We start from the raw sequence: 104,462 nt of genomic DNA, 5'->3' as shown, positions 1-104,462 counted from the left end.
GGGCTTTAAAATTGGCATTTGATCTATGTGGGATAACCTTGTTTTTTTACCGAACTACGTTTTAATCCCCTTATCAACCAATTGTAATGAAAACCTGCAGAATTGACTTTAGTTTACCAGCACTTCAGTTAAGCTAAATCTTTTTTTTGGCTCGCAGTTATCGATGTCCAAAGTAGAATTCCAAGATATTCTACAATAATATGTTTTAAATCTAGAATATCGAAACCCAATAGTTTATTTTTTGACTTTATTTGTTGGAGATTATTCAAAATACACCTTATTGTGACAAAACAATTAATCGCATGACGCCGCGCTAGATGAATACGTTTAAAGCAAGCACAATATTTGTTTCGCCACAACTTCAGAGTTTAATCTAAACTTGCCACTGACGAGTGTACAATTAAGCGCAACCTTCATAAAACAACCAACTTATAACGGTTCCAGTTACCCGAAATAAACGGCAAAATTGGATTCCGAATTTTACTGTAAACTCCCTACTCGCAATATAATCTGTCTTTGCGCTGCCGTGTTTTTTCAAGATGCATAAACAATCATAAATCCGCATACACATATTTGGCCGCTCGATCGAACAGTTTCACAGCCCTGTACTAATCCATTGAACAATGAACATATACATTATTCATATTTGTATAACTAGTAATAGAGCACTGGGTACTTGCTAAATAGCTTTACTATTATTATCCATTATATACACTTACTGAAACTAGACCTTTTAAATTAATTTTCTTTTTTAGATTACTGTTATGAATTTATTTTTTAAGAAATTTGATTATGTTTAAGGGAATGGAATGGCTGGAAAAATGTGAAGTTGCTTTTTCGAAAGACAACCTCTTTATTTATGGTTTTCATGGAAATAAATTTGTGGCTTGGAGCAGTTATTCTGGTACTGTGTTTTATTTTAGATTATTCTTAGTTTTAAAATTTCAAAATTTCAAAAATTGCGCATAAATCAAAAGAAAGAAAAGAGTAAAAAAAAAGAGTTTTAGATATTTTTCTGTTCTTAGGTTGTAGCGTCTTTTAACAAAGCAACTTCTGTATTTGGAAATTGTGAATCTGTTCTATCATTCAATGTTAGAAGTTTTTTTACAGGAAACGAATTATTTTCGGTCCTTTGTGGAGGTTGCCACCGCTCATGGGATTTCTCCCCTCAACTTTCCAAGTTTGTTTATTTGAAGGAAAGTCAACTACATATCGTTGAGGTGATTATGAAAAATTACGACATATTTGAAGGTCAATTTTATAGTAATTAAGAATTAAGCCTTGTGCAACACTGACCCTTGGTAAAAGTTTCTTCATTTTATAGGTTTCAAAACAAAACACTGATTTTTTCAGGTTTAAACTTTAAGATATTTTAAACTTTCTGGTTGGGAATAAATCTTGTGTATTATCTTCTTTGTTACGTTTCTGGTTAAAAATATTTTTGTTTTTGTTTATTTTTTGCCCAAATGTGAATACCAAGTAAAAAATATAATATTAATTTTTTAATTAAAAAAATGATCTGGTTATTCCATTTTCATAATAATTAACCGTATTTAAATAAAATATATATAATATTTAAATGTAAAACTTCTATGTTTAGGTTCCGGAAAAAATTCTTCAGGATCCAATCGTTGAACTCGGTTACCATAGAAATCACATCAATTGCGCGCGCATACTCGATCGTTACGTGACAGAAGGTGGTATTGTGACGATTGTTGCGACAGCGAGCGAAGACACAAAAGTAATTATTTCAGCGATTGTCCAATCGAAAAAACGCTCAGAGGTGAAATTTCTCACAATACAAAGTCTTTGTAATTTTATTAGTAAACAGTTTTTTATATGTTATTTTCACAGAGAAAAGTCCTTCACGTGATTGACGACCATTGTTCCAGTGTTCGATCCTTGTGTGTCGTCACAAAGGCGGACAGTGACGTCAGCAAAGAGGTGATTGTGATGTCAGCTGGAGGCAGAGCTACGTTAAATGTGTATCTGCTCAAGATTTACAAAGACATAAAGGTTTTTATGCTTCAATGTCACAACTTTCTGTTATTTAGTTTAGGTATGGCAGCACTAAGTTTGGATATAGTTGTAAATATAGCAAAAATACTTACTTATGACTTTCTTTTTCTTTTTTTAACCATTTTTATTCGCTATTTAGGAATAAATCAGGTGTATTTGTAAACAATGTATTTATTTGAAAAAGTTTTTGTACTCACAAATAGTCAAAAAAGTTTTTTTTTTAGAAGGAAAAGCGTCACCACAATTGCGTGAGTAAATAATATTGAAACTGTTTTCCTGATCTAGAACAGGGGTTCTCAACCGTCACCATAGTTGCACGATTTCTTGATCTAGATTTTAGAACTTTGACATACATCATGGTAGTATCGGTACTCGTCCGATACTAGGTGGTATCGGTGGCCATCCATTACCAACTAATTTTGGAATTTTAGCTATGATTTGGGATTTAAAAAAATATGTGATATTAAAATCATAAATAAATGGCAACTACGAGACATCCCTACTTCTAATTCTGGTATAACCAAAGATTAATTGATTATCCCTTTACTTGTAAGGAATGCTAAAGTCAGAGAGTGGAAAATGTCGATAATGTAAAGCGTGAAAACAAACCACGACTCTATATTTTACAGATTGTCACCGAACTGTCGACAATGGCTGATTATGGCGGAACAATGGCGATGGATGCGATGAGGTTTATGGACGTCACAGCTTGGCGATCAGGGGGTGAGTTTGAGGGGAAATAAATTTTTAGAGTCCTAACTCGAATTTTATTATGCTTGATTATGATATAAATCTTTGATAAAAAAAACTAAATTTTGGAAAAATACCCCTTAAAAAAAATATTTGTTTTGACCGAAATAGCTAAAAATTGTTTTTTTTAACGAAACGCTAATTTAAAACTTTTTTTAGAAGAAGAGAGTACACTGTTACTGCTAATTTATATTATCAAAAATTTTCAGCAGACAACGACCTATCATTAATTTATTTTGCAGACGGTGTTAGTCACGAGGTGGCGGTAGCGTGCTCAAATGGAGAGATCCAGAAATTTCTGCTCAAGAATAACTCCTTAACGCTGACAGGTTTGTCATAATTATCAAAACACTTAATCTGCGGTAAACTTTAGGATTTATAGGCACAAGGGTTACGTAACACGAAGGGCGTCCAACTGTTCAATAATTGTTAAATGTTTGCAATACTTGTACCTCGTCTAGTTGTTTGTGGTTTGTGTTTTTTCGTTTAAGTAAGAAAAATTCGACGAGATCTAATGAAAAGTTTTTGTATTTTACCTCACATTTACCTTTCAAGACATTTTAAAAACAAACCATGGATGGTTCCCGCGAGCACGCTACTTTAACGCGATTTTAAGTAGTCCACTATAAAAACAAAAAATCGCCAAAAGATACCAAACAAATGTGCTTTGATTTTTACCTTAAAGGAGCCAAAACCCGATGCCAAGTTGTGGTATCGGTACTCGTCCGATAATATTGGATCGGAGCCGATACCTATACCAAGTGCGGGTGTTGTTACATGTCCAATACTAAGATCGTTAAGCTTGTAATATTATAAACATATTTTGTAATAACTTGCTATGATTTGCGTCCAACGCAATGGCATCTACCTGAAATTGTAGCTTTCTCTGATAACTATGTATGTTCAGTTAACAATACCTAAGATCCTCACCTAAATGTCCGATGACTACTTTGTATGCAAAGCCTATAATTTTTTATCACTACTATATTATGTTAGATATGTTTTTGTTTGCTGACTTTTATTAAAAACAGAAAAAAATGTCATTTTTTGTTTGTGTTTTTTAATTTATCTTCACACATAACACGCATAAAAAACACTGTGTGTGTAGGTACAAACAATTATAAATTAATTTGCAGATAAATCAGAAGCCATACGTCATTGTTTTCTTGTGACGTCATCACTACAACTTCTTTTTCGAACGAAAACAAACCAATCCGGTGTAAACGCCATTAGTTACTGTGACGTAGCTATGGATGACGTCACTTACAGTTGCGTAGCAACGGCTGGCGACGACAATTCGATTCGTTTGATGACGTTTCAAACGGATTATGACGTAGGCGCAAGAGAAGTTTCGAACTGTGTAGTCGAGGATTGTCACTCGGCCCAAGTCACCGGTTTGCACTGCACTGCCACGGATCAAGGAATCGCGCTTATTTCCACATCGATTGACCAACGCGCCACAAAATGGAGCTTCAACCTGTGTGAAAATAGCGGGAGGATTTTAAAGTTTGAGAATCAAGGAACAAAATTCCTTCACGTTTCTGACGTGTCCGGTATGCACGTCATAGACGATTGTTGCGTCATAAGCGGGCGTGGTATCGCGATGTTCGATTGTTCTGATTGGTGACGCAATAAACACATTTTACTAGGTTCCAATTTTACGATTTTTTCTACAAAAGGTTGACTGCGACCACGGTTTTAAAATGTTTTCCTAGCACAGTTAATAATTTCTCACGCCACACAGTTTGGAAATCACTGGAATAACGCGAAGATTTGCAATTTCAAAAATGTGTTGGCAGTTATAATCAAATATGGAAATAACGGGGTTAATTGTTTCATTGGTAAACACATTTTAATTAATGACAGAGAATGAATCATTTTCCCCAGTAACACTTTGACCATTTTTTTTAATACCGATTTCAATGTGCCGGAATACTTAAACAAATGGGAAAACTTTCGATTCGGCAAATATGGGTGAATCCTTGCGAAACCAGACTTGGACGATTAAATTTATTTTAGCTTTTTAAATTTCATTAGGATTAAAATTAGAGCATTTTAGTTTTTCCAAACTAGATCATTTTGAGTTGTCTCAAATAAGGTTAGAATTAAATCATTTTGATTTTTCTTAAATTAGAGCACCGGTAGAATTCGGATTAGCGCATTCTTAAAAAAACGAATTTTAACTAGAATTGCATTTAATTATTCACAAACAATTTTTTTTAAACCGCAAATTATTGTAATTAGAAATTTAATATTGAATATGTGTGTGCTAATTGTTATGCCTTTTAGCTTAACATATGCTTTCCAGTCTGTAAAAATTAAATACAAGTCGTTCCAAACGAAGAGTTATAATTCAAATTCTTTGTTTTGACTAATAGACTAAAAATGCCGATGGACAAAGTAGTTTGAATTAGAAAACTAGAATTATCTAGTTGTCCAAGTCTGCTGTAAACTACTGGTTAATGACAATGTATGAACTATGCAAGCAGTTGTGAATCACAATCCACACCGTGAATCAACTACACTCAACGATGTTAACGAGTTGGCTGGTGAGGTAATACAAAGGTTCGACTCTTTATCTAACTTGCATTACAGAAAGTGTATTCACAGATTTGAACTGCTATTTCCTGGTGAGGTTTCGTTAACGCTGAAAACAACTGAAAATGTTTGCTTCCCTCATTTTTCTGGTTTTGATGACGCATTTCGGGATGCGAGTTCAAACTATAGAAAGTAAGTTGACTTTAAACAGTTGATTAAAGCACAAATGTGGTCGGGTGTGCTTATTGCTTGTGTTAGTAAAAATACAATGCTTTACAAAAGTGTAGATTAGAAAAATAAGTCTTGTTATGAGCTTTTTCAAATCTACACACATAATTATTCATAAAGAACGTTACTGAAAAGCATGTAGCCTTTAAAGTGTTATTTAGCCTACGCAAAATTGTCGTTAGGCAATGAACGTCATTCCTTATAAACACCGCGGAATCTTGATCAACAGCGTGCAATTTTGTTGTTTTAGCAGCGCAATGTTTTTCAATTTACTCTGAAGAGTACGAAGAATTGAAATCGCTCACTTGGGCTGTTGGTGTTCCGAATGTCTTAATCAGAATTACGTCTAACTGGCCTTACAATGGTATCCACTTTACACGACTTTATTTAAGAAACCACAAGAAAACCTCTGGCCAAACCACAGCCTTGCAAGCAAGAGTTTACGATTCTGGTCGTGTTATGAACTACAACTCAACTCTTACTAATGTTACTGTAATCTACAAAACCCAACGATGCTCAATTTGACAGTGACTTCTCATACCTGATCTTGCTAATGGTCGTACCATCAGGCTTAATATGTTTTGCTGCTGCGACAGCGAAACACCATCCCCTATACAACTCAAACGTAATTTAAACGTTTAGGAATACTAATTTGTTTTTACAGCGATATACAGGGATAGCGTTTATCTCATATGCATGTTTGTTTATACATAATGACCTGTCGAATATTAAAAACATTTAACAAATTAAACTCAACAAATTATTGCTTGAACAACTTAATAACCTCTTAAAAGTCCAGGCTTTATCATGTCAAATATTTCTCGTAACTAAAAAAAAACTTTAACAAATTATCGCTTGAACAACTTTATATCTGTAATAGCCCTTTCCAAAGCACCCGATATATTATTATCACCATGCTTAATCGTTGGTCAGTAGAAGACTACTTTAGCAGGGATGATTACAGAGATCATCACTATGGTCATTTCTTGACCTTGTTCTTATATCCATTTATTTGCAAGCTTCGCGCAAGTTTCATTGGGCTCCCTGGTATTTTTGCGTTCTGAGAGAATCTCCATTGAAAACATTGCGTCTTTTAAACAGGACTCGGGACTCGAGGTCGGTTAGTTTTGCTGGAGTCGGACTCGGGACTCGAGTAAGACCTTATAAAACTACCCGAGTCCCGAGTCTGACATCGCATACGCAGTAGCAAAATTTTAAACTGATATGGCCACCAACTGTAAATTGTAAAAGTAGAATAGCATATGGTGGAATATTTTCTAAGCATGTATTGTGGGTGGATGAATTATACGACACCCCTATAAGTGGATTTCTGAATATCCACGTTATTTTAGTTTTTTCTGAATATCCACGTTATTTTGCAACAATAGAGGGGCCTCCGTTCCACACAAGCCAGCACTTCCTTGTTCGAGTCAGCGCAAGAATTCCACAAGCGCCAAGTACTTCGTTATATGGCTCAACGTCTGCAGTCCCTCGCCCAAAAGCCAACACTTCGGTGCCGCTATCATCGCTGCTTATTGTCACTATCCTGCTCGGATTATCGCTTGTTGTTCGATTTTTGGTGATACAATTTTTTTAATGAGTTATTTTTTTTAGTGTGGATAAATATCTTTCATAACTTCGGAACATAACACCGTATCGCTTCTAACTAATAAGGTGTCATGATTGTGATTGTACAGCAGCTATTCCAGGGACAAGCAATACAAATCATTTCTGTGACGTAATGCCAACATTAGCATAATCGATGACGTCACAGATTTCTGGAGACTCAGTGAATTATGAATTAGGCAACAAGTAGCGATCCAATAACAAGAACTCCAGCCGTAAGATCGTCTAGAACAAGTTATGTAGCTTACATCTTTAATGAGTTCTGCTCTGGTTTTCGACACACTATGATACGAAATCGTTGGTCAAAAATCAGCTTTAGAAGGGCTAGATCAGGTATTGAGGCCCATCACTTATTCTCCTTTTCAGCAGTCTTTATTTAAAACAATTGTTTCGGCTGTCATCAAAACGTGTAGAACTCGCAGTATTTGATGTAGGCCTAATCTTGTATTTTATATAATCGAGTCTAATGTCGCATTTCAACGTCCATCGAAAACCTGTACACCCATCATCGTCAAGCATAATGTGTGTTTTTGCGGACCGTTTTAAGGAAATATATCAGCCCAAAGGTGTCGTACCACGTCATGATACGGCATGTAAACCTCTGACTCAGCACAACTGACGTATACGTCCGTGACTCATCATTTATTATATTCAGCGGCTATAACAACAGACATAAGACGAAATAGGAACAACATTTTCGTCAGAATAAAACACAGTTTGGAAAAAGACTAAAATAGGACTAATACCTAATGGTCGTAAAAACGTTTAAATTAAAATAAATCCTAAATCCGTCGGGATAAGATGTAAATGGGCAGAATCAGGCCTAAACAACACTTTACCTAACCCCAAACCCCACCCCTAAGTATTTTACTAACTCCCCTAATAATTTCAACCCTAACCCATTTTCTAACCCACTAATTACCCTACCATTATCCCCAATACAGGACCAAATATCCGGTGCCAAAACAGCGGCGCCCTATAGGCGTTATTTGGGCCATTTAGGCCTTATTCGGGTACGACTTTTATCTTGTTGTGTACTGGGTATTACTGCGTATTTAGCTTTATTATGTCATTGGTTTTATAAATTTTTCTGCTTTAGGTATTGTTGCATTTTAAGTCTTATTGTGTTTTCCCAAATAAAAATACCTTGTAGTAAAAAACAATTGGAGCTTCACTGTGTTATTTATTTCCGGGTGATTTCCGTTGTTAACACCGTTATTAAAATCGTCGGCGGTATTAGTGAATAGTGGTGGATTGATTGTATAATAAAGTATTTATTGAAATTATGGTGTAGAAGTGATTAAACTTATAAAAAAACAATGGTCTTGTGAAAAAAGGGCGCGAGTTCCTACAACTTCTATTTTATAGTAACGAAACGAGTTGTCAAAATTGTTAGTAAAAGGGAAAAAATAATTTGGGAGAATAAACATAATAATATTATTTAACCCACCCAATCGGCAGCCTTTAAAAACTAACTCAGGTCTACGCCCGCTGGTTTAATTTTCCAACCCGCGGCATGTTTTCCAAATGATCGTAACTAGGGATGTCCGATAATATCAGATCGGAGCCGATACCCGATGCCAAGTGTTAACTAAATAACTAAAATGTAAAAAAAACTAAACAACCGAATACTTGCTTACTTACTTAAACTTACCCACCACCACCACAAACATTAGGTTGAAACATTACCTCTTATACTTACTCCACTTAACGTCCCCCCACAAACAAAAGATGCAAGAATTTAACTTCTGCAGCGCGATACCTATCGCTGTGCGGTCTGTGTCCTGGCATTTTTTTCCCCGGGTTAAAGTGGGTTTTTTTTGGCCTGTATAAAACTAAAATTACTACTACTGACACTTACCTGTTATTACCTACACCCAAACAAAAAGGGTTAAATGTTGACCTTCTGCCGATGCGCAGTTACAACTCGGGCCCTACCTCCAAGTGGCGGCACCATCTATCTCCCTTTGGGAATGGTTGTCCGGAGGAGGGCCTGAACCATTACTGACACTTCAGACATTCCCGGCCTCCTTTGTGGCCAATGGGAAGAAGATAAAGCCACTACCCCTTTACCTTTTATTTTACTCTTTCTTTGCTTTCTTTTAGTTAGCAAAAAAAAACTCCTGATTCCAATTTTAAGTTGCGTGCGTTAACTCATTAGCCAACCACAATACTTCTGGTGATTAGAATTGTATTAGCTAATAAGCGAACAACCAGTTCAAACTATAGTTCGGCGACACTATACTTACAAATATGAAAGCTGTAAACAGTACAGTCGATAACTGAGAGGTTAGTTTTACAAGCGGATAGCGGCGGTCTTAAATAGCTACAGACAATCCAACTGCTGACCGTTGAGATAATGGCAGAACAGGCCATTTAGCATTTAACACTTGGGTGTGAGTTGGCGATGCTTCGCATAGAAGAATTCTCTCACATAAGCAAATACATCATAAAACTTACAGTAAACACAAAAGCTCTTAGTCGGTGATTATTCGTGCACTCTACACCACCACAAACGAAAGGTGAAAGGATTTACCTTCTGCAAAATCGTGGAACGTTCCTTATAAAACATACCTTCTGCCATGCGCAGTTTTAACCCTGGTCTGGAACCTTGGCGTCAGGTCCGGCCTCTTCTTGGCTAATGCGATGAATTTAGCCGAAATGCTTATAATTACTTTTTCTTTATGTATGATAAGTTAAGCATTGGTGGATAAACAGTTAAAAAAACTTAATTTATATTTTACGTTCTTAAGTTAGTTAAAAAAATTAAAAAAACTAATTTCGTTTTGCAACAAACTGGGGGGAAACTGTATGTTGAGATTTGTTTGTAAATATCTTGGCCTGAATTTGTCAGATCGTTTACTTCAAATCAAATTATGAGTTACCAAACTCACTGAAAAAAATAAAACAGTATTTAATTAATTATTGCTATACTTACTACCAACAAACGAAAGTTTTATCACACAGTTTATTAACTTAATTTAAATTTTAGCACTTGCATTAGAACCAGCTAATATACACCCGACTTGTGGCTTTTGGGCGCAGCAAATTGCTCCCGCTAAGAGCTTCACTGGATGGGTTTGTTTTGGCAACTCGGTTAAGTGCTCAATGACACATGTTGCTTAATTGCTTGCTTCAAGTTTTGGCGGTGAATTAAACTATGTGAGCTACATGTAGGAAATCTGATATTGTCAGATGTGATGAAATTCTGTATGAAATTATCATATATTAAATATTGTGGAGAAAAAAATCCCCGTGGGGATTTTTTTTTCAAAAATTCCAAAAATTAAAAAAAAAATCGAACAAACTTTAAAGTCGATTTTTGGCTTTATTTTAACTGTTAGGGGGCTGAAACTTCACCATGTTGTTACTACGCCCAAGGCGCATCTACACACCAAGTTTCACCCAAATCGGAGAAGGTCGATTTTTAAAAATTGCCCAAAATCGCGTTTTTTCGAATATTTTTTATGAAAAATGTCTATTTTCTCGCTAATTATAAATAATTTGACTATATAAGTGTCACCATTGGATTTATATTGTCCTAACGCATCTTCTGTGAAAATTTCAGTCGAATCGGAGCAGGTCGAAAAAAATTCGAAAAAAATCGCTGGTATATATGAGCGTCGAAATTGGCCAATTTTGCCGATTTAGCCCTGTGTTATAAGATAGGGAATAGCGATAATGTGAAATGCGCTATAACGAAACAGTACAAGCGTTATATCAAACCGACAAATCTCGTTCTTATAACTATTTGTAGGATGTGATAAGCTTTATGTACTCAACCTGTTATTTAGAAGTCAGTTTTAGGATATTGTTTTTTTTTTGAAATCCAACTGCAGATGAACTGATATGCACATAAGAACTATTGTAACCTCCAATCTTCAGAATCCACAAACGCTACTGTTTTTGAGAAAATGACTTCACAATGAATAAATAACAATTTGCGGTTTCTCCAAGTGCGTTTGGACAAACTGCCAATATTTCGGCTCGCAATATTTTCGACTCGCTTTTGTCATAACTATTAAAACATTTATCTTTTGTAAGTTTTTTTTATTAATAATTTAGGCTTATTTTTTTTCGAAGATCGCTTTTTTAGTAGAGTTTTTTGTTGAGTTGTTAGCAGGCGCGGTGTATGTATAGTGGACACGTATACCAAGAAAATGAAAGAAGTGGATTGCTGGTGTTTATTAACAACAGTTTCATGTGATTTCTTTACTCGTTCAGGTGTAATCAACCTTTTTTCACAACAATAAACCTGCAGCAATCAACCAACCTTAATCACACATAACTTCCGAGTAGTCTTCTTCCAATCGCCTACCGAAGGACAAGCCAAGCTCAAGTTGTTTAACTTCCCAGATGGGCCGTGCTTGCTCCCGTAAGTTGAAGGCAAGTAAACCTCAAAGATTACTCGGCACATCTGAAAGGCAACATCACTTAACGGCATAAATTTCCTTTAGGTAATTATCGATTAAACTTTCGTTTGTGGTTTGCGATTGAGAAGCCTAATTAAATAGAAAAAGAAACCAAGCTTTGAAATTTAAAAGTTCTCGTTTTCGCAAATTTGTTTAGGTTTTTGTTTCATGGCAGGAGCCACAATCACTTTTTGAAGCAAATGATGTCACTTAACTAAATAGTCTTAAGATCGTATTATTTTTAGTAATTTTAAACGGTAATTTAGAAGCCTTCAATGTTATGAGAATTATAAAATTTTTTTCTTATCTTCACTTTATTTTTTTGAGAAAAAAATACGATTTAAGTAACATTAAGCCTACCACAATGTGAAGCAAGACCGTACTTTCACCCTGCCGCGTTTTTTTGTTGTTTTTTTACATTATAGTATGTTACTTTTTCGGGTATCAAGTAATCTGCGTTTAAATTTTAGTTTGTTGGTTGTTTCTTAAAAAATATTATTATTATAATTAGGCTATTATTTTTTGACAACTAAATTGATTAAAATAGAAAGTAGGTAAGGGCTGTGGCTCGATCTTTCCCATTAGCCAACAAAGATGCCGGAAATTGTAATGGTCTGGGCCCAGTCGTGTGATAACCCTTGTCCCTGTCATAAAAAAATAAAAATACAATAAAATAAGTGAAAAGTAATTCCATTGACTAAAAAGCAGGTCGGGAAAGATATGGTAAAAAAAAGCTGCTCCTCGGCACAAGGTCAACATTTTCGCCTTTGGTTTGTGGTGTAGGTAATAAGGCAATAAATAGTAGTCTCAGTAAGATAATAGTTTTAGCATTTATACTGGCCCCCCCAAAAAACGGACACAAACCCCACAGTGATCCGGTTAAATACCACGATTAGGTAAGTATCACCATTCCCCAAAAGGAGTTTTTTTTTTTTTTTGCTAACTAAAAGAAAGCAAATAAAGTAAAAGTAAAGAAAAAGGTAAAGGGGTAGTGGCTTCTTCTTCCCATTGGCCAAAGAGGGGTCAGGGAATGCCTGAAGTGTCAGTAATGGGTTTCGGACTGGCCTCCCAGGACAAGCATTCCCAAAAGGTTGTTTCAATGGCAAAATGAAGATGGTATTTTATTTGTAATTTTAAAGCAAAAAAGGCAATAATAATATATTAAAAAAGTTGTTCAGACATGCCTTCAAATGGTGTTGCATCCATAGGAAGACTGGGTTTACTATAAGTCATCAAACTCATAAACTCTTGTCATCATAAACTTATCTGAAGTCTGAATAAACAGACAACAGGTATGGATCACCCAAACTTCGAGGTAGGACCGCAGTTGTAAATTACGCAAGGGAGAAGGTAAACTTTTAACTTTTGTTTGTGGTGGTAGTATAGGTAGGGATTATAATATAGGGAAAATTTGGAGTTATTTAATTTTTTTTCGATTGTTGCCACGCCATGAGTGCTCCAGGGAAGACGTTTATTGGGGGTGGCGAAAAAAAAACACCAAAGAGAGTAAACAAAACATTTTACGGCTATACAATGTTGAGAGATAAAGGTCGATAGTACAAATGTTGCGGTCATCGTCGTCTGGGGTTCTTAGGAAGATGTTGAGGTGTGTCGGTTACTGGTCGAGTCTGAGTCGGCATGTGATTGGTCCGTCATTGTTTCGTTTCTGTTCAGGGCAAGTAATGGATGTTGGATACTTACTAGTTATCCTGCCCTCAAAAAACAGGCTTCTCTAAAAAAAAATACAGCATTCTATTTTTTGTTTTGCTAACTAAAGGAAGGCAAAGAAAGTAAAAGTAAAGAAAAAGGCAAAGGGGTAGTGGCTTCTTCTACCCATTGGCCAAAAAGGAGGCCGGGAATGTCTGACATGTAAGTAATGGTTCAGGCCCTCCACAGGACAACCATTCCCAAAGGGATATGGTGCCGCCACAGGCAGGTAGGGCCCGAGTAATAACTGCGCATCGGCAGAAGGTCAACTTTTCTCCTTTTTGTTTTGGTGTAGGTGAAGTGTAATATAAGTATAGTGTCAGTATTGGTAAAAATTTTAATATTTTACTGGCCAAAACAGTCCAGGGCTCTTTAGAATAAAAATTTAGAATTCGAATAAAATTGTTCCAAACACATTTAACACCTCAAGATTATACTTTCATTTGTTGGTGCGTTCGCTACGCTTAATAACATTGAGAGCTTTTTTTTTTTTTTTTTTTTTTTTATGCATTACTATTACAAATAATACGCCACCAGGGAAAAAAAATTAAGAAATTTTAACTGAATAAAAAAAAATTTTCTTAGTAAAATTCCAATTAACCATTTATCAATCTTCAGTAACTCGAATATAACTCAAATTAATCAAAAACAACTCCAAATTTGTTGACCAAGATCGCCCTGGAAACCCCAAGAACTGTGAATATTCGTTGAAGCCTTCCATCAACCGGACCTAGCCCACCTTCGTAAAGGTGGAATCGCATATGGTGAATATTTTCCAACCATGACAGTTCTGATGACCGAGAATCGGAAAACTAATTTTTGTTTTGAAATAATTTTGTACACTTATAGTTAGGGAACAAACATTTTTTTTTTGTTTGTTTAAGAGCGAAGACGTATTTTTTCCGAATATATATATATAATATATATGTAAGAAAAATGTTGGTGTGCTTTATAACTTTTGCAGTATTTTGTAATAACAGCTTGTTCTGTCTTCTATTATCTTACAAATGAAGCTAAGCAATGGATATGTTTTTTTATTTACTGCAGTATCCCTTTGTTAGTTGTACAAAAAATACCGACTGTAGCTTGAAGTTCAGCAATGGCAGCTCGTGATAAACAATATAGTTCTGCGAATGCGCATGTTGGATTCGGGAGTCGGGTAGTTTTACGTGGTCTTACTCGAGTCCCGAGTCGGACTCGGACTCTACAGCAATGACAGAGAACACGTTAATATTTTGCACGAAGCACAAAAACAAACGATTTTCCTGTTTAACTTCTAAGTTTGAGAGGTGTAGCGCACGATGCAATAGCAATACTGCAAAAGAAACACACAATCAAACCTATAAAAAGTAACAATATCTAAAGCATTAAGACGAACGAAATAACAAAGTCCAATATGCCGTAATATCCACATATCCACGACAGAATAAAAACATAACTGTCTGAATAAGACATAAACCCGCCTAAGTGGCCAAAATAATGCCTAAAACTCTAGGTAGAGACTATGAAACGATGGGGGGAGGAGAAATCGGCCATTTTTGTGTCGACGTTTGGTGCTTCCTAGTTTGACCACAATTCGACTGGTTTAGGACTTATTCCGATTTAGACGTTATTACGACTATTAGGTATTAGTCCTATTTTGGTCTTATTCTGAACTGTGTTGTATTCCGACGTTGATGTTGTTCTTATTTCGGTTATAGGCTGGAGTCCATCGCAAAGACGTTACAGATCTACGCTAAGCATGCACCTGGCTAGTCAATTTGGTAGAATGTATTTTTCTTATGGCGACTTGACCCCTGCATGGGTCTGTATGATATACCACAAAGCAACTGCTTACTTGAATGATGTCGTCCTAAAATAGTCAAGTGTGAATAATGCGCACCGTGAATCATTCCAATCAACGATGTTAATGAGTTGGTTTATAGTAAGGTGACAGTAGGACTTTGCAAACATTTTAATGTGGATTACAGAAGGTAATTTTACAGGTTCATTCGAACTGCTTTTTCCTGGTAAGGTTTTGTTAACACTGAAAACAACAGGAAAATGTTCGCAAGCTTTATGCTTCTCATTTTGGTTGTGAAATGTTCTTTGCAAGTTCAAAGTATAGAAAGTAAGTTTGTTTTCATAGTTTAATCAGTGACAAGAGGGTTCTGATTTGTTTTCTGCCTAACTGAAATATATGACGTAAAATGCAAACTTTTTCCTTGCGTTCTAATAACTATGTTTTGGTGGTTGGTAATAAAAAAAATTCTGGAATGACGTCACAAAATTACGTCAGAGCGTGACGGCAAAAATACCTAACCTTAAATACATCTGTTGTTCTTAAGCCAGCTAGTACTTAAAAAAGCAACTTTTTGACGCATTTGCTAATACACAAGCATTTTACGCATTGCTGCTACAAATAATACGCCACCAGGGTTAACCTTTAACAAACCATACTAAAGGTAAAAGCATATATAAAAACGTTTACCTTTCCAACAATTTGGAATCTAACTTTCTTCGTTTAAATTATAGTTGGTCTTTATCCTCTTTGTAGTATTAGTTTTTAATCGGCCCAGCTCGATAAACTTTTGGCTTGAGTAAATAGAACTTATAAGTTTGAATACTCGAGATGCAATACAGAATCAGGCTTCTGTTGAAAATAATATATATTTCCAATTTAACGGCATTTTCTGGTCGTGAATATCAATACAAATATAGTAAAATCAGCTTATTACAAATAGCAAGCGAATCCCTTGAGTCCCAGGTATTACAAAAATTGCTTGCAATTAAAAACCTCGATAAACCACGAGAGTTTTGGTTGTTTTTTGTGTGTCACGAGCAGTGATTTAATGTTCAAACGCCCACAAATAGTTCCTAGTGAGGACAACCTCTGTAATGTTTTCACGAATCAAAGCGTGGGCTGCAGTGTTGAAATAACTCTGTGCATCATTCCATACAAACATTTGTTTGTCAGTACTCTTCATTGGTATACTTGTCTAATAAATATCTGAAAAATGCTTCTGTGCATTTTATTTTTTATTGTGATTGCACAGTTTGGAGCGCAAGTACAAGCCATTAAAAGTAAGTTTTTATTATTAACAAACCAAAATCGTTTATTCGACAAAAAGCGAAGTAGCAGCGTATACAAAATTGATTACATTTGTCAAAAATGGCCGACTATAAGTTCTGTGTAATGAGTTTATATTTAAAAAATAATAGATATATTCGAAGTAATACCCCTTTCATATTTACGGTACTTCGCCTTTACTTTGTATTTTTCCCTAGAAACATCTGAAAACGTATTTTATTTTTATCTTAGGCATAATTATCGTTTGGTATCTTAAACTTATTATGTTACAAATTTAACTTTTCAACTTTTGATCGCTTTCTACAGCTTCGTGTTTCTCCATTTATTCTGAAGACAACAAGGATTTGCAATCTCTCACTTGGGCTGTTGGTGTTCCAAATATCACGGTTGTGATCACATCGAACTCGTCTTATGTTCGTTTTCATGATATGAATCTTTATTTTAAAAAAGCTGGCAAAACCACACGATTTGCCTCCGCGTACGTCAGATCTTTTACTATCATTCGTATGAACAACGCAACCCTCGCTAATGTTTCTAACAATATTTCAAACAAAACGACATTCAACTTAACCGTGACCTTCCTCAGACCTGATCTTATTGATGGACATAACATCAGCGCTTTTCTGATGTGCTGTTGCAATAGCGAAACCCAATCACCAATACAACTTAAACGTAAGTCGGGCATGATATCAAAACTAGCTTAAAGGTTCCTTTTATTTTTTGTATACAAAAAAAATATATATTTTTACATGCAAATAGCGCTTACACTAAATGTTGTGTCAAACGTGTTTTTTAACACTATTTTTAAGCATGTAACCGGTTGCAAAATTAAATTAGTAACATCTAGCTAGCACGTAAGGTCGTAAGTAGTAGTCGATTTTAATATGGCGTTTAAACTGCTTAAAAACTCGACCAACATGTTCAATTCGCATTCCTTGAAACAGATTGTCCAAAACCCGCTGATATTGTTCATTCTGATGTGATGTTAAACACAAAATTCCGATACAATGACCAGGCATCTGTTCAGTGTAACACTGTGTTTGTTGATACTGTTAATGGAAGTGTTATTGGAAGGAATTTTAACCTCACATGTGGAGCTAGAGCAGAGTGGATTGGACAACGACCACAATGCTGGAATGGTGAGTTTTGGTGGAACCGTTACTACTTTGTTGTTATTTTAACGCAGTGGTTCATAACCTGTCGGTAATTATCCCTAAAAGTGGTAGTTTAGCAACATAGATGAACTATTTTTCAACACTGAACAGCAAAACGTAGTATAAAGAATTTACAAGCTTTTAATGTTTTCTTAAATGCAAAGTTTTCATGATAATAGTTAATTTTACATTTAAACGGCCTAGATATGTTCTTTTACCCTACTCTCAACTAGCGTTTAATGTTTCCAGGTCCGTTTCTCGATTTAACAAAAGGCAATCTCGTCCAAACAATTAAGCAGGGAGCGAAAGTACTTATGTTTTGTGACGTCATCAATCAAACACTGGAAAAGGTCGCAATTCTAGGGAGTGAAACAGTTTATTATAATGGCACAAAGGTAAGAAACAAAGCTTGCATGAAATAGAAAATACCATTGTTTAATATACTGTTACGTCACATAGATGGCGTGGGCTTATGTTGATTTCTCGAACGCGGATAACAACCGGAATGTGACGTGTTATCAAAGCTCTGTTACGTCACAGCAAAGTTATCAGAGATCCGTGAAACTTAATATCCTTTGTAAGTTTCTAACTCAATTAAAAATAAATCAAACGCAATTTTTTTGAATAAAAAAAAACAGATATGAGTAAAATCATTACTGTTATACTTTCTATGCCAATAGATCCTCCAATTCTTGATGGGCTATATCAGCGCTCTATATCACTACATAAGGACGTTCATGTTGAGATTGGATTTGAATCAAATCCGCCAGTTTCTGGTTTAAATTCCGTAACGGTCACCAAACATGGTAAGAATTGAAATTACCAAAGCTGTTGGTTACCGCATAATTGTGAATCTAAACTGTATTTTAAACTTTTTCAAGGTAAAAATGTAGTTAATTTTTACAAGAAGAACGAAGACAATTTGAACAAAGTTGTGCTCCACTTTATAAATGTAAGTGAAGTTTGGGATAAAATATTAATGTGTGTGTATTTTTTGGGTTTGTCTTGTTTTTTTTCTTTCCAATTTTGTGCATGGATCATGGTTTGCTTTTAGAATATCTTCATCCCAAATTACCAATTAATGCTCGGTGTAAATGAATAAAAAAGAATGTTTTATTTTTAAGGCGTCTCTGTCAGATCTCGGCGAATATAGCGTCAGAATATATTCGGGATATCCGTTTCGCACAAGCCAGCACTTCCTTGTTCGAGTCAGCGCAAGAATTCCACAAGCGCCAAGTACTACGTTATATAGCTCAACGTCTGCAGTCCCTCCCCCACAAGCCAACACTTCAGTGCCTCTATCATCGCTGCTTGTTGTCACTATCCTGCTCGTAATATCACTTGTTGTTCTGATCATTGTATCTATCAAGTATTTCCGGGTTGTACGCTCTAAAGGAAAACCAAGTAAGTTTGGCCAACTTATTTATGTTCCCTGTACTGAAAGTAACGTTTACCAGTTGTACAACTTCTTGGATCAAATTCACTTATATTTTTTTTACTACTCTTTTAGTCGTATATATGCCACTCTAACGTAAAAGCATGTTTAATTTGTTGTTGTAGAAGGTAATTGTAACAATGTTGTTACAGAATTCGATGAACCTTCAGTTCATTTCAATAAAGACCTTCCCGGTAAAGTTGAAAATGTTGGGTAAGTTCTAAAATTCCTAATTATTCAACATGTGTTGAACTGTATTTGGCGAAAACTTCACTGACTTAAATTTGTTACCAAATGTTTACTTACTGCTGTCATGTGGTAATTGGACTAAAGTCACACTGAGGGCGAGTAAACCAAAGTATTTTCATGATGTTACATCAATAATTGCGTCCTTGGTAACTTTGATTTGACATTTTCACTCTTGGCCGTTTCAGTAAAATGTTTGAAAAGTTTAGATCAAGTCTTCTTAACTAAAGTGTTGGGCGTTTAAAGCGTTGAATGTGGAGCTCAGTGAATATACAGTTTATTAAATAAATGATTATCTATTTTACGGTTCTATTTCTCCCACGCATGTGCCATCGTCTTGTGCTTCTGACGTGTTGCATTCAAACAGTGTTGTAAGCAATTAATTTGAAAAATTCAAGTCAACTATGAGCAATAAGAAAAGATAACATAAACGCAATAAAGAGCGAGTAAATTATTTTATGTGCAAAAATAAGACAAATAACCCAGTTTTCAAAACTTAAAAAAAATGCTCATCAAAGCATTCAAACGAAGTGATTTGTCGGAAAGTCAAGTCATTTGAAAACAGTGACTTCAGTGCACTTGAGTCATTGCAACACTGCATTCAACTGTAGAACATTCAACCGAATTGACAGGAACTTAAAAATACTATATACTTTCAAATATGAATCTTTGGTAGAACTAGTTTTCGAGCCCTGGTTTGGAGTTCGACAAAAAAAACCATAATTTTTGTGTTTTAGAAACTACGAAGTTCCAATTGCTGGCAACCCTTACCTTCCCAACCCAAGCCAAAGACCCAGACCACAGGGAAGTAATTACCAGAACATGACGTCAGCTGGATCTTCACAACAAGAAGAGAGCGCCTACGATTGCATCTGACTCAGCACAACTACGTATGCGACCATGATTCAGCACTAATCCTGTGGACAAAAATCTAAAACAATTTAAGCAAAAAACTATGTTCAACTCTTTATCCGTGCTTTTTTAGGCATGTTAGATTTTCTTCTATTGTTTTCTATTTAGCGTTTTTCAAATGTCTTTGCATTTTATGTCCTGTTTATTTGTCACCCCCTCGTTAGAGAGCGCAGATACCACGCAAACGGAAACGATGCTGAAGTTGCATGGAACATAATTTGCGAGTCTATACGTCGGTCTGCAAACGATGTTTGCCTTTTACTTTTGAGCTTGCAAATATTCAGAAGCCGATAATAATTTTAACTGGAGTTATTTTTTGGGTGAAATTGCATTGAAAACAACACAACCTCTTAACGCGACCTGGGAATATGTTATACTTGGTTTTAGCCTTACCTTTATAATGTATTCACTATACATTATCTACAAGTTATGCTGTTATATTTTTTATACGTTATACGCCCTTTTTTACTTTTTATTAATATCCGTGTTTTCCTCAGGGAGTCGAACTAGAACCGAACCGGAACTTTATGAACCGGTTTTGGGTCAATTTTTTCCGAACCGTAACCGAATCTCAACCGTTTTTTTAACGAGCCGAACCGAAAAATGAACCGACTAATGTGAAAGAACATGAACCTTAACCGAACCCGAACCTGTTAACAAAAGCGGTTTACTCCAGCATGACGTCACAACTTGTATTTTAAAGACTCAAGTTATGCCATATGTAAAATTTAATGAACAAATTTGAATATTGATTAAAAAACGTTGATTTTTTATATTTTTTAGATATTTCAATAATGAGTTGCTGTTTTTTTAATGCGTCACGGAACTTAGATTAAATGACTTACTATTAAAAGATTATTCCCTACATTTATCGACCCACATTTTGCGATTTAACGCAAATTATATTGTATCTGAACCGGAACTTTATGAACCGGTTTTAAAATTACGATGGTCGAACCGGAGCTGAACCGGTTTCCGAAAAAATCCTTGAAACCGAACCGAACCTGAACCGGAAAAGTCAAACGGTTCGACTCCCTGGTTTTCTTTGACTAAATTAATGTATTTGTACCATTTTGTATAAAGTTTTACGGTAAAACACGTACGTATATTAGCAATTTCCGGTGGTTGACATTTTGGACAAGAGTATCGCGAACTCACCCCATACCAAATGACGTCATTACAAAACTCAAACAAGCAAAATGTGAAATCGTAACGTTTAGAGCTTTTTTTTCATTTTTTTAGGTCGAATTTGCTTCAGCGTCAAGAAATTTAGTCACTTTAAATGTAGCCTACCATGTTTTGATATCGAGGTAGAATCGCTGTTTTGGATTGCAAATCATGCTTGAAATTACCACATTATATTGGTAACGGATCGTAACCGATACCGCCCTAGTATCGGAAGACTACCGATACTAACACTTGGTATCGGGTATCGGTTCTCATCCGATATTATCGGACATCTATATTGCGTTCTATGATCGATTCAATTTTATCTTCCTTATGATAGTTTTTTTGGGATCGCCTTATAAAAACTGTAATATTTTTTTCACTGGTATTGTGCACAAAGGTTGCACACTACACGCATATTCGCCTAAGCCAGTGGTTGTCAACCTTTTCTTCTTTTGTGGCCCATTTTCGTTGCAAAAAAGGCCCAATAAACTTTTATGAAAGAAAAAACTGTAAATAGGTTTGGAACAAAACACAGCAGAACATATTTCAAACAGATTATTTATTCCACCGTACATTAGTGAGATACTTGCGGCTGAACAATAAATTTGCATTCCTTTTTTATTTCTCCCAAAGCCATTATTCCCGTAGAACTAAAGATAGTGACACAAATGACCTAAATCTAACTTTTTTAAATTGGTCTGTGGCCAACTTAAAATGTTTTTATGGCCCACCAGTGAGCCATGGCCAACTGGTTAAGAACCGCTGGCCTAAGCTTTTTACTTTGTGAAACGTATTCGTTTGCTCTTAATTATCAATTCGCCTATGCTGCATAATTTGACACAAAACAATGTAAGCTACTGTCTATTTCAATCAATGTTTTACAATCGTCTGTTAGGTGTGTTGTTCCTGTACTTTTCTCACTAAATTAACACACATAGGTTAGACAGCTGGGCGAACTTGGTGCGCCGAAGATAATTTTTCGCAATATCTCAGAAAGTTATGACGATACAGAGTTGAAATTTCTACACAATCCTTGTATTGCCTACACCTTTCCAGCAACCACACTTTTGCCAAAAAATATTGGAAAAAAAATGCATAAATATTAAAACAGCGACATTAACGCAGAACGGTTGAGCCAACAAGTTCAACTTTTAACGATATAAACTAGGAAGCACCATCTTCTAAATGGGCCATAAATCATGTTTAAATTCATTCGGACTGGGTGTTTACTGTTTCTTTGAAAATTCATAACTGTCCAATTTCAAAGAATTGGCCTTCGTAATTAATGTGCGCAAAAAGCAATTAAAAATGACGCTACAAAGTTGAAATTTTTACACAATCCTTGTATTGTTTACACCTTTCCAGCAAACACCCTTTTGGCGAGAAATATTGAAAAAAAAATAATATTCAAAAATATAAATATTAATATTCAGCAATATTAACCCTTAACTGTTGAGCCAACAAGTTCAAATTATAACGATATAAACTAGGAAACATATTTGTACTATTTTTGTTTCGTACCACGTCACTTTCTTGTATTCCTCTTATTTCCAAGCCAGGTTGCTACCATGACGCGTAATCTTTTCTCGACAAAGCTAACTTCCTCCTCCCACACAAAGAGCTGCGGCGAATGCGATCGCGAATGGGCCGCAGTTCCCAGACTAGGACTGTGTTTGAACCTTCGGAAAATGACTTCGACCGTTTTGTTCTGACAGGAAATTCTCGATAAATTTAACGCACGTGAGCAAGCACTATCATAAATAACAAGTGTGTTTTGGTTAGTTGCCGTGTTCGACGCTGTTACCCAATGATTGTCGTGGACCTGGTTAATTTGTACAAATGTACTTTTTGGTGTATGTAGGCTACTGGAGAATTATCGGAGGAAAAAGTCAAGCAACTTTGAAAACCAGATACGTGCGGAAATTGTTTAGATAATACGCACATTGCCGCGTCCATATGTAAGTCAGACAACCATTTACCTTTTATGTTATTTCTGCAAAATTTGCTTTATTTAACATGAAGCTAAGCTTGAGCTTGAAGTAAATTTAGTTGCACAACAGCGCCGCGCTAAACAATTTTTGGGGATTTTACAAGAGCAAGTTTGTAACGTATTGAGTTTCCTTTCCAAGGTTCTTTTTGATTCTTTGCAGCTACGGAGCTGGCTTAAAGGGACCTCCATATATTTTCCAATACTCGTATCTAGGATTGCAACTCGCGATCGCTTTCCCCATTTTTCTTCTGGGTCTGACGACTCAGTATTGGTTCTTTTGCGCTTTTCGCCTACTTTGCCTTCACACAGTCGCATAGGATCGCTTGGTTGTTGGCATTTAGCAGGAAAACCGAACCAGGTAAAGGGGGGACTCCTTTTTTCGACGTTACATTTTGATGCTGATGGTATCTGTCATAAATGGTTATAAGGTAAAACCTTCACTTTCGTTATTAAGGTCTAACAACATTAATCATACGTTTCATCAAAGTTTTGACTTTTAACCGCTCCCATAACTGCGCAATATAAATAACCATTCATTTGATAGATGTATCTCGTCATACCAAACAAGTTGTGACTTAGGAACTCCAAAATGAAAATATTTGGCTCATTTCCTGGCTGACGCAGCTAGAATGGCAGCGTTAATTTTTGATATATATTGCTGCCTTCGCGGTTCGAATGTTGAGGGTAGATGCCACAACAGAACACCTGTAGCAACAAAATGCACAGATAAACTACAAATATTGATTTTTTGACATAAACATTAACATAAATGTAATAGGATTGTTTTAGCTCTTGCTTATTCACCTTAGCATTGGAATATATTTTCGGGTCATTACAATAAGGTGACCAATCTGGTGGTTGATTGTTGTAGCACGATTTTCGGGGTCGGTCTTCATTTGGCTTAGTTTATTTAGAGTGTCATGTTTTCCAAAAGCCAGTACAACCACATCGGCACACGTAAAAGGTTGGTAGTTTTGAAGCTCCAGCAACCATGTTTGATTGTGACGCCTGGTATGCTGACAGCAGCAAAGTCCAGTGGAAAATTGTGGGAAGACTTGACTACCGAAGGACAAACAAGATCTATTTCATCGTTGTCCGAAACAAAGAGTACATACCCAGATTTCTGGGCTGGTGGTATGAACCACTTGACCTGTTTGTTTGAGATGCCCATGGGATATCTTAAGCAAGACTTTCTGGACCCACATGGCCTTGCTCTTCCAAGCTAAAAAATCAAAAAGATCAAAGTATAACAAATAAACCAGGTCTTACCCTGGTAATACGGCCCAATGAATTCATAGTTCCGTAGCGAATTTTCAAAAGTATCAAAACTTCATATGTTTAAGCAAGATTAATGCAGATTTGTTCGACAAGGATAAGTTGTTCACAACGATCCATCTCAAAGAGATTCTATCGAGTCTTGGTTTTCTATAGAATATATACATATACACAGTTTGCATGATAACGCTGGAGCCGGGATGATAAGACTTCAAATGCCATACTGAACGAAAGCCTAAGGGGCAAGTAAACTAACTTGAGGAAAGATAAAAACATATGTGCAAGTAAACAAACTTGACCTAAATAAACAAACTGCAGAAAGTTTTCCAAACACCTGGTTCATAATTTTACCTTTAGCAGTTATGAATTTTCGAAGAATCAGTAAATTTTTCGAAGAATCAGTAAATTGAACTTGTTAGCTCAACAGTTAAGGGATAATATTGTTGAATATTAATATACTGTACATATTTTTAAATATTATTTTTTTTCAATATTTTTTGCTTAAAGTGTGTTTGCTGGAAAGGTGTATAATGTATTGTCAACTTCTCATTCCCATTAAACACAAAACATTTTCAGGTTATCTTCAAATCGTTTAAAGCTAGCACTCGTCTTAATCTTATGCAGCTAATCAGATTAATCTTTTAAATTAAAAAAGATGTCTAAACTATGTGTGTTATGACAACAAAATATGTTACACCATTTTTAAATAGGTAAAGGTTTAAATTTAGTTGAACAATCAAACTCCCAAGAAACTAAAGGATTCTGTAATTAGCAGAAATGCTAGTGAAGATACCTCTGCTAACCTCAAAGCATATGTGTGTGTATCTTTCATTTTTATTTAGCTTTAATTACTCGTTAAGCCCCAACCAAACTAGAATACAAAAAACTAACATACATTTGGGTTGTGTTAATCTTATATAACAGGCACTCCGAGGCAAAATATGAAAAATTGATCTTAAATTTAGAAAAAATAGAACAGAAAAAAGGGAGCTATATGTGAATGTGAGGAAAATATTATTATAAACCTGTAAAAATAAAAAAAATATAGAAAAAACAATGGATAAGTAGCATATTTTAAGTAATGGAACTAACATTTCTATTAACAAACCCACACGATTGAGAAACATTCTAAAAACTCTTCATTTCACCACTTTTTAACCACATCAAACCAGGAATAATAGAATACTAAAACAACACATAAAAAAATAAAATAAAAAAACACAATCAACAAATGGTACGCATTTACAACAAAGCAGCAGTTCAGCTAGTTTCACTAATGCAAAAATTAAAAATGGAAATACATGCAAAACTAAAGTAGGATATACATACCTTAATTACCCAATTTTCAAAAACATCTAGCATTATGTCAACACAAATTCCAAAATCATCCACAAATTCCAGAGTACACATTCAAACAGATTCACCAGTAAAATCATTCTACCTTTTATACAAACATTGAATAGAAAATAAAACAACACACACAATCACTGCATATATTACAAGCCAGCAGACCTTATAACATACCAGATCCAATACATTAAAATGTGTCAAGATCACCTATTTTAAACTAGCTTTATATATAAGTATATATATATACTAAATTCAGAATTCCCTGATTGCCTTAAAGAAGCCCAAATACACAGTTAGAAAATCTCTAAACCTCTGACTGCAAGTGAAGGAATCAGTGCCAAAAAATGAAAAAGACCCATGAAAATGATGGCAGAATGCTGGTGTCTTGGCGATTATGCAGAAGAATTAGCCAGAAAACTGAAGGAATCTGTGCCAAAAAATGTTATTTAAAGCAATAAAAAATAAAAACTTTTTTTTAAATACTCAATTTCGATCATAGAATTGTTGTGTGTTTGCAGTTTTACTTTGATTTGACAATTACTCTTATATTGAGTTAAAAAAGCAATCACAATATTAAATAGACAGGATGCCATTCGCATGGGCATATCGAGGATGTACCAGGCCATGCTTCTTCACCTATAGCATAAACCAGGGGTCGGCAACCGCTGGCACAAGATGATTTTTCAGGGCACGCCAAATGATTTAACGCGCATGTTATATCACCTTAAGTGCAACCATTACATCACTACCACATCATTAAGGTTATTATGACATTACTAAAACTAGTGCTAACTAAATGGTTGCACACATTTCCAATTCGTGTCACAAATTAGCGTCTAAACTGTATTTAACATTATTTTATTGTGGGCGTTAAACTTGTATACTGCCTAAAAGTGGTAAGTTTTTACAGCGTTAAATCAGGGCATTCTATATTAAAAGTAGGCATGTATGTTTTTGTTTGATAGAGAAACCTAGCTAAAAGCGAAACTGATAGGTTACACTTCTAGGTATCGGCTTAAAAGCGTTGAAGTATATTCCAAAATAGCAGGCGCAGTCATGTGTTTGTTACAGTCAATATAGTCATTATTTTTCAGCAGGGTTAAAGTATCTTTACAGAATAAAACCTATGAATTAGGTTTAATGGCATCTCCAAAGATACACAAATTAGATGTTATATCATTCGTAAATTAGATGTTAGATCACTGCAGGGCTGCAGACTCAAGTAAGACGAGGTAAAACTACCAGAGTGTGCGCATGCGCAGTACCAAATTTCGAACTGATAACTGTAAATTGTTAATGTGGAATAGCATATGGTGGCATATTTTCCATGATCCCATTGAGTGGATTACTGAATATTCATTTTATTTTAGTTACATAAATCGGTGAAATACAGACTGTCGAGACGAACTAATATGGCACATTGGAAACTGCATGATCTAAAATTGCACATTTGAAAACACAATAAAATTGCACATTTGGGCCGGAGTCAGACTATGGTTGTTTTTAACTGACTCCGGAGGTCGCCAGTGCAAAACCAAACATAAAAAAATGTTTAAAAAATGTATGTTTGGCATGTGAGTTGTTGAAATTTTTTCATTATTCATAAATTGGCACACTACATCCGAACAGTTGCCAACACCTGGCCTAAACTATTTTTTTGGCTGTTTTAAATACAGTCTGTAAACGCAAAAAAAAAATTTTCTATGCATAAACTTTGGCCTAGTTTTGTTATGCTTGTGTCTCTGTGTAAAGCAAATTTATTCAGCCCAAGGAACCATGCATACTATGGCATGTTGCACTTTCCAACGAACAATTTCTAAAATTGGATTGAAAATATCGTTATTTCTAGCAATATAAATTGAAAATATTTCCCAATTTAACCAAAGAATTTTTTTGCGCTTTTTAATCTGCATTTCTGATGCATGTTTGCAGACAAGTTCTTCAAAACAGCATATCGATTTTGTGCCATCAACACAACTATTAGTTTTTTTTTTCCTATCAATTGTTTTGTCGCTTAAACATGACAATGTTAATGCATTTGGTAATATATATCAGTAACATCTGTAATAAGATTTTCAAAACTATATCCAAGCAAAAACATGGACACTCCAGTCCAATTCACATTTTACAATTGAACTGTAGGTAAATCTACTACAACATAAAGATTGATGAAACTGTTGTTTTTGCCACCCATTGTGATAAAAAACAATTGAAAAAGATAATACAATATGAACCAACTCCAACTGACAATTAGTTTCAAGCAAACAAACTATTCAGAAAATACTCAAAAACACACTTCATATTGAATGAAGGAAATATGGGCTCAATGGGTCAAGTCAATAAAACATAAATCATAAAAAAATTAATTAAGCTAAATATATTGGGTTATTATAGACAACAAACTTTCATGGATTGCATAAAAACACACAAAAATCATCTATTTTACTTAGACAACTATGAGCTATATGCCTACATCCAGTGGTGGGATTCAGCCGGTTCGCATCGGTTCGATAAAACCGTCTCGCGAAATTTTATAAGATCAGCGAACCGGTTAGCTTTACTGGTTACTGTCAATGGATTTTTACATCTTATTCCATACATTGATTTTTGAGATCAAAGTAGTGGCTCACATGTTTTTTTTCAAAATGTGCAATGGTCAAGGTCGCACATAACAGTCATACATTGTATAAATTTTTATAATAGAAGTAATTTTCCTTTTGTGATTGCTTGTCTGAAAATTTAATTGCTGCGTCATAAGTACAAGACATGAGACGACTGCTGCTTTTTAGAGTGGCTGTAAGCAGTGATAGAATTCAGCCGGTTCGCAACATTCGCTGGAACCTTGGTTTGGCAGGCTGCATCCTGTTCTTGTAACTACTTTTATTTCCCGGAAAATATGACTTTTTGTAACAGAACCGGCTTAAATATATGACTTTTGTGGTGGAACCAGCAGACAAAAAATTTGAATCCCACCACTATCTACATCTATTATAGTATAATTCACATCCACATTCATTATTGAGTAATTGCTTGGGGAAAGTAAAAAAAAAGTAAAGCGAATTAGGATGATGAGATCTTATTAAATACGGATATTTAAATAATAAGCAGCACCACTCTAAACACTAGAATGCTACCCCTATACAATAAATGGATCTTGAATAAAGTTTTGGCAATTCAATCCAAATAAAGGCAATTTATTTTGCAATTGGCACATTTTGCAATTTTAAGTAACAACTTTCAATAGTTTAATTGACAAAAAGGATAATTTTGATGCTTTATGGAACGCCACATGCTAGTAATTATTTTTTATGCCAGGTCTGTCAAAAAGTATTACCAAAAAAACAGAATCTTACTATAAAAACATGCTTTCTGTTCATGCATATTGTTTTGATTAAAAACTCAACGGTGTGCATCACAATATTTTAACAATGCTACACCGGCCACAAACAATCAAGGGCCTGGGTTTAAACCACCCTGTTCTAGAAAACAAGTTAGAAAAATCAACTACAAGCAAAAAAAATCACATTTAGTAAATGACAAGCCATAATAATTTAGTTTGGGTAAACAGAAGCCATGTGAAATCGCTGTGAAATAAAGTGTTCAGCTACAAGATGTCACTGAAATGTGCAAAAATCGTCACGCCACAGTTTTCGATATAGTCCTTCATATACCACTGTACTACTTTAAGAAATGGCATTATTCAAGCTTCGCAAATGTATGCATAAAATGTAGAACGTTTATGCTATTTTTTGCATTAATTTTATTACAAGCCCTGCAGCCAATTTTAAGCTGCATAACAAATTAAAAAGAATATTTTTAGGGTTAAAGATTTACCGGTTTTGATTTTAAAATGGAGTTTTGTATGTTTTTTATAATAAATTATTTCTTCCTAAAATAAATTCTCATGAAACCTACTTCACTAGATAAGAGTTTGTTTACAACTAACCTAAGCCAGTACCAGCCAAATTTAAAAGGTGTGGTTTGAACTAAAATTAAAAACAAAAAATGCAACGGCCAATGACAAACCCTTATAACTTACCAACAATTGTTTCCCAGGCAGCATCTACTTGATTGGTAATCAACCGCAGCAAAACGTAATCCACCAGATTAAAAGTACATAGTTAAAACTACGACGATATTATTATTATTGGACATGTACCTTAAAATTGTTGTCGTTAAAAGTCTTGTTTTGAACAAAGCTTATCCCTTTTCCCGCCTCTCACTTTTTCAACGTTTTACAAATTCGAAATTACGTCATGGAAAATCACGTGTTGCGTGATAAATCTTCACATTTTTAAGATCTTAAAGAGCAACATTTGATGAGTTTTCTAGTCGGGTTGGTTACGAAATAAACTATTGTTAAGTATATTATTGCACTAATGTTTACGCACAAGATTTAATTATCGTTGATTAGCTATCCATTTACAACACTCCTTTTTAAGTTTATGAACAGTGTTTTATTGGCCTACGTAAAAAGTGTAAAGAACCGTATTATTGAAATACAAATTAACAGAATTTTCAAACAGGAATCCCAATCATCTCTTTTAAATTTGAAACGGCTTTTTGTTAGCGTTTTATGTTTAAAAGCCTTTGTGTGTAAAACGTTTTAAAATGTTTGAGTTCGGAACGTTTAAACCGTTGGACTTGTCCGGTTTATGTTCGGTTCGGGTTCAAGGATTTTTTCCGGAATCCGGTTCAGTTCCGGTTTCGGTTTCCAGCAATTTAAAAGTTCCGGTTCAGCTCCGGTTCGACTAAATTTAATATTAAAAATTTAAGTTATAAAGTTCCGGTTCTGATGTAATATGAGATGATATTGTGGTCAATAAATGTACAGTTGTGTGACGTAAACAAGCAGATCGTTATTGAAACATCTAAAAAATAAAAAATAAATGTTTTGTTTAACAGTATTCGTTTTTTTCATGAAATTTCGAACATGGCAAAACTTGACTCTGTAAAATAGAGGTTGTGACGTCATGCTAGAGTGAACTGCTTTTGCTGACAGGTTCGGGTTCAGTTAAGGTTCAGGTTCTTTCAAAATATTCGGTTCAGTTCCGGTTCGGTTCTTTGAAATCTTACAAAAAACGGTTGACTCGGACTAAGAATTCTTGAGTTGTTATTTGTGAAAGTTGCTTTTTTGCCTTCCTATATCTTTAATACTAACACAGTTATAATTCAAAACTCGGTAAATCATAATAATGTTGCAAATTGGTTTCTTGTGTGTCATGCGTTTCTTCGCAATGACTTAACGCTTAAAACTTTAAACGTTCACAAATAGTTGCTAGGGAGGACAACCTCTAGTGTTTTTGCGATTCAAAGCGTGGACTGCAGTGTTGAAATATCGCTGTGCCAGGCATTATTCCATACACACTTTGGTTTGGAGTAGGACTCTTGTTATACTTGGTAACAGACTTGTCTGATGAATATATCAAAATGAATTTGTGCTTTATACTTCTGATTGCGAGTGTTCAATTCGTGGCACAAGTACAAACTATAAAAAGTAAGTTTAGTTTATATTTATAGCAAACTAAAACCTATGCTAATTAGGTTGCTTTTTGTGTGAAATTACAAATAGACAAATAGCAAACAGCCAGGCTGACCGACAAATTACATTTTGATAAAAATGAGGACTATAGCAAACTTATATGTAGTGATATTGGGAAGACAAAATATTGTATATATTTAAATTTTCCCCTATTTTACATATATAGCAGTACTTCGTGTTTAGTCTTTGTATTTCGCCCCATAAATCTAAAAATGTTTTGGGGCTTGGAAATTGTTGGTTAGGAAGTTGATGATTTTACGCAAGTATGTTGTTTGGCATCTTCACCAGGGGGGAGAATCGGTTTAAAGCAGGGGTTCTTAAACTGAGGTCCATGGATCCCTTGGTGATCCGCGAACTAGTTTTAGGGAGTCCATGAAGGCCAAATTGAAATATTAGTGTATATTTAAAAAGTAACCATTTTTTCAAAGAAAGCAGTTTAATTAAAAACCAAACGGTTTTGCACTGACTGTATTAAAACTTCATTTCACTTTCACAGTTTTAGAACGAAATCAAGAGATTTATGAAGTTTATTTGTAATGTGACGTCAATTTGTGACGTCATTTTTTCAAATTTTTTGCCTTTCGTGGTCCACGCAAAGCCAAAAAAAAATTTAGGGGTCCGCGGTAGAAAAAGTTTAAGAACCCCTGGTTTAAAACAACATGAAATTTCAACTGCGCCAATGCGCGATGCACAAATAAGCTTACTAGTTACCTCGAGCGGTCGTAGAGTTTATGCTCAAACTCTAGCCAAATAAACGGCTTCTTTCGAAACCCGAGACCACGCAGCCCTTACATTAAACCCTAAGATTTGTAACCTGGGCGAACTTGGCGCGCTGGATTGGTTTTGGGCAATATCTCCGAAAGTTGTGACGATACAGAATTGAACTTTTTACACAATCCTTACTTTCCAGCAATCACACTTTTAGCGAAAAATATTATTATTTATTTTTAAGAATATTAATATTCAGGTATATTAACACCTATAATTGTTGAGCTTTCTCGCTGATTTTTTTACGGTATAAACTACAATAAGGCATACTCTTGAAAAAAATGGCATGAAAACACCTGCTTTTGGTGAACAAGCATCTAAGATATCTGTTAAAATCACCGAAAGTTGGAGGAGATGCAGTCCTAATATATGTGTATAAATGAGATATTAGTAATTTTATATGTTTTTTTACTACTTTTCAAACGGTTGGCGTCGTTACGTCACTGTTTGCGGTTTAGGTCCATTTTTAAACAGGCACAATTTTCTATTTAAGTGTAATGTTCTTCTTTCTGTCTTTTTATCACAGCCCTATGTTTTTCGATTTATTCTGAAGACAACGAGGATTTGAAATCTCTCACTTGGGCTGTTGGTGTTCAAATATCACGGTTGTGATCGCATCAAAATTATTTTCAAGTGTCACGTTTTACAGTCGTATTTACGATGTACGACTTTACTTAAAAAAACATGAAAAATCTAATTTTATAGTAGATGCGTTCTATAACGGTCCGATAGACAACTACAACACAACCTTGTCTAATGTTTCTGTAAATCTGCTAAACGAAACGATTTTTAACTTCACTGTGACATTTCCCAGGCCAGATCTGATTGACGGATATTTCATCAACATTTATATAAGTTGCTGTTGTGAAAGCGAAACATCATCTCCCATACAGCTTAAACGTGAGTTGGTGGATTTAAAAAAAATAACTAAGTAATTTAACTTTAACTAGCATTTTTCTGTAACTATTTTACCGAATAGGCTACATATATAACTATAATTAATAGGCAGATATTCAATTGTATTTTAAAGATACAACTCATGTTTGCATTTTAAAAATTGCAACTTGTTTTATGAGTAGGTTATATATAGTCGACAAACTTGTGTGATTCTTATCAGAAAACGCTAATTTATTGCGAATTAAGTTCAGTCTGTTTAACAAAACTCACATTTTATACATTTAAATTAATGTTCCTATATAAGATAACAGCAAACCAGGTGGATTATAATTTGCTTCTAAACTATAACAACACTAAACAGATTGCCCACAGCCTGAAGATATTGTTCAATCTGATGCGAAGTTAAACACAAAATTCCGATTTAATGATCAGGCATCTGTCCAGTGCAACACTGTGTATATTGATGATGTGGATGGGAGTGTTATAAAAATAAATTCCACTCGTGAAATCATCACATGTGGAGCTAGAGCAAAGTGGATTAGACAACGAAAATGCTGGAATGGTGAGATATTTGTAATAGTTGTAGTCATGGTGTTCTAAAAAGGCATTGATTTTTAACATGAAGCTATTAACCACTAACTTGGCAACTATGGGGGTTCAGCTTCGACAATGATGTGATCTATTGCATTTCAATGCTGAATAGCAGGAAGTAGTCTAATCCTTTAGTGTTTATTTATGTGCGAATTTTTAGGTCATTCCTATCGTGTTTGCTCATTAATTGACTACAAGTCACAAAAATACAATTCGTAAAAGAAGGCAAGTTGTTAATTTATTTTTACAATCAATAATGATTCCAGGTTCGTTTCTCGATTTAACAAAAGGCAATTCCGTCCAAACTTTTAACCAGGGAGTGAAGGTTCTTGTGTATTGTGACGCCATCAATCAGACAATGACAAAGGTCGCAATTCTAGGGAGTGAAAAAGTCTATTATAATAGCACAAAGGTAAGAATAAAAGTGTGTTGAAATTGAACAGTCAATTGTTTAATATACTGTTACGTCACATAGATGGCGTGGGCTTATGTTGACTTCTAGAACGCGGATAACAATCAAAATGTTACGTGTTATCAAAGCTCTGTTACGTCACAGCAAAATTATCAAAGATCCGTGAAACTTAATATCGTTTGTAAGTTGACATCGACGTTTAAAATACGAACGCTATTTTATTGTTTAAATATAAATTGCAAACTTCTTTAAATTAAAATCATTACTGTTATACTTTCTTTGCCGTTAGACCCCCCAATTCTTGATGGACTATATCAGCGCTCTATAACATTAGATAAGGACGTTCATGTTGAGATTGGGTTTGAATCAAATCCGCCAGTTTCTGGTTTAAACGCCGTTACCATTACCAAACATGGTAAGAGTTGAAATTACCAAAACTGTTGGTTACAGCATAATTGTGAATTTAAACTGTATTTTAACTTTTTCAAGGTAAAAACTTTGTAAATTTTTACAAGAAGTACGAGGACAATTTGAACAAAGTTGTGATCCACTTTATAAACGTAAGTAAAGTTTGAGATAAAATATTAATGAGTTTGTATTTTTTGTGTTTGTCATGACTTTATGCTTAACTTTTTGTGCATTCATCATAATCTGTTTTCAGCATGTCTTCATGTCAAATTACGACATACAGTTCGGTTTTTGACAAAAGGATGTTTTGTTTTTTCAGGCGTCTCTTGCAGACCTGGGCGAATACAACGTCACAATAGAGTCGGGACCTCCATTCTATAAAAATCAGCACTTCCTTGTTCGAGTAAGCGCAATAACTCCACAAGCCAACACTTTAGGGCCTCTATCATCGCTGCTTCTTGTCACTATCCTGCTCATGATATCGCTTATTGTTCTGATCATTGGAGTTATGAAGCATTTTCAGGTTCTGTGCTTCAAAGACAAACCAAGTGAGTTACAACATTTTATTTATTCATGCTAGGGAGACATTTTATTTTCTTCGTGCTACAACTGAAAAAAGTATACGAATGGCACACATACAGACAGTTTTTTTTAAGGTTTGGTTTGGGTGACCGCTAGGTAGTTTTAAGAGACCGCAAGTGTTTCATTTAAATCTTAAAAAATAGCCATATTTGCTTAAACGAATTAATTATTATTTTTTGGGAAACCGCTGGAGAAATTTGGGGGACTGTTTCGGTCAGTACTATTCAACCAAGTATACGCTATGTGTATAACCTACCTAAGTGTAAACCATGTAAAAGCTAGGGCAATGATTTTCAACCTGGGTGCCGCGGCGCCCTGGTCTGCCATTTCTAATGCTCAAGGGTGCCGATAGGTATTTGAGAATTTTTAAGAATCCGATTTTTGCTCAATTGGTAAGCTCCTTGATACAACTATTTGTGTACGATTAGAGACCATTATTTCAAATTACCCTTCCCTATCTGTTTTAAGTTGATAGTATTGTTCCAGTTCCATTTATTGTGACATTTCAGTTAAGTAGGCTACTCAACAAAAATTCCAGTCGGGGTGCCGAAAATCTCTTTATTATTTTGAGTGGTGCCGTATAGAGAAGGTGAGAATATAAAATTTGTGTTCGCTGCACGCACTTTGTCAAGTTGTTCGCAATCTGCGCTCAACCAAAATTATTTTCGAAATCTTAAGCTGCGCTTGCCGCAAAAATTGAGTAATATAAGCCATTTATTCCAACAAAAAAACCCACAATACAAACACCTAGAGAGCTAGTTTAAACATAAAAGTAAGGACAGCAGCTTACTTTTAAAAATGAAACATCCATGAGTAAACTGCTTGCTATTTAATTAACTAAAAAGAATGCGGCACGGTGCGGCAACATTTTTAGATTTATTTTCGCGCCGAATTTTGACTATACCGAATTTTGACTATTTTTGACTATATTGCGCGGAATTTTGACTATACCGCTCAATCGGTCCCAAACGCTGCGCGGTTGACATCTCTAGTGCCGTAAGCCATAAAAGGTTGAGAATCACTGAGCTAGGGTATATAACTGACGAATGGTATACGAAGGGTATACAGATTAGACAAGTATACATGGAACAAATGTTGCAATTTTTTTTATTCGGACTATTTTATGTGGCCATATAACAGACCCAACAAATCACTTGCAACAAACTTTGAAAGATACACACACTCACACATTTGTGTTCAACAACTGTGAATCAGTCTGCGATGGCTCATCAATCTATTAGTAGTGTTTACTTTTTGTTTATTGGCATAAAAGGCTACACTATACACGGAACTGTAATGTAGTTTGATGGAGGTGGATTGCAAAGCCAAACAAGATCGAGTAAACCGACATCATCTTGTTTAGGAACGTTTTTTATGTTTTACCTGAATATTTTGGGAACATAACTTTTCGCCTCAAAGTTTAAGCTAAATTTCAAGTTGGATTTTTTAATTTACTTGTTTTTAACGGGGCGATAAGGTGTCACTATACAAAGAAGAATTATACTGATTCTCGACAAGATTTCGCACAACCTTGCTTGATAAAAATCTACTTTAACCAGATGAAGCACGGTTGTGCAAAAGTCTGTCGACAATTCAATACAATTTGTCTTGATATAGTGCCACCTAAATACCCTATGCTTAGAATTAGACAAAAAATAGATTGTTTTTAGCAGAAACCGGTGTTGAACCTTCAGTTCGTTTTAACAAAGACCTCCCCAGTCAAGTTGAGAATGTTGGGTAAGTTCTTCTTATCACAAACAAGTATAAATACAAAATGAGTTCAAAATGTAAGCCTAATATTTAGGGTCGGTTACATTTGCTTGCCGAACTATTTTTCGAGATGTTACAGCAATTTATAAAAATAATTATAATACTTATAAGCAAACTTATTGCCGGTGGTTAAATTAACTATTGTGTATTTCAACAGGGGGACATGACCTCCGTACTACCTATAACCAGTGGTGGGATTCAGTCGGTTCGCACCAGTTCTATAGAACCATCCCACGAAATTTTATAAGATCAGCGAATCGGTTAGCAGCATTGCTGGTTACTGTTAATGGATTTTTGCATCTTTATCTGATACACGGATTTTTGAAATCGAAGTAGCTCACGTGTTTTTTTCTTCAAAATGTGCATTGGACAAGTTCTCACATAACAGTCATCCGTTGTGATATTTTTTATAATTGTAGTAATTTTCTTTTTGTGTTTTTTTTCTGAAAATTGAATTTCTGCGTCATAAGTACAACTAGTCATGAGAACACGACTGCTGCTTTTTAGTGTGGCTGTTGTCAGTATTAGGATTCAGCCGGTTCGCAGTTCGCAACATTCACTGGAAAATTTGAATCCCACTTCTGCCTATAACTCCACTAAATCGAAACTAAACAAACTGCCATTAAATTTCAAAGTGCATATTGTTAGGTCGCCTATAGATTTATTGTACATTCGTAAAACGTAGCATAGCTCGCTTTCAAAAAACAAATTACAGATGCCGACTGCGTCGTCAGGGCCATTCGGGGTGAAGGAATTATAGAATAACGATTTTAAACAGATGTTTGTTTTAAACACGCTAAACAAACACGTTCAATAGATTCTCGCTCTATAAACACTATTTTCCGTGAATATAAGAAGTGTTTTCTAAGTTCGTAGAAGAGCTATTTAACTGTCATCTGCCAAGAACATTATTCTAAATATTCAAAACTTCCTTTTATCCTATATTCAGTATTCTAAATGTTATTCAAAACCTCTTTCATCCTATATTTTAAAACTCTTGTTCTTGCAAAGCGTAGAAACTACGAAGTACCAACGGCCGGCAACACTTAGCAGCCCAACCCTAGACAAGGCTTCTAACCACAAGAAAGTCATTAAGAACCAATGTCTTTATTGACATCGACTAGAAAATATCCATAGCAGTAAAGGGTTTTCTTCTGACTCAGCACTAATGTCGTGTACAACCATGACTCAACATTTATTCTGTCATGACTAAGGCGAATATTTTTTGAGCAAAAAAATAGGAAATTTTGACCTGAAAATAATTTATTTTGAGGAAATTTTGACCTGTTAGAAATACATTGATTTAAATAACCTAGGCGTCGTTAATCACGCGTTTTTTATACTGTATATTGCTCTAATAAAGATATAACAAGGTTAACTGACTTTGAACTTATATCAAAACTAATATTTTTGATAAAATGAAAGATAAATTTCAAAATAACCGAACGACCAATTTCAAAAAGCTGACTTTAGTTTGTTTTAATTTTGTAAGCGATTTATGTGCAATTTTAGTCGTGTTTTAAAACATATTGATGAAAAGTTTGACTGACTTTTCTCAGTGGTGAATAGTTTTAAGAAAGTGTCAAGTCTAGAACAGTCTTTCGGTAAATCTAACACCGGCCATTAGCTCACCCACATAAAAGTGCACAGTAACCTAATTTTATAAAGGTTTTCGGTTATTGTCTTTAAGATCGACTTGGTAAAAAGGTAGTATTTTTATTGATATTGTGAATATTGCATTGCTACTTGCATATTCGCTTAATTATCTCGATTTGCCTTATGACACAGAGTTAGTCAATGTTTAATGATCCACTGTTGATACAATTAGGGGAGATGTGGGACTGTAACGCAAAATTTGGTCCGGGGCCAAAACTGGTCCGGCCTTCAAAATCGCTTATTTAAATGCCAACCCTAACCCTAAACCTAACGCCAAAATCGATCCGACCGTAAGAAGCCTGGAAAAAGTCTAAATGGTTAAAGTAAACTATGCTTAATCGATCCAGCCGGACCAATTTTGCCGTGACAGGACCAGTGGATCATAGGGACCAGAGACTCGAGAGCTTTTTCCCCCTTTACATTTAAAATATATATTTGAAATTTTGGCTGTGTTATCAAAATGTAACATCATCTTTGTGTACAGTTTTCGAACAAGACGGAAATCTGTGTAAGATTTAAAACAATAAAACAATTTTTAAGGCAAGAAAGTAGAAATTTCACATCTAATAGAATTTGTATTTTGCACTACAGCAATTAAGTGATCATAAGTTTAATGATGAAAATAACGGCCCAAATAGACGTAAAAAGCGACATGCTTTATTTGTTATATATCAAGTAACACCTCTTAAACCCTAAACTTTAACAAAATAAACGAACTGTGTAGTGTTCTCCAGTTTACTTTAATGACGTCACGTTGTGACGTAACTTTGTAACGTCATCTCTAATATCAAAATTCATGCCCTCCCGAACTTAAATCCTGTATCCGCGTCTGACACATACAGTATATACTTAATTTCTTGCATTTGATCTATAAACAGAATTTTAGCTGAACAGAATCATAACGTCATAACTCATCTAAATAAATATTATTAAACGTGAAAAGTATTAAAATATATCGTTTCAATACCCATAACGTATAGAGGCCGATTGGGAGGGGTGCCATTAATATCTTAATATTTTCTTACTTAGCGGATCAATTCTGCTTTCCTGAAATAACATAGGGCTCAAAAAGTATTTCTTTTACAGAAAGAAAAACGGTACGATTAAAGACACAACACCCAAACCGGTACTCATGTAAAAAACTTACTGTACACAAGTTATCAGATGATTAATTAATTGTTATCATTAAGGCTCATTAGGTTTAATGGCTATAATTTTTACCTTGAAATATTACGCGGACCCTAGCTTCTCACGTAACCTTGGTGTCCGTGGTCCCAGTTGGAAAAACACTGGTATATATTACTAAAGGGATTTTAAAAACATAATTATACATACGTGTGGGCATTATTTGTTATCAAGTTCTAAAAAAATCGTTGTTTTGGACAACGATAAAGGTACATACTAATAGAATATCAGGAACCTTAAAAAGACTTACTAAATTAAGTCTATCCATTACTGATTATTTTCTAGGCAAGGCAGGCTAGGAAAACCTATCTTGGTTTCTGCGTAGATATCACTTTTTTCTCGCAAAGTGAATAAGACCTATTAAGGCAGTCTTATCAAAGCTTATCATTTCCTTGTAAATTCAGCAAATCTTAATTAGTTTGTTTTGCTCTATGTTGTAATGACTTAAGGCCACGTTTTTTTTCGTTTTACTTCATTTAAGTGCACTTAAGTTACTGTTTAATAAATGACTTGACTTGAGTATAACGGGCAAATAACTTAAATGGACCTACATTACTTGAACAAATGACTTGACTTGAACTTAAGAAACATTGCTCGGAATGAAAGTGTTAATCAATTTTGTAAGTTTACCAAAAATTTTTGATGCAAAATGTTTGACTTGGATTTGACTTGCCTTGGAAATGACTCAGACTTGAACTTTACTTTGGTTATTATTTGTTGAAGTTGTTTTTTGCTTTTGGATATCTTTAGAATGCTGACACAAATTCGGTAAAACATCACAGAGTGTTGGAATTTGTTTTTGAGTGTCAACAGTTGCTTTGCGGTGACTGGACGTTCAAACGTCAATCTAATTGCTATTGAGGCGGTCTGCCTCTCTAATATATTCAGTTATTCACCATTCAAAGCGTAGGTTGCAGTGTTGAAATATCGCTATGCCATGCATCATTCCATACAGATTTTTGTTTGGAGTTCATGTTATAATGGTCTAATAAATCTTAAATATGCTTTCGTGCCTAATACTTTTGATTGTGATTGCCCAGTATGTGGCGCAAGTGCAAACGATAACAAGTAAGTTTTTATTTGTAACAAACTAAAATCGATGTAAATTGGAAAACGTTTTGTTTGACATTTTTATGAACAAATAGCAAATGGGTAGATGCTTACAGATGGTAAAGTGGCTAAATAGAGCTAACTGTTCTGCGGCAAATTGATAATAAAACGCTCGGGCTATATTCGAAGTATCACTCATTTTATATCTAGGGTGCTTGCGTATTTAGGTTTTTATTTTAGTGCTTCTAGTTTTATGCAATGTTATTTTAATCAGAGTCAAAACATACGTTGCCTGTGAAACAGAGTTGTGTAAGGAGTTATTTATTTCACAACAAAATGTTGTTTAGTACCTTAAACGTTGTGATTCGTAAACTGCAATATAAAAGACAATATCAAATGTACAACTTTCTCCTTTTATTTTCAGCTTCGTGTTTCTCGATTTATTCTGAAGACAACAAGGAATTAGAATCTCTCACTTGGGCTGTTGGTGTTCCCAATATCACGGTTGTGATCACGTCAAACCCGTCTTCCAATTATATCCACATAACACAACTTTATTTAAAAAACTATGGCAAAACCACAAGCCTTGCAAGATTATACAATTTCGGTTATGTTAGAAACTACAACGCAACCCTTACTAATGTTTCTATAAATGTGCTAAATTCAACGATGTACAACATCACTGTGACTTTTCTCAGACCTGATCTTATTAACGGTCATAACATCAGCGCCTATATGAGTTGCTGCTGCGAGAGCGAAACACCATTCCCTATACAACTTAAACGTAAGCTGTTAAATTTATTTTGTTTTGTTTCGTGTATGAACTAAAAGTGTTAAAAAAGACTTCTATAAAAAATAGGTGTCAGATACGGTTATAGGTTAAATTAATAGTAAACCTCAATTCACAAAAAACAAGATGTTTTTCCTTACGTGAAATGTGAATATTATAATTATGCCTTAAAGATCTCATACGATTTACAACTGCAGCCGGCAAATGGCAAAAATGGAGGGGGGTGTAAAATTATATTTGTTGAAATCAGTTACGGTAAAAATTTTACACAACAAACATTAAAACCAAGCAAATTGTTTTTCTCGTAAAGTTTATATAAACGATAATTAAAAAAAATTTATTTAATTAAAATCATCAAGTCATTTAAAAGCAGTAACCCGATCAGGTACAACTTTGTTTAGAGTCATAACGAATCCGTTATACGTATTTTTTTTTAAATTAACATATCCGCGTACTAATAATAAAAATTGTCTCACATATTGAAATATCTCGGACTTGAAAATATTTTTATTTCGTTTTAACAGATTGTCCGAAACCTGAGAATATTGTTGATGTAAAAACCAAGCAACTGTTCCGATACAACGACCAGGTTTTAGTTCAGTGCAGCACTGTGTTTGTTGATAATGTGAATGGGAGTGTTATCAAAAGGAACTCTACGCGTGAAATCATCACATGTGGAGCTAGAGCAAAGTGGATTAAAGAACGACCACAATGCTGGAATGGTGAGTTTGGAAATACACAGCCTTTCTAGCGTTTTTTTGTAGCCTACATAAAAGTCCAGTGCTTCTGAAGTTTTCTTTACATCGCGTAGAAACTTTTTTTTCACAAAAAAGTGGAGAAAACCCAATTAACACAGAGAGTAAATGAAAATTTAAAGTAACGCGAAACCGGTACATGTTACAACTACGAACCAACGTATATTTTAAAATAACAATTAGGCTACGTACACTAATGCATGATCCAAAAATTCGAATTTTTTTTTGCCTAAACAAATTAGTTATAGTTAAGCAAACAGCCTATCTAAGTCACCTTTGTGACTAACTGGTCAAGATGCGCCAGAACTTGTTTAAAACACGAAGGTTTTTAATTATTTTTAGTGTAGTAAAATTATTTATGCAAGCTAACTTTACAAATATGATACGCCTTGTTAATGACTATGCTGCTAGTTTTGAGCTATATTAAGGCTTTTTAAATGAGTGGCACACGATTGCGCCATTATACACATCAGCGCGTGGTATGACGTCACAAACAACAATCTGTGAAGCTAAGAAATGGCAGCAAATAACTGTAATTGTTACGCCCTGTTCATTTCGTTCCAGGTTCGTTCCTCGATTTAACAAAAGGCAATCTTGTCCAAACTTTCACACATGGAGTAAAAGTACTTATGTTTTGTGACGTCATCAATCCAACAATGACTAAGGTCGCAATTTTAGGGAGTGAAGAAATTTATTATAATGGCACCAAGGTGAGGAAATAATCAACCTCTGATTTGAAAAAGAACCACCCTTGTTTTTCGAAAAATGCCATTAACTGTTACGTCACACAGATGGCGTGGGCTTATGTTTACTTCTCGAATGCGGATAACAATCGGAATGTGACGTGTTATCAAAGCTCTGTTACGTCACAACAGAGTTATCAAAGATCCGTGAAACTCAACATACTTCGTAAGTTTGGTTTATAGTATGATAAATTGAGCAAAGGTAAGATAAATGAAAAAACGTCAAAAAAAAAGAAACAACAAACGAAATCTTACGGTGATGACATCAGCAAAGGGTGCCACTTTAGTAAAAGAAACATATAAACTAAACTAACAATAAATTTCACTTCATACAGATCCGCCAATAGTCGAAGCAGTTTACATGCGTTATGTGGAATTACAACACGACGAGTACGTGGTTATCGACTTTAAATCGAATCCACCAATTCCTGTCAATGAGGCTGTCACAGCCACAAAACATGGTAAGCGTTAAAGTTACAACTGCGGATATGAGATGTCTGATACATCACATTTTATTCCAATAGCAATACTCAAAGTTTTTGGACAAAACTATCTCGATTCCAGCCTTAATAAATTGTCATTTTTATACTCAAACAAGCAAACTATACTATGTTGAGTTACGTCCAAGTGATAACCGACTATATTTTAATAAATCTACACTTTAAAGTTAAATCACTCCGTTGGATGTCAAATCATGGCGGAACATTTTACTTTAATTTGACTTCGATAAGGCACCGACACTGCCCTAGATTTGTGACTGGTAGCGATACTAACACTTGGCATCTTGTATTGGCTCCGATCCGATATTATCGGAGATCCACACTGGATAAACCCTGTTGACATTTTAAACCTTTGCATGAAGGAAAACATGTTGGAAACATCTACAAGAAGTATGAGGACAATCTCAACAAAGTTGTTCTTCACTTTATAAACGTAAGTAAAGTTTTACATAAAAGATTAAGCTGTATTTTTGTTGAATAATACTTGAAAATTTTATCATGCTTTGTTATTAACGGACTTGTCAAAACCTAAATCAATTAAAAAATTTAGATCATTTAAAAAAGTAATAAGTGTTGTATACTTTACACAAATTCGTTTCTGGCCACAAAAGACAGATAGGCTGTTAGTTTCCCACCCCTGTAATATAAGAGAAAAAATCTTGTTTCAGGCTTCATACTCAGACCTGGGCGAGTATAATGTCACAATAGAGTCAGGACCTCCGTTCTATACAAGCCAGCACTTTCTTGTGCGAGTCAGCGCAAGAACTACAAAGCCACAAGCGCCAAGTACTTGGTTATATAGCTCAACATCGGCAGTCCCTCCCCCACAAGCCAACACTTCAGTGCCTCTATCATCGCTGCTTATTGTCACTATCCTGCTCATAATATCGCTTGTCGTTCTAATCATCGGAGCTTTGAAGCATTTTCGTGTTTTATGCTTCAAAGGAAAACCAAGTAAGTATGGGCCAATATTTCAAGTATTTTTTATTGAAAATATGGGTACAAAGTAATAGTTATCAAATTGGGTTACAGTCAGGGTGGATCCTGGATTTTTTCCAAGATGAGGATAAAAAATGTTGAGGATGACGTCACAAAATTACACACAAACGTGACGTCACAACTAACGTCAATACGTCAAAGCGTGACGTGTTTTTTATATTAGAAGTACGATTATATTACAAGTACGAAAAACACCTGTGTGTAGCGTGAAATGCCTTTTTACAGTTTAAGTTGACCAAACTTTCAATTTAAAGTGGTCAGAGCCTTCGGGCTAAACAATGCAACATGGACAAAGACATAAAGAGACACGTAACTTAGATTCAAGCCAAGCATGAACAATTTTTTGTACTTACGTGTTTAATAAAGTTGTTTTTGCATTCGATTAAATAAAACAGGCAATAAAAGCTGTTTATGAAGAAGTATGATCATTTGCCCACCTGCATCCGCCCTTACTGGTTTAGTCGCACATTTGCCACGCCTACGTAGAAAACTCTTGAGTTTGTTGTTGTATTATTTCTGTTATTTGTTTACTTAAAGTAGCGGTTGACAGTTGTCAAAGCAATAATCTCTTAGATTAAATTTATTTATATTTTTTACATCTCCTAGTTTAGTGATATATAAGCCACTCCAACGTAAAAACAATTTTAATTCGAATTAAGGAACTAATGATGCCACTTGGCGAAATATGTTCCTTTTAAACCAAACGTCTGATCCTGTTTTTTTAACTATGAGTTTTACTTGTCAAAAACAAATAATTTAGTTTGTTGTTGTAAAAAGTATTTGTAACAATGTTTTTACTAGAATCAAATTTACTTTATTTTCACTAGCTTACTCTGTTGGTCGTATGCATGTCACGCCAACGCAAAAACATGTTTAGTTTGTTGTTGTAGAAAGTAATTGTAACAATGTTGTTACAGAATCCAATGAACCTTCAGTTCGTTTTAACAAAGACATTCCCGGTAAAGTTGAAAATGTTGGGTAAGTTCTAAAACTCCTAATTATTCAACATGTGTTTAATTGTTTCTGATAAAATGTCATTACTTTTGACCATACAGGATTTTTGTTCACGGATTAAGTCCATAGTTAAAACAATTAGTTATATGTGGTCAATCATAAAACCAGATAGCCCATCTTACTACGCAACTTTATATCATTTACAAATTCCCAGTTAAAAAAAAAAAAAAAAAAATGTTAACTCTATTACGTGACTATTTCTTAAAGAAAAGAATACTTTTTTACTTTAGAAACTACGAAGTTCCAATTGCTGGCAACCCTTATCTTCCCAACCCAAGCCAAAGACCCAGACCACAGGGAAGTAATTACCAGAACATGATGTCAGCTGGATCTTCACAACAAGAGGAAAGCGCCTACGATTGCATCTGACTCAGCACAACTCACGCATACGATCATGATTCAACACTCGTCATATTCAATCATTCTAAATCATTTATAAAAATACTGCTTCAAAAACTTGTATTTACGTTTTTTGGATGATTAGGGTTGCGTTTCGGTGTTTACGTTTAGTGCATTCACTTTTTTCATAAACAGTGACGAACTAACATTTTAGCACTAGTAATTTCGGTCTCAACATTGATACCATCGACGAAACACTAAATTGGCTTAAAAGGCCTTATCACTTGAACAAGTAAAAAAAAACAACAGAAGTTGTGGTTTGTTTAAAGCCGACATTGCACAGGACTATTCGTTTAAAAGTTCACAATACGTTTTATACCACGCTGAAAGGTTTTTCCCGTATATTTTCCTAATTTTGTTGTTGAATATTTTGCTGGTCGGTTTTTGCTTGTTTAAAATTCCTTGTATTGTTATTTTTTTTTATTGACCTATTTCTACTATTTGACAATGACTCTGCATAACTAAAGTATAATTTTTAAAACCTTAAGCTTAAAACAAGTAACCAAAAAAGAGTCTATTGCTGTTTTTTTAACAAACTTTTTACACCATTTTAAAGTTTTTCCCTGTATTTTCTATATTTTCTTGTTGATTCCTAAGAAATTTTGCTTCTATTATTAATTTTACTTCTTATTGATTGTTATAAGAGTTTTGCTTGTCTTATGATAGAAACTTTTTACTTGTATATTTTTTCGCTGCTGTATAAGCCTACTGATTTAACTAAGGCACAGACCTAATTATTTGGCAATGACCCGGCATAACAGACGTACACACAACCAGGGCTGCGGAGTCGGACTCGGGACTCGAGGAGTCGGTTTGTTTTGCTGGAGTCGGACTCGGGACTCGAGTAAGACCTCGTAAAACTACCCGAGTCCCAAGTCCGACATGCGCAGGCGCAGTACCAAATTTTAAAACTGATATGGCCGCCAACGGGAAAATGTAAAGGTTGATAGCATATGGCGGAATATTTCCCAACCAAGTATTGTGAGTGAATAAATTATTTGACACCCCTATAAGTGGATTGCTGAATATCCACGTTATTTTAGTTACGCAAATAGGCCGAATACAGGCTGCAGAGTCCGGGCCGGATTCGGGACTTGACAAAATCGCACATTTGACCGGAGTCGGACTCGGGACTCGGGTTTATTTTTTTGACCGGAGGCGGACTCGGGTTATTTTTAACCGACTCCGCAGCCCTGCACACAAGTAGCGCTCAATAACACTAAAACCTTTACACCAGCAACTTTGCTTAACGCTGACACTCCTTAAGAAACAAAATGAGAGACTATTGTTGTTTTTCAACAAATTTTTTATACCAGTATAGTCGGCAAACCAAATGTGGGCCGCAGAGCCATTTTAGTGGGCCGCGAGTTACTTTTGAATAGCTTTGTTTTATCATGTAGTTGTGGACCGCGTGATAGCCGTACATTTATTAAACTTTATTTTAAAAGTTGTTGTGGCATAGAATTATTAAATTGGCTCAGCTTGGAAAGGCTCACGTGCCAAATGTGACCCTGAGAGTGTCTGTTGAACTATTTTTGGCAACTTAACTTTATGTAAACGAAAACTTTTTCGCGCTTTGGGCGTCAATTCTTTTATAGTATAAATACGTTTTATTGTAAGTTTTACTTCATGGCATGGCAGTGTTTTGGGCATCAAGGCGCCGTCTAATACTTCATTTTAAAATAAAATCGCCTGGATCCGCCACTGTTTACGTTGTGGTTTTTAATAGTGGGCCTTCAATAATCATGAAAAGAGTACTTTGGGCCTCGACAAAAAAGTTTGCCGACCACTGTTTTATAGTATAAAACGAAAAGTTAGAATTAGTGGTGGCCGCACGTAAATATCAGGCGGGCCGCAGGTTGGACATCCCTGTTTTATACCATTTTGAGAACTCTATCCAATAACCCAAAATCTTTATTATTGAAACTTTTTACTTGTGTGCTTTTCAATGCTGTGTAGGAGGCCAACTGATTTAATCAAAGCACAGACCTAATTCCAAGTTTGGCAATAATTTATCATAACTGGCGTATATTGCCATGATTTAGGCCCGCTTGGACTCTTTTATGCACACAAAGAAAGAAGGTCAATAGTTGTTTTTTTTTCATTCACAGCCGAGATTTTCACATTATTTGACTCCACAACCCGATTTTTTTCTTTACATAAATTTTCCCTCTTTTTTCTTATTCTTGGTGATTTTTATTGAGAAATTTTGTTTGTCTTTTATTACTTGATTCCTATAATTTTAGTTTGCTTGGCTACTATGCCTAGGCCTTTTTAGATTACCGTTGTAAAGATTTTAATTTTGTTTATTGGTTTATTTGTTTGCTTCCTCATAAATTAATTTCATTTTGGCTCTCAAAATTTGATCTAAAAAAATGCTAATTTTACGTTGTAAAACAAAAATAGATTCTACTTATTCCATACAAGTTTATCGCCATGTTTTAATTCCGATATAGTCGTAAATGTTATTGTTTCTGAGAATATTCCCTAAGAATTGAAAATAAATCAGTTAGGCCTAATTTAAACGTTTTTTTAGTTTCATTCTAATGGATTCCAGAAGTTTACGCCTGAGGCTAAAGCCAATTTAAGCAATTTTATTGTGAAATTTACACTACTTTTTTTGCGAAAACCGGTTAGAACCGCCTTAAACTGGTTCAACCCGGAATTTTGAGCAAAAAGTCCTTGCCCTTTTTTTCAATCAAGAATTTCAACGGACAATTCGGAGCAGCAACTGTTTCTCTTAAACACTTCGGCGTTTTTCAAGCCGGTACGCTAAGTAATGTAAGAGAAGCCGTAAAATAATATTGTGGTGTCTTCACTCTCCACAACGCATTTTGAAAGACTTTCAAAACGATCAGGAAACACTGCATTATAGCAAAAATATAAGTCCGGTAGCATTGATTTTTTTCTAAGTGTATTTTAACGATAAGAAAATAAAGTACCACACATTTCGTAAACATTACAAAACACAAAAAGTGCAATTACAAGACATTTTTCACAAACGTGTCAGAACAAGAAAATATATTTGTTCACAAAACAAGTAAATTCGGAGGAGATTAATCTTGTTTTTTGTGGACCAATAGTAGTTGCATTTTAAGAAGCGGTGAGTCTGTAATAGACTTGAGTGGTGTAAGAACTGCATCATTTGGTAGTTGGTCTTCCGATTCCACCCAAACAACAGGAGAATCATTGCAATGGAGGAGGTCTACTATGCTATTACCGCGAATGTGAACCTGGACCTATAATATAAAAGTTTTATATAATTACAGGTGTAAAAAAGTTAAGACTCTAATAGATTAAAATATGTTCAAAAATAAATGATCTCAAATTTTTGCCACTGAAATAACATACTATGAAATGTTGTTGGATGCAATTTTAAACTTGATTTTGGTGAAATTCTGAATTAGAGATTTATCTAAAGCTCACTACACGTTTGTTTTAGATTAGATATTTATATTTTCTTCGTCAAATAAAAACTTTATATTAAGCCCGCAATTGTTAAATACCTAGGCCCACGGTCATCAGGGCCCTTTATGAAAAAACGAAATACAAACGAAGTATGGGAAATCCCTAAACACACAACCAGTGCAATTTTGACAGCTAAAGGTTTTGGAAAATATTATAGGACCGATAGCAGTGTAATGTGTGAATCAGAAACAGCCTCTTGTAGATCAACATATATTATTCAGTCAAAAGATCATCACTTTCACACAAACAATAGGTTTAAGTAGAAATGTCCCAATAGATTTTTGTTGATGCGGATACCCCATATTCACCTTTTTTAATAGAAGTATGGCCTGTTTAATCTTATATAATGATAACTGAAGTGCCAAATTCATTCAAGCTGCTGACTGATACTGCATCTGGTATTGGATCCAATTATATCAGACATTTAAGTGACAGGCGCCAAGTATACCCGCCAAGAATACGTAGTTCTGTTAAAGAATAGCAATAGAAATTCCAGCCAAAATTATAAAAATGTTTGGTGATAAATTACCTCAAAAGTGCAAGTTTCAGGCAGTTGGCCTAACAAGGCTTCACAAGTGTGGATTTTCAAGATGGTAGACCGTAAATGTTCCTCTAATTGCATCAGAAAATGATCAGGGGCACTAAAACAAAATTTCTTGATTAATCAAACTAAAAACCGTAATAGTTAAAAAAAACAGCCTTAAATAAGATCAAAATATACCAACAGAAGACTTTATTATTAAAAACAAAAACTAAAAATAAAGATGTATCAAAACATTTGAGGAAAGAGAAGTTAATAACCTTTTACCTTTTATTTTTGCTGAAATAGTTGACTTCGAACATGAACTGTTCAACAGTTTCACCGTGGTTTTGCACAACTAATACAACTTTAGGGACCACATCCTACAAAATAAAAGTATTTCTATTAAAAGGGCTATAAAAGTATTTCTATTAAAAGGGCTATCTTTATGTAATCCAAACCCATAGGCAGGTTTTTGCTGGTCGATCACTGTTCCGTTGACGCGTTTATAAACAAAAAACTCATTTTCCTGGTTTTAATCAGGTTTTTAAACTGAGTTTTATTGGCTTATTACCATAACAAACACTTTTCATATTACAAGTTGTTAAACTTAATTTTTCGAGGTGTAAAATGTATTTATGCTTAACCGGCCTGAATCAAGCCGAACAGGTCAAACATAAACTGGTGTATAATTTTCCATACAATTGAACACTAGCAAGATTAGTAACGAATCAAGCTGCTGCCTGAAATTTGTATGGGTAAGAAAATTGATTACAAAATAGAATATTACTGTAATTATTTAGATGAGCCAAAACATTTGCAAAGTTCTTTAACCAGGAATAAGGGTTTTTGGGCCGGGTTGTCACACAATTTTATGCAGGTTATTAAAAGACATTAAGATTTTTCACGAAAAGACCATTTATGGGTTTTTGAAGACTTAAATCACTCTTAAATCTTATTTTAATAATTTCACTTTATTTTGTAACTGTTTTAATATTAATTATAAAATCCAACAATCAAAAACTGTTTCTGCATCGGAGATAACTATTTGATAATTATTTAAAACCTAAATAACTGCTGATAGAAACTTCATCACTTACTTTTAAAACCATTGGTTTGATAGATTCAGCCACATTCCTTATATAGTCGTTAACACCAGGGTGGCAAGACATGTAAACGAGTGCTCCGTATTTCTTGCGCTGTACGAAAATTCCTCTGGGATACAAACATCGCGCGTAGAGGATTTGGTGAATTGCAACTTGCAGAAATTCAGCAAATAAATCACTAGAAACTGAAAAAAAAATGTTACGTTCCACTGCAAGTTACAACAACTATCCTCCGGTGTTAAGAATATTCCTAATAATGAATTGTAAATCAAAAACATAAATTGGTTAATCAAGTCTGACTTTAAGGACCGGTGAACCTTCAAAAATCAAATTCAACCCAAAATGTAATTACGACAGAAGTATGTAACTTAAATGCGAAGAATAGAAATTTCCATTTAATGATCAATTCGCTGCTGTCTTTTTGATATCATACAAGTGTTGTAAGAAAGTTTTTCACATACAACTGGTTTTAAAGTTTAAGACTTGGAACGAGTTGGTGAAGCATACTTTCAAACAGTTGGGCACAACACAATTGCAGCATCGTGACGTACAAAGTTTCAAACTTTTAACATCTTGCATTTTGCAATTAAGATATAACATTGTTATATATTTGGAGGACCGGCATGAAAGTTTATGTGGACCGGTGGTTGAGAACCACTGAATTAAACCTCTATATGAAGAATAGTGTGTTATAACTTACTTTCTCGCTTAGTACTTTCAGGCAACTCCTGATTAGGGTCAGTTACAGTAGCAGTAGAAGGAGCAGCTGCTGAAGTACTTGGTCCCGATTCATCAATATCATCAAAGTCAAACTCGTTCAACAAAATGTCCTCCTCGTCCATTCACTAAAAAGCAACATTTGTAAAAGTTAGAGATCGACCGATATCACTTTTTTGAACCAATGCCAGTTTTTTACAATTTTGTCTAGAGATAGATCAGTTTATCGAATAATCTAGGCATCGTTGCATTAACTGAAAAAAAAACTTAAATTAGAACATCAATTTTAAATGTGAAAATATCAAAATAAATTTTTACAATTTGCCCTCTATAACATGTTAATATTGTATACAATGTGTTCTGCACTAACTAGGCATCGTTGGTTTAACTTAACTAAGCAAAATATTAGAAAAAAACATTAAAAATGTTAAAATAAAGCTTGCAATAGTTCAATTAAAGTGGTGGTCTGTACAAGCCCAAAAAGGCATGAAAGGTCTCTTAAAAGAAGGAAGTAATACAAAACATTAACAATACAATAGTTCTCTTAACATTTGTCAGAAAAAGAGCAGCACTTCAATTCAGTCAGTGACATATTAATCCACAACCTCCTAAATTACAGCAAAATTGACCAACACAGAGAATCAGTGCTTATATAATCAACTACTGCATCAAAAACATTGAGAATTTTACAATTACTTTTTTGCATTTGCTACTAAAAATTATTCCAAATTATTAATATATATGTTTTTAAGCCTCTCATATTTGATATTTTTCATACCTTTTATAAATCTGTGAACCATCAAAATGAAAAGTTTTTTTTCAGTTCAATTTCAAGTCCAGCAGCAGTTTTACACAAATTCTTGTTTCAGCATTTCTAATATCTAGAAACAAAATTAAATTTACTAAAAACATAATTAGGGATCAGCGGCGCAGAATTTTGTTGAATTAAAGTGTGAATCAGAAACAGCCTCTTGCAATTCATCAAGTTATGTTCAGTTTGAAGATAATCATTTTCACACAAACAAAAATAGAACCACAAAAACAATCAATATTTATAATTAAGCTTCAAATTCTGACAGAAAAGCCTTTAGTTTCACCATAATTTTTAACATCTACAACTAAGAGAGTAGTAGTCCTTAATATTTTAAATTTATATTTTTTTGCTAATTAAATAAAAAGATATGTAACATAGTCTTAAAAAAATAAATGTTTCGTTGACCTTTGCAAAGAAGTTTGTTTCCAAGTTCCAAATTGAATGTTTAACACTAAAAGAAAAACATTGTTTTAAAAAATTAACCTGTTCATGTGCTATATAAATAACAGGCAATTGATAAAAATTCTTACCTGAAGTTCAACCATTGCAATCCACCTACACCAAACTAACTAAAAGCTAAAAACAAACTTTGAATAGCTTTGATATTCTGACTTGTGTACCAAAACGCCTCAAAATTATAAACTGCCATCTGATCGAAATGCATTAAATTTTGCCAAAACAGAAACCACAAGAGTTTCTTGTGACATAGATTTATTTGAACAAAGCAAAGAGCCAATGGCTTATTCTTTGTCCTTGGATCTCGATCCACGAAGACGTCCAGTTCTGCGAGCGGCGATGAGACCAACCTTTCGACCAGGGGAAGCATCGCGGCGTACCGTCGATGGAGAACCGATATGTTGATGGTTACCACCACCAAAGGGATGCTCAACGGGCTGAATAATAGTTTGAGTTATAGGAAATGTCTTGTATTTGTACAAGGTGTTTAGCACAACAGAATTTAGTGATGTGTATATATTTTCAGGGGAGAAAAATACGTTTTTCTAATTCTTGTTGGCACTTGTGACATAATTATAACATATTAATAAAGTCATTTATGCTTTCAGTTTATTTAAAACTAGGGAAAAACTGTGTTTTAATTTAGCTAATATAAGTATTTTTAGTTCATTTTTTTTTAGTGTTACCAGAAGTAGAAATGAATAGGAATAAAATCAAATTATAATGTTTTTAATTGTGTGAATCAGAAACAGCCTCTTGTAGATCAACATATATTATTCAGTCAAAAGATCATCACTTTCACACAAAGTACAATGATAAAATTCTACTAAAACAGCAGCATAAAGAGAAGAACAACTTACGTTCATAGCCACACCACGGACTTTAGGCCAGCAGTTTCTCTTGGCCTTGTACTTGTGATAAGCAGCTCCAGCTTTCAGCAGAGGCTTGTCAATACGTCCACCTCCGGCTACAACACCTGCATTGAAATGTGTTTTATGTATTATTGTTAATATAGTGTCTCAATTAGTAAAATATATAAAATATTGTTAGCTGTCACTTTTTAGATGATATTCAGTTAATATATCATTGTTTTCCAACCAAAACGGATTTGTTTTTTACATACAACTAACAGCAATAATTTTACCATATGTAACAAATATTGCATATTATATTCACCGTGACTACCTATTTAATTATGCAACTCTTATTCTAATATTAATTTTGAAAGCTCAAAATAGTAAACCGAACATTGTGCTAAGGAAAATTAAGGAAAATCACAAACTTGGGAGGTCCTAAAATCAGAATTGGGACTTTTTCAGGAGTGGTAATTAGGGATGTTCAAAGTAGAATCCCAAGGTATTCTAGAATAATAGGTTTCGAATCTAGAATAACGAATCCAGAATAGCGAATCCTAGTATATTTTTATTAAATTATCTAACCTTGGTTTTGTTTGGGGAAGGGATTAATCTTAATCTACCCCACAGAGCCTATAATCACAGCAATAAATCGCCCAAACGATTTGCTAACATGTGTACATTATAATAAAAAAATCTCCCATATGTTTAACATTCTTAACAACTGTCATTTGAAGCAGTTCTGTAAACTGTATTATATCAACTGTCCAGGTTGTTGCCAAAACTTATATTTTTGCCAATAGTGAGTACAATGAAACACTGCACACAGAAGTCTTAAGCAATTCGGTCCTGTTTTTTAAAGCATTGTTGGGTTTTAGTGCTTCTTTTTTGACTAACATGATCTGTTATGCAGTCAAATAATGTACTGCAAAGAATACAAAGTTACTATTGACATAACGAATTCTTGACAATTACGCTGTGCATAACTGCATAACCTCGCTGGATGTTGGCCTAAAGTTGACCTCAAGTAACCCTATAGCGCATTTTGTAGACGGCCAGCACGTTCGTAATATTACTTTTGCAACTTAACGCATTTAGGGCAATTGCGAACTCCACACCAGACATTACACGTTAGTCGCTCGCCCGATAATGCTTGAGTGACACTTAATTATTAGACGAACGTTATCCGAAAAAACGCTGACACTGCACTACCAGGTTACATTTAAAGCAAGCACTATAAATTGGTCGCCGCAGCGACAGGCCAACTTACCCATTAGGCGCAACAATCGGCGGTAAAACATTAAATTATATGGTTCCAATTACCCGAAATAAACGGCAGAATTGGATTCGAATCCAAGGATTCGATATTCTACTTTGAGCATCCCTAGTGGTAATATTGTCTTGCTTTCGTTAAAACAAGTTTAAATCAGAACAAAAACATTAAAGTTTGTAATAAATTAAAACTGCATTTGGTGAATAGTTAAAAACTAAATGTAACTTGCTCAAAGTCATTAAGCTGTCCTTGCCACTTTGTTTCCATTGAAACATGGTCTTGTTTCAACAGCCGTAGGAGGCAGGTTATTTTCTTCCACAAAATGCGAACAACACAACTATAGAAGAGCAGTGTCGCTGTCTAATGTGGTTACCACAGTTGTTTTACAATCACAACAACACCTAGTTTATTAAGTGACAAGGAAATATTTTTTGTAGCTCGATAAAGTAGTACTGACTAACAATTTTAGCATACCCAGAAATCATTCCTTTTAAAATGCACTCTGTTATACTTTTACAAACTTTTTAACTTTTTCAGCCAATCTGTGTAGTATTTTAACAACATTAGTTCTCAAAAAAAAGGTGTTAAAATTTATGCTGAGCATTAAGATCCGTCTAAAGGCCATTCAATTAGCAGACAAAAAAAACCTAACACTTTCTAGAAAATTTTACAAAATAGGTATGCACTACTGTAATAAAGCAAATATTCAAAGACCTACTTAAAAACACAACAAATCTGTCAGCCTAGAAAGGATCAACGTACCTACTATGGCCCTGTTCGCCGATGGCATGAGCTTCTTTGCTCCAGATGGCAGCTTAACCCTGGTCTTCTTGGTGTCTGGGTTGTGCGCAATGATGGTGGCGTAGTTACCAGAGGTCTTTGCAAGCTTGCCCCGGTCCCCGGTCTTCTCTTCAAGACCACATACTACTGTGCCTTCGGGCATGCTTCCAACAGGCAACACATTGCCAATGGTCAGCTGAGCTGAAAAAAATTAATTACAGGTTTGCACATGGCAGAAAATTACTAATATTAGTTGAAAAACAAGGTAATAAGATCAAAAATGTACAACAAATCATCAAATATAGCTGACATCATTGCTAAGCTTTTGGTCAGCTTAAAAAAAGGAAAACTATGGTTTAAATTAGGTTTGCATATAAACTACATAAATTTATTTAAGACCAAATAATATACTAAGGAAATTACTATGAAAATACTAATTTTAAGCAACAGGGCTAAATTGTGCATTGTAATTTTAACAGAAAGTAATAAGCAATGATTGAAAACATTTGCGAATAAAAACCTAATAATGCTTACTTTTTAAAACAATTTCTGGGATAAGCTTAAATTTATTCGTTTTACCTTTCTTTCCACAGTAGATGGACTGACCAGTGAAGTTTCCCTCGACAGCAACAAAGGTTTCCAGTCGTCGTCTATATTTGTACGGATCTTGGAACTGGACCTTGATGAGTGGAGCGCCACGACCGGGATCGTGGATGATGTCCTACAGGGAACATAGAAACATTATGACACATGTTGAGCCCAAAATGAAGCCCAAATAACTCAGTTTTTCAGAAATATAAAACCATTGGGAGCATAGGTGGTTATCAGTAACATTAGTCGCAAGTGTCAGGCCAAAAAGATTGTGGACTGCTTTTTCATGTTAATAGCTTGTCTTAGATTATAGAATATGTAACAGGACTTATTCAATAATGTGGTAAATACAAGTGTTTTTAACAAATTCAGTATGAACATGGTTTTAAAACGGACAACTTAAGACATGTATGACAGAATTTCAATTTACACAAAAGCTTTTCAAACAGTTAATTTAAGAACACTTATAAATTGTACAAGACTACTAATCATTGCGTTTAAAACAGCTGAAAATGCTTTGATTTGTTGTGTGTGTATCATTGTCAGTAGCACCATACATGCACTTATGTCTTGGGTTATCCAGAAGTGCATGAATGATACTACAAACAAGCAACATGACATCTAATACAATATAGACGACTAGGCCACTGATACTGTATATTGAAGCTTGTGTGACAGATAACTGGAGCACGATATGCACTTATAAACTAAAACATACAAGTGCAAGAGCATGCTCGAGAAATAAGTCATAGGCAGGCAAACAACATTCTACTACTTATTTGGAATTATTTCAGATGTTGATATTGTTAAAAAACATCTACATGTTTGACCAGAATAATGTGAAATCATAGGCAATGAATGGATTGTTTTAAAATTGCTTTTAAAGCTGTCCTTGCCACTTTGTTTCCATTGAAACATGGTCTTGTTCCAACAGCCGTAGGAGGCAGGTTATCTTATTCCACAAAATACGAACAACACAACTATAGAAGAGCCATGTCGCTGTTGAGAGTATGTGGGTAAAATTTTTGACTTTTTCTGATATATATCAAATGTACAGCTATAATGCCAAAGCACCTCACCTTAACGTATGAAAAACTTTGTTGGGCACATTAAAATTTTGGCAGGCAGTTTGTATGTTACAAAATCCATCTTTCCGCATTTGGATTATTTCAGAGCAACAGTAACCAAAATAAGTATTTTGCACTAAAATCGAATACGCGAGTGGTAAAGTTCTACAAATGACATTTACTAAAAGATCTTTAAACTGTTTGAAGGGGAACACTTCTTCCAAATATTTTGCCTTTTGTTTAAATTTGGGCCAGATCCCTAAAAAATTCTATATACTTAGACAGATTCTTTAAAATGTTATACTGAACACATTTAAACATTCTATGGACTTATTTTAAACTTTTAGACACTGAAAGTTAAGAATATCTCTTCTATTCACCTTGATTATTCCCTTGATGTATCCATGACGTTCAGCGAAGTCAACGGAACGAAGTTTTGCGGCACCCTTACGATGCTTGGTGTGAGCTTTGAAGATTCCTCCCGGACCCTTACGTTGGCAACGAATAACGCGCCCCATTTTTCACTGTAAGTAACAAAAAAAGCTAAATGAAAATTTATACAGATTGAACAAAGGAATTGGACTTTGCCAAATTTTAAGAATTGTGTGGAAAAAATGTTTACATTAAAATACAAGTTGTTAAGTAGTTGCTACTATCTATATCAATAAATTGATAGACTTTAGCAGAACATTACAGCGTTCGGCGCTGGTCTTAAATCTTACCACATTCATTTTAACAATAACGAAACGAGATGTCGAAACAACGAATTTAACGCATTGTTGCATAAATATAATAATAATACTTGACCCAACAAAACGCTAACTCTCACCCTAAACCAAATATTTTTAGCAATTATAAACTTCCGGACAAAAACGTGGTAGGATTTTAGACCAGCGCCCAGCCTTCTTTTCTATATAATTGTTGTGTTTTTGACACGAAGATACTTGTACAAACGCCCACTTCAATTTCACCACAGTGACAACTTTTTCATACATTACAAACTCCAGAAATTAAACACAACGTAAATGTATTACCGAACAATTAAAATACAAGCACAAACCAACTAAATATCATTTGATTTTATTAGCACATCATTTTAACGACACGTGACAAAAACAATGCGACTTCCTTTGTTCCAAACTAAAACTGCACTTCAGACCAAATAAACAACAACTAAACCATTGACAATAAATCTCGACATTGAATAATAACTAAAAACTTGTACTTTATCCACAAAACATTCAGTGCAAAGGAGATTATCTTCGATTAAAAAGGCGAATTAAAACTCGGTCAACCTACCGTTGGATCCTCACACGAAAAGAGCTCAACGTCCATAAATGTGCGAGTTGTTCGCCGCTAACCTCGCGCCCATAGTTCGTTTTATTTATTTAGGGGTAATGTGGAATTGCTAAAGTAGGTAAATAACGCTGATTTTTTTAATTTTATAGTTTTTCGGAGACTTTAAGGTGAAAAAAGTTTGTAGTTTAAATGTTAAATTAATTCAAAGGCCTATTTAAACCTTAATATATACTTTTTCTGGAAACCGATTAATTTAAACTGCTATAGCTAATCTTATTCGATTTATTATTTATGCCATATAAAGCAAGAAAATGAGCACTGCAGCGCCGAGATAACATTTTTAAACATTTTTAGCTCAACGAAATAACGAAAATAACGTAATTTCCCCCCAAATGTCACAATAGAATGTTTCAACCTCAGATCCATGATGGATTCACTTTTCGCGGTAAATGTCAATCTGTACGCTTTTCCGACAAGGTTTTGTCCTTTAGCATTTTTCATCAATAAATATGACGTGTAAGCGTAGTAACCAAAAAATGCTACTTTATCAAACGGCAATATTTTATTTTTATTTTTTAGTCGGAACAAATTTTTGGCAATGTAGATGAGTTAAATAGCCTGAAAAAGCCAATAGTACAGTTGTAATCTTGAAATTTGCATCAGGGCTATGGAGTCGGTTAAAAATAACCCTAGAGTTTGACTCCGGCCAAATGTGCGGTTTCGTCGAGGCTTGAGTCCGGCCCTGGCTCTACAGCCTGCATTCCACCAATTAACGTAACTAAATACGCAGAATATTCAGCAATCCACTCATTGGGTGTCATATAATTCATTCACTCGCAATGCATGGTCGGAAAATATCACCATTTGCTATTCCAACTTTACAATTTCCAGTTGGCAGCGAGTCCGACTCCGCAGCCGTGATTGGCATATCTGTTAAAATAATCGATTTTATCAACAACAAAAAATGGAATTCCGGGGTCTCTGTGGGCGCCAGGTAAAAGTGGGAATCGGCCCGAGTCCGTTCCCCTCCGTTGTGTATGGCGGACTCACTCTGACCCGAGTTATTCGTGTTACAAGTCGACAGAAGTTCTAGTTGAGATAAAGTCTTCCGCACCGCCCCCAGTGGTCAGTATCTCGTCACACTGGCGTACGAGTTCCAGTGATTGTTCAAGCGGTCGTAGGTTCGAATCCCGAGAAAAGACTGTGTACATTGTCACCCAAACTACATGTATTACCGTAATGTTTGGATACTTTTCTAGCGTAGCCTGATATAAAAAAAATATTCTACGCGTTTTAAATTTTCAGTAAAATCTCGGTTGAACCGGGCCATTTGGTGTATATCTCGTTTTTTCGCGCCTCGTTATTTAAAACGTGGCTCATTATTTGTTTGTTGTTTTCTATCTTTTATTGTCTGTCTGGTATATAAATATATATTTTTTCGCCTTTAGTTGCAATTATATTTGCCATGAAGATTTCCCGAATAGGTGGTCGAAACGTTGGTACTTTAATAACATTTTGCCGGAAGAACAATTGTAGGCTACTATTGAAAATCTCGGTTGTTCGCATTTAGCGCGAAATATCAATAACCAAAGTATTTGCTTAATTCTGTCAATCAACTGCCTAAAAAGTGACACCTATAGATAAGTTGGTTGTTCGTGACAACAGCGTGAAAAGATTCGTGCAGCAAGAAAGCAACGGGCTCGAGCGGTTAGCTTGACTTTTTTGCCAAGTTAAAAAACATTCGCCCGACTAAAAACTTTTAAAGTTGAATTGGAGCATGATGTTTTGTGGAGATCTTTTATCAATATGATTTGGGCAAATAGCCTACATGTACAGGGTCATTGACTTCAATAGCTAGAGATCGCTCCGCTTTGAACGAAAATCAGCAGCAGGCTCTTAAACTCTTTATACTTAAATTATAAAACATGAAATCATTCAACGTAATAGTTTTAAGAGCTTTCTAATAATAGTTTAAAGGCCTTGATAATGACAGTTTTAAGACCGTGCGTTTCTCAAGCCATTACATATTTAGAACTTTTATGGCCGGCAATATGTGTTTCTCGCGGGGAGGGAAAGACTCTGTTGTGGAAACACATACCAGGCCATTGGCTTTATGTGGTTTAATTGTCGCGTTAATATTCTGGTTGCTGCCCAAGAAGGTATATTTTATTACAGGACTCTGCTAGATCAAAGGACAGATACAGACATGTAGATTCAAAGTCCAAATGAACAGGACAACTTGGCTTTTATAACTTTTTAATGTCAATTTTATTGAAAATCAAACAACGCAGTCAGCCCAGAACAAACGCAGGCATCTGTCATGACGTGGTTTTATTACTACTTGAAAACGCCAAAACTTGCAGCAGTTGACTGTGGAAATTGTATATTTCAGAAAATGGTGAAACATTGGCCGCAATTTATGAAACATTTGGCCGCAATTCAAAACTTGACATAAACTTCGCCTTTAACAGGCATTGTTGACAGCAGTTAGAATTTTTTACCATTTTTATTTATATATCGTTATAACAAAATGCATTGTCGATTTATAATTTAAATGCGTCGTTTTGTTTTAAACCTTTTATTATTCGCAATGTCTACTCTATATCGTTTATTTTGTCTTCATATTTTCAGATTGATAAAAGATACACACACATACATATGTATCTTAACAACTGTGATCTCTACAATTGCTTTTCGGAGTACTGTTTTTCCAGGTTATTCACAAAACCAGTGTTCCATTTAACGAGTGGCATTGCAACTGTTTAAATGCAGATTTCGAAGAAAACGACGTATATGATGGGTGTGCGATTTTGTGAATGCCATTCAGTTGTGGGCAAGGCGTGACTCCCAGAGCAGTGTGAAAGGAACTGTTCAGACTGGCTGAATGCAAGCCGCATTTAAAACACGTGTTTAAACCGCAGCTATGTGCCAACCTACATGGGCGTTCAAAAATCAATCGGCCTTATTTTTCTACCTTTTAACTGAATACCATAACACAGGATAGAAATAAGGCACCGTTATTGTCATTCGACTGATTCCGCTACACTATTTTCTGTTCTATAATATTGCCACATGAAGTTTAAAGCTTCTTTATACCTTATTCGTTTTATTTTTATGCAAATCAACAAACTTTTGGCTTTAAAATATCTAAAATAAAAGAACTTCCAGTACGTTTTGCTTTTAATGGTTACATAAAAACTGTTAGGCAAAAAATCCATTGGTGGTTTCCAAAATACCCACCCACTTGACTACCTGGTACAATACAGATAAAAGCCATGAATTGAAAACCTTTTACGAGTATTGCAAATAAACATAACTTTTTTATGGAGCTATAATATTTTACAGCTTTTGGATTTCTCCCGTGCAAACAAAAAGCTATTGTCTGGTAACTCCTATATTAAACTTAAGTACTTAGACTTTAAACAGTTTGACGTTATTTTCCAACTGGTTCGATCTTTGCTGATTTCTTAAAGATAGAAAATGTTTATTCATCATTGACAAAATTTATAGCCTTTGTTAAATTTTTGAAAGAATAGAGGTTAGACTTTCTACAGGAAACTAAATTTTCAAGTTACTTCGAAAAAATGAAACCTGAACACGCATATGTGTTTACAACTGAAATCTAGCCCTTCTGAAGCTGCGTTTTGACCAACGATTACGGCTTACTTATCATTAGTATACCGATAGCCATAGTCTGCAATGGCTTTATCGCGATTTGTATACTATAAAAAAAACTTGAAAAATGCCTATACTGAATCATGCTGGTTTTTCAGTATCCCCAAGACACACACAATTGGATATACACCGACATAATAGCAATGTATTTCGGTTTTGGCGAAAGAATATGCTGAAATAAGCGAACCACACGAAAGCTGATATACCAAGAGCAATAAAAGTACCAGGACTTTAGGCAAAAGCAAGTTTGAAGACGAAAGAGCAAAGGCGAATCCAGTTCAACGGATCAAGAAAATCGGCAAAGTCAAGTTTTTCGCAATTGCCATTTTCCTACAATATATTAACAAAAGTAAAACTTGCGAGTTAGTAAACTTTTTTCTACGGTCAAAACAGTAATGTTTTGTAGAAATTGGGCCAACACAAATCTACTTTTATTACTTCCCGCATAATTGTGTGAGTAAAATTTAAACGTGGCGTTTTTATGGCGTTTATATTGGGTAACACTGTGTAAAGGCCGTGTGACAAAATACACTACATTAAAATTTTAGAAATTTAGTAAAGAAAAGTAAAATTAAAGCATAAATACCAAGATATTAAAACTATAATTAAAAAAGTTGACTTATGATCATAAAAAATCATTTTTAACGGCGACATACATCAAGACTTCGTGATACATTTTCTAGATTCGCCAGTGCGCGCAAAAATGACGTGACGACATCACATTAAAAATAGGGGGCGCGGGATGAAACTGTAGCGTATTATGACGTCACAAACACGGAAAAACGACAGCGAGCGCGAAACAATAGGGTTCGGTACCTTGAAAGGCAAACGACAAAAAATCTCAACTGCTCTAAAAAAAACGACAAAATAACATTTTTTGGAAGACACCGACTCGAAAGGGCACCTCTGTGAAAAAAATGCTACACAATATACCGAAGAAAATTAGTTTTGCAATTTAAGACTTTTGGTTTGGCAGACTTGCGATATTTTCAAATGCTGAATTTAATATATAGCTGTAGAAAAAAACAATCAAGCATTGCAAAACGAAAAATCGGAAACTGTTTGAAACCTTTGGCTAAATTTTGACAGCTGTACTACTATTGAAAGTTCGTACAATTTGAGGAGAAGCGTTGCGAAAAAATGATGACAAAGGACGATTTACATATCTACAAAACGCTCAGCGGGCTTTGGCAAAATTCTGCTTCAAAAGGAGCGCCAAAACCCTCAATACAAGGCCAAAACTTCGCTGCGGCAGAATACTAAACGCCAAGATGCATGATAGACAGGTTGGAAAAGTTCGACATTAACGCATATTTAAGTCTGTGTTCCCCCAAGACTTTTTATACAATTGTTTTTTGGTTTTACTGAGTTTTTAACGTTTTAAAGACCTGAAATTGGATCGCTTGACGTTTTTGAATATAATTCGAAAAAAACAGTATGAAACAATGCACGGTAAATAAAACAAAAAAACAGTTGAAAAACTGGTTTTACAAAAGCACTTTGCCAACGTATAACTTAAGCTGCACATAAGATAATGAATTCAAAACTATTCAAAGAGTTTTAGAGAAACATCGGTTTTTTCAATGACTTTTCAAAACGCAAATCAATTCAGGAAATCCAAAGACTTTCAAAAAATAAAATATTTTGTTGCAACCATGCAGTTATATAACGTAGCCAACCTGTGTTCGAATTGAAATGCAGTCGATATTTTGATGGGCGCCGCAAATGCTTCACAGTACACAGACAGACAAAAAGCAACAAGAAAGAAAAAGAAAGATTCGCTTTTGAATGAAGATGGAAAAATATGTACACGTGTGTTTTTGCAACACTTGAAGCAATTTGCGCGCACCAAAAAGCGTTGTTTTTGTATCTAAGTCTGTATGGTGCGGAATACAAGTCAATTTAAAATCACGTCCGCAGTTACAAGTATAGGAATAATGATTACGCGTAGGCGTGTAATTATCATTTCCCGGGTAGATAATAACATGACATTACGACTAATTTCGTCAAGGGCCTAGGCGGTTCTTAATTTAAAGGTAAGGTATTTATAAATGTTGTACCACATTAAGCCTAGCGCCTTATTACGCTTGGTAAAATCACGAAATAAAAGCTAAAATGTTTAACAGTTGGCATAAAAAAACGAAGACAGGACGTTGTATATATAGCACGTGGTTTGATAAAATCAATACTGTGATAAAATACGAATTCTTTACTGGATTTTACACCTTTTTAAAGTCACATCTTTACGGGCAACAATGATAAAATATTTCCACCTTTGTTTAACAAGAGAAACACAAGTAATATTACTTTGCATGGCACACTAGAAATCAGTAAAATGCTAACATTGATATTAACCTTTGCTTGCAATGCATTTTAAATGGGCTATTGAATGTACCACAAATTTGCTAATAAAATATTTTACATGGTTGCCGGTTGCCGCACACCTTTATAAAAAAATCCAAAAACTTTAAAGACCTAAAATTAGATTGCTTAACGATTTTCGAATATTATTTAAAAGCAATACAGTATAAATGCCATGATCAACACCATTAAAAAACATTTTTTTAAACACTTTTAAAACACATACCTTAAGCTGGACATAAAACAGAAGACTTTTTGAAAGAAAAAAAAGTTTTTTAAAGACTTTTGAAGATTCACAAAATTTGTAGCAACTAGCAACCCTGTATTATCTCTTGCCAGCAAAGATTTTTTTGTTGTTTTCGCACATGAAATGAAATTAACATAATCTTAGCAAGGCTTTTTCTTTTTCTTAACTAAAAATAACAAAAGAAACAAATAAAGGAAAAAGTGACACTTCAGTTTAGGCTTTTTACAACTGTAGTTCCAAGAAATAAAAACAATTCCAGAACTTTTTTGGAACTAACGATTTTATCAAATGATTTGAAACTTTTTGTGAAACAACAAAAAAATGATTCGACAAAGTAAAGCAACTAAGAAAAGTCACAATTGCATTAAAAATTGACAACCCATGACAACTTTTACAAATTGCTTTTAATCGAAAGTTGTAAAAGATAGGGTTCACATTTTGTGTTCCTCCTATCTAATAGAAGGGTACATAAAAATTCATGTTGCAAACCTGATAAGGTCAAAACCCTGTTAAAATGCCCTTTATCACTGCTTGGTTAACACTTATCTAAGTGAGTTTCTTACTGGTTAACAAAACATAATTTTACTGTACATATAACAACTAAATTACATATGGTTGAACATTGTGAAGATAGATCTAGAAGAAACATTAATCCATAACCAGTTGTTTTTGCATTGTAAGAATATTAGTAAAGTGGTAATTTTAACAGTTTTAGGTAAACAAATCTATTTTTTAGTTTGCAACATTCACACAAAGTTCCTTTTATCAGGAAGGGCACAAACTTCTTCTACAACTAAATTTTAATGTCGCCATGGTTTAAAACCAAAAACGTAAAGGGTGACAATTACTTTCGCACACTGTGACGAACGGCGTGACAAACCCAGTCAACTTTTGTGGTCCACTGCTTGTTCTGGGCAGCCGCAAGACATCCGAGGAAATACTGGACTGCTTCAGCCTTCGTTTTCTCCAACGCCAGCGACGTACGGACGTACTCGATATCGTCAAAGCACGTCAGCTCCGGAATTCCGGCTCCCAGCATCATCGAAAGAAGGTTGATGATAACGTAGGCTTTTGATCGTAGCGATAGGTAAGCTCGGCAACATAGGTTCTCAAAGTTTTTGTAGTCGTCAGTTTTTGCGATGTCCGAGGTGGCGCCGCGACAGATTATGCGCATAAAGTCGCCGGGCAGGACGAACGGAACACGGTTCCGACAGATGCCGTACTTCTTCTTTTTGTGGTTGAGAAAGTGGCCAAAGTCGATGTGGAACATCTGGCCGTTTTTCTTGATCATTATGTTGTCGTTGTGGCGGTCGGCGATTCCGAGAACCATGGTAGCGACGCAATAACCAGCACAGGACCTCGTGAAATTGTACACAGCTTTCTGATACTGTTTCTCCCCTTGATTGTTGTCCTTTAGCCACTGGTGAAGTGTGCTTGATTTCAGCTGAAGCGACCCCACAACTCCACCTTTTTTCTGCACACTCATTATGGTTTCGGCTGGTCTAACAATCTCGATCATTCCAACGTTTTGACCCATTGAAATGCACATGTAAGGCGTTATGCACATATCAAGGTTGTCGTTTTGCCAGATATCATCCATAACTCGGAGAATTTGTAAGGTTAGCATGTCTTGCCTAAGATCATCGCCATTTTTGAAGAGGATTCCGTGAATCAACGGCGGCTGGTCGCACAGAGCACCGGTGCTTTTCCACTGAAGAATAATCGGTCGTTTGGCGGAAGACTTCACCTCGCACATGTCTACACAGAGGATCTCCAACTCACAAGCAGGGTTAAGTGGGTTTAGATTATTTTGTAGCAATTCTTCATAGTCTGGTTTTACAAGGTGATCGCGCAGTGTTTTATGTGATATGGCGTCATCTTTTTGAAGTGACGCATTCACATTGACAAGTTTCTCAACAATTTCCGCTTGTCTGACCAGTTTCTCCAGATAAGGCCCACAGGATCGGCAGTAGGCTTCTAGGAAAAGCCCAAAACGCAGAGAAACCTGTACATTGTGCATTTCAGACTTTAGATGCCAAAAGAGATAGTGGCCTATTCGCATGTTGCTCAAAGATTTTGTTAAAAGAAATCTGAACAATGAACTATCAAGGTAAGTTTCAAACTTTAAAGCAGTAACTAACTGGAGAAGGTATTTCAACAGGCCATCATCAGTTAAACCAACTTCAAGGCATTTTGTGGCAAAATGTCGAACCACTGGATCTGGGTAATTGCTGTCTAAAAGCTCCAACGCAACCTCGGGAGAAATATGCTTCCACTTTCGAACCAGGGCGTACATATCTTTCACTGCTTCTTTATCGCCCCACTGAACCGATTGCAGCAGTTTGGGCAATGAGTCAGGGATAGTTGCACAAAGTCCACGATTCTTCCAGAGCATTTTTTTCTCCTCATCCACAAGTGGATAAAGGGGGTCACGATTTACAAGGGGCATTATCAGTTGAAGTACTGTCTCTTGGCTTGCGCTGTGATCACCGTTTAATGGCATTGGTGGAACCAGATTCCTCGACAATTCGTGGCCGTATTGTAGCTCAGTGTAGTCTCCCATATTGTTGTCCACCACATCTTCAGTGAACTTTACAACTGCGCCAAACGAGTCGTATTCCAGTTTCAAACAAGGCATGTCCTTGCACAAATTTGATCCGCTGATTCCTATCGGGTGGAGAAAGCCATCCATGTGACAAGGAGGGTGCCATAAACCGACAGATGATTTTCCTTGCACCAAATGTCCTTCGTAATTGTACAAGGGTATGTTGACCCACGATAGGGGCCAATGTTCTTCTGTGTTTTTCTTGCGCCTTACTCCGCAAACGGACAAGCACATCTTTGCACCTCGTGGTATGTCGCTTACAAGGATGTCAAACTCTAGCCACTGGTTCCACTTTGGAGCTTCAGAACTATCAAGCACATCTGTTTTTTGAGGCAGACAAAGCGGAGTTGTCCCGTGGTAAATGTTAACGAAAACGTAAAGGTTGTCGCCGACATTGAGATAGCTCCCTGAGCTAATTAAGACCCGGAACTTGTTTCTGACTGCGTAGGTTGGAAGTACACTTTGGCTTCTTGCTTCATGCTTATACTGTGGCGTTTTTGGCTGCATATATCCTTGGCCTTGAGGAATCGTTTGGGTTACATCTTCAGTATTTTCAAGCACGAGGTCTGGTAATTCGTCACGGTTAATGCACTGGCGGACGTACTTGTACTGACTGATCGGATAATCCCCGACCAAGTACTCATTGAGCCCGTATATTTTAAGTACATACATATGCTGCATTTCTGAGGAAGACATGTTTTGCTGTTTCATAAGCGGACGCGATTTCTTTCGCAGCACTTCAGAAATAATGCTGCTCGGCTTTGCAAGGTACGGCACACAAACCGATTTGTGCGTTTGAAACGAATTTTTCTGCGTAATCCAAACTCGAATGACAACAGAATTCTTGCCGAGTAGATTTTCAAAAGTGTGGAAGGGTAAATTGGGCGATGACTCTAATTTTGGTGGGTAAAAACAGCTGATTAGTTTTTGCGCATTTGTCCATGCATTCCGACGGTCAACCGCTATTTTGCAAATTGCGCCGATATTTCGACGAAAATCTCCGACTTCGGAATCTTTGGCTTTATCAAGGTCGCTCACTGACATTCCGATGGCTTGCGTAATCGAGCGTTTGAGGATTTTTTCTTCGCGGTTTCCTTCTGCCTCGACCAGTTTAATCACAGGTTGGAAAAGATGGATGTCGCAGATTCGCCGCTGTTCGTCGTAGAACTCTTCACGCTTTGCGTCCTTCGTAATCCCGACAAAAATGTACGACGTTTGATCGGATAGCAGCTGGAAAAGCGGTTGTTCTCTCGCCAACTCCCAAACTTGGCTTTTCAAATCCAACAAGCCACATTCCCGGTTTGTATCAACCGAAATATAAATCCCAGTCGGCATCAGAATGTCCACCGTGACCTTGCTCGGCATTAGCGGAAAACCCCATAGTTCACCTGAGGTTGATGAATGACCACTTGATGGCGACATGGTGTAGTATTTATTCTCCAAAGAGGGTAAAGCCAAATACTAGTTGCATTGCGTCAAGCACGTATTCAGTTAATTAAAATATGGAGGTAAATGTCATTGTACCAAAATGCTGCAACAGAAAAAATACAATTTAGTAATTCAATATATTTTCATTAAGGTAAATGAGGCTAATTTTTTAGCTTTAACCTACTCAACAATTGCCTCCACTTAAGCACCTAAACTAGGCAATACAAGCGCACAATTTGTTAGTAAAACAGTGCACTGTGCTTGGTATTTGCAAAAGCATTGGCTGCTAAATATAATATAAAATTTGAAATGATATTTTACTGTAAAATATGGTAAGTGTTTTTTTTTCAGTTAACACCAATCCTGGAAAAATCAAATATGACCCCTAATTTCCTTTATGTTACACAAGCCAGGTGGGGGTACTTCTGACCTTCAGTGTACCCCATTAACTCTAATTTTATTTTTGTTGGCCGGGCACCAGCGAGAATGCATCAGATCTGACATACTTCTCATACAGGGTGATGTCTATACTTTGCAAATTTAAAATTAAATTTAGATGAAGGTCTTATCAACCAATGTCCAATTTTTTAAGATTGCATACAAATATATAAATTTGCACATAAATTTGTTTACAAAATTACCGTACCTTCCAAGAAATAAGAAAACCATATTCTAAAACTGCAATCTGGATTATGACTTTAAATTTGTACAAAAAAAAGCGCTAAATTCATTGCAGAATGCAATATGCCTTGGACGTATCTTCATACATTCAGTGCGTGAGAGTTTGCAATTTACAGTGCCAATTCAATTGCGTTTATGCGTTTGCAAGGTTAAATTAAAATACCTGTTTAGCACAATTACCGTAGCAAAACGCTAACATAGAATCGTTCACGTTGTTCTAAATTTTCCAATTTGTTGTGAGTTTCACATTTTTTGTGGCTGCCCTTTATCGCGTATCTTCACACCGATTAATGGCAATTTTATTCCAACAGGTAACCAAAAAAACGAATGCGTGAAATGTAAGTCATTACAAGAAATAGACCATAAAGTTAAAAATTATAAGAAACGGGTTTATTTTAAAATGTTTTTTTATGTTTACAGAAAAGAAATACTGTAGATTGCCTATGTTTTCTCGGTTTGTACGACAAAAGCAATGAAAAAATTTTATCTGGTAAGCATAAATTTAATCGTGTAAAACTTTGCAAAAAAATCAACTAAGCAAGGACTTGGCTGCAATTCCAAGTTTGCTGCAATTCGTTTTGTTGCACAACGGGGTATTTCCCACAAAGCAACTGTTTGTTCAGCAGCATGACTTGCTTTAAAAATTTGCTGAGCTGTTCGTTAATATTTCACAAGGTACAGTCACTTTTGTAGTTCTATTACCCAAAGTTTAACCTGTACACCCCAAAAACTAGGAAGCCTCATTCGAAAACATGTTAAAAAGTGTCAAAGCAGTCCTGTTTGACTTTGGTGGTGTCATTGTACCCCAGCCACAGAAATCCATCGCTCTGTATGCGAAAAATCTTAAGCTTCCAGACCGTTTTTTACCAGAACTTTTTCTCAGCGGAGTTCCTAATAATGCCTTTTGCAAACTTGAAACCGGTATCTACACTTTTCCTGAGTTCTGCCAAAAGTTTGACAAGGAGGCGTCTGAAAAAGCTGAAAAGGAAAATATAAAACTGCCAAAGGAATTCAGTACACGGGATTTGTTTAAAACATTTTCAGGCAACAAATCATTGAATGGATCAAAGTTCGCAGATTCTGTCAATATTGGTATGATAGCTGCCTCTTTGAAACTAAGAAAAAATGGCATTCTTACATGTGTTTTAACTAATAACTGGCTACCTGACAATGAAGACAAGTCTGCAGTTAGTAAGTTTATGCAGCTTCTAAGATTCTACTTTGATGATGTTATTGAATCGTCAAAACTTCGAATCAGAAAGCCTGAGAGTGAGATTTACACTTACACTTGCAAAAGGTTGGGTGTAAAACCATCAGAAACCATATTTCTCGACGACATAGGCCTGAATTTAAAAGCAGCAGAAGATCTTGGTATTACAGGCATTAAAGTAACCGATGAAACATCAGCACTGACTAAACTCCAAGAACTAACAGGACTGGACATGACCTACAGCAAAGAAGACCCCCTCTACCCACCTGCATGCAACCCTGACAAAGTACCACACTGCTTTGCCCAAATCAACACTTCAGTAAAAATGCATTACATTGATGTTGGCCAAGGGCCTGCTATTGTTTTATTGCACGGCTTTCCTGATACTTGGTATGGTTGGAGACATCAGATACCTGCTCTTGCTTGCGCAGGTTATAGAGTCATTGTCCCAGACCAAAGAGGTTATGGCGACACAAGCTGTCCATATCCGGTTGATGATTACACACACCAAAAATTATGCGGCGATATAATTGATCTCTTAAACACAATTGGCATTCCAATGGCAACTGTTGTTGGCCATGATTGGGGTGGCTCTCTAGCCTGGAATTTGGCTCTCATGTTTCCACACAGATTTAGAGCTGTAGTCGGAGTCAACACTCCGTTTTTCAAGATTAATCCAAAGCAGAATCCAATGGTGAGCATGCAAAAAAATCCGGGTGTGTTTGACTACCAGCTTTACTTTCAAGAGCCTGGGGTTGCAGAAAGGGAATTTGAGCAGGACATCAAAAAAGCCATCAACATTATGATGCAAGGTGTGCCTAAAAAGGGATCAAGTGGTAAAAAGAACTCGACTTCTACAAGTAATGTAAGAGAGAGAGGAGGTTTATTTGTTGGAGCTCCTGATAACATTCAGCGGAGTGCACTTTTAAGCGAAAATGACCTAGACTACTATGTCCAACAGTTCAAGAAATCAGGCTTCAGGGGTGGACTAAACTGGTACAGAAACTACGAAAATAACTGGAACTGGTTAAGACCTGTTCATGCCAGAAAAATCTCAATTCCATCGCTGATGGTTACAGCTTCACACGACATGGTGCTCAAGCCAGAATATTCTCATGGCATGGAAAATTTGATTGACAACCTGCAAAGGCTCCACATTGAGAGATGCAGTCACTGGACCAATCAAGAGAAACCTGACCTTCTTAACCAAGGACTGATTAAGTTTTTCGATGAAGTTCACAAAGAAAAACCAAATGTGCCAAGTTCAAAATTGTAACTCTGCCACCTAATTTGTGATTTTATGTTTTCTATTAATTTGTACAGGTGCTCCATATTTAGTGCTAACTTATTTTTTATGTCGGAACTATTTCTAAAGTTATTTTTGATTAAATGTGAATTTTAAAAGTATCTTTTATATTTCTATTTTATAAATAGTTTCATTCCTGCACTTGATTTGATGAAAAGAAGACCTTAATAACTATATTCTAAACATTTTGTGTTGTTTTAATTACTTGTTCTGTTTTAGTTTTAGGCCTTAACATGAATATATTTGTAATTTGATTAATTTCTTGCAATTTTAATAAACTATGCAATCTATATATTTTTTATTTTATAAAAGATGCCATACATTAGGTCATAACAGTAAACTGTTCTTGTAGGGGTTATTTCAAACTAGTTAACTTTTATCCAGGCCTTTCATAAGGAGAGATTTAGAAAACATAGATGCTTATACAGAGTAGCAAATGAAAGATTGATGCTAATTCCAGTTTTTCATGGCTAAAAAGTCTACATCTTGGCAAATTATAACCATTACTTGTATACCAATTGAAATACCTCTTCACATGTTATTACACTTCAGAAAACTCTACTTCTACGTGTGCGTCCTGCTGTGGTAGTCAGCAGTGTAACCAACTTATCTTTTTTTGCGCTAATAGCCGTTCGACGCAAGAGCGATAAAAACACCCAACTATTTCAATGTTATATTTTATGGCATGTTTGTGCTGCTGTCGTGGAAGTTTGCTCAGTTTTAATTTTTGTGACATCGGATAAATGGTGTGCAATTATAATCCCCTGTTGCAATAGCTAAATCTTTTTTTCTGGTAGGCCGCCTACCAGGCCTACCCGCTTTATATCCTGTCTCTCAGCTATCAGACAGGCAAACTTTATCGACCTCCTATTAGCCCTATCTAGACCTTCTTTTTGACCATCAATCTAAATTCTAGAAGGTCGTTATTTGGTGTCAGCTCTTTCGTATTGTTCTTTTCAAGTTTATTCTATCACAGAAAAAAGCACTGAATAATTACTGAAGAAATACCTTATAATTTTAACATTGAAAATACACATAAGCAATACCTTTCCCCGGGCCAAATGTGACGCCAAAGTGTAAGCACGGGATTTAACGGAAATGCAACTTATTCGTATGTTGTGTTGAGCAATTAGACTATTTACCTTGACAGATTTCCGGATCAATTCTCATCACGGAATGAAAGTTGGACAATGATAATGGTTTTAGGAAAGTATAGTATACACGAGAACTGTCATGTCAGTCCTTACTGCAAGGCGATTAAGCCCTGAATAAAGCAGCAATGAATAATAATAACTTCTATTTGCAGAGACTGTAGGACAGGTGTTTAGTAAAACGAGCAACCACGAAAATGTTAAGTTCATTTGAAGAGGAAAATGAAATTACGAAAAAATTGTTTTTAATCTCCTAATAGGGGATTTTTTTGTGACTTTAATTTCATAAACGTTTGTTGGAAATGATTAATTACAATTGAAAATGAATATTGGTTTTGTTTACACTTTACTGCATTGATATGCAAAAACACATTGGTTAACCCGCAGTGCAATTTGTATTTGAATAAAAACTTTAAATACTTTTGATAACGACCTTTTAAGTTACACGACTTTAGCAATTTGAGCGCTGGACAACATTTTGTGTAACAATCCCTTTCAAATTGTTGTGTGTTGCATAGAATGTAGATATGTCGGGGTTAAGTAACATGTTTAGGTTGCTTTCATTAAAAACTGCAAGTAGACCAATTATTGCCTGCCAAAAAAGTTTGTCAACTTTCGGAAACGTTACCACTCCAAGAGATAATAACCATGTAACTCTTCCTGGAAATTACATCGCGGGTTTACCTTTTGTCCCAAATGAACGAAAAGTCAACAAGTTTAACAATTCCTTGTTATCGGAAATTGACAATAAATGCCTGGACTTTATCAGACCAGAGTATATATTTCCCTTCAACCCAAGTTTACCATTAATTGAAGAAGATTTGGATAGGCTTGAAATAGGGGATCGTCCTGTATCCAGTGATAACAGTATAGAAGCTCATAAGCACGACATTATTTGGAGGAAACGTCGAATGAGCAGACACAAGTAAGGAATTGCTGATTGTGTTTTTGATAGTCCAGTTATAAGATCAAACAAAGTTGTAAAAATTACTTGTCCAATACGAAGGAATATTTTAAATTGCAAACAGCAAAAACGTAGCATATAGCCCAACAAGCAAAATTTTAACAATAAATATTAAAATCAATGACTGTATGATAGTCAATGGAAAAGTTGGTCTAATTCTCCGTTCTGGAAAGTATGACAAATCTCGGCGAGATCTTTAATAGCGAACCCACACTGGGTGCATATTCATTTTAGGAATACAGGCCTGGTCTGTTAAAAAAGATTGCGGGTGCACTTGAACCCAGACACCAGTCTGGAAAGTATGTCAGATATCGCAGATGAACAGTCGAAAAAAAATGGGGGGACCGGGTACAACTAAGGTCAAAAGTGCATTCCGCTATTATAACATATGGGATAACTGGGTGCATATTCATTTTCTAGAGGTGCAGGTCTAGTGGAACTTTTATGTTTACTATTTCATAGATGTAACATTATCAGTGGTGCATCCTTATCAGTGATCAAAGTTAAGCAGACAAGAAAATCATAGAAAACGTGCAATAGTGTTAGTCAAACATATGCTTTAATGCAGTTTCGAGTAACTTCCCTTTCTTCATAGGCGGCGGGCCGGATCCAACAGTCACTTTCATATACAATCTTAAAGACTAGTATTTTAACTGTCTAACCGTAGACTCACTTTAAATCTTTTCACATTTAAACATTTTTCAAATACAAAATAGTCATATTCATGGTACATTGTTTACCCGTTGCAGACGCACTGACTTGAAATTATTTTTTAAGTTAATTTGTCTTGTTAAAATGTGAAGTGACATTTTCATGTAATATTAAATAAAACATGCAAAACAGGGATTATAGGCCGGATCATAATCTGCTCTGTTTTAGCTATTTGAATACGGCTTTTAAGAACTTTTTCTATATTGTAAATCTTTTAAATACAAGCATAACACCAAAAGTTTAAAGGCTCATTTCAAATTATAAGCTTTTGTAAAACTTAGACGAAATATGATTTGAGGGGGAGGGAATGGTTCCCTGTGAATGATGCAACAACGAGCCAAGGTAAAAACTCTTAAAATAGAAAAAAAGACACATTCACCTTAAAAGTCCATAAAAAACAGGTAATATATTACACCAATTAATCATTCTGCAAACTTTGAGAACTCCCTAAAAACGCTCTGTGGACCCCCAGTTAAAAAACCCTCTACTAATAGGTTTATAAATTCCTCTATAATTCATGAACTAATTTTGTTGATATACTTAATCAGATTTTTTAACGAATTACATTTGTGCAAAATTCTAATGCTAAAAGTCTTTACTAGGTTAATGAGGTGGAGAAAGCGCCAACCAAAGTTGTACCAGTATATTCTAAAGCTAAGGGCAACTCGCAGGAAGAATATGCTCAAAAGAGACTTGACCAGGTGTGAAGCAATTGTATTACAGCTTGTCATAAGTATTTTATTATAGATTTATACATAAAAGTTGTTTTCTAGTTGAACTTTATCAATAGAATTTACAATCAGAGCCGTAAAATAAATAAATAGAGTAAAAATGCTATTCACTGTATTTTGTTGCTTCATGTTGGACATACCTTTATAAAATTATACAAAAAAGTTGTTTTTTGATGTAAGATTTGCATACACCTGTTTGCATAAAGTGTATTTTTTTGCTTTCTCTGCACTTTACTAATAGTTTTAGGGACAATGTATCATTTCAAGGATATATTTTCATTTACAGTCCAAGCATGCATTTACCCACTTGTGTAAAAAATTAAATGTGAATATTTTCTATTAGTGCGTGGAGGCAGTTTGGATTAAATGAAGAGCCTCCAAAACTTACAACCAAGGAGAAACAGGAGTTGGTGAAAAGTTGGCAAGAACAAGGTTTATGGGACGAGTCAGTCAGTGAAGAAGAATACAGAAACTTTGATCGAATCATGAGAATAAGAAAGAAAACTGATCAAATTTAAAGTTACAAACTGTTGAACTTTTCAAGAGTGCTTTGAAAAAGTGTTTTCTTGTAAGAAAAAAACTGACCAAATTTAAAGTTACTTGTAAAACAGCCCGTTTAACTTTGAAAGAAAGTGTGTATGTCCTCTTTGTGAGCTCAAATGCTAAAAAAGACTGGTCTGAAAATGTGGTTTCTTGTTAAAAAATAAAAAGTCTTGAAATTATTTTACGTTGTCGTTTTTTTTTCATGCTTTAAGAGGTGGTCACCAAAGTACAGAATATACTCGACAAAATTGCATCATTAAGGGAGGCATTCATGTAACTGTGATACATAAAGTCTTTGTATGATAAAATGCTAAAAATGCATTGTAGGAAAATGTGCTAAATCTGAATGAATAGTTATGCAGATTTGATCAAATAAGGCAACATTTAAACGCCCTCGTATTAGCATAATGCAAATATTTTTGGGGATTAAAAAGCACTCTGATATAGAATTTTGTATTGAAGTAACACAACGCAAAATATTTCAAATTCTTCTTGCTACAAGATAAAGCACATTCAAAATTACATGAAATAATAGAATACCATTTAGGACAGATTCAATATTTGTATAGATAAAATACAGATGTGAAAATCAATGTTATATAATTGTGGTAACTTGAAATAATAAATAGTGATACATATATTCACTGAGAAAACGGAAGTCTAAACTCAAACAAAAAACAAGAAAGAGCTGATTTTACCTGCAGCAGCCATTTATATATAAAACATATTCAACTGCATAGGCATAAATATAAAATCAACACAGCATTTTTAAAAGTAATAATTAACTTGGAATCAAAACTTTTTCCTATCACTTGTATTGCACATCAAACTCATAATGAGGGCTTCCAAAACTGTAGGTCATGGAATAACTTATAGGTGTCACCAGTAAGGCTACATCAATTTTACACCAAGTGCTGTTTTTAAAACTTTTCATCGTTTTAATGTGTCATGGCAACACTAAAACCCTAAGATGCAAAATTACTTTGCATGCCAAAGTAGACAGTAATGAATTTTGTATTTAACATCGTTAAACCTAAAAGGTCGCTAAAAGGATTCAATTAATTTAAAAGTTGCCAAAGACTAAAAAGTTAGTGAGAAGCCCAATTATATCTGAAGGAACAAACAAATTGGGGACAGTGGCTTACAACATGCATTAATATTTAGACAAGATGAGATAACTGTCAAAACCATTTTTTTGAGTAGGAAATCAAAGGAGGTTGAAACTTGAGCCTTTACAGAATCACTTGCTTACACAACAACGAAACACCACAAAATTGTTTACCATAACAAGTTTTCTTTGAAAGCATTTCAATTATAAATTAGAGAAGAAGTCACCAAACTTTTTATAAGGGACAAGAAAAATGATTGACAATTGTGGGATGGAAAATTTAAAACAAAAGGAAAAAATAAATTTTATTAAAAATTTGTACTAAGCTTTAAGAAATATTCATTGGTTTAAAATTTTAGTTTAGCAATTTAACAAAAACTTTGGTTATTAAAAGTATTAATACTCATATTTTAGGATCAGCTGGTAAAAATCTCCCGGTCGAAATAGTTAAACTGGTGGGCAGGATTTGGCCCTTGGGCCGTAGATTTGTGAACACTGATTTGAGCCTTTTAAAATTTCAATAGACATTGTAATAGTTTTATATATTAAGGAATGTGTAAATACAGATCTTTCAGCTTTTTGTGAAACAAGAACATAACTTTTGGAGCATAATGGTTGGAGGTTGCAGTAAGATGTTGAAAATGAAGAGTTATTCGAAACATACAAAATGATACCTGCTTCTGTATGGGCTTTGTTAGAACAGAACTGGAACTATTATCTTATGTCATCATTTGTATGAACATGCTGACATATCAGAATAGGTTTATATTTAAAGATAGGTACATACAAATAAACTTTTTTTTGAGGCAATTTCTAAGCTGGACCAAATGGCTATGAGTTCAAATCTCACCTTAACAGCAACCTGACAGCATTGTCAATAAGAATAACTGTTTTTCGAATAGAATAATCTGCCTGAATACGAATTGTAAAAAAACGAAGGATTCTGGTTTAACATCAAGTGGCATTAAGATACTAATGAATGGTCTCACAGAAGTAAACTTGATGACAATTTTCAATTTTATAAGTCCAGTACTTAGTTTCAACTTATATGTTGAAAGTTGAGTTTCACATCGGCAGTAAATGTTCGTCGTCAACTTCCTCGTCGAGTTGATCGTCGGCGATTCCGTGATACGGTCGGCTCTCAGTGTATGCAGAGTCACGACTTCGGCACATAAAATTGCAGCCATCCTGTGACAAGATTTAGCTATTTATTCCAGAAAAAATTGTTTTAAATTATAGACATACAAATGGAATACAACAGTAAGCAAAATATTCAATATTTTGCAATTTTATTCCAATATTTTATATATATTTTAGAAAAAACAAAATAAAATAGTTATTATAATATGCTTAAATATATGTTATGATCGTTGCAAATAAGGCATTTAGCCTGTATGATATACAAAAGATATGTTACTTTCTTTGTACTAGGGTACGATGAGGTTAAAGGATAAAGGAAAAGTAGATATAAAAAAAGAAATCAAATATTGCATTGTGTTGTTGTTCAATTTAATCATTTTTGTAACTCGCATTAATGGTTATTTTGAAAAAAATCTTTTCTTCTCTGCAAATATTTGGATATATATAAAGCAGTGCTTTTCAACCCGTGGGATGGTACGCACTTGTGCGGATGAAAAAAATTGTAAAGCGGATGACTAACGATGTGCGGATAAAAATGGTGCATTATTATCTTTTATTATGTGTAATACAGTTATCACATAAGCTGGTGCGTCCACTTATGCGTTACAGGTACAGTAATATAATCTTATAATATAATGGTTCATTGCGGCGTAACCTATCTATTTTTTATTGGTCAAGGCGTTGGTACAAGGTTTTGATACATAAACCCTTCCATTGTTATTTCACAAATAAAACCAAAGGTTGCAAACTTAATGTGCTTGTTTGCGGATGGAAATTTTCCGAAACTAAAAAAGTGCGGATGAAAATTTTAAAGGTTAAAATGCATTGATATAAGGCATTAAAAAGATGGAATTATTAAAATTACAGTCTTGCTTTATGTAGATTCCCTAATTGAAAAATTTATAACTTCTGGCACACAAATTTAACAATGACGAGTGACGGTCTTACAACTTCGGTTATTTGTAATTACTTACAGCTTGGAGGCTTCCACAGGATTTCCAAAAGCCGATGTTTGGTATTTGATCAAATCCTTTTGAACCATAGACGCACCGTTTATAGATCGCTCCAAACAGAAGATACGCGGCAGTCAAACTAAAGAATCTAAATCAAACAGGAAATCAATTTAATAAAACAGACATGAGAAAAAATATGTTATTTGAACAAAATACAAAACAATCATTGCAAATCAATATAAATAAGAAGTCCTTTTGGACCAATTTTCAATTTTGAGATGGGTATGTGTCAAACTTTTGGCTCCATTTCCAATGGTTACCGAGGTTGCTAAGCCTTTTACTTAATTATCATTTAATTTACGAACAGTTTATAACTATATTAGCATTAGTTTTGACAGGTTTTGTACCAATCTTAAAAATCGTAACACATACTGAACCTTCGTTTTACAGTTTATGTTTAGTCACAGAACTTGCAATGTTCACTCACACAATAAGAAAAACAGATCCCATGCTGAGGCCCTGTTTACTACAAACAGCGTTACTTGATAACTCCATCATATAAAAACATGCTGCTTCCGACTCCATATTGTTCTCTTCATAAAGAACTCTAAAATCTCCCTGAATAATAGGAATTTAGATGAAATTACAGACAAATAAAGAATAACTAATAAAAATGACACTTTAATTTTTATATTTGCTCTTAACTTGCAAAAATCCTAAAATGAATTACATATTAAGTTGGTCTTTCAATTTTTAAAGGCAGTCACTCGATTTAACATAAGAAAAGTTGTAAATCTTTAAGATGCTACTCCACTTAGAATAAATCAGACATTGGCAATTGTTTTAAAACCTAATTACTCATAAGTTTTTACCTAAAACAAAGCTAAGTTAAATAAATAGAAAACATTGCAAATTTGAATAAAATATGTTTATATGCCCAAGGGCTCATATCAAAATAAAAATTTAAAGTTAATAAACCAATAATGTTAATTGAACATTTAACAATTAACACACAAAAAATGCACATATTTTAGGTAATTAGTTTTTCCTCAGTATGCAAAACAACACTTGATCCAAATTCAATCCAACACCAAAACTAACCTTAAGAGCCCATGGGTCGCACACAATCATAATGTGAGCCTGACGATTAGTTGTAGTTGACGATTGGCAGTGGTGGTTATATTTATCTCCGTCCATGTACGTCAGCATGACCCAGTCAGTACCCCCTTTGATAGCTGTGCTGTTGATTAGGCCAACTGCTTTAGGAGTTTGGTCTGTGGTGTCTGTTGTTGTAAGATCCTGTTGAATGACCCCTGCACCTTTACTGCCAGGTAAAGGCTCGCAAATGCTAATCGTGTACTTGTACTTATCCTGGTCCGCATCCTTGAATGTATGCGTGAATCTGTGAAAATGACAATCATATTGTTGACTGTTTTTGTATGTGATTGGTGTCTTGGGCCTCATTTAAAACTTATTCATAGATTCAGATTCAATTTAGTTTTATGCATCTTTGTCAACATTGAAAATCAAAATAACATAAAGAATAACACACGGACAGCGAAAGGACTATTCGGTCATCAAGTCAACTGCCCATCAAAAATAAATAAATTTCGTGGCAATATTAAAAGTAACAGTAATTGGAAACAAAAAGTGTGTAGATAAAAAACATGTAAATTTGACGGTTTAAAATAAATTTTAGAAGAAGGAAGGGGGGGGGGGATTTTTTTTGTGAAAATCGCATTAATAAAATACTTTAAAGGTTCAACACTATTTTTATGATTACCATTTTTTATTGTTAAAAAAACAAACTTAAAAAATCAAAGTTTACTTATTAATGACTTAAATATCAGAATATTTAGTTACCTCACAACTTATATTTATATTAATTAAAGCATTTATTAAACCTAGTTTTTTAACTTACACAGATCCTTTTAAAGGCTCCAACTTCTTCAAAAGGTCAGCGGACTGTTGGCTGGTCGGTCCTTTTATCCCGCAATCGCAAAGCACAAGTGTAAAGAAGTGCAGAAATGTGTAGGCAATCACAGTTGGTAATTTTGACATAGTTTATTTTCGTTTACATAGGTTTTGCAAATTCTACTCGTGTCAAATTCATGCAAATACGACTTGAAAATCACGAGATATGTCTAACCAGTTAACAGTTTTTGTGAAATAACGGCCGCCATGTTTTGTCTTAATTTTTTCTCATGACTAATTACGTCATGATTTTTGTGTCGTCATTCATGTTATGTTGACAAAACGACTAATACAGCGTAAATTTCGTAGTGAGGATTATAAGCCTGAAAAGGCTAATAAATAAAGACTATTGCGGTACTTCAACTGACTTTTAAGAACAAATGCTACGAAAACTTAAAGAATTGTCAAAAATGCGTTGGTATTGGCATTGTAATTTGTAATAGTGTTTATTTGTCTGTAAATGAAAAACATATATTCTCAAATACGAAATAAATTTTGATTTGGCGCTGGTCTAGAATCCTACCACAACGCACATTGTTTGGGTTAGGGTGCAGGTTAGCGTTTTGGGTTAAGGTGGGTCAAGTATTATTATTAAACAAAGAATATAATAATACTTGACCCACCCACACCCAAACACTAACCGGCACCCTAACTCAAATATTGTGCGTTGATTTTATAATTGTGGTAGGATTCTAGACCAGCGCCTTCGATTTTTATCAGAAATAACTACAGAACTAGTATTTATGGTAAGTAGTGAGGTATAATCGTAATGTCCTACTTTTAAGGTCCTGTCTTCAAAAAGAATTAATATTGGTTGTTTTTTAAAATTTAAGCTTTTAAATTTTTTTATATCTTTGTGGCTAAACAAGAATAATGGGATGCGACGGAGGTACAATCCCCAAACGGCATGAACTCGTTCGAACCAAAAAGAAGCCTGAGGAAAAAGACAAGGACAGTGCTTTGGCTTTTAAATGGCAATATTGTAACTTGTCAAATCAAAAGCTTAAAGACCCGATAGTTGCCTGTGAATTGGGAAAGTAAGTGGTCAATCAATGCACAGCTTTGGGTGCTGGTCAAGAATCCAGTTTTTTGACACCATAAAATTAATTTGACAACATACACCGTGGTCATTCTACTTTAAGTACAAACATGTGTTTGTGACTACAAATACAATTTTTGCGAAGATTGAAAGGGTTACAATTTTTAATTAATAATACCAATGTGAAAAAATTATAAATCTCTTTCTACTTTATTTAGCACAGGTCTAGAATCCTGACAATTTTTGTTACAGATGCCAAACGAGTTGTGAAAACTAAAGAAATGTAGGAGAATAAATATAATAACTTGACTCAACCAAACCCAAATGCTAACACTCACCTCAACCCAAATAATGTAAGCAATACAAATCCATGGTCGAAATTGTGGTGAGATTTTAGACCAGCGCCTAGTTTTTGTGTAAACTGTAATGTTTGTTTCGATTTTCAGACAATAAATAAATCATTGTTATTCGCAGATTGTACAACAAAGATGCTGTGATTGAATTATTGCTGGACAAGAAAGCTGCCAAACCAGACAAAATAAAGCACATTAATAGTAAGTTAACAGCACTAAAACAAGCTTGGCAAACAGAAAAAAACAATGCTTGATTTCTTCTGTAGGCTTGAAAGATATTCACACGCTTGTACTGTCAAAGAACCCATCCTGGAATGGATCTGCAGAAAAAGGTGACGGCTACATTGACACGCACAACTCTAAGTTTATTTGTCCTGTCGCTGGAATACTGATGAATGGAAAATACAAGTAAGTCAACGTAAATGTTGAGAACTTGTAGCCATTGGATGCTTTTGAAAACATTAAAAAACTTTTATGTTTACTTTGTTGCAGTGTTGTAAACAAGTCATAAGTCCACGTCTAGTAATTTGTAAAAAACAAAAGTCTAATTCAAGTCGCTTTGAATAAATAACTGTCCCAGGAAAGTCATAATTAGAGCAAGTCAATTTCAAGTTAAGTCCTTGTCATAAAAATTAAACAGCAACTATCAAAATTGCAAAATTAGTCCGATTAAGAGCAATGCCCTCTACTAAAAACGAGGGAAAAGCTTCCAACAACTTTTATTAAACTATTAAATTGGTAAACTAGTCTGATTATGAGCAGTAAGTTAACTAAAAAATAACACAAACTGCTACATATAGCAAGCAAGTTATTTTATATTCAAAAGTCATTGTCCAAAAGATAAGTCATTTGAAAAGCAGTTACTTTTGACTTAAGTCAATACAACACTGCTTTGTTGTAAACTTGTTTGTGTTATAACAGGTGTTTAATATTTGTTTTTTGCATCTTTTTGCAATCAAATAGTGAAAAGCTAATGCTGATGCTGCTCAGTTTAAAAAATTGGCGCAAAAATTAAAAAAAAAAAATTCATACCACAAGTTAACTAGAAAAATTAAAATAAAATAATGTTTTTCTTTTAGATTTTGTTTCCTTTATTCTTGCAACTGTGTGTTGAGCGAGCGAGCCTTGAAAGAAGTTCGTGGAAACTTGTGTCCATCTTGTTCAAAACCTTACGCCAAAGAAACCGACATTATAACTTTGAATGGAACTGATGTAAGTGTTTAAATCTTGCATTAATAATATTTGTCAGATAAAACAACGAGCTGTTTATTGATCTAGAAATAGTATTCATCATAAAATAAAAAAATTTATCTTCATGCTCCACCAAATAATACACAACAACCAATTAAAAAGTATATCCTAGAAATATTTGTTGCACAAAGTTAGCCATATCATAACAACAGAAGAAGCTATAATATTAGACACATTTAAAAAAAAAACCTATAATGTTAACTGTGCAAGCCTATAACTTAATATTAATTGGTACAGACAAAAGTTTTATTCTAAAAGATTTTGAGAAAAAATAGCTTTGCTAAATAAAAATATTCGGCTTAAAGTTATCACCCATGTATATTCAATTTTATTGGTTTTAAAACAATTTATATGCTACTATCGTATGATATTTGTTTGATGAATTTCGATTTGTATTCCAGGATGAAGTTGAAGTTTTGCAGTCGAACATGGAGCAGCGTAAAGCCGCCGCAAAAGCAGCAAAGAAAATAAAAAGAGAAAAAAAGAAAAATACTCCTGAGGAAAATGGCACAGTAAGATTAAGTTTTGCTTTATTAAAATTGGTTAGATTGATCAAAGGAAAAGAATTATACAAGTGCAACGCCTTGTTTTTAAGCCCAAGTTGTTAACTTTGTAAGATCAAAGCCAAACTTTGTTTACTTCAACTTAATTTTATATTTATTTCAATTGAAATATTAAATAAAACATTTTAAATCAGTGTTTATCAACCTTTTTTTTAGTGACGACCCGATAGTTAAAGTGTTAGTACAACAGAATATTTAGCGACCCAATTCTCTTAACTGAACTTTTTTGAAGGGAACAAAGCATAAGAAATTAGCATAAATCAGTGCAAGTTTAATTAATATGAGACATGTCTTTTTATTACTCCCACAATATCCTCAAAAATTTTGGAAAAATCATTTTCAGAATCAATCTCAATAAATCTTACCATATAAAAAAAACTACTGCAGTCAGCAACCTAACAATATCAAACGGCAACACAAATTTCGTCCCATAGGTCGAGAAACACTGTCACAGGCTTGTCTTACTTAGGAGCATTAATCTTTGTTCAGACAAGGTTGGTTAGTGAAGAAATAATTGTGAAACTAAAAATCAATTTTGTTTAAAATTCACAATTTCTGTGAATATTTTCAGGTTGCAAAAACAACAAAAGCAAACGGCGACACTGCCCACTCTTCGTCGACCTCTGGTGGCAAAAACATCAACAAGCCGAAGAACTTGTCGACATGCGGTGTCGTGCAGGGGGTAAAGCACAAGCTGGACGGGGAGAAAATATTCCAAACGGAAACTTTCAAGTCCCTGTTTACATCACACCCTTCGGCCAAACGAGGAAAGGACAAAAACGGTCACTGGACTACTTACAACCCCTATCACTACGCAGGCTGATGATGTGTTTTGTTCTTGGTTTGTTTTTACCTTTTATTAGAGATACTAAACAGTATTTAAAGAACTTTAATGCTGTATAGGAAGGCATGGCATTTTTTAGTGTTCAAAAATTGTTAGATTTGCTCTGTCACTAAATTTAAAAATTCAAGCATTTCGAAGCTAATATTTTTTCGCACTTCTGCTTTCAGTGATCCTTGAATAAACATGTTTTTGTCTGCAACTGTTGATCGTGTATATATTTGGTGGTCCCACAACACAAATGTGCAAAACTATATTTCGCAAGTATAATAAACTAACTATTTGAAATTGTCTTTATTTGGGGGGATTTTTACCTGTTTTAAGTTACGGCATTATTCTGACGTCTATTGTATTTGTTTTTATTGTATGGTAGGCTATGTCAAAACGCTTGTTTTTGTGAAAATCAAAACAATTTTTGGTATATGTTGTATCTTTTCGTCTTTTGAAAAATAAATGTATAAATTTAGTTCTTTATTGTTCATTTCCAAAACTAGATTCGAACCTGAAGATGGTTTATATTTTGACCATCGTGGTTTGCGTATAAGAGCATTATTAGTTTTAATTTATCGTTTAGCTGCTAAAGTCCAATTGTTCTAAGAATTGGTGAAGATTACACGTTTTTAGAATCGAGATTGATTAGAAAAGAGTATGATTAACTTTGTAAGACAAGGGGGTTCACGGTCTACTGATTGTGCAGCAGAGGGGTAGCTAGGGGGGTGCGGTGGGGTACATATGTCCCCGGGCACAAAAATTGGGCTGATTCTTCTTTAAATACAATGTTGTATTACAATTTGAATCGTTTTTCGTATAAAGTAAAGCATATTATGTTATTGTAGTAGAAAATGTGATTAAACATGGGAGAGGGGGCGCCAATTTTATAGTTTGCCCCCTGGCGCAAAATACCCTGGCTACGCCTCTGTTGTGCAGTTAGCTCACTACAATATAACAAAAATATTGTTTTGCATATATAGCTACCGCTATATGTTGGTATAGAGTCCGTATACCTTTTTGGCTAACTTACATATTTACTGCCTAATAGTTCTCTAATTCCGTAGAAGCGTGTGATGACATCGGAGGAGTTTTTCTGATAGCATAGTAACGTACCCGATGCCTGATACTAGGGATGTCCGACCCTTACATATAAGGTTTGTTTCGATACTCGATATTTTGAACAGAAAATGCCGCGATCCTAGTAAAATTGTCAAGAAATTGGGATTAAAAACTGTTATAGCGATTAATAGAGCTCGACATATAGAATATTCAAAACGTATTTTATTAGACTCCTCCTAACTAGGGTTTAGGCGTATGACGAAAAAAATCAAGAAATAAAAGAAAATTGCCACAATCTAAGTATTTTTGTCAAGCAAGAATATATAAATCTTTGCATTTTAAAGTACAAATTGTCTTAAAGGAATGTAACCCATTAACCATGACTTATGTAAGTTTGTGGGGTTACAAATCGAGGTTTATTTTGTAACCTCTGTATTAATGAAATATGTTTGGTGGTTGGTCTTGTTTTAGGGGGTTCCCGGATTCAAAAGAAAAATTTGTTTTGTTTAGTAACGTGACGTCATCAAGAAAACAAGAAAGAAAACAAGTTGCAACAAAGTAAGTTTAGTGATTCTAGTTAACTTTGTGCGGGGTTGGCATTTTTTTAAGAGGTAATAGGTTTACTATTCATGCCATTTAAGAATATTTCAGATTTTTTAGTCTGAAAAGTATGCGTTTTTATAGTATGCATTATGCTAAAATGCTGAATTTTGGCTGAATGTGCCAATCACGTAGATAATAGGACTGTTATCTTACCCAAAATCCAATAAATAGAAACAGAAATGATTACTTAATAGATTTTATAAATTGACAGATAGCTTCTTTATTTAAAAGCCATTGACTTAACTTACTTGCCAATTTTACCCTTTTTTTGTTTAAATTTTAATATGTAATGTTTTGAATATGTTGGTAGTCTGGATTCTTTGCCAGGTGTACACTCAAGATTTCTTTTAAGAATTTTGTGCTCACTGGAATAAGTAAATTTCACACCTAACTTTTTACGAAAGTTGTGCAGAATTTAATATCTCATGTATGTATAAAACCTGAAAGCACACCTAAAAATTTAGCAAATGCACTTAAAAGATCCTGGTAAAAAGTGCCATGAAATACAGATTGGGTGTATGATATACCATGAAACTTTGTACAAAATTATATAAATGGATAGATGTTTTTATTAGTTTATATCTATATTTTTACAGAAAGGTCTATGTTTTGATGTCGTCCCTGATTCTAGTCATTAATGGCACTTAAAAATGAGAAGTTTGAATGTTTTTTGAAGCGAATCTTGGATGAAGAGGTGCTTATTAATAATTTATTGTGATACAATGCTGTAACTATGATTGAAACTATCTATGCTGTTCTACATTGAATTATTAATGAATACCAGTCTAGATTCTCTTGTTCAGTCGAAATTTGCCATTCAAATAATGTTTGGAAGAAATACATACTGTGCAACAATATGCTAATTCAAAAAATTTTTTTAATGTATTTATGTCTAATCAATACAAATTAGGAAATTTTCTTAACGTATTTATTCATTTTTAGCATTTGACATAACTTGTGAATATCTCAATGAGTTAAATGATTTATTCCATCATAATCAAAATTACAATTTTTTTTAAGACATTTGACTTCACCTGTGTGAATATTGGTAGTTACTAGGAATGCCTCATACTTGACATTTTATTCCGATACTTATGCCTGATGTTTTGGACAAAAAGTATTGCGATTCAATTCGACAGTGAATGGAGTTACTACTCTGCAAATATATATTCATAAGATTGCATATTTTAATATTCAGATATAATCATAATCTGGTTATATTTCAGATTATTAGGCCCAAATTACTTTAACGTAGAAAGAAGTTTGGTTACCTAAATAAGTTTTGATAAATGTACCTTTTGAGGTAGAATCGCTGTGGCCTGTGATGGATCGCAAATTATGGCTGAAACTGCTATACCACTCTAGTACTAAGGGAGTACCAATAATACAACTTAGGATAGAGTTTGGGCTTGAATACAATAAGTTATTATCAGACACCCTTTTTTCGTGATAACAATTTAAATATTTATTGTTTACTAATTTGCAGACCTTTCTTGAGGTGAAAGCATACGACCAGTGTGTGGTTTTGTCAAAGACTGAAAGCCACACTTTTCGATTTGTGTTTTTGACCAACCGTGCCTTATGCCTGACCGACAACCCCCCAAAGTCGGTCATTCTTTCAATTCCACTCTCTGATTTGTGCGAAGTTAAACAGGTAAAATAAAACATTATTTTAGAGACATAGGGTTTCAAAGAAAAGTAATTCAGCTTTAAACCTGGTTTTGGCCAATGCTTTAGTAATAGTGTAAGATTGTTTTGATTTTATTCTTGACTTAAAAATGAATGTGCTGTAAAAAACAACTAAAGCATAGTTTTCAAATAGATGTAGCTGTTTTAATTGCTCTTTTTCAGTATCTATTTTCACAATTACAGCAAATCTGGTATTTATAGTTTGGCTATTCACTTTAAGAACAGCCTAATTAGATAAATTAATTATTTTTGTTTCAATTTTGGGTGTTCAGCTTTTATTTCTGCATACATAAAATACTAATTTTAGCAATCTTATAGAACATGTATCTTTTCAATGGAAGTTGTAAAGACAGGTTGACTAGATGAACATACTCTTGTTCATTATTTACTAAAATAATCTAACTCTTTCATCTGCTACAATGTTTTCAGGTACACGATGTAGCCAACTTTCTTCAGCGAGATTTACAAGAAATCGCCCAGCACCTTCACATTAAAGTTTTAATCCGAAACCAAAGTGTTAGTTTGCCAGCCGCTCAGAACAGTACGTCCTTACCTTCGCTGGCCTCAATTTCAACCGCAGAAATTCTAGAAAGAAACAACACAAATCCAGAAGCGAAAACTTCCCTCTTGAGACGCGTTACGAGCCCTTTCAGCAAAAAAGTGCCATCAAAAGAATCTTTGAGCCCAAAACCGAATCGCAGTCAGTCGGCAAATGGATTTTACAACGCCAATTCAAGCAACAACAACAATGTTATCTACAAGTCCGCCACAAATTTAAATGCAAGACAAACTTCATTGGAATTGGGGGATGATGGGGTGTTATCAGATGCAGGTGGGAAAAACATAAAAAATGTGTAAAATCTTAGCGTTAACTGTTTCATGTTTCTGTAACATTCAGGGTAATAGAATAATGTGGTAAACAAATACCCATGCCAGTGTAACATGACACTGGTTTTATTGTTCCAACTAGTTTCATTTTTAAGGCACACTCATAAAATTGAATAAAGTCCCATGAATGGTAGATAGTCATACTTGCAATTTACAAACAATAAAGTTTAGTAATTTTTTCAGTGTCAATGACTTTGAATCCAAGTTAAGTCATTTGTCCAAAAGATTTAAGTCAAATCAAGTCATTTTGACTAAAAGACTTTAATCAAGTCAGTTGAAAACAGTGACTAAAGTCATTAAACACTATTGTTTTTTTCTTGTTTCATTATGCTGAAATTAAATTTAACATTATAATTTATTTTAACCAAGGATTTTTGGTCAAAAAAAATTTGAAGATTATTAAACAATATACAGAAGCATTTATTTTTGGTTTTTCTACTCAATCTAGATTCTAGCTGTGGCTTCACAGATACAAGTAGATCTCCACGCTCACCATCGGGTACAAAAGAACTCAAGAAAGTTGACGTTTTGGAACCTTTTGTGGAAACAGATGGCCTTGAAATGGAAGACCTGCATCTTTACGTCCTCAACCAGGATACAATTATCTTTCCTATGCTGAAATCAATATGGAGAGAATATTTGCTTGTAAGTTTTGTTTACAATTACAAGCTGAGTGTTTGTTTGTTAACCCTGGTTACACAAAATTGATAATCCATCAATTAGAGTTTTTATTTAAGCCAATCCTGATTTATTATTACCCAGTACTGTCTTATATTGATTTTTTGTACACCTGGTTTATGGTAATAGTTTAATTTAATTTAACATAAAATACAAATAATGTTCAGTTTATTTACCTATTTAATCATACAACTCTTTTATATTACCATTGCATTAAACCAAACACTATGGTAAATCAGCCAGCCATGAAAATAAAACTTTTGCAAGTTTAAAAGTAGCAAATTTGTTTTTAAGGAAATCTATATAATAATTTGTGAGTAAAAGTCGGTCAAAATGTACTGATACTGATATATCGGTAGGAGTGAAATATCGGTCAATGTTTTTGGTAAATTGATTACCAGCCGAAATAACATGCATTAACACCTCATTTTGTTGAAAATAAACAAATCGTATACTATCTTTAAAGCTGTCATTTCTGCATTCTTAATGCCAAGAAGTTAGGTTGCGTTGATGAGCTACTTAAATATTGTTAGCTAGATTTATTTCTTCAGCTCGACCAAGGTAATGTAAAATGTTAAAAAATAACTGCTGCAAGTCCATTGATTTTTCTAAAATTGTAAAATACATGTACATTTTGGACTCTTTTTCTTCTACAGAATGAAACTTTATATATCGAACAGAAGCAAATTACGAAACAAGCCAACAAGTCGATTCTTGTTTTGTTCGGTGATTTAAAGGTCGATATACTACACTGTGCCAAAAGCAAAGTGGATATTGAGCTCATTTTCAAGTATGTTTGATTTTTAATGGATTAGGCAAAAATAATGTAAATTATTATCAACTGATTAGCAGGCTAGATTTTTCTTCATGAAAATACCCTTTGTTTAAAAAATGCTGTAAAAAATTACCAATCTGAAAAAATGAGGCCATTACATTGGTAACAATTTTGAGTGATGTATGTTAAGAAATAATGATAATGCTAAAAAATAAAATATAATTAATTATAACCAATAACCCGGTTCGGTGTAAAAAAATTCCTTTTTTTTTGTAGGTATTTCCACGAGCTAAAAACAGTTGCAATAAGCAACAAAATAGTCCAAAAACTTTTCTGGCAGGATGGCCAACTTTTTGTCGCATGCGTGGATTTTTTTAAGTGTTTTCTGACGCCAAGTGTTCCAGTAAATGGAAATCAACATGCTGACCAAGTGGAGTAAGTTGTTGCTCTCATGACCAAGTAAAAATAAAATCGGCAAATAAATCATCTGTTTTCTATTGATGGCAATTGCCTGTGATAAAGGTTAAGTTAAAATGTAAAAAGTTGGCAGAAAATTTAAATTGTTTTTTCTACATTTTTGTTGTCTATTCATACTTTTGCAACATGGACAAAATGTTGAAAACAACTTTTTGTCAATATGACGAATTATGTTATATATAAAATAAATGACAAAGAGTGTTAATGTTAACCTAGCCCAATAAAATATTTAAACAAAAATTTCATGAATTTAATTTATGTTAAAAAATGAATAAAGACTTATTCGAAACGTTCAAAATTCTACCTATTTCTGTATGGGCTTTGACATTCTTACTACAAATAACTACAACCTCCAACCATTATGCTCCAGAATTTAATTTAAGTTTTTTAATTTTCACAAACCTTTACTTAATTACAAAATTGCAATTTAGACGAAACCATTGTTTTTAAGTAAACTTTCTTCTGGTAAACCTGTTTTTATTTACAGGTGTGCTATTCTCATCGCTGAAACTTTGTCCCTTCTTCTACAACAAAGTGAATCACTAAAAACTTGCCGGAAAATCTTGCAAACAAAAAAGTAATTATTTGGATGTTTATAGAAAAATCCTTTGCCTAACAGTTTGCTTTTTTAGTTACGCATTCTATGCGAGTTTTCTTGAAAGTTTGCTGACATTTCCTGTCAATGGAAATAAAGTTGCATCAAATGCTGAACTAAAAGCTCTAGCGATGGAATACTTTAGAGCGGCTATTGCGGTTTTATACCATTTAATTGTCATTGCAGAACAAGTAAGTTTTAGTATTTTAAATCAATTTTTTTACATCCCAACTGGGATTATAAATGTTTTTTTTTTAAGCTAAGGCAAATATGTTAAAATTAATTTTTAAAATAGCCCCTCTGGCAATTTCTAGGATTTTTTTTAATGTAATGCCTGGTCAAGACAGTTTATTTAATATATTAATATTATTAAAAATTATATTTAGTTGTTCATATTTGACTTCCATAAATGAGTTATTATTTTTTATTTATTTCAAGGCTACTTGGAATAGCGGGAATGTAAGCAAACAAGGACTAACTTCATTTATTTTACATTCTTGCATCGACGCAAGTCCCAATTTGGTGAGTGGATACATCTGTTAAGAAAAATCCAGGATACAATTTTGACACTTATAGTTTTAAAGAAAGAGTGTTTTTTTTAATATACTTAGGATAGACTTTGGAACTAATGAGCTAATTTTATTGACCCTAAATTTTTTTTTCAATTTGTAAATTAAATTTTTTTAATCATTAAGCCGTGAAACGAAATATATCTTTTAGTTTTTCACACCGCTGAACATAGTGGACTATGGCGAATATAAACTTTTCAAAGCATGTGTGACTGCAATATACCATTTAGTTTCAACTTATTACCTAAACTCTGTAAAAAGATTCTGCCTAAACAACTGAAATAATTTTACTCACCAACAAAACCAAGCTTTCACAAGCTTGCAAACATTAAAAAAATTAAAATTTTCAGGAAACAATTTTGGACCATCGGGTACAATAGACCATCTCTGTAAAAATGTTGTTATTTTTGAAATAAGTTCAGTAATTTTGTAAAATATGTTAATAAACAATTACCTTGCCTATACAATAAAAATAAAACATTTTTTAACTATTAAACCAAACTTTTACAGCACTAAAAACATGTAAATTTTCAGGAAACAATTTTGGATCATCTTGTCGCTGAGTGTGTTTCGCTGTGGTCGAGCGGTGGTTCTGCTTCACCAAATTCTTCCTTGATATCTTCTCCATCAAAAACCACCACTTCGACTTTTTCTAGCGGATTAGATCCGTCCTGGGGGTGTTTTGACCCTGTGACCTGCGTTCGCGTCTACAGAACTTTTGTCGTCTTGTTCAAAGTTGTCAGCAATTCGAAAAGAGCAAAAGCAAGGGCACAGAGTCACTATAGAGAAGAATTCAAGTAAGGGCTGACCTGGAATTCTTTAAATATTCAGTTGGAGCCATGTTAAGTAATCATAACAGTTACCAGGGCTGTAGAGTCGGTTAAAAATAACCACGGGCAAAATGTTCAGCAATCCTCTCATAAGACTGTCATATAAATTATCCACTCACAATTCATGGTTAGAAAATGTTTAACAACTCTCTATTTCACCTTTACAACTTACACTTGGTAAAATTCTTTTTGACAATCACATACTTTTTTTGAGTTAACATTTTTTTACAGAAAAATGGCATGACTCAAGTTGTTTCTGTTTAATTGACTTTTTCTAAACTCTTCCAGGTATTACATTCGTTGGGAAAGCATCGAAGACAAGATTCCAGACATCTACCCCTCTTATGCCACCACAAGAAATGTTGTTCGCTCCGTTGTTGCATTAATGACAGGAAATGAAAAAGGTTGGCGATAGACTTTTGTCACAAGTTCCCTCCAAAATGCAACCTTGGTATTTTTTTATATTTTTGTTCTGTGTTTTTAAGGTTTGAAACTGTATTTTAAAAACTACCAAAAGGTGTACAACCATTTTTATTTCATAAAACGCTTTTTTACAATTTTGATCAAAATTTATATGTGAACGATTTTACATTGTTTGAAGCCCATTTCTTTGCAATATAATTTACCTTTACCACCTTGAAGCTAAAATGCGAGCTGTAACTCAAAACCTGTAGCATATTCACCGTTGTAGAAATTAGAAATCAGAAGTACATAAAACACGGTCACAGGGGGTTTAACATTACATTTAAAGTTAATTAGTATTTATAAATTAATTGATAAGTAATTGGTTGGAGCCAGTTAAAAATTATGGGTTCGTAAGCTTGATAATCTTTTAAATGGGTTCTGTGACTAAAAAAGGTTTGGTAACCACTGCTTAGTAAATCCCACTGAAGCCCAAATGACTTGCGACTTTCAAACGTCAACAACGACAATAGCACCATTGTTACGTGAGCCTTTGTTTTAGCTTGCACTGTAATGTGACGCCCGATTATCTTTCCCACGCTTAATCGAAGCCTTATAATTCCCACAGCACTAAGTTGTTTTTATTTTTGTGCCACTTTCAATTTCTTCATTGCTTTTTTAAACTGACTTTTTTATTTGTCGTAATGACTTTAGCTGTAGTGACTTTATTTCGCAATAGTTTGATTTGATTTTTGCAACTGTACACAGACATTTTTTGTTTATGTGTTTTAATTTAACTGTGAAATTTTTAGCGAGGTAATTTAAAACTTTTACATTCCAGTATTGATGTACGTTCTCTAATTTTTGAAACATGAAGCCCTGGTGTTTCTTATCAGATCATTTTTACATTTATTGCCTCAAAGCAAAATAACTTCATTTTTTTCTAAAATAGCACCTTGTAACTATGTATTCCAAATATCTTCTTACTTGTAATTTTTTGCTTGACTTTCATTGAACAACTATAATTCACTATGTTTAAGTTTCCTTGCATTTTTAATGTAAATAAACAAATCTTTATGGCAACGATGAACTGGGCGTTGAAAAAAAATTAAAATGGAGCATTTGCTATTTTGCCAAAACGGTAAAAACAAAATGCAAAAAGCTACAAGATAAGAAGAAAGTCATAAAGCGTTTAAATTGATTCTTACTGCAACTTTTTACCTTTAAAACAGGAAGCAATATTCTATGGCATTGTGCTGAACTAGCAATAAATGCTTGCGAATCGAAACTGCAATGCTAAGGACTTCATTGTTTTAGAAGAAGGTAAGCCGTTATCTGGTCGTTTAGCCGCCTACGTACATAATGTCCAATTAGGTTTTATTTGGCCGCTATAGGCTTTGTCGACATGAGGTCAAGACGTCAAGTTTAGTCCATATAGAAAGTAGGTAGCATCTTTAACGTTAAGTCTTTAGTTATGCCTTTATTCGCACTGCCAGTATATACTGCTTAACTGCTAAGGCTACTGTTTCTGTTGTACGTTTAAATGACTTTCGGCAAACGATTAGATCGAACCTGTGCAAGCAAGGCAATCATGCAAAGCGTGAAAATAAACCATCTTTTGCAACAACTTGTGGTTGTTTGGTGGGGCAAAGATTAAAAAGGCGATGATTAGGTGACAATACCCCTTTAATGTAAAGGGTTTGAAAATACTTTTAACTAATTCGGATGAATGAGAACATTAATGTCTGTGATCTTTTAGTCACTTTCAGTCGTAGAGCGACGGTCTCAGTTCGACCGAGGTCGCGAGCTTTTTGTTAGACTGACTGATTTCGATAAAGCTTCTATAATTTTCTCAAGCTTTAGGCCGCTAGGTTTTTTCGAATGACATGCTATTTAGGCCACAGACTACGGGATTCCGTAGCACATTAGGCCTTCTACGGCATTCAAAGTAATTGAATGTAAAGCTTTTATAATTTTGTTAAGCATTTAAGCCGCTAGGCGTACTCGAATGACAATGCTTCTTAGGCTGGAATCGAACCACAGACCTTGGGATTCCGTAGCACATTAGGCCTTATACGGCATTCAAAGTAATTGAATGTAAAGCTTTTATAATTTTGTTAAGCATTTAAGCCGCTGGGCGTATTCGAATGACATGCTACTTGGGCTGGAATCGAACCGCAGACCTCGGGATTTCGTAGCACAAAGCCTTATACGGCATTAAAAGCATTTGAAGTTCAGTTAGCGTCAAGATTTGAAAGTATGACAGTTTGGACGCCACCCGGGCCTAGCATCGCTGGTTCCGTTTGCACGCATACGTCAGACGAAAAGCCGCCCACGTCATCGCTACCGTTCGAAATGACGTCATCGTCGACCTGACAAAAACAGGTGTTTATGTGTCCCTGATAGAAACACGTCACAGCATGACCTGGCAAAAACGTCTGGAACTTTCCTGCGGGATTATTGGTTTGTGGAAGAAACATTAGAAACATTTTAGAAAGCTTCTATCCTAACGTCTTTGTTTATATATTCAAGTTAATTTACTTTGCTTTTCTAGTATTTTAATACTTTATGTAAATTATGCAATTCTTTACCACGTCCAGCAAAGCTAATTAAGTTGTTTTGTTATATTTACACATGTGCTTTAAATATAGTCCATCCATCAGAGTGCTTGACTGTTTGTTTTAGTCCCGCAAGAGTTTAATGCCAAAACTACAACCTAACATTGTAATGCATGAAATTCTGTTTTAAACATCAGTTTATAGGTACTGCTATTGGTAGTTATATATTCAGGAATGAAACCGGATTAGTAGATGGCAAGCCTACTTTGATATGAAATACTTACCGACGAAGGACGACCGTTGTAACTAATTCCTTCAATACTAGAAGTTTTGCCATCCTTAGTCGCTTTGCCTTTTCGCCTTTCGGTTAGTTCTAAAAAGCAAAAAAATATTCTTTATTTTTTTTCTACGAATTTTCGTTGAAACTTTAAACCATTTTCTATGAGGAGCAATTTGAAATTATATAGCTCTTTAAAAATATTTTATTTGATACTTTTAATTAAAAAAAAACATTCTCAGAAATACTAACTGCCATAGCAAAATTGTTATATAACGACACTATAGACAGGTTTTAAAATTTGAGGTAGTGTTAAGGTTTGTTAATGTGTAACTAGCTGCAACTTTTTAATTTAAAAGATAGTAGGGCTGCGGCGTCGTTAAAAACAACTAGAGTCCGACTACCGAATCCCTAGTCTAGTGTCAACTCTGCAGTTTGTATTTCATCCATTTACGTGACTAATAAGGTGGGTATATAGCAATCCAAGCATAGGGGTGTGATATAATTAATCCCCCCACAGTACATAGTTAAAAAATATTCAACCATATGCTATTCCACATTTACAGCACAGTTTGTGGACTGCGCATGCACACGACGAACTCGGGACTTGTGGTGTAATCTTACGTAGTCTTACTCGAGTCCCAAATCCGAGTCAGCAAAACAAACCGACTCAGTCGAGTCCCGAGCCCGACTCCGACTCCGACTCCGTAGCTCTGTCTTAAAGTTAAGGCGTGTACAGTAAGTTGTAAGCACGCGATAACGCTACTTACGTCCAATTAGCGCTGGCTGTTTGACTTTTTTCTTGATGCTTTTTACTTGCTTGGTCATCACAGTAGCGACGAGGTTGACGATTGTAGCGAACCAAGCAAGTCCAGCCACAACCCACACCAACACCAGGATGGTGGTCAGGAATCCACCGCTAGTTCCTGGGTCTGTAAAAAGTACTTGCTATCATCATGTTTGTAATTATATTGGTTAACAGGATTTATAGATGTTTGATCAGTGTTGAAAGTAAGCCGGTACGCCGCATCGGTAAAAAAATGTTTTTTTATCACCAGGCCAAGCCCCTTTTCACCAGGCCATCCAGCTATTGCCTTGAATGCTTTTTCAACTAATATTTCAGTTGGATATTTGTGCATTTTATCTAAGGACAACCTCAGGTTTTTTTAAGTTTACTTGTTTCAGACGTGTCGTTGTTGTAACTGTATGCCAGTGGTCGGCAAACTGTGGGCCGCAGAGCCATTTTTAGTGGGCTGCGTGATAGCCGTACATTCATTGCACTTTATTTTAAAAGTTGGTGTGGCATAAAATTTTTAAATTTGCCCAGCTTGGAAAGGTCCACGTGCTAAATGTGACCCTGAGAGTGCCTGTCGAACTATTTTTTTTGCCAACTTTAACTATATGGAAACCCAAAATTTTTCGCGCCTCGCGCGTATATTCTTCGTTTTATATGTTTTACATTAAGGCATGGCAATGTTTTGGTCATCAAGGCGCCGTGTAATATTTCACCTTAAAATCAAATATCCCGATTCCGCCACTGTTTCGCAGTGGTTTTACGTAGTGGGCCTTCAATAGCTCTGATAAGAGTACTTTGCGCCGCGACAAGAAAAGTTTGCTGACCACTGCCGTATGACCTCTATTTTGAAAAAATTCAAGAGTTTCGGAAAAATTACATGAAAACTGTATATAGGATGTCCGATATTGTCGAATCGGAGCCGATACTCGATGCCATGTGAAAGTATCGGTACTTGTCCGATACTACAGTGGTATCGGCGTCACTCCAATACCTATTTAAATTGTACATTCCTGATACGGCAATAAATTTACCAAGTGCAAAAATACCTTTATTTTCTAATTTATATTTGTATAAAGGTGATACGTACTAAGTTTTACTAACTGATCTTTTCGGAAAACTAAACATCAAGCTATAAGTAGTCATTTAGCTATCGAGCGCCACATGCGGCGAAACACAAACAAACCCCAAATAAAAAAAATTACCTGGAACCAAATCGCCAAAACCGATGGTGGTTAGGGTGATTATGACGCAATAAAGGCACTGTACGAAGGTCCAGCCTTCGTCATTTCCGACGAAAAAGAGCAGAATACTGGGAACGATAATGTAAATGACAATTCCGAAGAGAGAAGTCAGTAGAATGCTGATCGTCTTTGCTTTGGGGACGCGATCACAAATGGACGTGGTTGCCTGCATTTTAACGTTGGCGAAATTTAAAGAAAATTCATAATTGTGTGTTTGCTGTACGTCAGGGTTCTTAAACTGGGGTCCATTGGAGGTCTGTTAACTAGTTTTAGAGGGTTAATGAAGGTCTTATTGAAATATTAGTGTACATTTAAGAAGTAATCAATTTAAAAAAAAAGAGTTTAATTAAAATTAAACGGTTTTACACTGAATGTATTCAGACTTTGTTTTATTTTCACATTTTCGGCCTGAAATCAGCAGATTTCTTAAGTCTATTGTATTGTGACGTCAATTTATGACGTCATCTTTTTGGATTTTTTTGCTTAACGTGGTCCACGCGAAGCTAATAAGTTTAAGAACCACTGCTGTACGTATTTGAGTTGCCAGAATGTTGACGCTAATGTACATTGAACTCCATAAATTGCTTTTTTAAATAATGGATTTGATTTAAATCTTTAAGTAAAGACAACTTGACGCAATTTTTTTTATTACAAATCACTTGAACAACACCTTTGAAAATTAACTCGACTTATTTTTGGATAATTTTACTTAAGTTGACAAAATATGTTTAGTATTTACGTCTTCACTGCCATACAAAAAGTATCAAATAACAATTTAAAACGTATAGAGAATCCCGCAACAAAACTATTAGGATTAATTACGAAGTCAAATCCTATATTTGACATTCAAACAGCAGCATAAGTTTAAGGAACTTTATGCAACGTTTAATGTTTTTCTTGCACTATAACGGGAATTGCAAATTAGATGAAAACAGAGATATCACTTCCGAATGTATGCGCGGAAACACTATACATTCTACGTCCAATCCAATTTAAAAATGAATAAAATATTCATAGCAAACGCTTTATGGCTTGGTTTCGTATTTCAAATTATATTTTATCTTGTTTATCGCTTTCGTGAATAAGTGCCTTCAACAGGTCAATGTAATCATTTTAGGTTTTAATTTACACCCAAAATGTTTGACACAATGACTTCCAAGTTAAGGCATTTTGCCCAAAAGACTAATGAGTTAAGTAAACTAATTTCAAAATTGTGACTCAAATGCACTTAAGGCGGATTGACTTAAGTTATTACAACCCTGGACTGACACATGTGCCATTTATCGCCGTGTGCTTTTATCTACATATACACACACATGAAGGGTTTACATACACATATGCATCAATGACCCAGTCTCACCTTTTGTATGTAAAATGCCATGACGAAGCCCATCTTAGCGGCCAACAAACCAGTGAAAGGGATTGCAAGTAAAGCGTAGACAATACAGAAGAGCTGACCACCGCTTGTAATCGGCGTCAGCACACCGTAACCTGCAGTACATACAGTTGATGTCTTGTAACCGTATATCTGACTTGGCAAGTATCGTAGTTAGCCCTGATTGTTAAATATTTTCTTACTTTTTCTATGTAAATACACTACAACTCGCATCAGGCATCGGCTCTGATTCGAAGTTATTTAACACTCATAATGTAGTGCTGTCGAATACGATCATAAAACTCAAAATATTAACCGATATTTTATTAAATCACAGATCCCAAATATATCGATTTACATTTGGTTTATTTTGTCCTATGGTACATTTGACCCTAGTTTAATTTCCTTTAAAACATGCTCAGAGTAAAATTAAAAATAATCGTACTTATCATTTTTTGTTTTTTCTGAAAATAATTTTTTTGTTTTTCTGAAAACAATTTTTCTGTTTATCCGAAAATCACTATAATATTGTACAACCTAATATTTCTACCAACTGACCGATGGTGCTTGAAATGGTGAAGGCAAGCATGAATGCACTGCTCAAAGTCCACGGAGATTGTGGCACTAGAGTCACGTTTCCTGTTACATTTGCGCCTTCGTTGATTGAGAGAAGAACTTTCTGCGCAAAACACTCAATCAACTTGCTACGAAAGCACGCCAAACGTTTTGTAAGGTCCAATAAAAGCAGGTTTTATGGCCGCAGTAGTATCGTATGTAACGTGTTATCTTAGTGACTAAAGGACTATTGTTACATTCAGTAGGACTCCTAGCATGTTGCAACAAATATTACATAATCGTCTTATACAATATTTAACGATGTATAATATCCATCTATAGAAGCCTCATTTCTCAAATGCATGGATATCATATTAAGAACCTGTCTTAAATGATAACGATAAATCAGGTCGGGTTTATGTTATACCTTACTTTTCTACCAAAAGTTTGTCAACTCTAGTTTGTCTTTCAATCCCGAAATGTCCCGAATTTTAACGTTACAACAATTCTATTTAAGTGTAAGGGCCTTGACAGATGATGTTCGACCTCAAGTCTTAACAAGCGACAGCAGTAAGCCGACAATTTAATGCATTCGTTTGAACTAGGATATACTGATGATACAATTGCTGGCAAAATATATGTGTATAGCTTTTAACATTAGATAACTTTCTTACTTGATAACTATAGCATTGCTGGGCTACCGCTGTTAACGTATACATGCAACAGGCTAAAAAGCGTAGTAGAAATATACAACCCATAACTGTATTTTTTGCCGATTATATATAGGCAAAAATACAGTTAGGGGCTGTTTATTATAACTAGTCTAAGTTTTTTGGCAGCTTAAACGAGGTTAAGGCGTTTCGATAACATCTTTTGCGAAGCTTTTGTATTAAAAGTAACACCTCTCTGACCCTAAACTTAACGAACTTTGCCGTGTTCTTAAGGGTCCTTCTTTATAATGCCACGTTTTGACGTAACTTTGCGTCATAACGTCACATGACGTATCTTTGTGACGTCATCTCTAGAAAAACATTTATTTGCCCTCCCAAACAAAAATTCTTGATCCGCGCTTGCCAACATGATACACCTTGAAATTAGCCTACCTCAATAAATAAATCCAGCTCTTTGTTGCTTATGAGTCCAGAGTGATTTGCAAGAAACTCCCTTTTAACTTCAGTAAACCAGTGGACCTCGTTCTGATTCAAATCCGAATTGCCATTTCCTTCGATCACCAGGAAAATGTAAGCTCCGAGAAGATTGAATAGAATGTAAATGACGAGGATTAAAATGATAAAGATGTTTCCCTTTAGGGTCGGAGTCTTCTTGACTTTTTCCGACTCACTACTCTTCTTGGATTCGCTTTCCTCTGTCTTCTGAACGCTCGCATCCATATCGGAAGATCATAAAGCTGCTGGTGTTTTCACCACTTCTGTAAACGGGTGTTTTAATGCGACTGGAATAAGCTATAGTAGGCTGTAAAAAGGTGCAAAGTATTACCCTTGTTAAGTGAATTTCACATCGGTGTAAAATTAACCTTCTATTTGTTTGCTTTTCAAAATACCGCAGAATTGCAACGTTAAATAAGGTAAACACAGAAGCAAGACTTTACAGGCGATAAAAATCAGTTATGTTTTTGTGAATAAGTTATGCTGTTTTTCCGTATTCTTACAAATGACAAGCAAAAACAACTGTTACTCCAAAACGGTAACTTGCAATCTGTAAATCAACTTACAAAACGCCGAAACATACAATGGCCTGTTATTGACTAAAATGATTACAACACTGCAATTTAGTAATAACGTTTAAACATGTTTAAAATATACCCTGGAAAAACTTGCATGCCCCGTCGCTTCAAATTTCAACACAGGCTAAAGCGACTTTAAACTCAAACTTCTGCCAGACAAAATGCAGTTGTGTGTGAAGATGGGCATTAAAGCAAGTCTTTTGCGGCTTCGTTTACCCTAAACTCAACAAACTAGCTAAAAGTACCAATTCGTGAGGGAAAATCGAGCCAAATTTTGACATTTTGTCTTGAGTAACAGGAAATGACGTAGATATGAAACCTCCGAACACGAGATAAAAAACATTTGCGAATTAAATTGTGCATCAGACTACAATCTTGTTTTGATGCTGGACTCACATGGTGTCTCTCGTGCTTGTCTATATGTCTTCAAGTAATAAAAAAGTAAGTTATTTTCCCCAAAACCAAACAATTATGCGACACTCTTAAGAATCTCTAGTATTACGAGAAACAGAGTTTAAGAGTCACTGTGCTCGACACTTGTGTTTTTACAAGTAGTACAATTGTCAAAGCCCATACAGAAGTAAGGAAGTAAGTGGCATTTTGAACTTTGGAATATCTCTTTATTCATTTTCAACATGATAAAAACGCATGGAGATGTTGAAAATGAATAAAGAGATATTCGAAACTGTAAAGAAACGACGCAGCGTCGTTTCTTTACAAAACCTTCACAAAACTTTACCTGTTTCTATAAGGGATTTAATATTTTTACTACGTCGAACTAAAACCTACAACTATTATTGTTTGTAAGTAGTTAACCTGATTTATAGCTTTAAGTTAATGCCAACTGAAAGTTCCTGGCATCAACAACAAAAAACATGTGTTTATTGGTAATCTCATTGATCAGGAATAAATTTGACCAACGCACTTCTGAGCAATTTAAAGTTGTACATAAACCTACAATCTTGTTTTAATGTTTGGCGCTTGTCTTTTCAATCAGCTGGCGAATTTATGTTTGCACCAATCGATATATGACTTTACCTGAACTGCGCAGGCACTTACAAATAATTTAGGGCAAAATCGACAACGCAAGGGGTAATGCACATTTCTAGATGCTTTAAACCTTAATAGTGGCTTTGGAGCATTATGGTTAGAGGTTATGGTACGTCGTAGTAAGAATATCAAATACAGAAGTAGGTATCATTTGTGAATGTTTGAAATAATTCTTAAGATAATGGCTGGAGGTTGTAGTTAAAGTGCCTTCTCAATATGGTAAAAATGAACAAAGAGTTATTTGAATTGTTCAAAATGCTACCTACTTCTGTATGGGTTTTGGTATTCATTATACATCTCACTACAACCCCCAGCCATTATCTTAAGAATTATCAGAAACGTTCACAAAATGCTATCTACTTTTTTTATGGGCTTTGATATTCTTACTACGTCTTTTTTAGGCTTGATTTTAACATTACTGCTCGTAGAATGCTTCTGCTTATGCCTACATCCTGTACCTTGTCAATAGCAAATCACCTTTAAATACTAATCGCCCTGACCGCGTCTAAAGGCCGCTTCGCTGTGACATATATAACGATCTCCCAAGTAGCATGACAAGTTAGACTTACTTCCCAGCTGATCAGCTG

The 104,462-nt window shown here is 34.7% G+C and overlaps 11 protein-coding genes and 1 non-coding gene across 12 annotated transcripts in view; 6 read left to right on the top strand and 6 right to left on the bottom strand.

The window, feature by feature from the left end:
- LOC146157583 (tRNA (34-2'-O)-methyltransferase regulator WDR6-like) overlaps window positions 1-4,396 on the top strand; it is an 11,013-nt gene extending 6,617 nt beyond the window's left edge. The window contains exons 14-20 of the mRNA XM_083388262.1: window positions 802-904; window positions 1,111-1,220; window positions 1,601-1,783; window positions 1,855-2,016; window positions 2,649-2,742; window positions 3,012-3,098; window positions 3,906-4,396. Of these exons, the coding sequence (XP_083244388.1) occupies window positions 802-904; window positions 1,111-1,220; window positions 1,601-1,783; window positions 1,855-2,016; window positions 2,649-2,742; window positions 3,012-3,098; window positions 3,906-4,396 (1,230 nt within the window). The remainder of the gene's footprint in view (window positions 1-801; window positions 905-1,110; window positions 1,221-1,600; window positions 1,784-1,854; window positions 2,017-2,648; window positions 2,743-3,011; window positions 3,099-3,905) is intronic.
- An 8,350-nt stretch (window positions 4,397-12,746) lies between these two features.
- Window positions 12,747-12,887, bottom strand: LOC146157582 (U8 small nucleolar RNA). The gene has a single exon (XR_014495258.1). It is a non-coding gene; the product is annotated as a U8 small nucleolar RNA (small nucleolar RNA).
- A 5,420-nt stretch (window positions 12,888-18,307) lies between these two features.
- On the top strand, window positions 18,308-20,913 carry LOC146157581 (uncharacterized). Its single transcript, XM_083388261.1, has 5 exons — window positions 18,308-18,338; window positions 18,386-18,456; window positions 18,629-18,908; window positions 19,092-19,152; window positions 19,923-20,913. Exons 1-5 carry the CDS (start codon window positions 18,308-18,310, stop codon window positions 20,059-20,061), a joined length of 582 nt encoding a protein of 193 aa, XP_083244387.1. The 3' UTR covers window positions 20,062-20,913.
- A 27,927-nt stretch (window positions 20,914-48,840) lies between these two features.
- LOC146157580 (mitotic spindle assembly checkpoint protein MAD2B-like) lies at window positions 48,841-53,231 on the bottom strand. The gene is made up of 8 exons (XM_083386712.1): window positions 53,099-53,231; window positions 52,974-53,019; window positions 52,533-52,635; window positions 51,738-51,882; window positions 51,032-51,222; window positions 50,220-50,314; window positions 49,941-50,052; window positions 48,841-49,182 (listed from the first exon to the last, which is right to left on the bottom strand). The coding sequence occupies exons 4-8, from the start codon at window positions 51,877-51,879 to the stop codon at window positions 49,000-49,002; spliced, it is 723 nt and encodes a 240-aa protein (XP_083242838.1). The 5' UTR covers window positions 51,880-51,882; window positions 52,533-52,635; window positions 52,974-53,019; window positions 53,099-53,231; the 3' UTR covers window positions 48,841-48,999.
- Window positions 53,232-58,911, bottom strand: LOC146157579 (large ribosomal subunit protein uL2-like). Its single transcript, XM_083386711.1, has 6 exons — window positions 58,889-58,911; window positions 57,970-58,113; window positions 56,511-56,652; window positions 55,914-56,132; window positions 53,885-54,000; window positions 53,232-53,461 (listed from the first exon to the last, which is right to left on the bottom strand). Exons 2-6 carry the CDS (start codon window positions 58,105-58,107, stop codon window positions 53,309-53,311), a joined length of 768 nt encoding a protein of 255 aa, XP_083242837.1. The 5' UTR covers window positions 58,108-58,113; window positions 58,889-58,911; the 3' UTR covers window positions 53,232-53,308.
- Window positions 58,912-62,688: 3,777 nt separating this feature from the next.
- Window positions 62,689-69,300, bottom strand: LOC146157578 (phosphatidylinositol 4,5-bisphosphate 3-kinase catalytic subunit alpha isoform-like). Its single transcript, XM_083387373.1, has one exon. It carries the CDS (start codon window positions 69,196-69,198, stop codon window positions 66,016-66,018), a length of 3,183 nt encoding a protein of 1,060 aa, XP_083243499.1. The 5' UTR covers window positions 69,199-69,300; the 3' UTR covers window positions 62,689-66,015.
- A 1,265-nt stretch (window positions 69,301-70,565) lies between these two features.
- LOC146157577 (bifunctional epoxide hydrolase 2-like) lies at window positions 70,566-72,621 on the top strand. Its single transcript, XM_083387422.1, has one exon. The coding sequence runs from the start codon at window positions 70,638-70,640 to the stop codon at window positions 72,369-72,371; it is 1,734 nt and encodes a 577-aa protein (XP_083243548.1). The 5' UTR covers window positions 70,566-70,637; the 3' UTR covers window positions 72,372-72,621.
- Window positions 72,622-74,050: 1,429 nt separating this feature from the next.
- On the top strand, window positions 74,051-76,674 carry LOC146157576 (uncharacterized). The gene is made up of 3 exons (XM_083388377.1): window positions 74,051-74,477; window positions 75,830-75,928; window positions 76,302-76,674. Exons 1-3 carry the CDS (start codon window positions 74,080-74,082, stop codon window positions 76,474-76,476), a joined length of 672 nt encoding a protein of 223 aa, XP_083244503.1. The 5' UTR covers window positions 74,051-74,079; the 3' UTR covers window positions 76,477-76,674.
- Window positions 76,675-76,806: 132 nt separating this feature from the next.
- LOC146157575 (cation-dependent mannose-6-phosphate receptor-like) lies at window positions 76,807-81,037 on the bottom strand. The gene is made up of 4 exons (XM_083386609.1): window positions 80,804-81,037; window positions 80,190-80,320; window positions 79,724-79,850; window positions 76,807-78,797 (listed from the first exon to the last, which is right to left on the bottom strand). Exons 1-4 carry the CDS (start codon window positions 80,909-80,911, stop codon window positions 78,675-78,677), a joined length of 489 nt encoding a protein of 162 aa, XP_083242735.1. The 5' UTR covers window positions 80,912-81,037; the 3' UTR covers window positions 76,807-78,674.
- A 1,361-nt stretch (window positions 81,038-82,398) lies between these two features.
- Window positions 82,399-86,189, top strand: LOC146157574 (replication termination factor 2-like). The gene is made up of 6 exons (XM_083387328.1): window positions 82,399-82,713; window positions 83,190-83,269; window positions 83,335-83,476; window positions 84,148-84,280; window positions 84,721-84,831; window positions 85,454-86,189. The coding sequence occupies exons 1-6, from the start codon at window positions 82,550-82,552 to the stop codon at window positions 85,703-85,705; spliced, it is 882 nt and encodes a 293-aa protein (XP_083243454.1). The 5' UTR covers window positions 82,399-82,549; the 3' UTR covers window positions 85,706-86,189.
- Window positions 86,190-87,418: 1,229 nt separating this feature from the next.
- Window positions 87,419-95,370, top strand: LOC146157573 (uncharacterized protein C12orf56-like). Its single transcript, XM_083388260.1, has 11 exons — window positions 87,419-88,070; window positions 88,863-89,030; window positions 89,495-89,897; window positions 90,402-90,598; window positions 91,288-91,421; window positions 91,683-91,841; window positions 92,371-92,460; window positions 92,516-92,669; window positions 92,917-93,000; window positions 93,582-93,844; window positions 94,166-95,370. Exons 1-11 carry the CDS (start codon window positions 88,014-88,016, stop codon window positions 94,290-94,292), a joined length of 1,836 nt encoding a protein of 611 aa, XP_083244386.1. The 5' UTR covers window positions 87,419-88,013; the 3' UTR covers window positions 94,293-95,370.
- A 722-nt stretch (window positions 95,371-96,092) lies between these two features.
- LOC146157572 (potassium channel, subfamily K, member 16-like) lies at window positions 96,093-102,702 on the bottom strand. The gene is made up of 7 exons (XM_083386608.1): window positions 102,185-102,702; window positions 101,085-101,205; window positions 100,512-100,642; window positions 99,113-99,317; window positions 97,885-98,046; window positions 97,122-97,210; window positions 96,093-96,651 (listed from the first exon to the last, which is right to left on the bottom strand). The coding sequence occupies exons 1-7, from the start codon at window positions 102,470-102,472 to the stop codon at window positions 96,514-96,516; spliced, it is 1,134 nt and encodes a 377-aa protein (XP_083242734.1). The 5' UTR covers window positions 102,473-102,702; the 3' UTR covers window positions 96,093-96,513.
- Between the last annotated feature and the right edge of the window lie 1,760 nt (window positions 102,703-104,462).

The sequence above is a fragment of the Ascidiella aspersa genome, chromosome 4 (genome assembly GCF_963924565.1).
Source record: "Ascidiella aspersa chromosome 4, kaAscAspe10.2, whole genome shotgun sequence".
Taxonomy (NCBI): Eukaryota; Metazoa; Chordata; class Ascidiacea; order Phlebobranchia; family Ascidiidae; genus Ascidiella; species Ascidiella aspersa.
Note: the sequence above shows the minus strand (reverse complement) of the source record. Positions and strands in the feature narration are given on the sequence as shown.

Excerpts from the sequence above, each read along its gene's own strand:
- LOC146157581 (XM_083388261.1), top strand. The coding sequence starts at position 18,308 with ATGGTAAGAATTGAAATTACCAAAGCTGTTG. Across the intron at positions 18,339-18,385 it reads TGAAATTACCAAAGCTGTTG|GTAAAAATGTAGTTAATTTT; the intron begins GTTACCGCATAA and ends AACTTTTTCAAG. Across the intron at positions 19,153-19,922 it reads GGTAAAGTTGAAAATGTTGG|AAACTACGAAGTTCCAATTG; the intron begins GTAAGTTCTAAA and ends TTTGTGTTTTAG.
- LOC146157580 (XM_083386712.1), bottom strand. The coding sequence starts at position 51,879 with ATGGACGAGGAGGACATTTTGTTGAACGAGTTTGACTTTGATGATATT. Across the intron at positions 51,223-51,737 it reads TGAAAGTACTAAGCGAGAAA|TTTCTAGTGATTTATTTGCT; the intron begins GTAAGTTATAAC and ends TTTTTTTTTCAG. Across the intron at positions 50,315-51,031 it reads TCAAACCAATGGTTTTAAAA|GATGTGGTCCCTAAAGTTGT; the intron begins GTAAGTGATGAA and ends TTTATTTTGTAG.
- LOC146157579 (XM_083386711.1), bottom strand. The coding sequence starts at position 58,107 with ATGGGGCGCGTTATTCGTTGCCAACGTAAGGGTCCGGGAGGAATCTTC. Across the intron at positions 54,001-55,913 it reads GGCGAACAGGGCCATAGTAG|GTGTTGTAGCCGGAGGTGGA; the intron begins GTACGTTGATCC and ends ATTTCAATGCAG. Across the intron at positions 53,462-53,884 it reads TCCGTGGTGTGGCTATGAAC|CCCGTTGAGCATCCCTTTGG; the intron begins GTAAGTTGTTCT and ends ACTATTATTCAG.
- LOC146157578 (XM_083387373.1), bottom strand. The coding sequence starts at position 69,198 with ATGTCGCCATCAAGTGGTCATTCATCAACCTCAGGTGAACTATGGGGT.
- LOC146157577 (XM_083387422.1), top strand. The coding sequence starts at position 70,638 with ATGTTAAAAAGTGTCAAAGCAGTCCTGTTTGACTTTGGTGGTGTCATT.
- LOC146157576 (XM_083388377.1), top strand. The coding sequence starts at position 74,080 with ATGTCGGGGTTAAGTAACATGTTTAGGTTGCTTTCATTAAAAACTGCA. Across the intron at positions 74,478-75,829 it reads CGTCGAATGAGCAGACACAA|GTTAATGAGGTGGAGAAAGC; the intron begins GTAAGGAATTGC and ends AGTCTTTACTAG. Across the intron at positions 75,929-76,301 it reads CTCAAAAGAGACTTGACCAG|TGCGTGGAGGCAGTTTGGAT; the intron begins GTGTGAAGCAAT and ends ATTTTCTATTAG.
- LOC146157575 (XM_083386609.1), bottom strand. The coding sequence starts at position 80,911 with ATGCTGACGTACATGGACGGAGATAAATATAACCACCACTGCCAATCG. Across the intron at positions 80,321-80,803 it reads GCGACCCATGGGCTCTTAAG|GGAGATTTTAGAGTTCTTTA; the intron begins GTTAGTTTTGGT and ends CCTATTATTCAG. Across the intron at positions 78,798-79,723 it reads CCTGTGGAAGCCTCCAAGCT|GATGGCTGCAATTTTATGTG; the intron begins GTAAGTAATTAC and ends ATCTTGTCACAG.
- LOC146157574 (XM_083387328.1), top strand. The coding sequence starts at position 82,550 with ATGGGATGCGACGGAGGTACAATCCCCAAACGGCATGAACTCGTTCGA. Across the intron at positions 82,714-83,189 it reads GTTGCCTGTGAATTGGGAAA|ATTGTACAACAAAGATGCTG; the intron begins GTAAGTGGTCAA and ends TGTTATTCGCAG. Across the intron at positions 84,281-84,720 it reads TAACTTTGAATGGAACTGAT|GATGAAGTTGAAGTTTTGCA; the intron begins GTAAGTGTTTAA and ends TTTGTATTCCAG.
- LOC146157573 (XM_083388260.1), top strand. The coding sequence starts at position 88,014 with ATGGCACTTAAAAATGAGAAGTTTGAATGTTTTTTGAAGCGAATCTTG. Across the intron at positions 89,898-90,401 it reads TGGGGTGTTATCAGATGCAG|ATTCTAGCTGTGGCTTCACA; the intron begins GTGGGAAAAACA and ends TACTCAATCTAG. Across the intron at positions 91,842-92,370 it reads CAACATGCTGACCAAGTGGA|GTGTGCTATTCTCATCGCTG; the intron begins GTAAGTTGTTGC and ends TTTTATTTACAG.
- LOC146157572 (XM_083386608.1), bottom strand. The coding sequence starts at position 102,472 with ATGGATGCGAGCGTTCAGAAGACAGAGGAAAGCGAATCCAAGAAGAGT. Across the intron at positions 100,643-101,084 it reads CACCATTTCAAGCACCATCG|GTTACGGTGTGCTGACGCCG; the intron begins GTCAGTTGGTAG and ends TATGTACTGCAG. Across the intron at positions 99,318-100,511 it reads TGGCATTTTACATACAAAAG|GCAACCACGTCCATTTGTGA; the intron begins GTGAGACTGGGT and ends GTTAAAATGCAG.